Source organism: Doryrhamphus excisus, linkage group LG7 (assembly GCF_037039965.1).
Source record: "Doryrhamphus excisus strain RoL-2023G ecotype Guam linkage group LG7, RoL_Dexc_Guam_v1.1, whole genome shotgun sequence".
Taxonomy (NCBI): domain Eukaryota; kingdom Metazoa; phylum Chordata; class Actinopteri; order Syngnathiformes; family Syngnathidae; genus Doryrhamphus; species Doryrhamphus excisus.
The window spans coordinates 2,771,145-2,889,072 of record NC_136363.1 but is presented as its reverse complement, the minus strand read 5'-3'; the positions used below and the strand labels follow the sequence as shown (position 1 = coordinate 2,889,072).

General features: G+C 38.7%; 7 protein-coding genes across 15 annotated transcripts; 2 read left to right on the top strand and 5 right to left on the bottom strand.

The window, feature by feature from the left end:
* Positions 1 to 4,622: 4,622 nt before the first annotated feature.
* Positions 4,623 to 13,196, bottom strand: ccn2b (cellular communication network factor 2b). Of its 2 annotated transcripts, XM_058047562.2 has the most exons (5): positions 12,551 to 13,196; positions 10,767 to 10,983; positions 8,828 to 9,079; positions 7,107 to 7,363; positions 4,623 to 7,032 (listed from the first exon to the last, which is right to left on the bottom strand). In XM_058047562.2, exons 1-5 carry the CDS (start codon positions 12,794 to 12,796, stop codon positions 6,727 to 6,729), a joined length of 1,278 nt encoding a protein of 425 aa, XP_057903545.2. In that variant the 5' UTR covers positions 12,797 to 13,196; the 3' UTR covers positions 4,623 to 6,726. The 2 variants fall into 2 exon arrangements, with proteins under 2 accessions (XP_057903545.2, XP_078648027.1); XM_078791901.1 differs by lacking the exon at positions 8,828 to 9,079.
* Positions 13,197 to 30,567: 17,371 nt separating this feature from the next.
* On the bottom strand, positions 30,568 to 38,539 carry stx12 (syntaxin 12). Of its 5 annotated transcripts, XM_058046797.2 has the most exons (10): positions 38,417 to 38,538; positions 37,747 to 37,890; positions 37,227 to 37,296; positions 35,793 to 35,892; positions 34,517 to 34,654; positions 34,249 to 34,292; positions 32,763 to 32,868; positions 32,598 to 32,670; positions 32,415 to 32,497; positions 30,568 to 30,739 (listed from the first exon to the last, which is right to left on the bottom strand). In XM_058046797.2, the coding sequence occupies exons 2-10, from the start codon at positions 37,844 to 37,846 to the stop codon at positions 30,647 to 30,649; spliced, it is 807 nt and encodes a 268-aa protein (XP_057902780.1). In that variant the 5' UTR covers positions 37,847 to 37,890; positions 38,417 to 38,538; the 3' UTR covers positions 30,568 to 30,646. The 5 variants fall into 5 exon arrangements, with proteins under 5 accessions (XP_057902780.1, XP_057902777.2, XP_057902776.2 ...); XM_058046794.2 differs by lacking the exon at positions 30,568 to 30,739 and having other exon boundaries at positions 31,366 to 32,497; positions 38,413 to 38,539; XM_058046793.2 differs by lacking the exon at positions 30,568 to 30,739 and having other exon boundaries at positions 31,366 to 32,497; positions 38,417 to 38,539.
* Positions 38,540 to 39,465: 926 nt separating this feature from the next.
* LOC131101542 (transmembrane protein 106B-like) lies at positions 39,466 to 49,928 on the bottom strand. The gene is made up of 8 exons (XM_058046798.2): positions 49,787 to 49,928; positions 48,588 to 48,791; positions 47,406 to 47,469; positions 45,858 to 46,017; positions 44,581 to 44,721; positions 44,415 to 44,464; positions 44,225 to 44,278; positions 39,466 to 41,732 (listed from the first exon to the last, which is right to left on the bottom strand). The coding sequence occupies exons 2-8, from the start codon at positions 48,781 to 48,783 to the stop codon at positions 41,597 to 41,599; spliced, it is 801 nt and encodes a 266-aa protein (XP_057902781.2). The 5' UTR covers positions 48,784 to 48,791; positions 49,787 to 49,928; the 3' UTR covers positions 39,466 to 41,596.
* Positions 49,929 to 51,896: 1,968 nt separating this feature from the next.
* On the bottom strand, positions 51,897 to 91,400 carry top2b (DNA topoisomerase II beta). 3 transcript variants are annotated; one of them, XM_058047057.2, is made up of 36 exons: positions 90,837 to 91,400; positions 89,091 to 89,258; positions 87,426 to 87,516; positions 87,125 to 87,188; positions 85,872 to 86,017; positions 85,682 to 85,779; positions 83,534 to 83,746; positions 81,404 to 81,577; positions 80,323 to 80,424; positions 80,083 to 80,220; positions 79,869 to 80,007; positions 79,557 to 79,714; positions 78,086 to 78,211; positions 77,718 to 77,828; positions 70,870 to 70,975; positions 70,664 to 70,773; positions 69,023 to 69,115; positions 68,505 to 68,619; positions 67,986 to 68,107; positions 66,395 to 66,543; positions 66,076 to 66,307; positions 64,968 to 65,102; positions 63,306 to 63,506; positions 63,037 to 63,232; positions 62,866 to 62,957; positions 62,523 to 62,678; positions 61,167 to 61,250; positions 60,829 to 61,023; positions 60,612 to 60,738; positions 60,270 to 60,428; positions 58,940 to 59,144; positions 58,777 to 58,865; positions 57,557 to 57,655; positions 55,981 to 56,094; positions 55,819 to 55,907; positions 51,897 to 52,321 (listed from the first exon to the last, which is right to left on the bottom strand). In XM_058047057.2, exons 1-36 carry the CDS (start codon positions 90,849 to 90,851, stop codon positions 52,175 to 52,177), a joined length of 4,758 nt encoding a protein of 1,585 aa, XP_057903040.2. In that variant the 5' UTR covers positions 90,852 to 91,400; the 3' UTR covers positions 51,897 to 52,174. The 3 variants fall into 3 exon arrangements, with proteins under 3 accessions (XP_057903040.2, XP_057903042.2, XP_057903041.2); XM_058047059.2 differs by having other exon boundaries at positions 55,981 to 56,091; XM_058047058.2 differs by having other exon boundaries at positions 89,091 to 89,255.
* A 150-nt stretch (positions 91,401 to 91,550) lies between these two features.
* On the bottom strand, positions 91,551 to 104,783 carry ngly1 (N-glycanase 1). The gene is made up of 12 exons (XM_058047060.2): positions 104,597 to 104,783; positions 102,753 to 102,867; positions 102,316 to 102,504; positions 101,271 to 101,433; positions 98,180 to 98,399; positions 97,975 to 98,096; positions 96,902 to 97,047; positions 95,813 to 95,923; positions 95,537 to 95,722; positions 94,240 to 94,425; positions 92,913 to 93,090; positions 91,551 to 92,000 (listed from the first exon to the last, which is right to left on the bottom strand). Exons 1-12 carry the CDS (start codon positions 104,698 to 104,700, stop codon positions 91,825 to 91,827), a joined length of 1,896 nt encoding a protein of 631 aa, XP_057903043.2. The 5' UTR covers positions 104,701 to 104,783; the 3' UTR covers positions 91,551 to 91,824.
* Positions 104,784 to 105,009: 226 nt separating this feature from the next.
* On the top strand, positions 105,010 to 109,911 carry oxsm (3-oxoacyl-ACP synthase, mitochondrial). The gene is made up of 2 exons (XM_058047055.2): positions 105,010 to 106,066; positions 107,551 to 109,911. Exons 1-2 carry the CDS (start codon positions 105,102 to 105,104, stop codon positions 107,951 to 107,953), a joined length of 1,368 nt encoding a protein of 455 aa, XP_057903038.2. The 5' UTR covers positions 105,010 to 105,101; the 3' UTR covers positions 107,954 to 109,911.
* A 649-nt stretch (positions 109,912 to 110,560) lies between these two features.
* Positions 110,561 to 117,023, top strand: lrrc3b (leucine rich repeat containing 3B). 2 transcript variants are annotated; one of them, XM_058047092.2, is made up of 3 exons: positions 110,561 to 111,043; positions 113,434 to 113,601; positions 113,700 to 117,023. In XM_058047092.2, exon 3 carries the CDS (start codon positions 113,784 to 113,786, stop codon positions 114,567 to 114,569), a length of 786 nt encoding a protein of 261 aa, XP_057903075.2. In that variant the 5' UTR covers positions 110,561 to 111,043; positions 113,434 to 113,601; positions 113,700 to 113,783; the 3' UTR covers positions 114,570 to 117,023. The 2 variants fall into 2 exon arrangements, with proteins under 2 accessions (XP_057903075.2, XP_057903074.2); XM_058047091.2 differs by having other exon boundaries at positions 113,678 to 117,023.
* The last annotated feature ends 905 nt before the right edge of the window (positions 117,024 to 117,928 follow it).

The following is a 117,928-nucleotide window of genomic DNA, read 5'->3' as shown; positions in this document are numbered from 1 at the left end:
TTGTAAAATTATGGAAAAAATATTGGAAATATTGGAAGAAAAAATATTATATATTTTTAAATTGTAAAATTATGGAAAATAAAATAAACAAATCAAAACAAAAAATTAGGTTGGGGAAAAGTCAAAATATGGCGAAAAGAATTTTTTTCTTTAAGTAGAAATATTTGTTCATGAAAAATACTTGGGCTGAAAAATATTGGAAATATTGGAAGAAAAATATTATACATTTTTAAGTTGTAAAATTATGGAAAATAAACAAATCAAAACAAAACATTTGGTTTGGGAAAAAAAATATTGGAAGAAAAAATATTGTATATTTTTAAGTTGTAAAATTATGGAAAAAAATATTGGAAATATTGGAAGAAAAAATATGATATATTTTTCATTTGTAAAATTATGGAAAAAATATTGGAAATATTGGAAGAAAAAATGATAGATTTTTAAGTTGTAAAATTATGGAAAATAAACAAATCAAAACAAAAAATTAGGTTGGGGAAAAGTCAAAATATGGCGAGAAGACAATTTTTCTTTAAGTAGAAATATTTGTTAATGAAAAAAATCTTGGGCTGAAAAAATATTGGAAATGTTGGAAGAAAAAATATTATATTTTTTTAAGTTGTTAAATTATGGAAAAGAAACAAATAAAAACAAAAAACTTAGTTGGGGAAAAATCAAAATATGGCGAGAATTTTTTTTTTCTTTAAGAAGAAATATTTGTTGATGAAAAAAAATTTGGGCTGCACGACAGTGGTTAGCGCGCAGACCTCGCAGTCACAGCTAGGAGACCAGGGTTCAATTCCACCCTCTCGGCCATCTCTGTGTGGAGTTTGCATGTTCTCCCCGTGCATGCGTGGGTTTTCTCCGGGTACTCCGGTTTCCTCCCACATTCCAAAAACATGCTAGGTTAATTAGCGACTCCAAATCGTCCATAGGTATGAATGTGAGTGTGAATGAACTATGTCTATGCTGCATATTGTGACACAGCATTCACAGCGATTTATATTTTACGACGTCTGCAGTTCCTTGGCTCAGGTTGTGTGCAGAGATTTGTCAGGGACACGCTGTGGGAGTGAGGACTGGTGAGTTCTGCAGGGTGAAGTGTGTGGGCCACAGACGGCACCCACTCTGCCGGCTCCGAACAGAAAATAATTTTAGAAATGTATCAGCAGATCTCATACGCTACATACCGACCTAGTCGTGCTGGATTTACAATCCGTGGGATTGAACTCGGGTCTCCTAGCTGTGTGGCCTGCACACTAACCACTTTTGTATGCCGCATGTCCTCCAATGAACTGCTTTGCTCAGACACAATGCAGAATGGGAAACTTCAAAACTCATATTGGTACTTCTTTGTATATTTTTAGGTACACCTTTGGAGTGTTAAGTTACTGTGTGATGAGTTTAGTGTTTTTTTTGCAAGCATAAACATGGATAAATAAACTAATAGACATAGACATGTTTTTGGAATGTGGTAGGAAACCGGAGTACCCGGAAAAAAAACCCACGCATGCACGGGGAGAACATGCAAATTCCACACAGAGATGGTCGAGGGTGGAATTGAACACGGGTCTCTTAGCTGTGTGGCCTGCGCACTAACCACTTTCTATGCCACATGTCCTCCAATGAACTGCTTTGCTCAGACACAATGCAGAATGGGAAACTTCAAAACTCATATTGGTACTTCTTTGTATATTTTTAGGTACACCTTTGGAGTGTTAAGTTACTGTGTGATGAGTTTAGTGTTTTTTTTGCAAGCATAAACATGGCTAAATAAACTAATAGACATAGACATGTTTTTGGAATGTGGGAGGAAACCGGAGTACCCGGAAAAAAAAAACCCACGCATGCACGGGGAGAACATGCAAATTCCACACAGAGATGGTCGAGGGTGGAATTGAACTCGGGTCTCCTAGCTGTGAGGTCTGCATTTTTCTGTGAGGACATTTTTTTTCATTAACAAATATTTCCTTTGAAAGAAAAATTTTCTTCTTGCCATATTTTGACTTTTCCCCAATCTAATTTGTTGTACATGGAAATGAGCGCCGTCGCACGCCTATGATGTCATCAGCCTGTGTAGTTCTTTGCTAAGTAACACAGTTATCCCACAAAATCTCAAAAATGTTAAAAAAAAACATTAAAAACATTAAATTTCCATCAAGGATTTTTACATTATTTTTCCTCACAATATTACAATTTTTTTTTTTTTGGAAGAATCCAATTTTATTATTGTAAAATTACAGCTCTTTTTCCCATTTGTGCTGTTTGTTTTTTTTTTTTAACTATTTCAACATTCTTCTTGTAAATTTTCATCTCTGATTTAGGACCATAATATTTTGTTTTTTTTTCCTCATAACATTACCACATCCCACAAATCTCAAAAATGTTAAAACATTATATTTACATTAAATTTCCATCAAGGATTTTTAAATTTTTGGTGGTTATGGTTACTTTATTATCATAATATTATTACTTTTCCCAAACTAATTCTCCAAAAATATTTTTCCTTTAATATTTCAACTTTATGGTATTTTTAATCTAAAATATTATGACTTTACTCTTGAAAAATCACTGGTCTTTTTTGCCATTTTGTGTTTTTTTTTTTGTATAATGTATTTTTCAAATTAAATTAATTAATTTGAAATTTAATTAGAAAAAATTAAAAAATTTAAATTTTTTTGTCAAACTATAATTGCAAAACTATAATGTTTTAGCATATTTTTTTGTATGATTTCTTATGGGAAAATTGGGTTCCAGTACGTTAAGCAAAATTCCAGTCTATAAATAACTTCACACAGAATCTCAATACAATGAGAACGAATCGTGAAAATGAGGTGTCAAAACAAACTCCTGCAGCGAATCCAAATAACCAACTTTAATGTTTACTGTACCTTTGATACCGCTCCTTTCTGTCGGTGATATTCTTTTTCCATCCGCACTGTGGCTTTAGATATCTGCCCGCATTCGAATCATCTTTTCCGCACTTCTCCAGGACTCCCGCACCGGGAAAGACTCGTAGGAGTGGCTGCCTCAACACTGCTACGTCAAGCTAGCACTCACACCGGAAACACATACAACTTCAATATACAAACTACAATATTCTTTGTATTTCAAGTCAATATCTTATCAATGTATTATTTCCCATACAGATAATTTATGTAGGTGTATTTATCATAACATTATCAAGATATTAAACCGTAGCCGTATTAGCATTATACAGCATTGCAGCAAAGCTAGCATACAGCAGCAACATCCGCCCTAGCCTCTATGCAGTATGCACCAGCTCCCTCCTCCCCCCCCTCCCCGGATACACTTAACCGGCTCTTCGGTGATGACAGATCGGGTATGACTTAGCTTTAAAATGATTATACTTTCAATAAAATTATCATACAAATCCAGTTTGAATTTGAGAACAGTCACTTACTGTAAAACATAACAGCGGAGGTTGTATAGTGTAGCTTATATTATAGTTTTACCTTTAAAAAAAAAAAACGCTGTCATGCGCAGAACAGCGCCCTCATCTGGCTGGAAAAAGAGATACGTGAGATAATGCACAGCAATTCAGGCGCAGTGCAGGGTCTACTCTATACTATTATCCTATGAGGTGCATCATGTAAAAAATAAATCACACATTTTTAGCCATATATTTAAGAATATATTTGAATATTTAGACTTAGACAGAAAAAAATGTTTGGTTACAGTAGCTCAATTGCAGTAGAAAAATAAAAAAAACACTTTTAAGCAAAATCCATTGCAATAGTGTAAAATGTGATAAAAAAATAAAAAATAATATGGATTTGCATATTTACCAAAAGGGTGTAGAAATTGATGTATTGATGTCCTGGAGCCTTCACTGTGGGAACGGAACTGGAGGAGTCTGTTGGAGTTTTAGATGGAAATTAAATGGTGAGTCTAAATGGTAAAGTAGTGCTAATGGTTTTAATAAATATAAATATAAATATAAATATAAATATAAATATAAATATAAATATAAATATAAATATAAATATAAATATAAATATAAATATAAATATAAATATAAATATAAATATAAATTTAATATTAATTTTTATAAATATTAAACAAAAAATACAAAATAAAAATAAAATAAATATTAATATTGATACGAATATGTTATTATAAATATTATATAATATATAAATATTATTCATTATTATTAATATTACATATAAAATATTAATATTTATGAATATTAAATAAAAATAAAAACAAAACAAAAAATTAAAATAAAAATGAAAATTAAAAAAATAATAATAAAAATAAAAATAAAAATAAAAATAAAAATAAAAATAAAAATAAAAATAAAAATAAAAATAAAAACAAAAATAAAAATAAAAATAAAAATAAAAATAAAAATAAAAATAAAAATAAAAATAAAAATAAAAATAAAAATAAAAATAAAAATAGTTAAGTAATATAAATTATTTGCAATTACAATATTAATATTACAATTAATATTAATATTAATATAATGCACGTACACAATCTTCCACTCTGGCTTCTTCACCAAAACTTCACAGCATCTGTTTTTGGAGCAGGAAAATTGATGTAGCACAAGACGTTCTATTTTTAGGCACAGGAACAACTAAGACCAACATTGTGCGTATGTATAAAAATATACTTTCTTTATTGGAGAAGAGGCAAGAGTGCAATAGACAGGAAGTCGGTATCTTTGTCAGGTAGTTACAGTGAAGAACAAACAATACGATACAGAGTAAAACATAAATTACAGTACAAAATCTGTACAGTCTTCAAATATTCACATATAGTATGTTTACCCAACTGATTACCCCATTTTCTCTTTGTTTGTTTTTAAATACGCCGTAAACAATCAACTTGCATAACATTTATGGCATAACAATGTCAACAAAAAATAAGCAATGTCAGCATCTCCACACGCTTGTGGCTATTTTGTCAATTTCTGGAGTATTTGTTTGCCTTTTCTTGTCTGGATGGAGCCAAAATGTGGCCATGTTGTCAAATTATTAGTCAAGGTACATCAAAATGCCAAAAGTGGAAAAGACAGCATACATGCACTAGATGTGCTGTATCACTCACCATTAATATTATTATTATTTTTTTAAACAAATAAGTGCAATCATCTCTTTGACTAAACAAAAAAACGTAAACAAGAGCGTAGAGTCAGAAATTGAGCTAAATATTTATAGTTAATATAGTTAATAAACATAATTATCGGACTCTATGGTAAGATGGTGTCAAGGCAATTTGGAAGGTAGCGCCACAGCTACATTTTTTTTTCATTGGCTTTTATAATTTCTGTGGAAAGGCCTAGTCCAAGTCCTGACCTGAATCCTATTCAGATGCTGTGGCCAAAATTCCGCCACATTGCTGGAAGAGACTCATTGCAAGTTATTACAAACGCTTGATTGCAGTTGTTCCATGTAGCTTGTAGCCATGTAGCATAATTATCGGACTCTATGGTAAGATGTTGTCAAGGCAATTTGGAAGGTAGCGCCACAGCTACATTTTTTTTCATTGGCATTTATCCGCCAAAATTCCGCCATGTTGCCGTAAGAGACTCATTGCAAGTTATCACAAACGCTTGATTGCAGTTGTTCCATGTAGCTCGTAGCCATGTAGCATAATTATCGGACTCTATGGTAAGATGGTGTCAAGGCAATTTGGAAGGTAGCGCCACAGCTACATTTTTTTCATTGGCATTTATCCGCCAAAATTCCGCCATGTTGCCGTAAGAGACTCATTGCAAGTTATCACAAACGCTTGATTGCAGTTGTTCCATATAGCTCGTAGCCATGTAGCATAATTATCGGACTCTATGGTAAGATGGTGTCAAGGCAATTTGGAAGGTAGCGCCACAGCTACATTTTTTTTCATTGGCTTTTATCCGCCAAAATTCCGCCACGTTGCCGGAAGAGACTCATTGCAAGTTATCACAAACGCTTGATTGCAGTTGTTCCATGTAGCTCGTAGCCATGTAGCATAATTATCGGACTCTATGGTAAGATGGTGTCAAGGCAATTTGGAAGGTAGCGCCACAGCTACATTTTTTTCATTGGCATTTATCCGCCAAAATTCCGCCATGTTGCCGTAAGAGACTCATTGCAAGTTATCACAAACGCTTGATTGCAGTTGTTCCATTTAGCTCGTAGCCATGTAGCATAATTATCGGACTTTATGGTAAGATGTTGTCAAGGCAATTTGGAAGGTAGCGCCACAGCTAAATTTTTTTCATTGACTTTTATCCGCCAAAATTCCGCCATGTTGCCTTAAGAGACTCATTGCAAGTTATCACAAACGCTTGATTGCAGTTGTTCTATGTAGCTCGTAGCCATGTAGCATAATTATCGGACTCTATGGTAAGATGTTGTCAAGGCAATTTGGAAGGTAGCGCCACAGCTACATTTTTTTTTTCATTGGCTTTTATAATTTCTGTGGAAAGCCCTAGTCCAAGTCCCGACCTGAATCCTATTGAGATGCTGTGGCCAAAATTCATCCACGTTGCTGTAAGAGACTCATTGCAAGTTATTACAAACACTTGATTGCAGTTGATCCATGTATCTTAGGATTATTTTTCCTCTCTTAATAATAAAATTTTAATGATCTGCGTGATAAATATGCAACTTAAACCACTTTAAAATTCACCTTTTGGTAGGTAGTGGTCAAGTCGTGGGGTGAAAAAAAAAGTAAGAACGTCAGTGCAAAAAAAAGCCTTTCAAAGGACGAATATCAAATATGGCGGTCGTAGTCGCCGATCATTTTCCGCGTGTTGGACGCCAGAAAGATGTCGTTGTCTCGTGGACAGTCGTAATGACAGGAGCACGTTTTTATAAACATCATCTGTTTCCTAAAGACGTCTCCTTCCGGACAACGGAACTCTACCTCGGCGGTGATGGTGACGTGAGGCGTGCAGCATCGGTTGTCGGTGCAAACGCCGCAGAACTTCGGTTTGTACGTCCTGGTGGTGGAGCAGCCTGATAATTCGAAACGCATTCCTTGTTGGGTTTTCGGTGTCCGAACACATTTTTTTCCTCTCTGTGGAAAAAAAAAAAAAAATTCCCGATATTTCAACTTTTATTGTAATATTATGAGTATAAAATATTCCGAACCTTAATTTCTTTCTCCTGCTGGATGTTGCAAGGTCTGATCATGCAGATCCTGGTCTGTCTTCCCAGTTGGCACCCATGGTTGTCGTTGGTGATGCGGGATGAGACCCCCATTCCGCACGTGGCCGAGCATTCACTCCAATCGGTTGTCTGGACGATGCAGTTGTCTCTGGGACTCTCCGCTTCCGATGCATGGAAGGACATTTCGGTGAATCCCGGGATGGGTTGTGAGGACGGCACAGGTTGAATCTGAGAAGGCTCTGCAATGACAGAGGGAGGGGGGGGGGGGGGGGGGTTGACTTACTTATATATGTTGTAGTCCTGGATTACATAATAATTATCGGTACCGAAAGATTATGTCAAAGTGAAAGTAATTTTTTTTTTGTTGGGAGCTGATATTTTCCTGAAACTTGCCTATGTTCTACTGCTGGTTACTAAAGAACAGAAAAAGGAAGAAACAAACTTTGATTTTCTGGTAAATAAAAATAAAAATAAAAATAAAAATAAAAAAAAATAAAATAAAATAAAATAAAATAAAATAAAATAAAATAAAATAAAATAAAATAAAATAAAATAAAATAAAATCAAATCAAATCAAATCAAATCAAATCAAATCAAATCAAATCAAATCAAATCAAATCAAATCAAATCAAATCAAATAAAATAAAATAAAATAAAATAAAATAAAATAAAATAAAATAAAATAAAATAAAATAAAATAAAATAAAATAAAATAAAATAAAATAAAATAAAAAATGAAAATGAAAATGAAAATGAAATTGAAATTGAAATTGAAATTGAAATTGAAATTGAAATTGAAATTGAAATTGAAATTGAAATTGAAAATGAAAATGAAAATGAAAATGAAAATGAAAATGAAAATGAAAATAAAATAAAAATAAAAAACCCTCATGAGGAAAAGCGGTAGAAAATGAATAAAATGTGAATAAAATTAAATGGTGAGTCTAAATGGTAAAGTAGTGCTAATGGTTTTAATTAGCACTAATATAAATATAAATATAAATATAAATATAAATATAAATATAAATATAAATATAAATATAAATATAAATATAAATATAAATATAAATATAAATATAAATATAAATATAAATATAAATATAAATATAAATATAATTATAAATATAAATAATTAATAATATTAGAATAAATGTAAATATGATATTATGTATATTTTTATTTTTATTTTTATTTAATATTTATAAATATTAATATAAAGAGTAATATTAATATAAATATTGATGTTTATATTAATATTAGTTACAGTTACTGTTGATATTAACATGAACATGAACATGAACATCAACATCAACATTAACATTATATTAATTTTAAATTTTATTACTAAAAATTTATTTTATAATTATGTTATAATTCTAAAATTGTAATATTATGCAAAAACACAAAAACAATAACTTCTGCCCTCCTAAACAGAGAAGCAAAGCTTGGGGAAGGGCGGGGGAAGCAGAGTTTGAGCCACAGCCACGCCCATAAGGAAGCCTCTGTGACATCACAAAAGAACAGTGTTACCACGCCCCCTGAAACCGAGTGTTTTGAGCCATCCCAAACTCTTTTGAACCTGAAACTTTGTCATAGTTCAACATGAGAATACAGTCTCCTTTAAGAAGTTTAAATACTTCAAAAATATAAAGTATATATAAAGTATATAAGTATATGTATATAAGCGACGAGTCGATACTGACCGCCCATCACTGACTGGTAGTGGTGGTCTAGCGGCGTCTGGTCACACACCCACTCTTCACAGCACTTTCCTGGAATTCGGATGGAGCGAGGGTACGGACAATCAGGGGAGGGCAACCGGACGTTACTGGGACATGTCGGCACGCAACCGATCTCGCCGTTCATACACACGCATTGGTGTTTACAGCTGGGCTGGAAGGACTCCCCGCTGTGGTAGATGATGCCCCCCAAGTCACATGGCTGACCCTCCTGAGCTGTGGGGAAACAGATACGTGGGCATCGTCACCTACTGATATTCATCATTCATAATGTTTTACCAGTTATTATTATTATTATTATTTCTTTCTGGTTACTGGGTCTGATATTGGCTTTTTTTTAGCCGATAACTGATATCCCAGAGGCTAACGTGAGGAGCTAGCTTGACTTCATTACAAGAGGTGGGCTTGCTCTGTATGTAAACAAACTGTGGTGTCACCCTGGTTAATATTATTCATTATTATTATTATTATTATTATTCATCCTTATGAGTGTGGCGGGGGGTGCTGGAGCCTATCCCAGGTGTCTTTGGGCAAAGTGGGGTACACCCTGAACTGGTGGCCAGCCAATCACAGGGCACATATGTAACCCATGTGTTGGTTTATTCAATTTTATTTCACTAATAATTAGATTCTTGTATGTATTTGTTGCATTATGCTTTTTTTTTTTCATTGGCAATTATGTGTGAACTTTGACACCGTGTGATGTCACTTCCTGCTCTTCAGTCGCCTTTTGGACTGCTGAGGACGAGGTATGCTAGTTAAATTAAAATTAAAATTAAAATTAAAATTAAAATTAAAATTAAAATTAAAATTAAAATTAAAATTAAAATTAAAATTAAAATTAAAATTAAAATTAAAATTAAAATTAAAATTAAAATTAAAATTAAAATTTAAATTAAAATTAAAATTAAAATTAAAAAACGTAAATTATATTAAAATTAAAAAAAATAAAATTAAAAAATTAAAAAAAACAAAAACAAACTTAAATTATATTAGGAAAGCAGGAAGTGAACAAATTAAAATTAAAATTAAAATTAAAATTAAAATTAAAATTAAAATTAAAATTAAAATTAAAATTAAAATTAAAATTAAAATTAAAATTAAAAAACATAAATTATATTAAAATTAAAAAACGTAAATTATATTAAAATTAAAAAAACTAAAATTAAAAAAAAAAAAAATAAATTATATTAAAAAAGCAGGAAGTGAACAAATTAAAATTAAAATTAAGTAATTTTTTGGATAAAAATGTAAAAAATTAAAAAAAAAAAACAAAAAACAAAAAAAAACAAACTTAAACTATATAAGGAAAGCAGGAAGTGACCAAATGTAACAGTTACTGATTGTAAAAGTACCAGATGGAGGAGTAGGATTTAATAAGCTTTGCTTCTTCCTACTTCTTTTGGACATGTGGAACTGTGAACTGATTATGGGATGCATTAAATTGTAATCTGATGCATGTTCAAATGGAATAAAACCATTACCATTACCATAAATGACTTTTCATATTGTTAGAAAGACCATAATTTACATGGTTTGTGTCACTGATAATCTTCAGATTTGGGCGTTGTTTTGTCTTACTGTGTTCGGCGGTCAGTAAACGCACCACAGTGAGGGCCATTTTGTGTGTTGAGCTATTTAATAATGAGCTAATATTAGCATTCAAGCTAACTGTATGACCAACTTTAGTTAATTTCCTTGTAGATTTCTGTATGTAATGTGCCTTAGGCTCATTATTATGTTTATGTAATATGAGTCACGTTACTTTACTTATCATTTAATGTGTATTTGTATTGTATGTATGTTGTTCCAGTACCACATCATAAAGCCTTATTAAATCCACCAATCAGAGGACATGTAAACGTGTGAGTGCAGCATGGTGGACCAACGGAGGTTGTGGTACCCATGCAGATGCCGGTGTCGGTGTCACTCAGCAAGGCGTAGTCACAGTAGAGCTCCTTGTGGTGGTCGCAGGGCTCCAGCAGGGTACAGGGCTCGCCCAGCTGCCTGGCACACACTTTACAGCAACCGCATCCATCCAGCACCAAGCTGGTCCCTAGCGGGCAGGGAGGGGGGTCTCCGGGGCAGGCACAGGGTCTGGAGCAATCCTGGGCCACTGTCTGCACACATGTAACACATATATAATAATGTTAATGGGGGGCAAAGGTATGAATAATAAACCAGTTTAGACTTGCTTCTAATGCACTTTTATGGTCAATAAACAAGGGAAACCTCACACACGCTCAACAGGGGCCCCAAAAAGTTTACATTTCGTGATTTTTGACAAAAAACATAAGGTAATGTCGTTTTGAATGAGATAACACAACAAAATTGTAACATTATAATAAAACATCTTACAAGCTATCAGGAAAAAATATTTCCACAATAGTTAATAATTGGAATAACTGGATAATAAAAATAAAAATAAAAATAAAAATAAAAATAAAAATAAAAATAAAAATAAAAATAAAAATAAAAATAAAAATAAAAATAAAAATAAAAATAAAAATAAAAATAAAAATAAAAATAAAAATAAAAATAAAAATTTGAATAATGTTGGCAATATTAGTAATAAAAAGGTTTGAATGAATCAACACAACAAAATTGTAACATTATAATAAAACATCGTACAAGCTATAAGAAAAAATAATTGTCACAATAGTTAATAATTTGAATAACTGGATAATAAAAATAAAAATAAAAATAAAAATAAAAATAAAAATAAAAATAAAAATAAAAATAAAAATAAAAATAAAAATAAAAATAAAAATAAAAATAAAAATAAAAATAAAAATAAAAATAAAAATAAAAATAAAAATAAAAATAATGTTGGCAATATTAGTAATAAAAAGGTTTGAATGAATTAACACAACAAAATTGTAACATTATAATAAAACATCTTACAAGCTATAAAAAAAAATAATTTTCACAATCGTTAATAATTGGAATAACTGGATAATAATAATAATAATAACTTTGAATAATTTTGTCAATATTAGTAATAAAAGAGTTTGAATGAGTTAACACAACAAAATTGTAACATTATAATAAAACATCTTACAAGCTATCAGAAAAAAATAATTTTCACAATAGTTAATAATTGGAATAACTGGATAATAATAACAATAATAACTTGAATAATTTTGGCAATATTAGTAATAAAAGGGTTTGAATGAATTAACACAACAAAATTGTAACATTATAATAAAACATCTTACAACCTATAAGAAAAAATAATTTTCACAATAGTTAATAATTGGAATAACTGGATAATAATAATAATAATAATAATAACTTGAATAATTTTGGCAATATTAGTAATAAAAATAATATTTTTTAGAAAATTAAGTTGGGAAAAATTGTGATATCACAATAAGTCAAAATATGATGGTAAGAAATTTCATAGTCAGTAGAAAAAAGGTAATAATACACTTATTTTTTTGGATTTGTTAGCAAAATGTCCAATGTTTTATATCAACACTTGCAAAAAATAGCCGCTAGAGGGCGACACCGGACTACAGCATGCATCCCATGTTTTCCTGCTTATAGCTACACAGGTGGTAAACAATCGGGAAAATATTGTTATTACTAACTATCAGCTGTCATTCATATTCATAAATTCATATAAGTTATTACCTAGTAGTTTCCAACTCCCAAATTATGATAACTTATGACGAGGAGACTTACCAGTGAGATTATGAGCAGAAGAAGGGAGAATGTGGCGAAGGTTTCCACGGACATAGTTAGTTCTTCACAAGATGGTGTCCACTCCAGTTGTATGGATTTGGGTCTACTGGCTCCTGTGGGCAGGAGGCTGCGTCTGGTTGAGCTGCTCGGAGAGGACTGGGTGTAAAGGATGGAGGGGGTGGGGAGAGGGGGGTTGAGTTTAAATACCAGGGCAGTGGGTGTAGCCCCGGGAAAACTACAGCCCATTGCCACTGTGTGCTGGGAGAGATGAAAACATTGGGATTCAAACGTTTCACATGCTGACGAGCTGACCCGTCATTGGCTCGTGGGTGCGGTGGGTAAAAAGCCAGTTGCTGTCATGGCGATTCGAATGACGGCACACCTTGGTTTTCATCGTTAGGATAATATTTTGCAGGTTTTTGATCCACAGCATCTCAATAGGATTGAGGTCAGGACTTGGACTAGGCCACTTCAAGGTCTTCATATTCTGGGTTTTGGATCTTTGTCCTGCTGTAGAACCCAAGTTGGTTTCAGCTTGAGGTCACCAACAGATGGACGGATTTTTCTACTTATCACAGGAAGTCTTCCGGGTCCTGAATCAGCAAAACAGCCGGAGACCATCACACTACCACCGCCATATTTTACTGTTGCTATGATGTTGTGGGATATTTTTGGTAGACAGCAGAATTCATGGTTCCATTTATCACAGCAAGTTGTCCAGGTCCTGAAGCAGCAAAAATCCCCAGGCCATCACACTACTACCGCCATATTTTACTGTTGCATGTGGGATATTTTTGGTAGACAGCAGGATTCATGGTTCCATTTATCACAGGAAGTCTTCCGGGTCCTGAATCAACAAAAACCTCCCAAGACCATCACACTACCACCGCCATATTTTACTGTTGCTATGATATTGTGGGATATTTTTGGTAGACAGCAGAATTCATGGTTCCATTTATCACAAAAAGTTTTCCGAGTCCTGAAGCACCAAAACAGCCCCAGACCATCACACTACCACCGCCATATTTTACTGTTGCTTGTGGGATATTTTTGGTAGACAGCAGAATTCATGGTTCCATTTATCACAAAAAGTTTTCCAAGTCCTGAAGCACCAAAACAGCCCCAGACCATCACACTACCACCGCCATATTTTACTGTTGCTTGTGGGATATTTTTGGTAGACAGCAGAATTCATGGTTCCATTTATCACAGCAAGTCTTCTGGGGTCCTGAAGCAGAAAAACAGCCCGAAACCATCACACTACCACCACCATATTGTTGCTATGATGTTCTTTTACACCAGATGTAATGTATGCCTCCCGAGGACTTCCAGACAAAAATAATAAATAAAATAAATAAAATAAATAAAATAAATAAAATAAATAAAATAAATAAAATAAAAATAAAAATAAAAATAAAAATAAAAATAAAAATAAAAATAAAAATAAAAATAAAAATAAAAATAAAAATAAAATAATAATTAAAATTAAAATTAAAAATAATTTAAGTTTGATGATGTTAAACATTGAAATCTGACAAACATGCAAATCCAGAAGAAGCCAAATACTTTTTAACACCTATTGTAGATATTCGACTTCAGAAACCTTTAACCAAGTCATCACTCGAGAAGAAACTGTTTAGCTCAAATTTTCCGAGTAAGCGCTGCAGATGGTTTGGATTAGGGTCACATGATGTTCTCAGCACAAACAACCAATTTAAAAAAAGACAAAAGGTCACTTCAGGGTCGCAGTGGGGGTACATTTTTTGTTTGTGCCCAAGTTCAGTGGCAGCGTTCACATCTGCACGAACGAACGAATCACACAGCAGGGAAAAAACCCAACAGATTCAAAAAAAAAAAACAAAAAACGTTGCTTGGAAAATATCGGGTTTGCTGACCTGTCCTCCACCTGGGGATTAAGATGGGCAAACCCAGAAGGAATTAGCACATGTGTGTGTGCACGCCAATGCTTCAAACGGATGAGACAGATGCCTGATGGGAAAAGTCCTCTTTGATCCATTAACGCCTCATTGACTTTTTTACCAAGAAGATACTTTTTGTTCCGGTTGTTGACTGATTCCGGTATCCGACCGGATTTTGTTGTACCCTTTAACCTAAAGCTGCCACCTGTGATCATTAGGAGTCTGAACTGAAGCGATACGGTTTGATTCCACAAAAAAAAATAAAATAATAAAGGATGCAGGATTTATATAAGTTTTAAAACACAGCGTCTTTTGTTATGTGCGCTTGGAGAGCTGCTGCTGCTCCGCGCTAACCATGTTATTATATGTTATTTGTCTCTTTTCTCCTGCCGCAAACATTACATAACCTTTCTTGTACGGACTACAGACTAACAACTGCCATGCCAGACAGCTGACATGATGCCTGATGGATGACGTACATGCAGCAGCAATCAACTCTGTTCTTTCTCACAAAAGGTTCCAGGTTCTCCTGCACAAATACACTGATTGTGTGGTTGTGGTTGCAGAAATACTAGCGTCTCGTCTCAACTCAACAGGTGAGACTGGCAGTGATGGACTGACAGATCGATGCGGAGATTCGCTGAATTTATGGTAAAGGTAATGGTTTAATTTCATTTGAACATGCATCAGATTACAATTGAATGCATCCCATAATCAGTTCACAGTTCCACATGTCCAAAAGGAGTAGGAAGAAGCAAAGCTTATTAAATCCTACCCCTCCATCTGGTACTTTTACAATCAGTAACTGTTACATTTGTTCACTTCCTGCTTTCCTAATAGTTTAAGTTGTTTTTTTTTTGGTTTAATTTTAAATTACATTTTTTTAATTTTAAAAATGTTAAAAAAAAAATTAAAAATGTTAAGATTTTCAAAATTATTTAATTATTTAATTTTTTATTATTTAATTTTAAAAAATTATTTTATTTTTTTTATTTGTACTCCGGTTTCCTCCCACATTCCAAAAACATGCTAGGTTAATTGGTAATGGTTTAATTTCATTTGAACATGCATCAGATTACAATTGAATGCATCCCATAATCAGTTCACAGTTCCACATGTCCAAAAGGAGTAGGAAGAAGCAAAGCTTATTAAATCCTACCCCTCCATCTGGTACTTTTACAATCGGTAACTGTTGCATTTGTTCACTTCCTGCTTTCCTAATATAATTTAGGTTTTTGTTTTTTTATTTTTGTCTTAAATTGCAATCATTTACAGCAACACACACAAGCACAAGCCTTATTTTCATCTTAAATTGCGGCGTCACTTCCTGTCCGCCCGCTACTCAGCTCCCCCTAAGACACATTTACAGCAACACACACAAGCACAAGCCTTATTTTTGTCTTAAATTGCGGCGTCACTTCCTGTCCGCCCGCCACTCAGCTCCCCCATGAAACACATTGTCTTAAATTGCGGCATCACTTCCTGTCCGCCCGCTACTCAGCTCCCCCTAAGACACATTTACAGCAACACACACAAGCACAAGCCTTATTTTTGTCTTAAATTGCGGCGTCACTTCCTGTCCGCCCGCCACTCAGCTCCCCCAGGAAACACATTGTCTTAAATTGCGGCATCACTTCCTGTCCGCCCGCCACTCAACTCCCCCAGGAAACACATTTACAGCAACACACACAAGTAAAATACTTATTTTTGTCTTAAATTGCGGCGTCACTTCCTGTCCACCCGCCACTCAGCTCCCCAAGGAAACACATTGTCTTAAATTGCGGCATCACTTCCTGTCCGCCCACCACTCAACTCCCCCAGGAAACACATTTACAGCAACACACACAAGCAAAATAGTTATTTTGGTCTTAAATTGCGGCGTCACTTCCTGTCCGCCCGCCACTCAGCTCCCCAAGGAAACACATTTACACACAAGCACAAGCCTTATTTTTGTCTTAAATTGCGGCGTCACTTCCTCTCCGCCCGTCACTCAGCTCCCCCAGGAAACACATTGTCTTAAATTGCGGCGTCACTTCCTGTCCGCCCGCCACTCAGGTCCGCCAGGAAACACAACTACAGCAACACACACAAGCACAATAGTTATTTTTGTCTTAAATTGCGACGTCACTTCCTGTCCGCCCGCCACTCAGGTCCCCCAGGAAACACATTTACAGCAACAGACACAAGCAAAATACTTATTTTTGTCTTAAATTACAGCGTCACTTCCTGTCCGCCCGCCACTCAGCTCCCCCTAAGACACATTTACAGCAACACACACAAGCAAAATACTTATTTTTATCTTAAATTGCAGCGCCACTTCCCGCCCGCCCGCCCAACACGTAAGGAACACAGGAAATACACCATTGAATATTATTTGGGTGGTTCTGATGTTTTTTGGGGGGTGAAAAAAACCCAGCCACCTGACTCCAAAGACTGCAGGATATGCAGAGTTAATTGCTTCCTGTGTTCCAGTACAACAACGAGAGCGAGTGAAGGTGTTTGACTGGAAGCGGAGCTCAGCTTGGTGCTTTTGGCTGCCGTCGGTCCAACCAAAGCACTTTTTAATACGCTCCTACTCACACAAACATCCGATGCACGAGTGCAGGTGTAAGTGAGTCAGTCATGTTGTATTAAAGTACTGTCAATACGCCTGTTTAGAGCAGTTATTGCAGTACTTTATTCATCAGGGGCTCGGCGCTTTGAACTTCCTTTGCTAATTTATGTCAATATTATTCTTAATATTACCATCCAAAAAAGGCTGTAAAAGTGGATTGGCAGTAAGAAAAAAGGGGAAAAAACATGCAAGAGTTGGCACACGGGGATTTGGGTTTTTTGCTGAGGTGATATAAGCATGGAGTTCTTTCTCCCAGACGTGAGTTCACCTTTAATCTTTGCTTTTATTCTGTTGTTTGTTATCATATCTGCTTTCATTGGCCCCATTAAGCCTCCAGCGCTTAGTCCTCCGTGGTTATGTTTGCTTTAGATATCACCAAACATCAAAGTTCTGGTGCCGGGACAAAGCCTTGGCAGTTTTTTTTCCTGGTAAAATACTTACGAGAAATATCACATTTAAAAAAATATTTTAAAATATTTTTTAATATATTTATATTATTATATTATGTAAAAAAAATATATTTAAAAAAATTTAATTGTACATGGGATAGCGCGCAGGCCTCACAGCTAGTCGAGCCGAGTTTAATTCCATCTATTCCATATATTTATGAGACTAAAGCTGTCAATTTACCACAATAAAGTCGTAAAGCGAGGACAAAAAAAGTCCAAAATTTACAAGAATAAAGTCGTATATCTATGAAAAAAAAAGTCTTAAATTTACGAGAATAAAACAGTAAATTTACTACAATAAAGTCGTAAAGTGAGGACAAAAAAAGTCAGAAATTCACAAAAATAAAGTTGTACATCTACAAGAAAAAAGTCTTAAATTTACGAGAATAAAGGTATAAATTCACCACAATAAAGTCATACATTAAAGACTAAAATAGTCCGAAATTTATGAGAATAAAGCTGTAAATTTACCACAGTAACATCTCAAAGTGAGGACAAAAAAAAGTCCGAAATTTACAAGAATAAAGTCATACATCTACCAAAAAAAGTCTTACATTTACGAGAATAAAAGCCATGATATTACGAGAATAAAGCTGTAAATTTACCACAATAAAGTCGTAAAGTGAGGACAAAAAAAGTCAGAAATTTACAAGAATATAATCATACATCTATGAAAAAAAGTCTTAAATTTAAAAGAATTAAAGACTAAAATAGTCAGAAATTTACTAGAATAAAGCTGTAAATTTACCACAATAAATTCATGAATTAAAGACTAAAATAGTCAGAAATTCACGAAAATAAAGTCATACATCTACGAGAAAAAAAGTCTTAAATTTATGAGAAAAGCCATGATATTATGAGAATAAAGCTGTAAATTTACCACAATAAAGTCATAAAGTGAGGACAAAAAAAAGGTCTGAAATTTACATTAATAGTCGTACATCTACGAAAAAAATGTATAAATTCACCACAATAAAAAAAAACCAAAACAAAAAAAAAGTCTTAAATTTACGATTAAAAATAAATAATTCTTAAATAATTATTTAAGAATAAAGGTGTAAATTCACCACGATAAAGTCATAAATTAAAGACTAAAATTGTCAGAAATTTACAAGAATAAAGTCGAAAAAAGGCTTAAATTTACGAGAATAAAAGCCATGATATAACGAGAATAAAGCTGTAAATTTACCACAATAAAGTCGTAAATTCCCAAAGATGAAGGACGGAAAGTTGCCTCTCGCATCAGGTAAGCTTTTATTTAGAAGGTGGCAGCAAAACAGATTAGCATGTCTAGCCCTTCTCACTTCCTTATAACATTAAATTATGACTTTATTCTGAAAATCTCCGATTCTATCCCTAACGTGTTGTTTGTAGTCTATTAGCATTCCACCCGTCCATCTCAGAGCCGTGTGCCGCACATTGCATACTTGTGCAAACATTTGTCCTGCAGGAGACCCACTAGGGTTTACAAAAACACCTTGTCTTTAAGGAGGTGAGGTAAAGGGCTAAAAATAGCACCGGTGGATGGAAGCACAGCGGTCGCCTCCTCCTCCGTTCTCTCAGGATGTTGTTTAAGTCTGGTACATTCCTGCTTAGCCAGCCAGCAAATCTGTCTCTTCCCGTTCCCTGGTTTTTTTTTTTTTTTTTTTTTTCTGCATGCACACGCCAATGATGTCAGAACACTTTGTACCGGCTGCGGTTAGATTCCTGTTTGCATGCAGTCTACCTGTCCTTCTCCGCTTGACACTCGTGCATTTTGGATGGAATGTCTGACATCCTGTTCAGAAGTACGGTCATTAATGAATCGCAAACACAGGGAGAACATGTTAAGTGCTAAATAAGAACCTTGTGAAAAGTGAAGGGCTACGTTCAAGAAGCATGACTGTCTTGAACCGTTTTAGCTTTGAGGGTTTTATGATAGCTTTTTAGTCTTTGAACCATTCTAAAATATTTTACTACAAGAAAAACTAGGCAGAACACACTTTTTTTTGGACTTTTTTCTGTAAATTTTATTTTTGTTAATTTACGACTTTTTTCTTGTAATATCATGGCTTTTATTTTTGTTAATTTAAGACTTTTTTCGCATAATATCATGGCTTTTATTCTCGTTAATTTAAGACTTTTTTCGCGTAATATCATGGCTTTTATTCTCGTTAATTGATGACTTTTTTCTTGTTATATCATGGCTTTTATTCTCGTTAATTTAAGACTTTTTTCTTGTAATATCATGGCTTTTATTCTTGTTAATTTAAGACTTTTTTCTCGTAATATCATGGCTTTTATTCTCGTTAATTTAAGACTTTTTTCGCATAATATCATGGCTTTTAATCTCGTTAATTTATGACTTTTTTCTTGTAATATCATGGCTTTTATTCTCGTTAAATTAAGACTTTTTTCTTGTAATATCATAGCTTTTATTCTCGTTAATTTAAGACTTTTTTCTTGTAATATCATGGCTTTTATTCTCGTTAATTTATGACTTTTTTCTTGTAATATCATGGCTTTTATTGTCGTTAATTTAAGACTTTTTTCTTGTAATATCATGGCTTTTATTCTCGTTAATTTAAGACTTTTTTCTCGTAATATCATAGCTTTTATTCTCGTTAATTTAAGACTTTTTTCTTGTAATATCATAGCTTTTATTCTCGTTAATTTAAGACTTTTTTCTTGTAATATCATGGCTTTTATTCTCGTTAATTTAAGACTTTTTTCTTGTAGTATCATGGCTTTTATTCTTGTTAATTTAAGACTTTTTTCGCGTAATATCATGGCTTTTATTCTCGTTAATTTAAGACTTTTTTTTCCCTTGTAGATGTACGACTTTATTCTTGTAATTTTCTGCCTTTTTTGGTTCTTACTTTATGATTTTATTGTGGTAAATTTACAGCTTTAGTCTCATAAATATATTACTTATTAGTTTAAGACTTTTTTTTCCTCATAGATGTATGATTTTATTCTCATAAATTTCTTACTTTTTTGGTTCTTAGTTAACGACTTTATCGTGGTAAATTTACAGCTTTAGTCTTGTAAATATATTACTTTTTTTCTTGTCAATTTTTTGTAATATTATGGGTTTTATTCTCATCAACTTCAGGCTTTTTTCCTTGTAAATTCATTATTTTTTTCCTGTAAATTTACTATTTTATTTTGTATTTTATTTTTCGTAATATTATGACTTTTATTCTTGTAAATTTAAGACTTTTTTTTCTCGTAATTGTACGACTTTATTCTTGTAAAACATACAATTGATCCGTACTGCAAGCTGCCAAACAGGACAGGTTATAGGAAGAAGACGCTGGTTATCCTATGTATCCCATGATGCCGTGCACATTTATGTGCGAAACGAGTGGTTGTTGTAGGCCGACCCATAACCCAAAAGCTACACCTCTTAACAATACTTCATAATTAGGATTTTTCCATAGGTTTTTTTTTTTGTTACATCCCAACCACAAATGTGACGGTAGAAAAACAGTTTTGACAAATCTACAAGGGTCCAAGGAATGTCTACAAGCGTGCTTCTCGCTCATAGCAGGAAGTGCCAGTCAAACCGCAGGAATGCAAAGCACTAAAGCAGACACGGTTTTTCCACAAGAAAGAGAAACCAAGCGGAGGACAGGCATCTGAAAAGACAAAACAGGGGTCCTGACGCCCGCCAGAGATGATGGCGGGAGCGACAGAGAAGGCGTTTGTGTTTTTTTTTTTTTTTTTTGCAGCGACGGCTGACTTTCGCTCGTCCAACAAGTACGACCGGGGGTGTTGTGGGCCTAACCTGAGTGACTAACCTGAGGGAAACGTTGGACTTGTTCACCGAATGTCAACGTCAAGCTGGCAGGATGGTTTGCTAGGCGAGAAGGAGTGAGTCAAAACATGCAATATCTTCGACTCCTCACGGATTTTCTCCATTTGGGGTCCAAATCAACATGGCCCTGTGTGAAAAACTGAGATTAATTGAGATCCATCAATCTGGAAAAGCTCTTAAATCCATTTCTAAAGCATTCGGACTCCTGCAAACCACAGCGAGAGCCGTTATCCACAAATGGCGAAAACATGGAACAGTGGTGACCCTTCCCAGGAGTGCCCGACCAACCAAAATGACCCCGAGATCATGGCGACGACTCATCCAAGAGGTCACAAAAGACCCCACAAAGATGATCTCCAAGACCTTTGGGAAAATACTCTGTGGTCTGACAAGACAAAAGTTTAACTTTTTGGAAGGTGTGTCCCAACATCACAACAGTAAAATATGGTGGTGGTAGTGTGATGGTCTGGGGCTGTTTTGCTGCTTCAGGACCTGGAAGACTTGCTGTGATAAATGGAACCATGAATTCTGCTGTCTACCAAAAATATCCCACATCATAGCAACAGTAAAATATGGCGGTGGTAGTGTGATGGTCTGGGGCAGTTTTGCTGCTTCAGGACCTGGAAGACTTGCTGTGATAAAGGGAACCACGAATTCTGCTGTCTACCAAAAATATCCCACAACATCATAGCAACAGTAAAAAAAATGTGGTGGTGGTAGTGTGATGGTCTGGGGATATTTTGCTGCTTCAGGACCTGGAAGACTTCCTGTGATAAATGGAACCATGAATTCTGCTGTCTACCAAAAATATCCCACATCATAGCACCAGAAAAATACGGCGGTGGTAGTGTGATGGTCTGGGGCTGTTTTCCTGATTCAGGACCTGGAAGACTTGCTGTGATAAATGGAACCATGAATTCTGCTGTCTAACAAAAACATCCCACAAACAACAGTAAAATATGGTGGTGGTAGTGTGATGGTCTGGGGCTGTTTTGCTGCTTCAGGACCAGGAAGACTTGCTGTGATAAATGGAACCATGAATTCTGCTGTCTACCAAAAATATCCCACATCATAGCAACAGTAAAATATGGCGGTGGTAGTGTGATGGTCTGGGGCAGTTTTGCTGCTTCAGGACCTGGAAGACTTGCTGTGATAAATGGAACCACGAATTCTGCTGTCTACCAAAAATATCCCACAACATCATAGCAACAGTAAAAAAAATGTGGTGGTGGTAGTGTGATGGTCTGGGGATATTTTGCTGCTTCAGGACCTGGAAGACTTCCTGTGATAAATGGAACCATGAATTCTGCTGTCTACCAAATATATCCCACATCATAGCACCAGAAAAATACGGCGGTGGTAGTGTGATGGTCTGGGGCTGTTTTCCTGATTCAGGACCTGGAAGACTTGCTGTGATAAATGGAACCATGAATTCTGCTGTCTAACAAAAACATCCCACAAACAACAGTAAAATATGGTGGTGGTAGTGTGATGGTCTGGGGTTGTTTTGCTGCTTCAGGACCTGGAAGACTTGCTGTGATAAATGGAACCATGAATTCTGCTGTCTACCAAAAACATCCCACAAACAACAGTAAAATATGGTGGTGGTAGTGTGATGGTCGGGGGCAGTTTTGCTGCTTCAGGACCTGGAAGACTTGCTGTGATAAATGGAACCATGAATTCTGCTGTCTACCAAAAACATCCCACAAACAACAGTAAAATATGGTGGTGGTAGTGTGATGGTCGGGGGCAGTTTTGCTGCTTCAGGACCTGGAAGACTTGCTGTGATAAATGGAACCATGAATTCTGCTGTCTACCAAAAATATCCCACAACATCATAGCAACAGTAAAATATGGCGGTGGTAGTGTAATGGTCTGGTTTTTTTTTTGCTGTTTCAAGACCTCCTGACTCCAAGACTTCCTGTGATAAATGGAACCGTGATTTCTAATCTAGTCTCTAAGGCAAGATTGTCCCATGCAGGACGGACTGAACAGTACATGTTTTTTTGTACTAGGTACATAGAGTACCAAGGTACATACAGTACCCAAGTACATAGAGATGTACGTAAATTTTCCTTATTTTCTCTTCATCCTGTTCCACGTCACCGGGTTTCGCACTGGTTTTTGAAGTTTCACACAGAAGTGCAAAAAACGACATCCCATAGCAGTAGTTGGCAGCCATACATTGGGATCCTTAGAGTCTGAAGACCATGAAAAGGTCCGGTATCAGGGATTCGGGTAGAATTAGCAACACCAGCAATGACCTATATCGATTTAGTATACTTGACCAAAGTTATCCTGGTCTAGACTGGATAAAGCTGAGTCCTGTACGTCCCTGTGAGGAGACTTGGCAGAACTGGATCTACGCCCAGGGACTACAGCTGGACCAGGTCTTGGAGGAAATACCGGTGGGCAGTCTGTATTATAAAACACACCGGGTTTGGGAGCACAATTGAGTTTGAGAGGCGTTCAAGGCCTCCCAAAAAAGCATTGCCGTAACACATAAGAGTTCTTTATTGAGGTTTTTGTTTTTTTTTGGGGGGGGGGGGCATTTTGGCCTTTTTTGACATCACCGCCCCCTTTTTTTTTTTTTTTGCCCACCCTGCTTCCCTGTTCCGTCTTCATTCACGCACACACCCAGACGGGAGAAACCCCTTGAAGTCCTTTCCAGCTTCAACATTCAGCCAATCTGGAAATAATTACAGTGGAATAGGTGTATGAGTTGGCCCAGACCCATTTTCAAAGAGTCAGTGAGACCCCGCCCTGAGTGTGTGTAACGTGCGTACTCTTAGCTCGCTCCCCGCAATCCCCCCGTGACACCACTCCTGCTATTCGGGATTATACAATCACTCTTGTTTCCAGCTCGCTGTATATATAGAACACAACCCCTCGGTTCTATAATTGACTGTAGAATATCCTTAGCCCGCGTACTATTTACATTTGTTTATCCTGATTGGAGGAGAGGGGGGGGGGGGGGGGGTTCTGGTCGACTTTTCCAGAAACAGACCCACTGTGGATCAGGTACAGCTGTGAGTGAAACTGACCTGTGTACTTGAACTGCGTAAGAACTATTTAAAAACGCTTCCGATGTATATTTTTGGTTGGTTCCAGACCCGACTAGTTTCATAGTTGCAGCATAGAAAATCTTCTAAATACAGTTATTAACATTATTAGAGATCTCTAGACATGAAATAACACCCCTATAGTCACCTTTACACTACTTTTACCCTATATAGTAGACATACTAAGGTTAAATAAGTCATTTAAATCCAAAATAAAGTTTGTGTTTGTGTGTGTTGCTGTAAATTTGTTTGTTGGGGGGGGCTGAGTGGCGGGCGGACAGGAAGTGACGTTGCAATTTAAGACAAAAATAAGGCTTGTGTGTGTTGCTGTAAATGTGTTTCCTGGGGGGGGGCTGAGTGGTGGGCGGACAGGAAATAATGCTGCAATGCTGTAAATGTGTTTCCTGGGGGGGCTGAGTGGTGGGCGGACAGGAAGTAATGCCGCAATTTAAGACAAAAATAAGTATTGTACTTTTGTGTGTTGCTGTAAATGTGTCTTGGGGGGGGGCTGAGTGGTGTGCGGACAGGAAGTGATGCCGCAATTTATGACAAACATAAGGCTTGTGCTTGTGTGTTGCAGTAAATGTGTTTCCTGGGGGGGCTGAGTGGTGGGCGGACAGGAAGTGACGCCAAAATTTAAGACAAAAATAAGTATTGTGCTTGTGTGTGTTGCTATAAATGTGTTTTCTAGAGGGAGCTGAGTGGTGAGCGGACAGGAAGTGACGCCACAATTTAAGACAAAAATAAGTATTGTGCTTGTGTGTGTTGCTATAAATGTGTTTTCTAGAGGGAGCTGAGTGGTGAGCGGACAGGAAGTGACCGCAATTTAAGACAAAAATAAGTATTGTGCTTGTGTGTGTTGCTGTAAATGTGTTTTAGGGGGAGCTGAGTGGCGGGCGGACAGGAAGTGACACCGCAATTTAAGACAAAAATAGGTATTGTGCTTGTGTGTGTTGCTGTAAATGTGTTTTAGGGGGGCTGAGTGGTGGGCGGACAGGAAGTGACACCGCAATTTAAGACAAAAATAGGTATTGTGCTTGTGTGTGTTGCTGTAAATGTGTTTCCTAGAGGGAGCTGAGTGGCAGCCGGACAGGAAGTGACGCCACAATTTAAGACAAAAATAAGTATTGTGCTTGTGTGTTGCTATAAATGTGTTTTCTAGAGGGAGCTGAGTGGTGAGCGGACAGGAAGTGACCGCAATTTAAGACAAAAATAAGTATTGTGCTTGTATGTGTTGCTGTAAATGTGTTTCCTAGAGGGGGCTGAGTGGCGGGCGGACAGGAAGTGACGCCGCAAAAATTAGCTGGTGTTTTTATTAAGGACTTTTTATTCGGGATTATTGTTCCTAACAAGTCTGGTGCTTGTGTGTCTCAGCAAACATTACAGTAACATTACTGACACCTAGTGACCAGTGTAGAATGCTACATCTTTGAATGCGTCTTCTGAATGCCTTATATTAGATTTTTAATTAGTCGCACTTTTGATTATGGTTTGGCTGGTCCTGCCCCTTGTACTCCAGAGCGACTCTAGGCTTTGTTGCCAGTATCTGCTACTCCTATTACCAATTACTCTACCAATTAACAATGTAAACATTAACCTATAAGGACAACTAAGAAATGCCACCAAAAAAGATTTTTTTTTTACTAATAATAGGCTAAAAATAGGCAAAATTGTCCAATGATGTACTGTACTGCATCAATAAATGTAAGGATATATTTAACAGGAACACACACACCACACTATGCTGATAAAATTAGTGTAAAAGGTAAAAAAATGCAAATCTAAATCATTAAAATTGGATTTTGGGAAAATAAAACTTTAATTTCATAGAGCCCAATGATTTAGGAAAACACTGGAAAAAGTGTTGGTGGTTCAAGTCATACACAGTTTCAAACCAAAACAGGCTCTCCACACACTAAATATAAAACAGTGTGCGTCACTATTCCATGATATTTGGTATTTGGGTGGGAATGATGCAAATCCCAACGTCAAGCTAGTGTAAGACTTGAAACCACTGCCAACAATTCTTCCTGCGCTGAAAGTGGATGGTGGAGCACCCAAGTGTGCCCGAGGGGCTCCAAAGTGTTCACGGTGTACATAAACAAAACGTGCATCCATCATCAAAGCGTGACTGACATCTGCTATCCATTGCTCATGTTAATTATCCTGGGGTGAACCGTATGGGGAATGTGATGTAAGCTAATGGAATGTAAACATAAGACAAACTACGTGTTGTGTTGGTTCCTGTCAATCATGTGAGTTACCGCTAACAATGGATGGAAGTACCGCTACATTTTTATCGCCAATTAACCTAGCATGTTTTTGGGATGTCGGAGGAAACCGGAGTACCTGGAGAAAACCCACGCATACACGGGGAGAACATGCAAACTCCACACAGAGATGCCCGAGGGTGGAATTGAACTCGGGTCTCCTAGCTGTGTGGCCTGCGCACTAACCACTTTCTATGCCGCATGTCCTCCAATGAACTGCTTAGCTCAGACACAATGCAGAATGGGAAACTTCAAAACTCATATTGGTACTTCTTTGTATATTTTTAGGTACACCTTTGGAGTGTTAAGTTACTGTGTGATGAGTTTAGTGTTTTTTGCAAGCATAAACATGGCTAAATAAACTAATAGACATGTTTTTGGAACGTGGGAGGAATCCGGAGTACCTGGAGAAAACCCACGCATGCACAGGGAGAACATGCAAACTCCACACAGAGATGCCCGAGGGTGGAATTGAACTCGGGTCTCCTAGCTGTGAGGCCTGCGCACTAACCACTTTCTATGCCGCATGTCCTCCAATGAACTGCTTTGATCAGACACAATGCAGAATGAGAAACTTCAAAACTCATATTGGTACTTCTTTGTATATTTCTTTGGAGTGTTAAGTTACTGTGTGATGAGTTTAGTGTTTTTTTTGCAAGCATAAACATGGCGAAATAAACTAATAGACATAGAAATGTTGTTTGCTTTTGGAATGTGGGAGGAAACCGGAGTACCCGGAGTAAACCCATGCATGAACGGAGACGCCCGAGGGTGGAATCGAACTCAGTTCTCCTAGCTGTGAGGTCTGCACGCGAACCACTCGAACCCCGTGCAGCCCACTTTTATATAATAGACATGTTTTTGGAATGTGGGAGGAAACCGGAGTACCCGGAGCAAAAACCCACGCACGCACGGAGATGCCCGAGAGTGGAATCGAACTCAGTTCTCCTAGCTGTGAGGTCTGCACGCGAACCACTTGACCACCGTGCAGCCCACTATGAAAATATTCCATTGATAAATAAGGAATCCTAATCCTAATCTAATCTAATAATCCCTCGTTTATCACTGTCAACTGAGACAGTGATAAACGAGGGATTATTGCTGCGAGTGGGGTTTATTACCTGGGCGTAGCTAATTGCTGGAACGAACGTCCAATGCCGGCTTTCATCTTTAGCGCAACATATGTAACATGCTACTAAAAGCTTACCTGATGGCTGCTTTGGGTTTTCCCATTAATGTTACTTTTATGTCTCAGCTGGAATTGATTCCGGCTGGGCCATTAGGAGAACGTATGGTGGAGGTCTGGAGCTCTTGAGTCAAACATCCAACATTGGCAAGTCAAGCAGAAAGCTTGAAAACCAGTGCGTCTCTCCGACACGCTCCAACCCCCCCCCCCCCCCCCCGGGGGGGGGGTCGTAAAAGCTGCGCTACACCACGTCGTCGTTCCTTCTCACGCACCTTCATGCCACTTATGATGACTGACTGTGGGAGCAGTAAACACAGCAGATCAACACACTAATATAATAAAGGTGATGTCACTTTACAGTGGCAATGACACAGACTTCAATTATCTACCAAAATAAGAGCGCAAGCATAATGTTACATTGCACGTAGGTTCAAAAGCAGGACTGCTTTTATGAACGTGAACACCCTACGGCAGGGGGTCTCAAACACGCGGCCCGCGTGTGGTTCCAATGTGGTTTTCGTCCTGGTCAAGGAACCAAGGAACACAGGACTACACTCTTGCAAGGGTACATGTTTGCGCAACCAGTCTATGTGTGTTTTGATGCTAACCCGGTTCGCATTGCTAGCAAGTCGAGCCTTTTGTCACTGGTTCTGTTCGGACCTCTGATGAGACCTTAGGATCTTGTCTGTTATTCACAGACGATGGAGTCCTGATGGCCTCATCGGCTTCTCCATGGCCTGGTCCGGAGCAGGAACCAGGTTCGCAGGAACCCGGTTCGCATTAACCCAGTTTGCATTGCTAGCAAGTCGAGCCTTTTGTCACTGGTTCTGTTCAGAACTCTGATGAACAGAATTTGATGAGGCCTTAAGATCTCGTCTGTAGTCCTGATGGCTTCATCGGCTTCTCCATGGTCTGGTCCGGAGCAGGAACCCGGTTCCTATTGTAGCAAGTCGAGCCTTTTTTGACTGGTTCTGTTCAGAACTTTGATGAACAGAATTTGATGAGGCCTTAGGATCTTGTCTGTTATCCACAGATGATGGAGTCCTGATGGCCTCATCGGCTTCTCCATGGTCTGGTCCGGAGCAGGAACCCGGTTTGCATCGCTAATGAGTCGAGATTTTTGTCACTGGTTCTGTTCAGAACTTTGATGAGACCTTAGGATCTCGTCTGTAGTCCTGATGGCCTCATCAGTTTCTCCACGGTTCGCAGTTAAAGGAAACGGGTGGCTAGCACATTTTGGGTTTGGAGTCTTGCCCCAGGTGGAGGATTTCAAGTATCTTGGTCTGGTCCGGAGAAGGAACCCGGTTCACATTGCTAGTAAGTCGAGCCTTTTGTCACTGGTTCTGTTCAGAACTTTGATGAGACCTTAGGATCTCGTCTGTTATTTACAGACGATGGAGTCCTGATGGCCTCATCAGCTTCTCCATGGTCTGGTCCGGAGCAGGAACCCGGTTCGCAGGAACTCGGTTCGCATTGCTAGCAAGTCGAGCCTTTTGTCACTGGTTCTGTTCAGAACTTTGATGAACAGAATTTGATGAGACCTTAGGATCTCGTCTTGTTATTCACAGACGATGGAGTCCTGATGGCCTCATCAGCTTCTCCATGGTCTGGTCCGGAGCAGGAACCCGGTTCGCATTGCTAGCAAGTCGAGCCTTTTTTGACTGGTTCTGTTCAGAACTTTGATGAATAGAATTTGATGAGACCTTAGGATCTCATCTGTAGTCCTGATGGCCTCATCAGTTTCTCCACGGTTCTCAGTTAAAGGAAACGAGTGGCTTGCACCTTTTTGGGTTTGGAGTCTTGCCCCAGGTGGAGGATTTCAAAGCATCTTGGGTTCTTGTTAAAGACTGGAACGTGAGACCAACGTCATCAGCAGTAAGCGGTCGCTGTATCGAACCGTTTTGTGGTGAAGTTCAAAGTTCAAAACCTAATGACCAGATCAGAATACCACATATTTGATATTTTGACACAGGCCAGCACTACTGATTCTGAAGGCCCCGGGGGGGGGGCACACACACAGAAGCTTTAACAAATGAAAAGTAACATCAAACATGGTGAATTTCTGCACCTGAGCATTTCCTCTACGGTCACAAAGACACTATCGCCCCCTTGTGGCTAAATGTAGCTGGGCGTCAAGCTGCCAATGATGACACTTTAAAAGTATTCAAGACATTTATTACACGCACTGAAATGAGTCATATAGAAATCAATTCATGTTGTGGTTTTTTTTTTTTGCAGCTATATTGTATATAATGTGGTGTAATATTTACAAATATGGATTTGGGGCCTATATCTGTTAAGACATTCGGTATCGAACAGTTATACTACAATCGCCGCTGTTACTCATCCTGCTTTTATGCGTCATCAGTTCCTGTTGTTATGAGGCTGACTTTTCCCCACTCGACCACTTCAACTGTGCAATGTCAACACTTTACAGCAGAAGAAATGATAACAAAATAATACACAACACCTAAAAAAAAAAATCATTTCTGTCATGAATCATAGTTAGGTCGCTATGCGGAGTAATGAATGTGAAATACAGTGAGTGTTAGTGCTTTCAATAAAATATGAAATAAATCAGAGACGTAAATCGCTCCCCCAACGCCACCATAGTTCCCAGTTCCTGTTGCTTTTACGTTGCTATTTACAAAGAACAGCGCAGCTGAGATTTGGGTATTAGCAACTCTGCGATCCGGATGTGAGCAGCGTCTACTTCTTGTGATACCAAGCAGGTATATAATAATAATCATAATAATAATAATAATAATAATAGAGATGGCTTTCCTGTGGAGTCAGGTCACTTGGACACTTGCCAGATGATGACGCCAAGTATGACCAGCGCAATGGAGCAAACCAAAGCCAGGATGCACATCTTCTTTCTGGATTTTTGCTGGAATAAGACAAGAGTGGTTACCCGGACAACCAATCAGCTCACACTTCCATTCACTCAAGGGAGCGTTTGGACTTTCTACTGCAGTGTTTTTTTTTTAACCTTTTTTGAGAGACTGTATGTTGTTGTTTTTTTTTTTTTTTTTTTTACATTGGAAAAATTTTGCGACACACCACTAACGACGTCACGTGCATCATTAACTCTATTGGAGGAACGAAGTAATGATGCAGAAAATGAGAAATAAATGTAAATAATAAATAAATAATAAAATAAATATAAATAATCTTTGTACTTTTGCTTCTCATAATATTTTGACTTTATTCTCTCTTTTTTTTTGACTTTATTCTCACAATATTGTCCGATATTGACTTTTTTAAAATACTTTATTCTCTCAATATTGTCTGATATTAGCTTTTTTTATATACTTTATTCTCATAATATTGTCCGATATGGGCTTTTTTTTTTTAGACTTTATTCTCACAATATTGTCCGATATTGGCTTTTTTTTAGACTTTATTCTCACAATATTGTCCGATATTGGCTTTTTTTTAGACTTTATTCTCACAATATTGTCCGATATTGGCTTTTTTTTAGACTTTATTCTCACAATATTGTCCGATATTGGCTTTTTTTTTTTTTTAGACTTTATTCTCACAATATTGTCCGATATTGGCTTTTTTTTTTTTTTTTTAGACTTTATTCTCACAATATTGTCCGATATTGGCTTTTTTTTTACTTTATTCTCACAATATTGTCCGATATTGGCTTTTTTTTTTTTTTTTTTAGACTTTATTCTCACAATATTGTCCGATACTGGCTTTTTTTTTACTTTATTCTCACAATATTGTCTGATATTGGCTTTTTTTTTTAGACTTTATTCTCACAATATTGTCTGATATTGGCTTTTTTTTTTTTACTTTATTCTCACAATATTGTCCGATATTGGCTTTTCATTTGTTAGACTTTATTCTCACAATATTGTCCGATATTGGCTTTTTTTTTACTTTATTCTCACTATATTGTCCGATATTGGCTTTTTTTTTAGACTTTATTCTCAGAATTGCCTTTTTTTTACACTTTATTCTCACAATATTGTCCATTATTGACTTTTGTAAAAACTTTATTCTCACAATATTGTCAGATATTGGCATTTTGTTTGTTTTTTTTATACTTTATCCTCACAATATTGTCCGATATTGGCTTTTTTTTTTTTTTTTAGACTTTATTCTCCCAATATTGTCCGATATTGGCTTTTTTTTTTTTTTTACACTCTATTCTCACAATATTGTCTGATATTGGCTTTTTTTTAGACTTTATTCTCCCAATATTATCCTATATTGGCTTTTTATTTTTTAGACTTTATTCTCACAATATTGTCCGATATTGGCTTTTTTTTTTTACAGTAATCAATGTAACATTACTGACACCTAGTGAGCAGTGTAGAATACTACAGGTTGGCATGTCTTTGAATGCGCCTTCTGAATAATGCCTTATACTATGTTTGGTTTCTCCTCCTTTATATTATGTGTGTTCTGATCATCTGCGTACTGGTTTTATCCAGGCCATCCTCGTTATATGCACACGCTATCAAGCATTGTACTACATGAACTATATGTACTATACTGAGTGGTGTGTTTATATATTGATAAGAGTGCTTTACAAAAGAGGAACTCACTTGGTAGTAGGCAGCTCTCTGAAGCTGCTCCGCTCCTCGTTCCACATGAACTTCGGCATTCTCCACGTTTGCCTCGATGCTATCTGTGCACCAGCACAAGCACGGCGCCGGTTTACAAATACCATTTCTACATTTATGTATTGTATTCATGAACCTCCTATAAATAAAACATCTTTTCCTCACCAATCATCTCTCCCTGGTCGTGGATCATGACGGCAAGGTCCTTGAAGATCTGATTGACATCCATGATGTCAGACTGTAAGAAAGAAAGACCCGAGATTCACATGTGATGCTGATGATTGACGGCAAACGTTGACGGGTCGACGAGGAGAACGTAAGGGCCGACACCTCCAGCTGTCTGATGTTGGTTTCTCTCTCCTTGATGAGCTCCAAGTCCTCCTCTGTGATGCCCACCTCCTCCGTCTGAACGGCCATCTGACCCCAGTCGTCCTGACTGTTGGTCACATGACATACCACAACTCGTTATTCACAATTGTTTTTGTTGTAGTTGTATTTGGTTGGTTAGCGCCTTCATTTCAAACACGCAAACTTTTATGACCCCGCCTTTAAAGGCATCGCAATCGAGAATAGTGAGAAACCTGAATCAAAACAAATCACGATCTGAACCGAAACCCTAGTAATAGGAGTCTAACTGTGACTATAGGGGTGCTATTTCATGTCTAGAGGTCTCTAATACAGTTAAAAACAGTCTTTTATAAGGTTGTATACATTTCGTTTTCTACCGCTTATCCTCACGAGGGTCGCGGGGGGTGCTGGAGCCTATCCCAGCTGTCTTCAGGCGAGCCAGCCAATCACAGGGCACATATAGACAAACAACCATTCACACTCACATTCATACCTATGGACAATTTGGAGTGGCTAATTAACCTAGCATGTTTTTGGAATGTGGGAGTACCCGGAGAAAACCCACGCATGCACGAGGGAGAACATGCAAACTCCACACAGAGATGGCCGAGGGTGGAATTGAACTCGGGTTTCCTGGCTGTGTGGCCTGTGCACTAACCACTTTCTATGCCGCATGTCCTCCAATGAACTGCTTTGCTCAGACACAATGCAGAATGGGAAACTTCAATACTCATATTGGTACTTCTTTGTATATTTTTAGGTACACCTTTGCAGTGTTAAGTTACTGTGTGATGAGTTTAGTGTTTTTTTTTGCAAGCATAAACATGGCTAAATAAACTAATAGATATAGACATGTTTTTGGAATGTGGGAGGAAACCGGAGTACCCGGAGAAAACCCACGCATGCACGGGGAGAACATGCAAACTCCACACAGAGATGGCCGAGGGTGGAATTGAACTCGGGTCTCCTAGCTGTGTGGCCTGCACACTCACCACTTTCTATGCCGCATGTCCTCCAATGAACTGCTTTGCTCAGACACAATGCAGAATGGGAAACTTCAAAACTCATATTGGTACTTCTTTGTATATTTTTAGGTAGAACTTTGGAGTGTTAAGTTACTGTGTGATGAGTTTAGTGTGTTTTTTTGCAAGCATAAACATGGTGGTGTCTGGAGTCAATTAATCTTGAGGGACGCTCAGCAGCACTGTCCCAAACTGACCTGAATAAGAAGCATCCATATTGCCTGTGAATATTGTGTCCTATCTAGACTGATGTGCCTTTGAGCATGAACTCCTGCTCGGATGAGAGACCTGAACGGTCCAGTTGGGATCGATTGGAGGCCCTGGGAACCATATTTGTATGGTAACACTGTATCACTGACTAAACGTATAAACGTATTGACACATTGAACGCTCCGCAAATCTCATAATAGTCGATTTAAAAACACGATTGACTGCCATTCACTCACTTGTCAAAAGAAACCAGCCTTTCATCTCGCACGCCATCGTCAGCCTGGAAAAGGAGTAAAAAAAAAAAAAAAACTCAGCTGTGTGACAACTTTTGAAATGTAGAAAGAATCCATGCACTGTTACTGTTACTGTTACTATTAATGTTACTGTTACTGTTACTATTAATGTTACTATTAATGTTACTGTTACTGTTATGCAACAAAGCCTCAGCTAATCCACACCCATCCATTCCTGCGGCTTGGTGAATTATTGATGACTCCTACGTACCGATAGACGAGATCCAGCTCTTGCTCTGGCTACCGACTCCTTCTCCTTCTCCGCCGCACGCCGTTGGACGGCTTGGAAGTTGTTGAGCGCGGCGGAGAAATCGTTCATCAACCGTTCCCTCTGGATCTTCTGCTGCCTCTAGATGAGGAAGAAGGCCACACGACATGCTAGGTTAATTGGCGACTCCAAATTGTCCGTAGGTATGAATGTGAGTGTGAATGGTTGTTTGTCTATATGTGCCCTGTGATTGGCTGGCGAACCAGTCCAGGGCGTACACCGCCTCTTGTCTGAAGACAGCTGGGATAGGCTCCAGCACCACCGCGACCCTCATGAATTAGTATAGAAATTCTATTTACAACCTTGTAAATACAAACCTTAACATTATCAGAGTCCACTAGACATGGAATAACACCCCTATAGTCACTTTTACACTCACATTACCCAATATAGCAGCCATAACAAGCGAGAATAAGACATAGAAGGCATAATATACACACACACAGTTTTTTTTTTATATTTCAAACTGGAATCAAAAAAATAAAAATAACTAAATTATATTAGGAAAGCAGGAAGTGAACAAATGTAACAGTTACTGACTGTAAAAGTACCAGATGGAGGGGTAGGATTTAATAAGCTTTGCTTCTTCCTACTCCTTTTGGACATGTGGAACTGTGAACTAATTAAAATTAAAATTAAAATTAAAATTAAAATTAAAATTAAAATTAAAATTAAAATTAAAATTAAAATTAAAATTAAAATTAAAATTAAAATTAAAATTAAAATTAAAATTAAAATTAAAATTAAAATTAAAATTATTTTTTTTAAGATAAAAAGGAAAACAACAAAAAAATAGCTAAATTATATTAGGAAAGCAGGAAGTGAACAAATGTAACAGTTACTGATTGTAAAAGTACCAGATGGAGGGGTAGGACTTAATAAGCTTTGCTTCTTCCTACTCCTTTCAGACATGTGGAACTGTGCACTGATTATGGGATGCATTCAATTGAAATAAAACCATTACCATTACCATACTTTTCTTACTTCCTGCAGTGGCTATTGTCTCATCCATGTAACATTACTGACACCTAGTGACCAGTACAGAATATTAAATCATCACAACATCTTCTGAATGACTTATATATGTAATGTTGAATGTATTTTATAGATATGATCTGCAGTCATGCTTTAACACAATGAAGTCTTACATCTATAAGGATGGGTCTTTTGACCCAGGGGGGTTCTGGATTCAAGAAGTCTCTGGTGACGTCTTACTTACTTGCTCCGAGGGGAATGTTGGCAAAGGAATTGAGCCCAACTCCTTCAGGTGCTTGTTGGTTTCTTTTGCAAGTTGGTTGGTGTAGTGTTGTATTTGCTGCCTGTGGAAACAGCGATAGTTTAGTCACAATTAACAATACAAGTGTACTTCACTGGCTTTCTCTGGTGACACAATGCAGGGAAGCGTTCTACAGTGGAACCGTTGGAAACTACCAGCGTCACACGAGACCTCAGGACAAAATGAATGACTCTCTATTATTGGAGGAACAACATGGAACTGTCTCGATGTTAGCTCTCTGATGTTATGTCTTAGTTTCTCTTCATATGTCTACTATATTTGGTCATGGTAATGGTTTAATTTCATTTGAACATGCATCAGATTACAATTGAATGCATCCCATAATCAGTTCACAGTTCCACATGTCCAAAAGGAGTAGGAAGAAGCAAAGCTTATTAAATCCTACCCCTCCATCTGGTACTTTTACAATCAGTAACTGTTACATTTGTTCACTTCCTGCTTTCCTAATACAGTTTAGGTTTTTTTTTTTTTTTTTTGAATTTTTATTTTAAATTTTTACATTTACAGCAACATACACAAGCAAAATACTTATTTTTTGTCTTAAATTGCGTCATCACTTCCTGTCTGCCCGCCACTCAGCTCCCCCAGGAAACACATTTACAGCAACACACACAAGCACAAGCCTTATTTTTGTCTTAAATTGCGGCGTCACTTCCTGTACGTTTGCCACTCAGCCCCCCCCAGGAAAGTTTTTTTTAAACTTTATTTTATTAATTTTTTTTAAAAAAAAATTTTAATTTTTAAAATTTTATTTAATATTTTTTTATTTTGCTTAAAAAATATATTTTTTGTCACGTACCGACGTATGAGGTGATATGACCATCCAATGACATAAGTGATATATATATATATATATATATATATATATATATATATATATATATATATAGCACATCATGACTGGTTCAAGACTCTTCATCCTTGTATTTAGCAAACATCAACTGCTTGTATTGTTTCTTGAATTGGCTCATCGTTGTGCATTGTTTGAGGTCCTTACTCAATCCATCCCATAGTTTGATTCCACATACTGAAATGCTATTGCTTTTTAACGTAGTCCTAGCATAGAAGTGTTTCAAATGTACTTCTTCCCTGAGATCATATTTCTCCTCTCTTGTAGAGAAGTATTGGTTGACATTTTTAGCTAATTTTTAGCCTTATGCATTATTTTTGCTGTTTGAAGATTAACATTTGGTAATACGGGTATAAAAGGTGACTATAGGGGTGTTATTTTATAACTAGAGAGCTCTAATAATGTTTAGAAAAAATGCATTTAGAAGGTCATAAACAGGTTTTTGTTCGGAGGTTCCACTGTAAATGTCAAAATGTCAGGGTACCGGACGTGAGTTGTGTACATACAGTCGATCCTGAAGCTCGCTGGTGTCCTGTATGGTCCCCAACTGGTTCACCATGCTCTTAATCTGAGCAGCTGTCAGAGGAAAGCAATGAATGAATTGATGAGTTGTGTCATCACGTGGCGGCAAAAGGCATTCGATTAGCAGCTCAATGTGAGGAATTTGCACTATTGTTCTAAGTCATACGCATGCAAATGAAAAAATACATAACATCAGCTCCAAAGCACAAAGGCAGTCATGAATAAATATTTAGAACTAAGGTCCAGACATCAGGAGACAAATAATTAGAGCGAACAAGCCAGTGTGCCTTATCCCTTTTGCAGCATGCAATGGTCACATGACATGGCCTGGCTTCTGTTCATACCAGGAGACAAAGGCCGTTTGTCTTTGTTTTAACACTGAACATTTGCTCAGCGGCCAAATCATTAGGTACACCATTTACTGACAAAAATATTGTAATTTTTTTTTTTAATGACATGTATTGACAGAGAAGTATACAGTATAAGAAAGCACATAACACTTACTGTTTTGTGTGATCTTCTGAATGTTGGAACTACATGTCTGGATCAGGCTGCTGAAGTCCCGAGGGACCGGACGGTAACTCTCTCCTTGGCCGTACGACATGCTTGTCTGTCGGATAGGGTTGTGGCGTAAGATGTGACGTCAGCCTGGACATGTCAACAATGTTGTCAACAATGATTACCGTAAAACTCGATATAAGGAAACCGAGTCTATGCTGAGACAAAAACATAAACTAACAGTGCGATATTTGGCGTGTTTACTATTAGGATTTTATATCTCAACCGGTCTTGGATTTAGGTCAGATAGCTTGGTGTGAGCGGGGCTAGCTTGCCTAGCTAGCCAGGTTGCTAACGTCTATGGTATTTCTTATACAGTGGCTTGTGCTAATACATTATAAATACCAATACTTTATATATATATACCAATACTTAACCGAAAACACATCCTCACAATTATGAATTAACTAAAAGTTACATAAACGTTACTCATTTCAGATGCTAGCTTTCAGTCTTGTGATGGTAATTTAGCACCACCTCAGTTTACGTTTAAACATGATTGACGTTCGTTTTAGTTTATCTTTACACGTACCGCAGTTTTATTCCACAATAATGATAATTCCAAACAATTATATATATAACGAAATTACAATGAATATAAAATGATAGTACTTGCTTATTTTGCTGTCTGAGAACACATAGGCGGTTGTGACAACCAAAAAAATGCTAGCGGAACTCCACCACTGACAGCCAGCGACTCATACTACGCATGCGTCATTGGGCCGCCATCTTGGAAAAAATGCTTACGGTATGCGGTCAGGGACAAAACAAGTAATAACTTTGCGTATGCGCTTACATGTTCTTATACGTTATACGGTGTGCTAGTGGTTAGTAAATGTATGTTGTGCGTTACCGCCATTTATATAATAATAACCACTTTACTCATTTTATTTGTGGAGTTGAAATTAAGCGACTTCCGCTGGAGCATGATTGTCTAAGTGGGCTTGCCGTAGCATTTTACTTACTTCCTGCCCTTCCCGGACAGTCAGCTGACTGCAGTGGAGGGGCGTGTTTGAGCTCAATTCCACATTACGATATCCTTCGATTTTGCACACTACATTATCAAGGTCATAGTATGACTTTTTTGTTTACTTCATAGTTGTTTATTAGTTATACAAACTGACATCATAAATACCGAGTCATTTTCTGTGAAAGGTCAGGAATAACGTTGCTTTAATGAATCACTTGTGTGGCAGTCGAAGCGCTCATGGAATGGACAGCGGGGACGGCCAATCACATGCTAGCAAAATAAATCTCGAGCCAATCGATGAGCTTGTAGGCGGGTTGATAAAAAAGAATAGCGTTTGAGGTCGTTTTCCGCTTGGTCCTAGTGCTTGATGTGTTTCTTATTAGCTCAGAGGGCTTCATGCACGGGCGTATGTTGATTATTTTCTTAGAATTATTAGTTATTAAAACTGACATTATAAATATCGAGTAATTTTCTGCTAAAGGTCAGGAATAACGTTGCTTGAATCACTTTTATGGCAGTCGACACGCTCAAGGAATGACAGCAGGAACGGCCAATCACATGCTAGCAAAATAAATTCCGAGCCAATCGATGAGCTTGTAGGCGTTTTGTTTAGTTGTTGTTGTGTTTAGTCAGGTTTAATTTTTAGTCACATTTTTTTAGGTAAATATCCATGTTAAAAATAACGACCAAGTCTTCTCAAATTGTAGTTTATTGAGTAAATAATGCACAGGATAGGGTTAAAAAAAAACACAATTGACAACAATAAATAAGAAAATATCAAGTGTGCCAGAATTTCAGATTTAATTTTGTCTAAAAATAATGAGTGAAAATGTATTTAAAATAGTTTAAAGACTATGATTCCTTCATTTTAGAATTGTGGTTAAAAAAAAATTGTGCATGCAATATTTTTTCTCCTTTGTTTGGGAAAACAAAATCCCACTGCAAAAAATAACACATTAATGAATCACTAAGAGTGCACTGAAAGAAACATCGTTTATCCCGGTTTTCATGCTATAACATTATACAATACTGTGCTGAAGGAATTAGCTTTTAGAGAGAACAAAAATATAAAGAGTGCAAATTATTGTTAATTATAAAGTGCATTATTGGTAGGTATCTATTATCGTCATTGGATATATACACCACCAGAACCTTCATAATTACTACAGCAAGCAAAACATATGCACTGAATTAAGTCTTCTAGTCACAGTAACTCAAATTGTACACACTATTAGAACTCCAATTTTAACCAATTTGAAGTAAATCTGTTTTTTTTAACATTATTGGAGCCCTCTAGACATGACATAACACCCCTATAGTCTCATTTACATTCACATAATATTAGAACTCCAATTTTAACCAATTTGAAGTAAATCTGTCTTTTTTTTAAACATTATCGGAGCCCTCTAGACATGACATAACACCCCTATAGTCTCATTTACATTCACATAATATTAGAACTCCAATTTTAACCAATTTGAAGTAAATCTGTGTTTTTTTATTAACATTATTGGAGCCCTCTAGACATGACATAACACCCCTATAGTCTCATTTACATTCACATAATATTAGAACTCCAATTTTAACCAATTTGAAGTAAATCTGTCTTTTTTTTTAAACATTATCGGAGCCCTCTAGACATGACATAACACCCCTATAGTCTCATTTACATTCACATAATATTAGAACTCCAATTTTAACCAATTTGAAGTAAATCTGTCTTTTTTTTAATTAACATTATTGGAGCCCTCTAGACATGACATAACACCCCTATAGTCTCATTTACATTCACATAATATTAGAACTCCAATTTTAACCAATTTGAAGTAAATCTGTCTTTTTTTATTAACATTATTGGAGCCCTCTAGACATGACATAACACCCCTATAGTCTCATTTACATTCACATAATATTAGAACTCCAATTTTAACCAATTTGAAGTAAATCTGTGTTTTTTTATTAACATTATTGGAGCCCTCTAGACATGACATAACACCCCTATAGTCTCATTTACATTCACATAATATTAGAACTCCAATTTTAACCAATTTGAAGTAAATCTTTTTTTTTATTAACATTATTGGAGCCCTCTAGACATGACATAACACCCCTATAGTCTCATTTACATTCACATAATATTAGAACTCCAATTTTAATCAATTTGAAGTAAATCTTTTTTTTAATTAACATTATTGGAGCCCTCTAGACATGACATAACACCCCTATAGTCTCATTTACATTCACATAATATTATAACTCCAATTTTAACCAATTTGAAGTAAATCTGTGTTTTTTTATTAACATTATTGGAGCCCTCTAGACATGACATAACACCCCTATAGTCTCATTTACATTCACATAATATTAGAACTCCAATTTTAACCAATTTGAAGTAAATCTGTGTTTTTTTATTAACATTATTGGAGCCCTCTAGACATGACATAACACCCCTATAGTCTCATTCACATTCACATAATACAGGAGACATAATGAAAGAAAATAAAGACATAAATAAAACATAATAAAGCCCAAGACGTTAGCAATGGGAGTGTACCTTGTTGACGTTCTTCCTGTTCTGTGCCGTACTTCCTGCGGTGGCTCCCGTCTAATCACGGTAACATTACTGACACCTAGTGACCAGTGTAGAATACTACATATCTCTTTGAATGCGCCTTCTGAATGACTTATATTTTAATTTATTTAGCTAGTTTATGCTTCAACACTTTAGGTACAAAATATGTACAAGTTGCTTAAATAAGCAGATTTTTGACCCAAATAAGGTTACCGTTATACTTGATGATGATGATGATGATGAATGAGGCGGCGTTACTCCGGATGAGGAATGCTGAATGGCTTGGTCATCCCACCGTTGGAAGTGGTGTTCCCGCCACAGTCGACATACTGGTACATCTCCTGCGAGACTTGCTCGGCATGGCTGAAGTACGTGGTGGTGACCGTCACTCTAAATAAAGGACAAGCATGAATTGAGGCCCCGCCCCCTTCCGACAAACAAACACATGATTAAGTCACATGATATGCCGTGCCAGGAAGCCGGTTCACTTTTTAGGAAGAGGAGTAGCTGATGTCGGAATATTATCACTTTATTCTCTTAACGTTATAAAAACGTTGTAACGTTACAACTTTCTTCTCATAAATATGACTTTTTTATGATGAAAATATCAGATTGTTCTAGATTTTTTTCAACGTGGCTCTAATACCCGGACGTGTGAAATAAAATACTGTACTTGTAAAAGGATATTACAAGAATAAGGTTGGAATATTACAATAAAAAAAATATATAATGTTACGAGAATAAAGTTGTAAAATTACTAGAAAAAAAGTCGTAATATTGCAAGAATAAAGTTGCAGAAAAAAAAGTTGTAATATTCTGTATTCTATATAATATTCTATACATTTACGAGAATTAGGTTGTAATATTCAGAGAAAAAAGCCATAATCTTACAAAAATAAAGTTGTAAATTCACAAAAAAAATCATAACATTATGAGAATAAAGTCATAACAGTATGACAAAGTGGTAACATTATGAGAACAAAGTCATAGACAAGTTGTAAGCTTATGAGGAAAAAAAGTCATAATATTAGAGAATAAAGTCATAACAATACATGAATGTCAGAGATGAGGATGCTGAGGTTCTCATTGGGAGTGACCAGGATGGATAGGATCAGGAACAGGAACAGGACATTACATGTTAGAGGCCTTGGAGATAGAGTCAGAGACGCTAGACTGAGATGGTTGGGACATGTCAGAGATGAGGATGCTGAGGTTCTCATTGGGAGTGACCAGGATGGATAGGATCATAGGAACATTACATGTTAGAGGCCTTGGAGATAAAGTCAGAGAGGCCAGATTGAGATGGTTGGGACATGTCAGAGACAAGGATGCTGAGGTTCTCATTGGGAGTGACCAGGATGGATAGGATCAGGAACAGGACATTACATGTTAGAGCCCTTGGAGATAGAGTCAGAGACGCTAGACTGAGATGGTTGGGACATGTCAGAGATGAGGATGCTGAGGTTCTCATTGGGAGTGACCAGGATGGATAGGATCATAGGAACATTACATGTTAGAGGCCTTGGAGATAAAGTCAGAGAGGCCAGACTGAGATGGTTGGGACATGTCAGAGATGAGGATGCTGAGGTTCTCATTGGGAGTGACCAGGATGGATAGGATCAGGAACAGGAACAGGACATTACATGTTAGAGCCCTTGGAGATAGAGTCAGAGACGCTAGACTGAGATGGTTGGGACATGTCAGACATGAGGATGCTGAGGTTCTCATTGGGAGTGACCAGGATGGATAGGATCATAGGAACATTACATGTTAGAGGCCTTGGAGATAAAGTCAGAGAGGCCAGACTGAGATGGTTGGGACATGTCAGAGATGAGGATGCTAAGGTTCTCATTGGGAGTGACCAGGATGGATAGGATCAGGAACAGGAACCGGACATTACATGTTAGAGCCCTTGGAGATAGAGTCAGAGACGCTAGACTGAGATGGTTGGGACATGTCAGAGATGAAGATGCTGAGGTTCTCATTGGGAGTGACCAGGATGGATAGGATCATAGGAACATTACATGTTAGAGGCCTTGGAGATAAAGTCAGAGGCCAGATTGAGATGGTTGGGACATGTCAGAGATGAGGATGCTGAGGTTCTCATTGAGAGTGACCAGGATGGATAGGATCAGGAACAGGGCATTACATGTTAGAGCCCTTGGAGATAGAGTCAGAGACGCTAGACTGAGATGGTTGGGACATGTCAGAGATGAGGATGCTGAGGTTCTCATTGGGAGTGACCAGGATGGATAGGATCATAGGAACATTACATGTTAGAGGCCTTGGAGATAAAGTCAGAGAGGCCAGATTGAGATGGTTGGGACATGTCAGAGACGAGGATGCTGAGGTTCTCATTGGGAGTGACCAGGATGGATAGGATCAGGAACAGGACATTACATGTTAGAGCCCTTGGAGATAGAGTCAGAGACGCTAGACTGAGATGGTTGGGACATGTCAGAGATGAGGATGCTGAGGTTCTCATTGGGAGTGACCAGGATGGATAGGATCATAGGAACATTACATGTTAGAGGCCTTGGAGATAAAGTCAGAGAGGCCAGACTGAGATGGTTGGGACATGTCAGAGATGAGGATGCTGAGGTTCTCATTGAGAGTGACCAGGATGGATAGGATCAGGAATAGGAACAGGACATTACATGTTAGAGCCCTTGGAGATAAAGTCAGAGACGCTAGACTGAGATGGTTGGGACATGTCAGAGATGAGGATGCGGAGGTTCTCATTGGGAGTGACCAGGATGGATAGGATCAGAAACAAGTACATCAGAGGGGCATTATACATTAGAGGCCTTGGAGATTAAGTCAGACTGAGATGGTTGGGGACAAGGATCATCGGTAGAAGATTCATAGTACAGACAACTTACTGCATCATCAAGACGATGTTGTGTACTTTGATCCTTAGTAGAGTGCAGTAGTCACTGTGAAACCAAAGGGACATCAGTCAGTTTGGGATGATTTGTTGAAATATGCATATTTGCCCAATAACTGTGTATGGTATAGGTGTTTTTCATAAATATAACAATATCCAGAAATATGCTGGTGACGTGTACTTACTACATATAGCTCATCTCATCCGCTATGACAGTAGGGACCATGTAGTCAATCTGGGAATGGAAAGAAAGAGGAGTCACCCCTGCACATTCATTCATTCTTTATGGCCCATATTTGTATATGTAATATGTATATATGTAATATGTATTTATGTAATATGTAGCGCTACCTGTTTCATGTCCAGAGGTCCGATGGCGGTGATGTTACTGATACGGGATTTTCCAATTACGGTATTGACGAACTCCACCTGAGCCGTGATGTTGGCCACCGCCACTGAGTAGTAGTTGTTGTTGGTGATGTTGAGCGTGTTCTGAGGGAGGGGGGCGGGGGCGGGGGCGGGGGGTGGATACATGGATCAGTCCAAAACCACATAAACCACCTTGTGGGGTCAGGTTCTACTGTGTGTAGCCAATGGAGGTATCAAACATGTGACAAACACCGCTTTTCCTCACGAGGGTCGCGGGGGGGTGCTGGAGCCTATCCCAGCTGTCTTCGGGGCGAGAGGCGGGGTACACCCTGGACTGGTGGCCAGCCAATCACAGGGCACATATAGACAAACAACCATTCACACTCACATTCATACCTATGGACCATTTGAAGTGGCCAATTAAGTCAGAGCACTTCACTGGCAGCGCCTAAATTCCTCACACAGCAGCTTAATACTCCAAAGGTGTATATACAAATATATACGAACATGTGCCGAAATGACTCCAAAATAAAAAATATTCATATTCATTCATTCATTTTCTACAGTGCTGTCTTCAGCGGGGTACACCCTGGACTGGTGGCCAGCCAATCACAGGGCACATATAGACAAACAACCATTCACACTCACATTCATACCGATGGACAATTTGGAGTCGCCAATTAACCTAGCATGTTTTTGGAATGTGGGAGGAAACCGGAGTACCCGGAGAAAACCCACGCATGCACGGGGAGAACATGCAAACTCCACACAGAGATAGCCGAGGGTGGAATTGAACCCTGGTCTCCTAGCTGTGAGGTCCAAACGTGCAGTTATATGTGTCCAAAGCAATTAATAGCAGCAGCCAGCCAGCGTCAACAGCTAGATATGTCACAAATTGATTGGCTTTTCATGATTTTCTATGAGAACATTTGCTTTGGTTAAGAGTCTGTTTTGGTTAGAGTCAGACCTTCTGGAACAGATTGATGCCGTTAACCAAGACACCACTGTATTATTATGATTTTTATTATTATATTCGGAATGGGGGCTGCACGGCGGTCGTGTGGTTAGCGCGCAGAACTCACAGCTAGGTGACCCGAGTTCGATTCCATCCTCGGGTATCTCTGTGCGGAGTTTGCATGTTTCCTCCCACATTCCAAAAACATGCTAGGTTAATTGGCCACTCCAAATTCTCTTTCTCTTTATTCTCATCCTTTTTTTCAACTTCCTTGGTTTGGATGATGCTAGTCGAAGAGACCCACCGTGATGTTCAGGTAGACGCTGTGCTTGTCTTGGTCGTAGCTGACGTAAACAGACTTCACCCCGACGTAGGTCACGTCGATGGATCGAGGGAAGAGGAAGAAGACGGCCAAGCTGGACAACAGCAGGCAGACCGCAACCGACGCAGTTACGTACAACTTCCTGTGGAGGACACGGAAGCAGTTTGTACAGATTCTTGATCTAAATAAAGCATTTTCAAGCACAAAAAAAGGCAAAATTGATTTCTTCAATCTACCGTATTTGGTAATAAGAGTGTAAAGTTGACTATAGGGGTGTTATTTCACATCTAGAGGGCTCTAAAACCATATTAAGTTGGTCATAAACATGCTTTTATTTGACTGAGGCTTACTATTTGTAAACAAAACATACACATTTAATCAGTTTGTACATATTCTTGGACTAAATAAAGCATTTTCAAGCATAAAAAAGGCAAAATTGACTTCTTCTATCGGCCCTATTGGGAAATATGAGTGTAAAGTTGACTATAGGGGTGTTATTTCATATCCAGAGGGCTCTAAAACCATATTAAGATAATCATAAACATGTTTTTTATTTGACTGAGGCTTACTATTTGTAAACAAAACATACACATCTAATCAGTTTGTACATATTCTTAGCCTAAATAAAGCATTTTCAAGCATAAAAAAGGCAAAATTGACTTATTCAATCGGCCATATTGGGAAATATGAGTATAAAGTTGACTATAGGGGTGTTATTTCATATCTAGAGGGCTCTAAAGCCATATTAAGGTGGTCATAAACATGTTTTTTATTTGACTATTCATGTTCTTTTTTTATTATTCGTAAACAAAATATGACCATTTAATCAGTTTGTACATATTCTTGGCCTAAATAAAGCATTTTCAAGCATAAAACGGGCAAAATGGACTTCTTCAATGTAATATATTAGGTAATAAGTTGACTATAGGGGTGTTATTTCATATCCAGAGGGCTCTAAAACCATATTAAGTTGGTCATAAACATGTTTTTTATTTGACTGAGGCTTACTATTTGTAAACAAAACATACACATTTAATCAGTTTGTACATATTCTTGGTCTAAATAAAGCATTTTCAAGCATAAAACGGGCAAAATGGACTTCTTCAATGTAATATATTGGGTAATAAGTTGACTATAGGGGTGTTATTTCATATCTAGAGGGCTCTAAAACCATACTAAGTTGGTCATAAACATGTTTTTTATGCCCTGACTACTAAAATATTCAATTTATAAATAAGTAATCCTACTTTGCCGAAATTCACTTATCACAGCCGGGTGTAGAACCAATTAGCAACCAATTAGCAACCAATTAGCTACCAATTAGCTACCAATTAGCTACCAATTATCCCCGCTAAAAGCATAATAAAACAATACATACTGTATGTATTGGCAAAGCAAAGTACAGGAAAATGCATTGGTATTACCGTGCTAGTGTGTTAGATATCACAGTACAGGAAGTAGATATGACATCATGCATGATATTTCCACATATTGTATACACAAATATAAATGTACTATAAATGTACATACGTCCTCCTGGGGCGAAGCCTTTGGTCGCTGTACGGAATCAATGCCACAAGTTGATTTTCCTGTCCTGAAGCAAAGACAAAGTAAGTGAATGCAAGGGAAGAATACCACTAGTTATGGAATATCACACAAACACACAAAGGTCCTGCTGACAGAACGAGCTGTGAGTATCGCTGTTTTATGTGGACCTGCCTTCCAAACGTGCTACATATGAGGTGCAAAAACACTTGAATAGATAAGTCCCTATGTTTTCATATTTAATGCAGTTAAAGTCAGCCCTCATCATCCATGTTGTGCTTTTTCGACCAAATTAAGCATTTTCTAGCATTAAAAAATGGCTAAATATAAAGCATGGGTGTGACGCACAAGCACCAGACTTCATCGCCGGGACAGGTTTTTGGTTTAAATGACCTCACAACAAGCACAATAATCCCAAATTGTTGCTCAACTCAACTCTGAAACCCTCATAATCACTTCCTGTCCGCCCCCCCCCTCAGCTCCTCTAGCATCGGAACACATTTAACAGCAACACACACAAGCATGAGTCTTATTTATGTCTTATTATGTCGACTATGTTGGGTAATGGGAGTGAAATGTTGACTATAGGGGTGTTATTTCATATCTAGAGGGCTCTAATCATGTTTAAAGTGTATTTAGAAGGTCCTACTTTGACATTCACTTATCGTGGTTGGGTGCGGAACCAATTAGCGGGGATAAAGAAGTGATTACTGTACTACGGAGCACCATAAACAGTAAATAGGAGTGAAATGTTGACTATAGGGGTGTTATTTCATATCTAGAGGGCTCTAATCATGTTAAAAATATATTTAGAAGGTCCTACTTTGATATTCAGTTATCGTGGTTGGGTTCGGAACCAATTAGCACTATGGAGCACCATAAACAGTAAATAGGAGTGAAATGTTGACTATAGGGGTGTTATTTCATATCTAGAGGGCTCTAATCATGTTAAAAGTGTATTTAGAAGGTCATACTTTGACATTCACTTATCGTGGTTGGGTGCGGAACCAATTAGCGGGGATAAAGAAGTGATTACTGCACTATGGAGCGCCACAAACAGTAAATAGGAGTGAAATGTTGACTATAGGGGTGTTATTTCATATCTAGAGGGCTCTAATCATGTTAAAACTGTAGAAGTGATTACTGCACTACGGAGCGTTTCAGTACCTCTGGGGATTCTTCCGGTGCCCTGACATGTAGGACACGTCACACTGTCCCTTCCCGTGAACTCCACATACGGAAACTGGGAAACGTCCCCGTCTTTCCCATCTTCAGCGGGGGTGTCCTCCATGTGTGTAGTAAGACCATCCTGACCCACAGTGTAGCCGGTCTGTTTGAGAAAATGGGAGAATGACTTCCCCATTGTCACGCCTGGAAATGTAAAGCAGAACAGTCAGAGAAAGTACATATTCTTGGCCTAAATAAAGCATTTTCAAGCATAAAAAGGGCAAAATGGACTTCTTCAATCGGCCATATTGGGTAATAAGAGTGTAAAGTTGAATATAGGGGTGTTATTTCATACCTAGAGGGCTCTAAAACCATATTAAGATGGTCATAAACATGTTTTTTATGCCGTGACGATGAAAATATGCAATTTATAAATAAGGAATCCTACTTCACTTGTCACAGTCGGGTGTAGAAACAATTAACAACCAATTATCCCTGATAAAAGCATAATAAAATTATACACAGTGTATGTATTGTCAAAGCAAAGTACAGGAAAATGTATTGGTATTACCGTGCTAGTGTGTTAGATAGCACAGTCCAGGAAGTAGATATCACGTCATGCACGCATTAAAACTATTACGTCATTAAAAATAAATGATTGGTTATTATATGAATTAAAACTTTATTGACAATTCACACGTACGCATTACGCACATACGGAAGAAAAAGTAGTTCCCTTCATTTAACACACACGACCTCAAATGTCTGAAATAGTATCAAAAGTATCAATATTTTTATTTGAGAATCAACTTTCGCGCATGAAGACCTAATTATCGGAAGTGTCGATATTTCACTATTGACGCGCACTTCGCTACGAAAGAAGCTAATGCTAACGTCACTTGTTAGCCCGAGGCCGGCTAGCTGTAAGAACACAGCTACAGTTTAGGCCAAAGCACGTTTAAATGTGAACGTGTAAAATCAATACGCTATCCTAAACATATATATAAGCTTTAGAACTTATATATACATACATAGTATATAAGCTGGGAGAACAATGAAGCTGAAGCAACAAGCGACTTGCTCCGAAGCACACCAAATGAACGCTAGCCACGATACCAATTGTGTTCATTAACGCAAAGGTACATAAATATAGCCAATGCTAGCCGATAACGAAACAAGTGAGAAATGGCTACACTTACCTTATGTAACAGCTTCAGAATTAGCGGAATGCGACGAGTGGATCATGCAGTGGTTTGTTTACCAAACAAGACTGAAACAGACATGCGCGTTGCGCGAGTGGGACTCGCAGTGACGTATGGCAGTGGTGTCCAAAGTGTGCCCTGTGGGCCATATGTCATGAAGCACATTCCAAAAAATATAATTATATTATTCATTCATTCATTTTCTACCGCTTTTCCTCACAAGGGTCACGGGGGGGGGGGGGGGGGGGGGGGTGCTGGAGCCTATCCCAGCTGTTTTCAGGCGACAGGCGGGGTACACCCTGGACTGGTGGCCAGCCAATCACAGGGAACATTTAGACAAACAACCATTCACACTCACATTCATACATATGGACAATTTGGAGTGGCCGAGGGTGGAATTGAACTCGGGTCTCCTAGCTGTGAGGCCTGCGCACTAACCACTTTCTATGCCGCATGTCCTCCAATGAACTGCTTTGCTCAGACACAATGCAGAATGGGAAACTTCAAAACTCATATTGGTATTTCTTTGTATATTTTTAGGTACGCCTTTGGAGTGTTAAGTTACTGTGTGATGAGTTTAGTGTTTTTTTTTGCAAGCATAAACATGGCGAAATAAACTAATAGATATCGACATGTTTTTGGAATGTGGGAGGAAACCGGAGTACCCGGAGAAAACCCACGCATGTACGGGGAGAACATGCAACATCCACACAGAGATGGCCGAGGGTGGAATCGAACTCGGGTCTCTTAGCTGTGAGGCCTGCGCACTAACCACTTTCTATGCCGCATGTCCTCCAATGAACTGCTTTGCTCAGACACAATGCAGAATAGGAAACTTCAAAACTCATATTGGTACTTCTTTGTATATTTTTAGGTACGTCTTTGGAGTGTTAAGTTACTGTGTGATGAGTTTAGTGTTTTTTTTGCAAGCATAAACATGGCGAAATAAAATAATACATATAGACATGTTTTTGGAATGTGGGAGGAAACTCCACACAGAGATGGCCGTGGGTGGAATTGAACTCGGGTCTCCTAGCTGTGAGGCCTGCGCACTAACCACTTTCTATGCCGCATGGCCTCCAATTAACTGCTTTGCTCAGACACAATGCAGAATAGGAAACTTCAAAACTCATATTGGTACTTCTTTGTATATTTTTAGGTACGTCTTTGGAGTGTTAAGTTACTGTGTGATGAGTTTAGTGTTTTTTTTGCAAGCATAAACATGGCGAAATAAAATAATACATATAGACATGTTTTTGGAATGTGGGAGGAAACTCCACACAGAGATGGCCGTGGGTGGAATTGAACTCGGGTCTCCTAGCTGTGAGGCCTGCGCACTAACCACTTTCTATGCCGCATGGCCTCCAATTAACTGCTTTGCTCAGACACAATGCAGAATAGGAAACTTCAAAACTCATATTGGTACTTCTTTGTATATTTTTAGGTACGCCTTTGGAGTGTTAAGTTACTGTGTGATGAGTTTAGTGTTTTTTTTTGCAAGCATAAACATGGCGAAATAAACTAATAGATATCGACATGTTTTTGGAATGTGGGAGGAAACACCACACAGAGATGGCCGAGGGTGGAATTGAACTCGGGTCTCCTAGCTGTGAGGTCTGTGCGCTAACCACTTGTCCACCGAATTGTATTATATTTTTTTTTTTTTGCAATTTTACAACAATGATGTCTTAATGTAGTGAGGACAAAAAAGCCATCAATTTAGTAACATAAAGTTGAAATCTTCAATAAAAATATGATTTTGTCCTCCCGGTGGAACTGGAGGATGTGGCCTGGGATCGGGAGGTTTGGGCTTCCCTGCTGAGACTGCTGCCCCCTGCGAAAAAAAAGCATAAAAAATAAATGCATGATGGGTCATAATATTATGGGGACAAAGGTATGAATACAATAAGAGAATATACAAAAAGAAAGCTGTCATTTTACAATGAAACATGTTGTGCAGGGGCGTCAAACGGCAGGGGGCATCCCTCCTGACTGAAGCCCCTCATCTGTGTGGTTATGACTGGGTTAACATGATGTAAACATAACATATTTTTTTTTTATAAACAGCATTTTAAGGCCTAAAAATAATCCCAAACAAGCAATGGTGACACATTTCATAGTTTACTCTTAACTTGCTCAAAGAGTTACAGTTTCTTTTAACAATTTAAAGAGCTAAAAACTAAAAGTCGCCTCAGAGTAGTACACAACATTTCCGGCGGCATAAAAAAAAAAAAAAAAAATGTAAACATTGTTAAAACGACTACACATCAAAAAAATATTGAACATTACTATTAATAAAAAGAAATGAAAAAAGTTGATGTAGAAAAAGTCTGTGGGAACGTGAACTCATTTCATACAAGCAGGGTGAACACGATTAAAATGGATCTAGTCGAACATGTCGTCGTGATCGTTGTCCTCTTCGTTGTCCGTCTCCGCAAAGTACTTGACTTCCTTCTTTGCACGGCCAGCCCGGAATGTCGTGTTGACGCCGCTCTTTTCGTCCTCCTCGTCGGACGGAGGCTTCTGAGGCTTCTGTTTGAATACACAAACATTCAAGTCTCATTACTGATGCGTTCAGGGTCCCGGACAAGTATTTCATCCCTTTAACCCGCACCACAACAACAAAATTGTAGACCCGCACAAGATGGCAATGGACTATAAACCACCAACAAGACTGTAGACCTGCACAAGAATGGAATTGACTACAAGATTGTAGACCTGCACAAGACTGGAATAAACTGGAATGTACCACCTGATCTACACAAGACTGGAATGGAACACAAGATTGTAGACCTGCACAAGACCGGAATTAGACCTGCATGTGACTGTAATGGACAGAAATCCCATCAAATGGACTGTAGACTTGCACAAGACTGGAATGGGACACAAGATTGTAGACCTGCACAAGACTAGAATAAACTGGAATGTACCACAAGACCACAAACAACCTTGTAGACCTGATCTACACAAGACTGGAATGGAACACAACATTAAAAACAAGATTGTAGACCTGCGCAAGACACGAATTGACCATCAATAAACTCTAGACCTGCACAAGAATGGAATGGACTACAAGATCATCAACAAGAAAATAGACCGACACAATACTGAAATGGACTACAAGATTGTAGACCTGCACAAGATCGGAATTAGACCTGCCTACATGACTGTAATGGACAGAAATCCCATCAAAAAGACTGTAGACCTGCACAAGACTGGAAAGGACTACAAGATCATCAACAAGAAAATAGACCTACAGAATACCAAAATGGACTACAAGATTGTAGACCCGCATAAGACTGGAATAAACTGGAATGTACCACAAAGCTATTAACAACATTGTAGACCTGCACAAGACTGGAATAAACTGGAATGTACCACAAGACCATGAACAACCTTATAGACCTGATCTACACAAGACTGGAATGAAACACAAGGTTAACAGATTGTAGACCTGCACAAGACCGGAATTGACCATCAACAAACTCTAGACCTGCACATGACTGTAATGGACAGAAATCCCATAAAAAAGACTGTAGACCTGCACATGACTGAAATGGACTACATGATTGTAGACCTGCACAAGACCAGAATTAGACCTGCACATGACTGTAATGGACAGAAATCCCATCAAAAAGACTGTAGACCTGCACAAGACTGGAATGGGCTACATAATCGTAGACCTGCACAAGACCGGAATTAGACCTGCACAAGAACGGAATTAGACCTGTACATGACTGTAATGGACAGAAATCCCATCAAAAAGACTGTAGACCTGCACAAGACTGGAATGGGCTACATGATCGTAGAACTGCACAAGACCAGAATTAGACCTGCACAAGACCAGAATTAGACCTGCACAAGACCGGAATTAGACCTGTACATGACTGTAATGGACAGAAATCCCATCAAAAAGACTGTAGACCTGCACAAGACTGGAATGGGCTACATGATCGTAGACCTGCACAAGACCGGAATTAGACCTGCACAAGACCAGAATTAGACCTGCATAAGACCGGAATTAGACCTGTACATGACTGTAATGGACCGAAATCCCATCAAAAAGACTGTAGACCTGCACAAGACTGGAATGGGCTACATGATCGTAGAACTGCACAAGACCAGAATTAGACCTGCACAAGACCGGAATTAGACCTGCACATGACTGTAATGGACAGAAATCCCATCAAAAAGACTGTAGACCTGCACAAGACTGGAATGGGCTACATAATCGTAGACCTGCACAAGACCGGAATTAGACCTGCACAAGAACGGAATTAGACCTGTACATGACTGTAATGGACAGAAATCCCATCAAAAAGACTGTAGACCTGCACAAGACTGGAATGGGCTACATGATCGTACAACTGCACAAGACCAGAATTAGACCTGCACAAGACCAGAATTAGACCTGCACAAGACCGGAATTAGACCTGTACATGACTGTAATGGACCGAAATCCCATCAAAAAGACTGTAGACCTGCACAAGACTGGAATGGGCCACATGATCGTAGACCTGCACAAGACCGGAATTAGACCTGCACAAGACCAGAATTAGACCTGCACAAGACCGGAATTAGACCTGTACATGACTGTAATGGACCGAAATCCCATCAAAAAGACTATAGACCTGCACAAGACTGGAATGGGCTACATGATCGTAGAACTGCACAAGACCGGAATTAGACCTGCACAAGAACGGAATTAGACCTGTACATGACTGTAATGGACAGAAATCCCATCAAAAAGACTGTAGACCTGCACAAGACTGGAATGGGCTACATGATCGTACAACTGCACAAGACCAGAATTAGACCTGCACAAGACCAGAATTAGACCTGCACAAGACCGGAATTAGACCTGTACATGACTGTAATGGACCGAAATCCCATCAAAAAGACTGTAGACCTGCACAAGACTGGAATGGGCCACATGATCGTAGACCTGCACAAGACCGGAATTAGACCTGCACAAGACCAGAATTAGACCTGCACAAGACCGGAATTAGACCTGTACATGACTGTAATGGACCGAAATCCCATCAAAAAGACTATAGACCTGCACAAGACTGGAATGGGCTACATGATCGTAGAACTGCACAAGACCAGAATTAGACCTGCACAAGACCGGAATTAGACCTGCACAAGACCGGAATTAGACCTGTACATGACTGTAATGGACCGAAATCCCATCAAAAAGACTGCAGACCTGCACAAGACTGGAATGGGCTACATGATCGTAGAACTGCACAAGACCAGAATTAGACCTGCACAAGACCGGAATTAGACCTGCACATGACTGTAATGGACAGAAATCCCATCAAAAAGACTGTAGACCTGCACAAGACTGGAATGGGCTACATGATCGTACAACTGCACAAGACCAGAATTAGACCTGCACAAGACCAGAATTAGACCTGCACAAGACCGGAATTAGACCTGCACATGACTGTAATGGACAGAAATCCCATCAAAAAGACTGTAGACCTGCACAAGACTGGAATGGGCTACATGATCGTAGAACTGCACAAGACCAGAATTAGACCTGCACAAGACCAGAATTAGACCTGCACAAGACCGGAATTAGACCTGTACATGACTGTAATGGACCGAAATCCCATCAAAAAGACTGTAGACCTGCACAAGACTGGAATGGACTACATGATCGTAGACCTGCACAAGACCGAAATCAGACCTGCACAAGACTGGAATGAACTAGAATGTACCACAAAGCTATTAACAACATTGTAGACCTGATCTACACAAGACTGGAACGGACCGCCACGTCCCACAAAGCCATCAACAAGATTGCCGACCTGCACAAAAATAAAATGGACTACAAGACCACCAAGATCATAGAGCTGCACAAGACTGACTAGAACTACAAGACCATCAGAAAGACCGCAGACCTACACAAGACTGGAGTGGACAACATGCCCATAAACAAGACTATGGATCTATGAGCTATGGATTCCAAGATGGCCAACAACCATGCCAATATGTGGTTACGTTCAATAACAGATACTCACCCTTCCTCCTACTTTAGGAGTTTTCTTCATGGGATTATACTCGTCATCCTCGGAGCCGGAAGCCATTCTCTTTCTTCCCCGGCCTTTGCCTGTGTTATGAATTATTAATTCCAGTCAGGCAAATGTGAAGGATAAATAAGTTGAGAAATGGTGTGTGTGTACCTTTAAGAGCTGTCTTGGATCCTGTGTCAGAATCGGAGTCCCAGATGGATTTCTTTGCTTTTGGTGTCGGCGTCTTCCTCGCCTTCGGAGCTGCACTGGATGGCTTCTTAGCTGCTAAATATGACAGATTTCATTCATTCATTTTCTACCGCTTTTTCCTCACAAGGGTCGCGGGGGTGCTGGAGCCTATCCCAGCTTGGTGGGGTACACCCTGGACTGGTCGCCAACCAATCGCAGGGCACATATACACAAACAACCATTCACACTCACATTCATACCTATGGACAATTTGGAGTCGCTAATTATGATGGCAGAGGGTGGAATTGAACTAAGGTCTCCTAGCTGTGAGGCCTGCACGCTAACCACTTGTGCGCCGTGTTGCCGCCAAGTCACTAATGCGGTAATTGACTTTTGCTTCAGAGTTTCTTGGACACTACAATGCAGATCATTATAAGCAGCTGGTGGAAAACCTCCGGAAGCCCTACAAAAGCCCTTGGCTTCAATATGTCACTGAACGTCGCTTTACAATCAGGAACTGTTACATTTGTTCACTTCCTGCTTTCCTAATATAATTTCAGTGTTTTTTGTGTTTTTGTTAACTTTATTTTATTAATTTTTATTCTTTAAATTTTTTTTAATTAATTTTTATTTTTTTGAATGTTATTTAATATTTATATTTTTATAAAAAATATATATTTTATTCATTCATTCATTCATTCATTTTCTACCGCTTATCCTCACGAGGGTCTCGTGGGCTGCTGGAGCCTATCCCAGCTGTCTTTTGGGACGAGATGCGGGGTACACCCTGGACTGGTGGCCAACCAGTCACAGGGCACATATAGACAAACAACCATTCACACTCACATTTATACCTATGGACAATTTGGAGTCGCTAATTATGATGGCAGAGGGTGGAATTGAACTAAGGTCTCCTAGCTGTGAGGCCTGCACGCTAACCACTTGAGCGCTGTGCTGCCGCCAAGTCACTAATGCGGTAATTGACTTTTGCTTCAGAGTTTCTTGGACACTATAATGCAGATCATTATAAGCAGCTGGTGGAAAACCTCCGGAAGCCCTACAAAAGCCCTTGGCTTCAATATGTCACTGAACGTCGCTTTACAATCAGGAACTGTTACATTTGTTCACTTCCTGCTTTCCTAATATAATTTAAGTGTTTTTTTGTGTTTTTGTTAACTTTATTTTTATTAATTTTTATTCTTTAAATTTTTATTAATTAATTTTTATTTTTTTGAATTTTATTTAATATTTATATTTTTATAAAAAATATATATTTTATTCATTCATTCATTCATTTTCTACCGCTTATCCTCACGAGGGTCTCGTGGGCTGCTGGAGCCTATCCCAGCTGTCTTTTGGGACGAGAGGCGGGGTACACCCTGGACTGGTGGCCAACCAATCACAGGGCACATATAGACAAACAACCATTCACACTCACATTCATACCTATGGACAGCAGGGAGACAGCTGGGATAGGCTCCAGCACCCCCGCGACCCTCATGAGGAAAAGCGGGTAGCAGTGATAGAGCGCTCCCTAGTGGACATGGACACGAGTTACCTTTCTTTGCGGGTGATGATGAACTGTCAAAGGCAGGATTGCTTGAAAACGTGGAGGTCAGTCGGTGGTTGTCGTCGTCGCTGTCAGATTTGGACGCGTCTAAAAAGATAACACAAGGTGCTGTTATGACCTCCATACTTTTATTAGACATACTGTGTGTCACACTCTATGATAAAAAGGCTAAAAAATCTGTACAATAACAATGCAATAGCTATGCAATAACTGTGCAATAACTGTGCAATAACATTTGTAAGTTTAGCTGATCAATGCTATTTCATTCACTCATTCATTTTCTACCGGTTATCCTCACAAGGGTCGCAGGGGGTGCTGGAGCCTATCCCAGCTGTCTTCGGGCGAAAGGCCGGGTACACTCTGGACTGGTGGCCAGCCAATCACAGGGCACATATAGACAAACAACCATTCACACTCACATTCATACCTATCGACAATTTGGAGTCGCCAATAAATTTTGGAATGTGGGAGGAAACCGGAGTACCCGGAGAAAACCCACGCATGCACGGGGAGATCATGCAAACTCTACACAGAGATGGGTGGGATTGAACCCTGGTCTCTTAGCTGTGAGATCTGCGCACTAACCACTCATCCGCCGTGCAGCCAATATATTGGTATATGTTTGTATTAGTTATAACTTGGGAGTGTTAAGATGCTGTGTGATGAGTTTAGTGATCACACCCCCCCATGGCATAATGTTTGTGCAGGGTCACGGGGGGGTGCTGGAGCCTATCACAGCTGTCTTCATGCTAGGTTAATTGGCCACTCCAAATTGTCCATAGGTATGAATGTGAGTGTGAATGGTTGTTTGTCTATATGTGCCCTGTGATTGGCTGGCCACCAGTCCAGGGTGTACCCCGCCTCTCGCCTGAAGACAGCTGGGATAGGCTCCAGCACCCCCTGTGACCCTTGTGAGGAAAAAGCGGTAGAAAATGAATGAATGAATGAATGAATAAAACAGACCGTTTTGGCACAAAGCAGAAATCAAAGGAAATACAGCTGGAATAGGTGCAGATTCTGGAAAATCTAAAAAGCTTTCTGAGCGAGTTATTGTGTGTAGCCGCTCTATAGGAGTCCACAAGTCAATACAAAAGGTTAAAAAAATGAGCCCCCTTTCATACATTGCTGAAACAGAGGGATTACTGTAATAAAAAAGCATAAAGAATTTAGAAAATCAGCATAAAAAGTTACATGAAGTCTGAACTCACCACTGTCATTGCTGTCTTCCGAGAGGATGGATTTGGAGGAGAAGATGCTGCTTGTCTCCTTTTTTGTCAAAGACTCCGAAGACTCTGATCTGGAAAGGAAAGAATCGTCCACAAATGAGTGCTGCAAATATTGAAGTTCATGACGTGAAGCAGATGTCTTTACTTGGTCTTTTGTTTGGGGGCAGCGTAAAGGTCTTCATCGTCATCATTCTGGTCGCTGTAGCTTCCTTTCATTTCACACGCATCTGTTGACGCCCTTACTGGAGAAGAGGCGGCGTCGTCGTTATCGTCATCATCTCCATTTTCTTCTTTATCGGCCTCATCTTCCTCCTCCTCCGAGAAGTCAAAGGTGTATTTTGGCTTGGATGCTAAAGGACAGCAGAGCAGGGATCAAACTCTGTGAACGCCTTACATATGACGGTAATGGTCTGAGTCTCCATGTGACGCTCCCTGCGGGGACTTATGTTCTACAGCTGAAGTGGACTACGTTAATAAAAATGGTAATGGTTTTATTTCATTTGAACATTACTACTTTTACAATCAGTAACTGTTACATTTGTTCACTTCCTGCTTTCGTAATATAATACAAGTTTTTTTTGTGTTTTTAATTTTAATTTTAATTTTATGGTTTTGATGGTCAAATTTAAAATTTAAAAACTACAATTAAATTTTTTGTTTTTAAATTTTATTTTTATCCTAATATAATTTAAGTTGTAATTTTAATTCTAATTTTAATTTTAAATATGACCATTATGTCATTGTATGGTCATATCACCTCGTACTTCAGTACTTGACAAAAATTAAAATTAAAATTACAACTTAAATTATATTAGGATAAAAATTAAAAAATTAAAAATTAAAAACAAAAATGTTTAATTTTAATTTTTAAATTTGACCATTAAGACCATTATGTCATTGTATGGTCATATCACCTCGTACTTCAGTACTTGACAAAAATTAAAATTACAACTTAAATTATATTAGGATAAAAATTAAAAACAAAAAATTTTAATTTCAATTTTAATTTTAAATTTGACCATTATGACCATTATGTCATTGTATGGTCATATCACCTTGTACTTCAGTACTTGACAAAAATTAAAATTACAACTTAAATTATATTAGGATAAAAATTAAAAACAAAACATTTTAATTTCAATTTTAATTTTTAAATTTGACCATTATGACCATTATGTCATTGTATGGTCATATCACCTCGTACTTCAGTATGTGACAAAAATTAAAATTAAAATTAAAATTAAAATTAAAATTAAAATTAAAATTAAAATTAAAATTAAAATTAAAATTAAAATTAAAATTAAAATTTTTGTCACGTATCAAAGTAGGAGGTGATATGAGCATCCAATGCCATAATGGGTACCATAGTAAGTGTCAATATAGTGATATATATAGCACATCATGACTGGTTCAAGACTCTTCATCCTTGTATGAAAATAAAACAGTTACACAGTGCAATTTGTGGTCAACCATACCTGATGCCCTCTGAGACTTGGTCTCGCGAGGGATGACAAGTTGACTGCTCTCCAGATCGCTGTCTGATTTGGACTCGTCATCAGACCACGGGTTTCGTTTTTTCACCTTCTTTACAGGAGTGCCTTTGGGCCCTGGGGGTTTTCTTACTCTGGGGGGTCCTGCATTAAAACAAACACAATTAAATATACAATAACGAGATGTGTCAGTGGTATTTACTGATACTGGATCAGCAAATATCAGCATTGGCCGATGTTCAAGGTTGCAATATCTGATTCCATTTAGAAATAAGGACTCCTATTCCGAAGTAAAGAACGCAAATATCGTCCGGCCGATGTACTGACCTGGTTCTTTCTTCTCCTTCTTTACACGTGGCGTCTTTGGTTTGACTGCAGGGCTTTCACCCGTCGCTGCATCTCCGCCCAAACCATCATCATCACCCTCCAACTTCAGAGCTGGGTCTGAGTCCACCTGAGAGGAAAGGAAACATGTTTGATGGGATTTTGTTATCCCAATCTCTTGGACAGCCGATTAAGTCGATAGGAAAGACCGATTCCTTACCTTTTTCTTTTTAGCCACTTTCTTGGCAGCGTCGGACTTCAGCGGCTGAGATGGGGGATCAACCCTGCGGCCAAACGGTGACGGCATTGTCTCCTCCAGATTCAACTTCTTCGCTTTGGGTTTTCCCACTTTGCCTTTCACAAGTTTGATAACTTTCCCTAAATTCTGCTCTTCCCGCTCAATGGACTCATAATTCTAATGAAAAACAAACAACGCAAAGGCCTGATATGAATATAAGACACCCACTGATATACTGCGTATTGTGTATACTAGTGTATACTACACTGAAAAAAAAAAATAATAATAATAATGAGGAGGTTTCTGTAAAAAAAACTTACATCTAACTCTTCAATGAACACTGCCAAATCCTCCTTCCACAGATCTTCTGGAGATTTCTTTTGGAGATTTTGCAGCTCCCCTGTCTGCACAACAATACAGGATTAACAATACATAGTAACAACATGGAGTCCTAACTTGTGTGACTTATACTCCAGTGCCACTTATGTATGTTTTTTTTACCTAATTATGCATTTTTTGCCTTGTGCGACTTATACTCCAGTGTGACTTATGTATGTTTTTTTCTATCTAATTATGCATTTTTGGCCTTGAGCTACTTATACTCCAGTGCGACTTATGTATGTTTGTTTTTTTTACCTAATTATGCATTTTTGGCCTTGTGCTACTTATACTCCAGTGTGACTTATGTATGTTTTTTTTTTACCTAATTATGCATTTTTTGCCTTGTGCTACTTATACTCCAGTGTGACTTATGTATGATTTTTTTTACCTAATTATGCATTTTTTGCCTTGTGCTACTTATACTCCAGTGTGACTTATGTATGTTTTTTTTTACCTAATTATGCATTTTTTGCCTTGTGCTACTTATACTCTAGTGTGACTTATGTATGTTTTTTTTACCTAATTATGCATTTTTGGCCTTGTGCAACTTATACTCCAGTGTGACTTATGTATGTTGTTTTTTTTTACCTAATTATGCATTTTTTGCCTTGTGCGACATATACGCCAGTGTGACTTATGTATGTTTTTTTTTACCTAATTATGCATTTTTGGCCTTGTGCTACTTATACTCCAGTGTGACTTATGTATGATTTTTTTTTACCTAATTATGCATTTTTTGCCTTGTGCTACTTATACTCCAGTGCGACTTATGTATGTTTTTTTTTTTTTTACCTAATTATGCATTTTTGGCCTTGTGCTACTTATACTCCAGTGTGACTTATGTATGTTTTTTTTAACCTAATTATGCATTTTTTGCCTTGTGCTACTTATACTCCTGTGTGACTTATGTATGTTGTTTTTTTTTACCTAATTATGCATTTTTGGCCTTGTGCTACTTATACTCTAGTGTGACTTATGTATGTTTTTTTTACCTAATTATGCATTTTTTGCCTTGTGCGACATATACGCCAGTGTGACTTAGGTATGTTTTTTTGTACCTAATTATGCATTTTTGGCCTTGTGCGACTTATACTCCAGTGTGACTTATGTATGTTTTTTTTACCTAATTATGCATTTTTTGCCTTGTGCGACTTATGCTCCAGTGTGACTTATGTATGTTTTTTTCTACCTAATTATGCAATTTTGGCCTTGTGCGACTTATGTATGTTTTTTTTCTACCTAATTGTGCATTTTTTGGAGCGAAAAATACGGTAAATAAATAGAATTCATCAAACCTTTTGGTCCCTTTGTTTGAGGAGCTCCTCAACCTTCTCTTTTGTCAAGCACCACAGAGACATGTTGAGGATGTAGTTAAAATTTGGGCCTGACGAGGAACCGGAGCCCACTGAGCTGTCACTTTCATTTCCATCGTTTTCGTCGTCTTCTAGTACCTGTCGGGACAAAAAGAAAACATCGTACCACAAAACTCCAACTCTTGGTTACATTCCCTGCTGTCGGCAAGAGTCTTTTACAATCTATTACGATGTCAAGTAGTTTTACCACAATGTACTAGTAGTTTATGTATTGAGAGAAATACAGTATAACCAAGTGGAAATGAGACTGTTTCAATGTGAATACCTTTTCTTGAGCTCTGCTCCAGGCAGCTACAGGATCAGACTCATAGCCCTTCTGGACCAACATGCGTATCAGTTCACGCTTGGACTTGTTCTCTGTTTGGACGAAAAGTCATGAAAACTCACCATACCCTGAGAAATACAGCTGAGGTGTCGAGATGGGGGCGCTACCCACCAATGGTGATTTTCCCTTCGATTTTCTCTAGCACAAAACGAGCCTGGTTGGACAGTTTGGCGGCTTCGGCGCCGAGGCTACCGACTAACCAGTCTTTCCGAAGTTTGTAGTAGTGCAGGCGAAGTTCGAAGAATTCTCTCAGAATGTCTTGGACGGAATCGTATCTTTTCAGACAACCCATGTGGTCAAAGAGAACCTGAGAAAAAGAAGTATGAAGCCTGTGTAACTGATTCCAGGACAGCGGATCACAGTGTTTATTATTATTCTACCATTGAGTTGCATGTGAGGCTGGACTGAAGCTTGAAGACTTTGTGGAGGCCCGCCGCTTCCGCCTGGGCCAGTTTCTCCTCAGACATGCGCACCACAAACTTGACAGTCGAATCCGTGTGGTATTCCTTGTAGTCGTTGATGAGTGCCGGTGTTTTATCTGTGCCCTGCAGCATGGGCTCCAGCACGGACTCCTTGTAAGCCTGCACGTGACAATGGACAACCAGGGTTATTATGTATGAGTATCCATCAATGTATTTCTGATGGAAATAAGCTATTTGGTAATGGTAATGGTTTTATTCCATTTGAACATGCATCAGATTACAATTGAATGCATCCCATAATTAGTTCACAGTTCCACATGTCCAAAAGAAGTAGGAAGAAGCAAAGCTTATTAAATCCTACCCCTCCATCTGGTACTTTTACAATCAGTAACTGTTACATTTGTTCACTTCCTGCTTTCCTAATATAATGTAAGTTTTTTTTTTATCCTGATATAATTTAAGTTTGGTTTTTAATTTTAATTTTAATTTTAATTTTAATTTTAATTTTAATTTTAATTTTAATTTTAATTTTAATAATCAGTTCCCAGTTCCACATGTCCAAAAGGAGTAGGAAGAAGCAAAGCTTATTAAATCCTACCCCTCCATCTGGTACTTTTACAATCAGTAACTGTTACATTTGTTCACTTCCTGCTTTCCTAATATAATGTAAGTTTTTTTTATCCTGATATAATTTAAGTTTGGTTTTTAATTTTAATTTTAATTTTAATTTTAATTTTAATTTTAATTTTAATTTTAATTTTAATTTTAATTTTAATTTTAATAATCAGTTCCCAGTTCCACATGTCCAAAAGGAGTAGGAAGAAGCAAAGCTTATTAAATCCTACCCCTCCATCTGGTACTTTTACAATCAGTAACTGTTACATTTGTTCACTTCCTGCTTTCCTAATATAATGTAAGTTTTTTTTATCCTGATATAATTTAAGTTTGGTTTTTAATTTTAATTTTAATTTTAATTTTAATTTTAATTTTAATTTTAATTTTAATTTTAATTTTAATTTTAATTTTAATTTTAATAATCAGTTCCCAGTTCCACATGTCCAAAAGGAGTAGGAAGAAGCAAAGCTTATTAAATCCTACCCCTCCATCTGGTACTTTTACAATCAGTAACTGGTACATTTCTTCACTTCCTGCTTTCCTCCTTTCTCATTCCACTGTAAGAGACAGCGACACTGAAGGGCAGACTCACATGCCCAGACAATCCAAGCTATTTGAATTAACTTAATTAATTAACAATTAATTAAGTTAATTTACAAAATTAAAATAGCATGTTTTTGGAATGTGGGAAGAAACAAGAACATGCAAACTCCACACAGAGATGGCCGAGGGTGGAATTGAATCCGTAGTCTCCTAGCTGTGAGGTCTGCGTGCTAACCACTCAACCGCCGTGCAGCCCGGCTTGATTATTCAATGCTAAAATATTAGTTAATATAGTAAATCAGATATGCAAGTGATCTAATTCCACTGTAAGAGACAGCGACAGTGAAGGGCAGACTCACATGCCCAGACAACCAACTCATTAGTTTTTGAAAGTAGTACCTTGAAGTACCTTGAAGAAGTACCCTTGAAATGTATGATGAGAGCCAGTGGAATGCACCATACCTGTGTCCATGTTCGTATGGGGAGTTCCGTGATCTCGATGGAGTTTTTGTCCAGGACCGACACCTCGCCGCTAACCAGGTACTGGTTCGGACCAAGTTCATGGATCGTCCCTTTAAAGTTCTTGTATCTGGGCAGCTGTCAGGAGACAATTCGTTCATGATTAGTATCAACACTTCAGCAAGTTACACTGTGCTTTATATATACATTATTAATATATTATTATTATTCACATGCAGGGTGTTAAAAAGTGTTAAATTGTCTAGAATGTCTTGAATGTTCGAAAGGGACGTGTAGAATTTTATAATAATAATTATAGTAATAATAATAATTATTATAATTTTTTTGTAATAATAATTATTATTAAAAAGTAAAATAATATATATATGTTATTTATTTATATATAAATAATAAATAACAAAAATACAACAACAACAATTATTATTATTATTATTGTTGTTATCTTTATTTATTATTATTAATATATTATTATTATTCACATGCAGGATGTTAAAAAGTGTTCAATTGTCTGGAATGTCTTGAATGTTCGAAAGGGACGTGTAGAATTTTATAATAATAATAATTATTATTAATATTATTATAAAATAAAATACATACATCAATTTTATTTATTTATATATAAATAATAAAAATAACTACAATAATAATTATTATTATGAATATTATTATGGTTGTTATTTTTATTTATTATTATTAATATATTATTATTATTCACATGCAGAGTGTTAAAAGTGTTCAATTGTCTGGAATGTTCGAAAGGGATGTGTAGAATTTTATAATAATAATAATTATTATTATTATTATAAAATAAAATAATATATATATAAATTTTATTTGTTTACTTATTTATATATAAATCATAAAAATAACAACAACATAATAATAATAATAATAATAACAATAATAATAATAATAATAATAATAATAATAATAATAATAATAATTATTATTATTATTATTATTATTTGCTCTGCCTCATATAAAATTCTACACGTCCCTTTCGAACATTCAAGACATTCCAGACAATTGAAGACTTTTTAACACCCTGCATGTGAATTTGGGACCAACCATGAAAATGAGCACACGTTACCATTGGATGGGGGTCTTGATGGTTGAGCATCCGGCTGATGTTGTTGACGATCTCTCTGGGATCGTAGTTCGGGATCTTGCACGCCCAGCCTGTTCCTATGCCTTCTGCACCATTGACAAGCACCATTGGAATAATGGGAATGTACCATTCAGGCTCCACCTTCTGGTTGTCATCATACAGGAACTTAAGCAGGTTGGAGTCCACGGTGGGAAATAACAGTTTGGCAAGTGGACTGGAAGAACCCAGACCAAAATATGAGTTATTAGTATTATTCATAGTACTCGTTTCAAAAGAGGGACACTGCTGTACTATGTGTTACCTGAGCATAGTGAAGATATAACGAGGGCTGGCAGCATCTTTGCCTCCGTTGATGCGGGTACCAAACTGGCCGAGTGGCTGCAGGATGTTCACGTTGTTGCTGCCCACAAAGTTCTGAGCCAAATTGACGATGGTCATCATGAGCGCTTGCTAAAAAGACGAACAGGAAAAGGAATAACTGGTCACTGATAATCAATATGTGGACTAGATAGAAAAACATCTTATTTGTTCTGATGAGCATATTCTGGTTACATAATAAGAGAAAAGGCCCAATCACCACCAAACAAAAAGTTCAAATCTACAATACAATAATCCCTCCTTAATTAATATTATGCTGTTTCATGGTTGAATACAGCAAAACAACCCCAGACCATCACACTACCACCACCATATTTTACTGTTGCTATGATGTTCTTTTTGGGTAATGATAATGGTTTAATTTCATTTGAACATGCATCAGATTACAATATTTATCACAGCAAGGTTTCCAGGTCCTGGATCAGCAAAACAGCCCCAGACCATCACACTACCACCACCATATTTTACTGTTGCTATGATGTTCTTTTTGGGTAATGATAATGGTTTAATTTCATTTGAACATGCATCAGATTACAATATTTATCACAGCAAGGTTTCCAGGTCCTGGATCAGCAAAACAGCCCCAGACCATCACACTACCACCACCATATTTTACTGTTGCTATGATGTTCTTTTTGGGTAATGATAATGGTTTAATTTCATTTAAACATGCATCAGATTACATTATTTATCACAGCAAGGTTTCCAGGTCCTGGATCAACAAAACAGCCCCAGACCATCACACTACCACCACCATATTTTACTGTTGCTATGTTCTTTTTGGGTAATGATAATGATAATGGTAATGGTTTAATTTCATTTGAACATGCATCAGATTACAATATTTATCACAGCAAGGTTTTCAGGTCCTGAATCAGCAAAACAGCTTCAGACCGTCACACTACCACCGCCATATTGTACTGTTGCTGTGATGTTGTGGGATATTTTTGGTAGACAGCAGAATTCATGGTTCCATTTATCACAGGAAGTCTTCCAGGTCCTGAATCAGCAAAACAGCCCCAGACCATCACACCACCACCACCATATTTTACTGTTGCTATGATGTTGTTTTTTGGTAATGGCAATGGTTTTAGTTCATTTGAACATGCATCAGATTACAGTATTTATCACAGCAAGGTTTCCAGGTACTGAATCAGCAAAACAGCCCCAGACCATCACACTACCACCACCATATTTTACTGTTGCTATGATGTTCTTTTTTTGGTAATGGTAATGGTTTAATTTCATTTGAATATGCATCAGATTACAATTGAATGCATCCCATAATCAGTTCACAGTTCCACATGTCCAAAAGGAGTAGGAAGAAGCAAAGCTTAATAAATCCTACCCCTCCATCTGGTACTTTTACAATCAGTAACTGTTACATTTGTTCACTTCCTGCTTTCCATAATATAGGTAAAGTTTTTTTTTGTTTTTTTTTTTAATAATTATGATAGAGTCTCAGTACGCATCCCTACGTGAAAGTGAAGTGGCTCATGGTTTGTGTGTCTTACCTCTCCGTGATGGTAAGCAGACATCTCTGCTACTGAACCAGCCAGCTGTGCAACTTTCACCTCCTTCTTGTCATTCCTCTTTAAGCAGGTGAAAAGCACTTTTCTCTGGCCGGGCTTTAAGCCTAAACGCAGCCCATATCGGAAGAGGACATAGTCACAACATCAGCAACAATAATGCACACGAAAGCTGCTTGCCAACCGCCAATAAACAACAGAAGAAGAAAAACACCACGAAGAAGAACGCAGTCCGTTTGAGCGGGTACAAGATACCTCAATCGGATTGGGGAAAGGAATATTCCACCCCTGGGAATCCCATATATATATATATATATTCATTCGGATTAGCACTTTTCTTTCGGAATGAGGTGTATACAAAAGTTACATTCTTTCCATTTGAGCAAATGGATGGAATTGAATGGAATTGGAATATTTGGGTCCATGTAAACGTGGCAATTGTTGGACAGCTAACCAAAATTAGCTAAATAATCACAGAATAGATATACAGTACATCATACGAACCATCGACCAACGACGGAATGGATCTCTCATTGTCAGAGTTGGAGAAAAGAATCAGTTCCTTGTTGATGAAGTCATTGTAGGACAGATGTTTGGTCTGCGTTCCGTAGAGGTATTGCTGAAATCGAGACAATCGGTACAATTTATCATGACTATAAGCATTTCCAATCATTTTTTTTTTGCATTAGAAGTACAATAGCAAAACTATAAAAACATGTCATATGTTAATGTTTGTGGTTTCTAGAACAAATTAATTGGATTTATTGAATTTAGTTCTTACTGGGAAAAATTGTTTCGGTTTGATTAGGACCTTGTGGAACAGATTAATAATGCTAACCGAGGTTCTACTTTACTACATCCCAGTCTAGGAACAGAACTCATTCACACTTGTTTTTAACGAGTGGACATGTGACACCATAAACACTTTTAACGTGTTTGACTGAACAATCCTGTAAGGAATACATGTATATAAGTACGGAGCTAGTCGACACCCGGCAGATTTGAATGATCAGGTGACCTACCTCAGGCAGACCGTGCATTCTTCGTTGTCGTCTATCTTCCATAAAATTGGTCAGCCACTCCTTCCTGTCGTCTGTTTTTTTCTTACTGAAAGCCTGAAGATAAGAAAAACCACATTAATGCTTGATTGGCAAGAAATGTGCATTTAAAATTTGCCTACAAAAAATAAGAAAAAAATCAGTTACCTTACCATTATGTTAAAATTACTATATATTATATATATATGCTTAGAAATATTATATATATAAAAATATGATATTATATTATCCCAATTTAGCTTTCTTTTTTTAAATACAGTAATCCCTAATTTATAGTTTTAATTGGTTCCAGGCAGGGATAAATACAGAGGCCGGGTACACCCCGGACTGGTGGCCAGCCAATCACAGGGCACATATAGACAAACAACCATTCACACTCACATTCATACCTATGGACAATTTGGAGTGGCCAATTAACTTGGCATGTTTTTGGAATGTGGGAGGAAACCGGAGTACCCGGAGAAAACCCACGCATGCACGGGGAGAACATGCAAACTCCACACAGAGATGGCCGAGGGTGGGGAAAGATTAACTAAGAAGCCAAAAAGTTACCACTTCCACATAGAATAGGAGGAGAACTCATTCATTCATTTTCTTCCGGCTATTCTCACGAGGGTCACGGGGGCGCTGGAGCCTATCCCAGCTGTCTTCGGGCGAGAGGCGGGGTACACCCTGGTCTGGTGGCCAGCCAATCACAGGGCACATATAGACAAACAACCATTCACACTCACATTCATACCTATGGACAATTTGGAGTCGCTAATTAACCTAGCATGTTTTTGGAATGTGGGAGGAAACCCGAGTACCCGGAAAAAAAACCCCACACATGCACGGGGAGAACATGCAAACTCCACACAGAAATGGCAGAGGGTGGGGAAAGACAAAATAAGAAGCCAAAAAGTTACCACTTCCACACAAAATAGGAGAACTCATTCATTCATTTTCTACCGCTTTTTCTTCACAAGGGTCGCTGGGGTGCTGGAGCCTATCCCAGCTGTCTGGGCGGGGCACACCCTGGACTGGTGGCCAGCCAATCACAGGGCACATATAGACAAACAACCATTCACACTCACATTCATACCTATGGACAATTTGGAGTGGCCAATTAACCTAGCATGTTTTTGGAATGTGGGAGGAAACCCACGTATGCACGGTTAGAACATGCAAACTCCGCACAGAGACACCCGAGGGTGGAATCGAACTTGGGTCTCCTAGTTGTGTGTTCTAACCACTCGACCGCCATGCAGCCCTTCCTTATTTATAAATGGAATATTTTCATAGAGCACAGAAAAACCCTTAACAAACATCTACATACAGTTAACATTATTAGAGCTCTCTAGACATGCAATAACACCCCTATAACCTGTATTATCATTGTGTTTTAGCTAAAATAAGATATTCACACGTAATAGCTTTGACTTTGGAAAACAGTAATGGGGCATTTTAGCCTCTTTTTTGATACGTTGTGGACCCAACCACTGATTGTCGGTATATGCTTCATATTCATATTCTTTGAAACAACTAAAGAAGCTCTACAGTCCAAAAAAATAACCGACTGATTAATTGGTTATTAAAATAATCATGAGTTGCAGTCGTAGTACTCACCAAAGTGATGGCGGCATCATCCTCAGCACCGTTGTATCGAAACGTGATGCGGTGCTTCTCCATTTCGGCAAAGTATTCCTTTGCCTCTTTGCTTGTACTTGTACCCAAACCTAGGACAATACATTTTTAATGTTTATCGGGACGTATTCATCAAATGTCAGTATCGTGATTTTGAACATGAACTACACTGTAAAGTTTTCGCAAACCTTTGTAGTACTTGATGTGCCAGGTTTTATGGTTTTCTGTCTGTTTCTTCCACTCGTCAAACTCCGGAATGCTGTAAAAGGCCAGCTCTTGTTTGTTCTTGGTGGCCTATGGGAAATACAATCGCTGCATATTGCTTTATCCGCAACGGGAGCAAGTAATCATGTGAATATCACGTTTCACGGAATGGTAATGGTAATGGTTTAAATTGTATTTTTACTACTATTTTTATTTTTTAGTTGTTTTTATTTATACTCCGGTTTCCTCCCACATTCCAAAAACATGCTATGTTAATTGGTAATGGTAATGGTTTAATTTCATTTGAACATGTCATGATCCATTCTCCCCATGCTATTTTCCTCCTGGTGAGTCTCTCCCTCTGTTTTGCCTGGCCAGCCAACCCCACACCCAGCTCCCTCCAACACACACTCTGCACACCTGCAGCCAATGATTACCTGCCCTGCCTGCTCTACATAAGCCTCCCCCACTCAGTGCCTCTTGTCGGATCGTCTGCAAGCCTGCACGAAGCTCTGCTCTCTGTTTCAGCCCACAGCTCGACTCTGACTCCAGAACCTGACCTGCCCTGACCACGATCTCCGCCTGACCCCTGCCTGTGCCTCTGCTGAATAAAGACTCGTTCCTGACCTCTGCTGGAGCTTCAATAAACATCTTGAACTGTGACGCTCGTGTGGTCCTCGTTCTGTCTGATCCCTGACAGTACGATCCGACCAACATGGACCCAGCGCACAGTTCTCCCAGCAGAGGACCCGAAACACCCTCCGCTATGCAACGCCTGGAATCCACTGAGGGAGAGGTGAGCCGCATGGCTGCTGACATGTCCTCTTTGCTTCAGCTCAGCCAGCAACAACAGCAGCAGATTCAGCAACAACAACAGCAATTGGCTGAGATCGCTAATCTGCTCTCCAACCAGCCACCGCCCGCTGCACCTACCCCACATCAGTCTGATCCGAACATGTCTGATTCTGTTGCTCCATTCTTCACCACCACTACTCCAGAACCCAAGGTCGGCAGCCCTGAACGCTTTGATGGTGATCCTGCACAGGTTCGGGCATTCCTTACCAGCTGTCGACTACAGTTTGCTCTGCAACCTAGAACCTTCGCTACGGAGGGAGCGAGGGTGGGTTTTGCAATCACACATCTGACTGGCCGTGCACGACTCTGGGGAACGGCTGAATTTGAACGCCAGACAGCTGTGTGCTCTTCCTTCAACCTGTTCGCTGAGGAGATGCTGAAGGTCTTCGACTTGGGATCGTCTACAGATGAGGCATCACAGGCTCTGATGACGATCCGTCAAGGTCGAAGGTCAGTGGCAGACTACTCAATCAACTTCCGAACCCTGGCGAGACGCAGTTCTTGGAATATGGAGGCCTTGGTGGATGTCTTCCTCCATAGCCTGGCAGACTACTTGAAGGACGAGCTGGTTTCCCATGATCGACCTTCCACCCTGGATGAAGCAATCGCCCTAGCTGTCCGCATTGACCGCAGGATCCAGACCCGCCGTCAAGAGAGAGGGCGCCAGACTCTTCGTGATCGCCGATCTCTGACCACGCACTCAACCTCTGCGTCGGCTGATCACGTTAAACCCATGGAGATCGGTCGTGCTTCGCTCTCCCCCGAAGAGCGCCAGCATCGCTTCGACTTCAACCTGTGCCTGTACTGCGGAGGAGAAGGGCATCGTGTCGTCACTTGTCCAGTAAAAAGACGGGGCTCACCGGAAGTAGGAGGGGTCCGGCTGAGCCCAACAAACCTGCAATCCTCCAACTTCAGTAAACCTCTTTTCAAAGTTTCTCTTCACTCTCCCAATGTAACCAACACCCTGTCCGCTCTGATAGACTCTGGTGCTGAAGCCAACCTGATGGACACTGATTTAGCTTGCCAGTTGGGAGTTGAGAGTCGCCCCTTACCCAAACCCATTCCCGTCCGCGCTCTGAATGGCCATCTTCTGGGCACCATCACCAGTATCACCTCACCCATTTCTATGATGATCTCAGGCAACCACCGTGAGACAATCAGCTTCCACCTACTTCGCTCACCCAATCAACCTCTCATCCTAGGCTCCCCTTGGCTCCGCCTGCACAATCCTCACCTTGATTGGGTCTCTGGGACCATCAAGGAATGGGGTGGGAGATGCCATCAGACCTGTTTACACTCTGCCTCTCTGCACCGCAGCCCAGTCCCACCTGCTTCCGCTATTGATGTTTCCAACGTTCCTGAGTGCTATCGCGATCTACGCGAGGTATTTAACAAATCCAAAGCCATGTCCCTGCCACCACACCGTCCCTATGACTGTTCCATTGACCTCCTCCCAGGCACCACTCCACCCAAGGGCCGTCTGTATTCTTTGTCTGCTCCTGAACGAAAGGCTATGGACGATTACATTAGTAACTCCTTGTCTGCTGGTATCATTCGCCCCTCTTCCTCTCCAGCCGGTGCCGGATTCTTCTTCGTGGGGAAGAAAGATGGCTCACTTCGACCCTGCATCGATTACCGTGGACTGAATGACATCACAGTCAAGAACCGGTACCCCTTGCCTCTTTTGACCTCTGCTTTTGAGCTACTCCAGGGAGCCACCATCTTCACAAAATTGGATCTCAGGAACGCCTACCACCTTGTCCGAGTCCGAGAGGGGGATGAATGGAAGACGGCCTTCAACACCCCATCCGGCCACTATGAGTACCTGGTCATGCCATTTGGCCTCACCAACGCTCCAGCTGTGTTCCAGGCCCTGGTGAATGATGTGTTGCGAGACATGCTGAATAAGTTTGTTTTCGTTTACCTGGATGATATTTTGATTTTTTCCAAGAATATGTCCGAACACATCTGCCATGTCCAGCGGGTCCTCCGCCGCCTCCTGGAGAACTCCCTCTATGTCAAGGCGGAGAAATGCGAGTTTCACGTCAAGTCAGCAACCTTCCTGGGGTTCATCGTGGCAGATGGCAGTATCCAGATGGACCCAGCGAAGGTCTCGGCGGTGACAGACTGGCCTGTTCCGGAGAACAGAAAGAAGTTGCAGCAGTTTCTGGGGTTCGCCAACTTCTATCGGAGATTCATCCGGAACTACAGCACAGTCGCTGCTCCTTTGACTGCACTGACCAGTACCAAGCAGCCCTTCGCTTGGACCCCAGAGGCTAACAAGGCCTTTGCCACCCTGAAGGACCGGTTCACCTCAGCTCCCATCCTCCAGATGCCGGATGCTGACCGACAATTCGTCGTGGAGGTGGATGCGTCTGATGTAGGAGTCGGGGCTGTCCTCTCTCAACGGGCAGGGGAGGACAATAAATTACATCCTTGTGCGTTCTTTTCCCGTCGACTGTCCCCTGCAGAACGCAATTATGACATTGGCAACCGTGAACTGCTAGCGGTCAAGCTAGCCTTGGAGGAGTGGCGCCACTGGCTGGAGGGAACCACAGTCCCGTTCCTGGTATGGACCGATCATAAGAATCTTGAGTACATCCGCTCTGCTAAACGTCTGAACCCAAGGCAGTCCCGCTGGGCTTTATTCTTCACCCGTTTTAACTTCACTCTGTCATATCGTCCTGGTTCACGTAACACCAAACCAGATGCTCTTTCCCGCCAGTTCCAGATTGACGACACACATTCCACAGAGCCTGCCCCAATCCTGCCTGATCCCTGCATGGTAGCAGTCCTGACCTGGGGGGTGGAGGAACAGGTTCGACAGGCCCTCAGAGATCAGCCCGGCCCCAGTGCGTGCCCTGACGGCCTGCTCTTTGTTCCGGAGAATCTTCGATCCCAGGTCATACAATGGGGTCATGACTCCCGTTTTGCCTGCCACCCTGGCTCCGCTCGCACCAACCATCTCCTCGCTCAGCGCTTCTGGTGGCCTTCGATGAAGAGGGATGTCAAGGAATTTGTGCGAGCGTGTCCAACCTGCAACCAAAACAAGTCCACCAACCAGCCTCCTGCCGGACTACTCCAGCCTCTGCCTGTGCCCACTCGTCCCTGGTCCCATGTCTCTTTGGATTTTGTCACAGGCCTGCCTGCATCTAACGGTATGACAGTCATTCTTACAGTTGTTGACAGATTCAGTAAAATGGCACATTTCATTCCGCTACCTAAATTACCATCTGCCAAAGAGACTGCACAGTTGGTCATCGACCATGTGTTTCGCATTCATGGATTGCCAAGAGACGTTGTCTCAGACCGAGGGCCACAATTCACCTCCACTTTCTGGAAGGAGTTCTGCCATCTCCTAGGAGCTACTGTGAGCCTAACCTCTGGTTTCCACCCCCAATCTAACGGCCAATCTGAGAGAGCTAATCAGGAGCTAGGAAAAGCACTGAGGTGCATGGCCTCTCACAAACCTCAAGCCTGGACACAACAGTTGACATGGATCGAATATGCCCATAACTCCCTCATCTCTTCTGCTACTGGCATGTCACCCTTCATGTGTGTCTATGGCTACCAGCCACCTGTGTTTTCCAGTCAGGAAGAAGAGGCCACCTGTCCATCTGCCCAGGCCAATGCACGCAGATGCCGCCGAACCTGGTCCCGAGCCCGTGCTACACTCCTCAAGTCGGTCAGCAGCTATACCACCAGTGCCAACCGCAGGAGAGCCCCAGCACCAACATACCGGGTTGGCCAGAAGGTGTGGCTGATGGCCAAGGATCTGCCTCTTCGGGTGGAGTCGAAGAAGCTGGCTCCTCGCTACCTTGGTCCCTTCCCCATCCAAAGGGTCATCAGTCCATCTGCAGTCCGACTTAAACTTCCCCGATCCATGAAGGTACACCCAACTTTCAATGTTTCTAGAGTGAAACCTTTCCAGGAGAGTCCACTGGTCCGCCCGACACCTGCTCCCCCTCCTCCTCGTCTCATCAATGGAGATCCTGTCTACACCGTCCGGCGCTTGCTCCGCTCCAGACGATGGGGTCGAGGCATTCACTACCTCGTCGATTGGGAGGGCTACGGTCCAGAGGAGAGGAGCTGGGTGCCATCAAACAGGATCCTGGACCGAACTCTCATTAGAGAATTCCATCAGCAGCATCCTGACCAGCCTGCCGTTCGACGGGGCCGCCCACCTCGCCAGGCCACCCAGCCAAGACCACCTGAACCCAAATAGTCTGCAGCCGACTCTGACCTGTCAGAGGAATTCTAGCACACCACCAGCTTTGGGGACGTCAGGAGCCGTCCCTTGAGGGGGGGGTTCTGTCATGATCCATTCTCCCCATGCTATTTTCCTCCTGGTGAGTCTCTCCCTCTGTTTTGCCTGGCCAGCCAACCCCACACCCAGCTCCCTCCAACACACACTCTGCACACCTGCAGCCAATGATTACCTGCCCTGCCTGCTCTACATAAGCCTCCCCCACTCAGTGCCTCTTGTCGGATCGTCTGCAAGCCTGCACGAAGCTCTGCTCTCTGTTTCAGCCCACAGCTCGACTCTGACTCCAGAACCTGACCTGCCCTGACCACGATCTCCGCCTGACCCCTGCCTGTGCCTCTGCTGAATAAAGACTCGTTCCTGACCTCTGCTGGAGCTTCAATAAACATCTTGAACTGTGACGCTCGTGTGGTCCTCGTTCTGTCTGATCCCTGACAGAACATGCATCAGATTACAATTGAATGCATCCCATAATCAGTTCACAGTTCCACATGTCCAAAAGGAGTAGGAAGAAGCAAAGCTTATTAAATCCTACCCCTCCATCTGGTACTTTTACAATCAGTAACTGTTACATTTGTTCACTTCCTGCTTTCCTAATATAGTTTAAGTTGTTTTTTTTTTTTTTAATTTTATTTTAAATTGTATTTTTACTCCTATTTTTATTTTTTAGTTGTTTTTATTTATACTCCGGTTTCCTCCCACATTCCAAAAACATGCTATGTTAATTGGTAATGGTAATGGTTTTATTTCATTTGAACATGCATCAGATTACAATTGAATGCATCCCATAATCAGTTCACAGTTCCACATGTCCAAAAGGAGTAGGAAGAAGCAGAGCTTATTAAATCCTACCCCTCCATCTGGTACTTTTACAATCAGTAACTGTTACATTTGTTCACTTCCTGCTTTCCTAATATAGTTTAAGTTGTTGGGTTTTTTTTTGTTTTTTTTGTTTTTTAATTTTTAAATTTTATTTTAAATTGTATTTTTACTACTATTTTTATTTTTTAGTTGTTTTTATTTATACTCCGGTTTCCTCCCACATTCCAAACACATGCTATGTTAATTGGTAATGGTTTAATTTCATTTGAACATGCATCAGATTACAATTGAATGCATCCCATAATCAGTTCACAGTTCCACATGTCCAAAAGGAGTAGGAAGAAGCAGAGCTTATTAAATCCTACCCCTCCATCTGGTACTTTTACAATCAGTAATTGTTACATTTGTTCACTTCCTGCTTTTTTAATATAATTTAAGTGTTTTTTTTAACTTCATTTTATTAATTTTTATTCTTTTTTTTTTTAAATTAATTTTAATGTTTTTTAATTTTATTTAATATTTTTTAATTTAGTAAAAAAAAATATATATATATATATTTTAATTTTTTATCACGTACCAAAGTACAAGGTGAGTACAAGGTGGTAAGAGTCAATATAGTGATATATATATATAGCACATCAAGACTCTTCATCCTTGTATTTAGCAAACATCAACTGCTTGTATTGTTTCTTGAATTGGCTCATCGTTGTGCATTGTTTGAGGTCCTTACTCAATACATCCCATAGTTTGATTCCACACACTGAAATGCTATGGCTTTTTAACGTAGTCCTAGCATAGAAGTGTTTCAAATGTACTTCTTCCCTGAGATCATATTTCTGTTTTTGTTCATATAATGACTTTTTTCTCCAATGCCATTTTCTTTAGCCTTACTTTGACAATGGGTGTGATAAATTCCTCCAGGAACGTGTGCTTCAGCAGGGACGGCCAGTTGTGGTGAAAGAAGTTGATGAGTAGACCTTTAATATGAGAGCCGTCTTGATCCTAGGGTGCGAGGACAAAAAGGACAAATCAATATAACAGAAAATAAAAATAAAAGAACTAGCAACACGGTGGAACCTCGTTTTCGTATACGCTGCTTTTCTATGATAATCACTACCATGGAAATCTCAACATTTACTACTCTCTATTGGGTGTCTGGAATGGATTCATTGGATTCCCAACAGATTAACAGGAAAACGAGGTGATGAAACGCAACGAATCACAGTGCAGAGACTGCATCCATGAGGTACGTAGGTCACCTGATCGGTCATGATCATGATCTTGCCGTAGCGAAGGGTCCTCAAGGATTCTGGATCGTCATAACTCTTTTTGTACTGGAGGCCAACAATTTTGATGATGTTATTGATTTCCGCATTTTCCATGATCTGTGGGAACAACATGAGAATTTATTCAATCGCAGACATTTTTTTAAAATACATTTGGACATTCTAGATCAGGGGTGGGCAAACTACGGCCCGGGGGCCACATCCGGCCCGCCAAATGTTTGAATACGGCCCGCCCAATCTTTCCAAAGTATTTCATTTAAACTCAACATACAACCTGGCATCATGGCCTGAGCCAACCTTTTGATGGTTTTATCAATTTCGTTTTTTGACATGGTCTGTTGTTTACAAAGTGCTCCTGAAAAAAGGGACACAAGCACATAATAATAATTATAATAATTATTATTATTATTAGATTATTATAATGATTATTAGAACTATTATGATTATTATAATTATTATATTAATGCTAATTATTATATTAATTATATATAATATTATTGTTATATTTGCATATTTTACATAATAATAATATAATAATTATTATTTTAATTTTATTGTAATTATTATAATATTTTATTATTTTTTAAATATTTAAATATAAATATAAAATAATAAATAATAATAGCAGATTGCATGACAATTTTACAGATACAATAATACCAGGTGGACTGTTACGTGTAAAATATATAGTGTGCCCCCCCCCGTAAATTTTGTCATATCAATGCGGCCCGCGAGTCAAAAAGTTTGCCCACCCCTGTTCTAGATGAATTTGACTGATAACAAACATAACACCATGACCCATTCATAATTTTCACATTTGGGCCAGAACTGGGCGGCACGGTGGTCGAGCGGTTAGCACGCAGACCTCACAGCTAAGAGATCAGGGTTCAATCCCACCCTCACCCTCGTTTGCATGTTCTCCCCGTGCATGCGTGGGTTTTCTCCGTTTTTTTCCTCCTACATTCCAAAAACATGCTAGGTTAATTAGCGACTCCAAATTGTCCATAGGTATGAATGTGAGTGTGAATGGTTGTTTGTCTATATGTGCCCTGTGATTGGCTGGCTACCAGTCCAGGGTGTACCCCGCCTCTTGCCCAAAGACAGCTGGGATTGGCTCCAGCACCCCCGTGACCCTCGTGAGGGAAAAGCGGTAGAAAATGAATGAATAAAAAGTTTTCTGTGCGGGTTATTGTGTGTAGCTGCTCTATAGGAGTCCACAAGTCAATACAAAAGGGTAAAAAATTTGCATAATAGGCCCCCTTTCATACATTGCTGAAACGTGAGGATAAGGGGTAGAAAATGAATGAATAATAACAATAATAATAATAATAATAAGTGCTCTGAGAACATTTTGTAGACTTTCAAGTGGGCCCTGAGCTGGTACAGTTTGGGAACCCCTGCCTTAGTATACTATATATAAAACATTAAGAGTACTTTTGCATACCTGTTTATGCGTTGCTTCCCGCACATTGAGGATCTTTCCTCTCAGTGGGAATACTCCATAGCGGTCACGCCCAATCACTCCAAGTCCAGACACCGCTAGAGACTTTGCCGAATCCCCCTCCGTGAGGATGAGAGTGCACTCAGAGGAGTGTTTGCCACCTTTGACATTGACAGGAAAAATATGTTATGATAAAATAAATGTCCGGTCGGGTCGAGACCAAATTCATTAAAATTGTGACTCAAGTCTGCAGTCCACGCCTCTAGTGGACATGGCCTAAGAGCCACACACATGGTTAAAATAATGCAAACACACCAGCATCGTTAGCGTCATCTAGCTTGGGGATGCCTTTGATTTTGCTGTGCTTCACTGACGAACACTTCTTATTCAGCTGTGTCTGAGCTTTGAACTTCACCCAGTTCAGGATGCTCTCAACAATTCCACAATTGGTTGCCTGTGGATGAGAGAAGAATTACACATTTTTCATGACACTGCGGTAAGCATATGAAAAAAAAAAAAGAGTCCTTACAGCCTTGACGAATTTGTCAGAAAGAAGACATTTGGAACCAAAGCTTTTTGTCTGGAGAGTCATGTTCTCTTTCGTCTGGGAGTCGAAGCTTGGATTCTCAATCAGTGCGTTGACGAAAACCCAAATATGGTTCTTAACCTGCGGCGTTCGTGACAGTAAGACACAAACGGTGAGCGATATTGACATACTGTAAAGTCGTATACGCAAATTTGAAATGGGCAGAACTCTACTCTTCCCTACCTGGAAAGGTTTGACCGACACGCCTGCCTTGTTTTTCTTCTTCACCACTTCAATAAGTTTGGACACGATTTGATCCACCACGTAGTCCGTGTGCCTGCCACCCTGAAACATAACCTTTGGGTTAGCGACCGTAGTAAAGGTCCATAAAAAATGGATGGATGGATGAAACATTTTCTACTTAAATTAAATTTCTTTGGTAATTTTTTACATTTGTGTAGTTCTTTTTCTTGTAATGCAATGCTATGACTTTATTGCTAGAATATTTTCACTTTATGCTTATAATATTATAATATATAATAAAATAAAATAAATAAAGAAAATAAATATTTATTTAAAAAATAAAATAATATTATTATATTATAATATATTATTATATTATAATATAATATTATTGTATTTTTATTTATTTTATTTGTTTATTATTTTATTTTTATAATATTATATTATATTATAATATTATTTTATTTTTAAAATAAATAATTTATAATATTATATTATATTATAATATTATTTTATTTTTAAAATAAATAATTTATAATATTAATAATATATAATATTATTATAATATTATAATATTATAAGCATAAAGTGAAAAATAAAATAATAATATTATAATATAATATTATTTTATTTTTTAAATATTTTATTTTATTTCTTAGTATTCATTATTATGTATTTATTTTATTATAATATTATAAGCATAAAGTGAAAAATAAAATAAATTATTAATTATAATACTTATTATAATTATACATTATTAATTAATTAATGATACATTATGATAATATTATATTATAATATTATATTATTTTATTTTTTTAAACATATATTTTTATTTTATTTCTTAGTAATAAATAATAATCTGGAATAATATGGAAGCATATATTCTAATATTATATTATAATTATAATATATTCTAATATTATATTATAATATTATTTTCACAATCCCATTTCCCCAAATTATTTCCGTTGTTTCTCATAACATTACAACATTCAAAAATAAGATCTTTTTTCGTCACCATTTCAACGGATTGTGATTAATCATGATTAATTACAGAGTAGACATGTGACTAACTAACCTTGGTAGTGGCGATGCTGTTGACAAAGCTGATTTGTTGGAATCCTTTCTCGCTCATTGTGAGACAAACCTCCCATCGTTCGTTGACATTTTCGTGCACCACCTTCAGGGCGACACCCGTCTCGTCCAGTTTGTCTTTCACGTACAGGTCCACGTAGCTGCGGAAGCCGTTCACCTTGAGTGAAAAGAGTTAAGTGTCAGACATGTCATACAATCACGTCTTCATTGGCGGTAAAAATAACCTTAAATGTTCATGTATCCCTTTCATTCATTCAAACTATAATTGTAAAACTATTAAAAGGTGTTGTATCGCCGTTTATTTTGTAACGCCCACTTTTATTCGTGCCTTTATTTTGAAGTGCACTTTGCAGGAAAGAGCCTGGCGGCCATTTTCAAATCAGTCTCTTGGTCACGTTTCTGTTCAAAGCTGCACATTTCCAGCTGTTAAAAGCTTTGTGTTGTTTGCGCCTTTAAAGGCATCGTTTGGAAGCATTTTTATTTTTATTTTATTCTCCCGCTCCATCGCGGTTCACGTTTTCCGTACTCCCTCTTTCGTAGATTTCAAGTGAAATTTTAGTGCTTTTTAAAAAAAAAAAATAATTACAGTATGTTAACACTGTTACAGGCCACACCTGGCCCTTTAAGAGGAATTGCATTGTGGGAAGTTCAATGTTATAATCTCCTGTGTCCTGATTGGCTGGACACTATCCCCTGTTGTGGCAGAAGAAATCATCCACCGCACAACAAGACCGACAAAGGAAGGCAGAAGCACCACAACCGAAGAAATGAATCCTGAACTCATGGAGGAGGACGACAAGGACACAAAAACGCCACAGCTGAACGGCGAAGAACGACACCCAGAGGAACGAAAATTAGCAGGTTGGTTACATTGCAATTCAAATGAACTTTGAACTCTTGAGAGTGTTTGAACAAGAAAGAAATGTCTGAGAAAGGGTATGTATATATATATATATATATATATATATATATATATATATATATATATATATATATACAATAACTGTACAAACATTTTTTTTACATATAACAGATATATTTCTAAATGATCTGCCCATATCAATAAAGTATAATAACATGAATAATACTAATAACAATAATAATAGAAATAGGGGCTACACGACGGTCGAGTGGTTAGCGCACAGACCTCACAGCTAGGAGACCAGGGTTCAATTGCACCCTCGCCCATCTGGTGCCTCTCTCCACCAAAGGGACCCAGAGCCCAGAGGGAGGCTGATATCATTGCAGTGCCCTGGCAGCCACAACCAATGAAATGCTTTGCTGGGATGAAATGCATGATAGAAAAAAGTTGAGAAAAAACTAGTGTTGAGTGGGCTGCATGGCGGTTTAGTGGTTAGCGCGCAGAACCGAGTTCAATCCCACCCTCGGCACATCTCTGTGTGTAGTTTGCATGTTCTCCCCGTGCATGCGTGGGTTTTTTCCAGGTACTCCGGTTTCCTCCCACATTCCAAAAACATGCTAGGTTAATTGGCCACTCCAAATTGTCCATAGGTATGAATGTGAGTGTGAATGGTTGTTTGTCTATATGTGCCCTGTGATTGGCTGGCCACCAGTCCAGGGTGTACCCCGCCTCTCGCCCCAAAGACAGCTGGGATAGGCTCCAGCACCCCAGCGACCCTCGTGAGGAAAAAGCGGTAAAAAATGAATGAATGAATGAATTATTATTATTAACGACCAATTGACCGAAATGAACGGATCTTTTTACTGAATGAAGCGGAATGATCCTGTTCACTGAAATGAACGATTTTGCCCATCACTAATTCTGAGTGAAGGCTCATCGACATGCAGTTCTTCATTCATTCATTCATTTTCTACCGCTTATCCTCACAAAGGGTCGTGGGGGTGCTGGAGCCTATCCTAGATGTCTTTGGGTTCTTGTGTCGACTTATTTTTTGTGTCGATGTCATCGATGACCGCTCCTCCCCTGAATAGAACACTATAATAGAACGCCCTGTCCATGACTTGACACACTTTAAAGCATCACTACTCTTCTGCATAAAAGCCTCCAATACTAGAAACCAATGCTGATATGGGTTTATACATCCATTTCATCTATACTGTGATGAATAAAACAAACAATACTAATACTTACAGGTAATTTTTTCCCGTTCAAAGTGACCTTGACGCCTTTGCAGGATCCAGCCACGTCGTACGCTCTGCGGGTAAGAAGCGCCACGGTGTCCTTATCCAGTTTCTCCATCTTAAACTTGGACAAGTCTGGCTGGAAGGTGACGCAGGTGAAATCGTCTCCGTCAAAGAACTTGATCTTGGGTTCTGAGGTCTTGCTCATGTTGTTCTGCCACGTCTTTGGTACAACACATGGAAACAAAATATCATCATTTCTAAGAGCTTCGGGTGCTGATGCTACGCCGCATCCGGTCGACTAAGGATCGACCGATACATATTTGCGTTCTTTACTTGAATCGGTATCGCCCGATACGCGTGTGTGGGTTCGCCGATGTATTTTTCTGCCGCATGATTTACAGACAGGCATCCGCCGGGCAGCTTTGTGTTGCAAAGCGGGTCAAAAATGACCCGGTCAGGTTGTTTTCTTGAAATATCTTTGTAATGAAAAATTGTTATCATTTCATATTCCAGGTATTCCTCAAAAAACATGTCTTTGCTATCATATCACATTTTTAACTTACCTTTTATAGATATTAAGAATTTTTTTGTTTTTGTGTTACTACCCCAACCTTCCATAAGTGGGTCAAAAATTACCCGGTCAGGTTGTTTTCTTGAAATATCTTCATAATGAAAATTTTTTTATCATTTCATATTCCAGGTATTCCTCAAAAAACATGTTTTTGCTGTCATATCACATTTTTAACTTACCTTTTATAAATTTTAAGAAATTTTAGTTTTTGTGTTACTACCCCAACCTTCCATAAGTGGGGTCAAAAATGACCCGGTCAGGTTGTTTTCTTGAAATATCTTCATAATGAAAATTTTTTATCATTTCATATTCCAGGTATTCCTCAAAAATCATATTTTTGATATCATGCCGTTCATATTTTTAACTTATCTTTTATATATTTTAAGAAATTTTAGTTTTTGTGTTTACTACCCCAACCTTCCATAGGTGGGTCAAAAATGACCCGGTCAGGTTGTTTTTTTGAAATATCTTCGTAATGAAATTTTTTTTATAATTTCATATTCCAGGTATTCCTCAAAAAACATGTTTTTGCTGTAATATCACATTTTTAACTTACCTTTTATACATTTTAAGAAATTTTAGTTTTTGTGTTACTACCCCAACCTTCCATAAGTGGGGTCAAAAATGACCCGGTCAGGTTGTTTTCTTGAAATATCTTCATAATGAAAATTTTTTATCATTTCATATTCCAGGTATTCCTCAAAAATCATATTTTTGATATCATGCTGTTCATATTTTTAACTTATCTTTTATATATTTTAAGAAATTTTAGTTTTTGTGTTTACTACCCCAACCTTCCATAAGTGGGTCAAAAATGACCCGGTCAGGTTGTTTTCTTGAAATATCTTTGTAATGAAAATTTTTTTATAATTTCATATTCCAGGTATTCCTCAAAAAACATGTTTTTGCTGTCATATCACATTTTAACTTACCTTTTATAGATTTTAAGATTTTTTTTTTTTGTGTGTTACTACCCCAACCTTCCATAAGTGGGTCAAAAATGACCCGGTCAGGTTGTTTTCTTGAAATATCTTCATAATGAAAAATTATCATTTCATATGCCAGGTATTCCTCAAAAATCATATTTTTGATATCATGCTGTTTACATTTTTAACTTACTTTTATGCAACACACAATGGATCCTCACATTTTCTATTGTTGTACGGGGTCATTTTCTTTTTCAAAGACGTAAAAAAGTGAAAAATGAAGATGTTTCTAACATGAAATCATTCTTGTGTGGTCCTAAATATAATACTAAATATCATACAAGTGATTATTCCTAACCAAAATGGCAAAATTGGCATAAAAACGCATTGATTCTAGTATGGGTCATTTTTGACCCACTTATGGAAGAGTGTGGGGTCCAGTCGCTCGTGCATCTTAAGGGTTAAACTTGACACCTATAATATTTGTTATCATTTTTTTCATGTAAATTGAGGGATCAAAAGCAGTATCGGCCACTAATATCGGCCTAAGCAAAATCGGTATGGGCCTGAAAAAAACGGTCGATCCCCGACTGTCGACCATAAAAAGCATGTTCACAATCATCTAGGGATCAAATACTTGTTTCCCCCAACTTCTCACCTGTTTGAAACTGTGCCTGTACTCCTTGCAGGCCGTTTCCACGGTGAACTTGGTGCTGAAGATGTTGCAAAGCTTGGCGCCGTATCCGTTCCTCCCACCTGGTAAAAAAAAAAAAAAAAAAAAAAGCAGCACACGTTCATCAGCTTTGCAAACAGACAAGCATCACCCATCTCCCATTTCCTCTTCTCACCTGTCACCTTCTTCTCATCGTCGTCGTAGTTGCTGGAGGTGAGCAAGTGGCCGAAAATGAGAGCCGGAACGTACATTTTCTCATCCTTGTGCTCCACTACTGGGATTCCTTTACCGTTGTTCCACACAGTGATGGTGTTGGACTCGCTGGTGGGAGGTGGATTACAGCACTGAATTAGCCGATAAAATAAGTATACACCAAATAGTATACACCAAATACAGCAAAGTCTCGTTATATCAATATTCTCGGGAGTCGGGAAAAATATCGATATAACCGGACTATCGATATATCCGATCCTGCGCCGAACTGCATTAAAAGTGGGCAATAATGCACTCGACATTGTTCTATACACACGAGAGAAACCACGAACGCCAGCATGTACATATGAAAAACTGATTATTGCAGGCGATAAAAAGATATCTGAATACAACACAATTAAATACATGTATTTGTACGCTTGTGTCTTCGTTGGAATAGGTGTGTATGCTATGTCAGTTGGTTCTTCATCCTCATCATCCTCTTCATGAAAACACTAAGTCTATTCACTGAATCTTCCCTCTAAATTATACAAATATTTACTCCTTTACTTCAAAAGATTGTTTAATACTTACCTCATATTAATTACCTGTAGTCCTCTAATTACCGTCCGTCAGTGGAAAAGCCGAAACGGTGTTAGTCGAAAATCAAACAATACGCCGTTTACAGATTTCGCTAATGGTGGTATTGAAATCCTTGAGCAAATATTGATTCAGCTTTAAGCTGCTTTTGTATCGATATAAGCAGACCAAATTGGCTGGCGGGAGATGAAAAGGGCATCGTAGTAACCGGATTATCGTAATAACCGGGTATCGTACTAACACCGAAACGGTGTTAGTCGAAATCAAACAATACGCCGTTTACAGATTTCGCTAATGGTGGTATTGAAATCCTTGAGCAAATATTGATTCAGCTTTAAGCTGCTTTTGTATCGATATAAGCAGACCAAATTGGCTGGCGGGAGATGAAAAGGGCATCGTAGTAACCGGATTATCGTAATAACCGGGTATCGTACAAACCGGAACTAATTATATCATAAAAGACTAGAAATTTGCCGGGAAATGAAAATAGTATCGTAATAAGCAGTACTATCGATATAACCGATATCGATATAACAAGACTTTACTGTAGTGTATAGTAGTATACACTATGAATGAAGTAATGAAGTGTGAAGGTGCAGAAATCAGTGCTGTACTGAGTATGCGGTGTGTACTTACGGGTCGATGGTGATCTTAATGGCGTTCATGTTTTTGTCTCTCTGTTTGTTATCAGCTGCATTAACTGCAAAGAAAGTGTCAGAATTGAAACAGGCTCCGCACTGATACACACGCATGCATGAGAAATATGGGAATAGGGTTGTATGGTGCTCTTATGAGTCGCTTACATGAATGCTATTATACAATCATTTCAGCATGACAGCATTGGCTAATGGCTACCGTATGCAAGACACGACAAAGACAACAAATCCCAGTTGAGTAATCATGATTTTTATTTAAAAAAAAAAAAGAGTTGACTCACCAAGAATTTCATCAAATATTTTATAAAGTCCAGGAACATAGGTGATTTCCCTTTGGTTCATTCCAACCTCTTCATCAAAAACCCACATAAGCTGGAGAGAAAGAGACAGTTATTATGTACTTATAGAACATACAAGGGCATTTCCGATTACCAATATTGCTGATATCAGCACGGAATGTTAGAAAAAAGACTTAAGCAAGGGATTATTACTGCAACATAGAACAATAATCAGTAACAGTAGGCATGAATAACTGACACATTTACTTCTTTAAGCATTTAGGGTATCTAAATGGGTATTTATCCACAACATAGTGGTAGCTAGCTAATACATAGGTAATGGTTTTATTTCATTTGAACATGCATCAGATTACAATTGAATGCATCCCATAATCAGTTCACAGTTCCACATGTCCAAAAGGAGTAGGAAGAAGCAAAGCTTATTAAATCCTACCCCCTCCATCTGGTACTTTTACAATCAGTAACTGTTACATTTGTTCACTTCCTGCTTTCCTAATATAGTTTAAGTTAGGTTTTTTTTTTGTTTAGCTTTTTTTGTTTAATTAAAAAAAAAATTTAAATTGTATTTTTACGACTATTTTTATTTTTATTAATTTTTATTGGTACCCCAGTTTCCTCCCACATTCCAAAAACATGCTATGTTAATTGGTAATGGTTTAATTTCATTTGAACATGCATCAGATTACAATTGAATGCATCCCATAATCAGTTCACAGTTCCACATGTCCGAAAGGAGTAGGAAGAAGCAAAGCTTATTAAATCCTACCCCTCCATCTGGTACTTTTACAATCACTAACTGTTACATTTGTTCACTTCCTGCTTTCCTGATATAGTTTAAGTTGGGTTTTTTTGTTTTGTTTTTGTTTAATTTTTTTGTAATTTTTAAGTTTTATTTTTACTGCTATTTTTTTATTTTTATAAATTTTTATTTGTACCCCAGTTTCCTCCCACATTCTAAAAACATGCTATGTTAATTGGTAATGGTTTAATTTCATTTGAACATGCATCAGATTACAATTGAATGCATCCCATAATCAGTTCACAGTTCCACATGTCCGAAAAGAGTAGGAAGAAGCAAAGCTTATTAAATCCTACCCCTCCATCTGGTACTTTTACAGTCAGTAACTGTTACATTTGTTCACTTCCTGCTTTCCTATTATAGTTTAAGTTGAGTATATTTTTTTGTTTTTTGGTTTAATTTTTCAATCTTTACATTTTTTCTTTTTCTTTTCTGTAATTTTTATACTTTTATATTTTATTTTTACTATTATTTTTATTTTCATTTGTACTCCGGTTTCCTCCCAAATTCCAAAAACATGCTAGGTTAATTGGTAATGGTTTTATTTCATTTGAACATGCATCGGACTTAATAGTTTAAGTTGTTTTTAGTTTTAGGTTGGTTTTTTTTTTGGTCACATACCAAAGTACTCAAGTTCACCTGTCAATTGAAAATAATTGATTAATATGGATTATTTTCCACACCCTTACTCAATAAGCATTGACTGTCGGGTCGAATCTGCCGCTGAATGAGATGCTATCATGTAGCTATGCTGACTTCTTTTGTATATTACTATCCAACAGGCTAGGTACATAGCCCCTTAGCATCACTGATTGCTCACGTGGCGTCAAATAATCACGTTGTCGTACCTGCGTGAGGGGCTCCACGGAGCCAATGTACGTGTCAGGACGCAGGAGAATGTGTTCTAGCTGGGTCTTCTTCTGGTACACTCGCTCCACGGACAACTTGGAGCTCACCTTGTCTTTCTTGAGACCCTCCAATTTACCGGCATCACCCCTCCCGTTTGCTGCCTCCTGCTGGGCAACAAGTATATGACTTACGAGTGGTTGGTACACATTTAGTACGTTTACTAGTAGTTAGTACATATTTACAAAGCAGAGTGGGAGTCTGGTGCTTGTGTGTCTCACAGAACATTGCAGTAACTACCGACCAGTGTAATGCGTCTTTTGAATGCCTTATATTTATATTTTACTTCATCTCACCATTTTCATGCTTGGTTTAAGTAAAAAAAATATTTTAAATTTGTTTAAATACGCCTGTTTTGTGATTAATAATAGACCATATTAACCCTAAAAAACAGTATAATTTATTTTTTTTTGGGGGGGGGGGGAATGGAAGTGGCAAGGGACTACAGTAGTAATTTTTTTACACATTTACAAACAAATTTTAGTAGATATGTAACATGTATAACCACAATATTACTTTGGAGTAGTAATTATTATTATGTGTAATAATTATATCTCACCATTTTCATGCTTGATTTAAGTAAAAAAAACTATTTTAAATTTGTTTTATTTTCAATATGCTTGTTTTGTGATTAATAATAGACCATATTCAACCCTAAAAAACAGTATAATTAATTAATTTTTGGGGAAAAAAAAAACTGGAAGTGGCAAGGGACTACTGTAGTAATTTTTTCACACATTTACAAACAAATTTTAGTAGATATGTAACATATATAACCACAATATTACTTAGTCGGTTTAGTGGTAGTTATTACACATTTACCTTGCACCTTCGGAGTAGTAATTATTATTATGTGTAATAATTATATCTCACTATTTTCATGCTTGATTTAAGTAAAAAAAAAACTATTTTAAATTTGTTTAAATATGCCTGTTTTGTGATTAATAATGGACCATATTCAACCCAAAAATATATATAATTTATTAATCTTTTTGAAAAACAAACTGGAAGTGGCAAGGGACTACAGTAGTAATTTTTTTACACATTTACAAACAAATTTTAGTAGCTATATAACATATATAACCACAATATTACTTAGTCGGTTTAGTAGTAGTTATTACACATTTATCTTGCACCTTGGGAGTAGTAATTATTATTATGTGTAATAATTATATTCCACCATTTTCATGCTTGATTTAAGTTAAAAAAACTATTTTACATTTGCCTGTTTTGTGATTAATAATAAACCATATTCAACCCTAAAAAACAGTATAATTTATTATTTTTTTTTGAAAAAGCAAACTGGAAGTGGCAAGGGACTACTGTAGTAATTTTTTACACATTTACAAACAAATTTTAGTACATATGTAACATGTATAACCACAATATTACAGGTTATTACACATTTACCTAGTAATTATTATTATCTGTAACAATTATTACACATTTGAAACCGAGTATGTAGGCGTTATTACACATTTGGAACCCTACATACAATAACAATAATTTGATTTATGGCATATCCACTGCATATGAAGGTGTAATACATTGAAACGCGAAAATTAAAATCATACAAGAGCAGATTAATAGACTGGATGGGAATAAAACTCGATGTACACAGCATAATATGTAATATAAACAATGAATAGCCGCTAAGAGTATAGCTTATATTGTCAACATTGACTTACCATCCAAGCAGCCATCTTCCTTTTGTCAGCTCAATTCTTCCTATTCTTCAATTAGTGCTGTATTAAAACAGCCGTCTCAGTGGGAGCAAACGTAATAAAGTCCCATTTTGTTGTTCCTACTGGTGGTGTTGTGAAAAGAAAAACAAAGTTGGCTGGTGTAAAAGTAGTAAAATTGTGTCCCCGGCTATTGTTAAAACAATAAGGCCTAACTTGTAACAAAGATGCTAACCGGGATACCCTTTGCTACATTATACACAAGACGAAAATAATAAATATGACTACGCTTACAAAATGAACACAAATAACAGAATAAAACAATGATTACACGGAAATACTCTTAAAAATATAAATCAAGAAAGTGAATCCAGAAGAGAAAAGGGATTTTTTTTTTGCTAAATACGGCATCGGTCCTCCACCTCCGCCATCTGCAAAGCAAAGAACCAATCAGCTGTCAGGGAGCTGAACCAATCAGATTCATTCTTTTTCAGACAGCTCCAAATTTCACCCAATAAGATTACATTTTATAATAACGTTGTTTTAATGTAAAATGGCGATGCGGGTTAGCGTCGAGTTGTGTGGAATATTAATATTTTCATGTGTGCGGTGATGTTTGACTGAACTGCGGCTCAAATTTTGACTTAGTTGTCTCGTCTGCGTTGCGCCAAAAGTTGGTGCTGCAAATTCCGGTTGTTCTTGAACGCACCTTAGATGTGTGGGAAGCGAGGAAGACACTTTTTATTAACACAATCAAATATGAATATTTACAACATTCAAGACAATTGGAGCGAAATAGGAATTCATTCATTAAATATTATTGCACGATTCACATTAATAAGATGTAGTGTAAAAAAAGTGTACTGTATTTAACGGCCTTTTAAGTGAATATTTACTCCTGTACCATGATTGAGTACCTTATACTAGTCATCCAGATATTTTGGAACCGAAACACAATAACCAGAAATAAACAAATAATTTCCAGTATTCATCTTCACATGTTCTGGAGGTAGATGAGAACCTCAAACGAGGGTTCTCCAGTCTCCTTCAAACTCTGCCTGAAGACCTGAGAGTGCTGCCATGACGCGTCTCCATCGCCACCGCTTAGCTGCGCTGTGACCATCAACTCGGAAGACGAGTTTAGACTCTGGAACGACTGCACGCTCCCATCTGAGGGTTTGAAACGCATCATCAGCAAGTCTTCTGGCAGTAGGCGTGTAACGGAACGTGTATTCACATGTAGTATTCATGTAGTATTCTATTCTGTAGGAAGGAACTTTCCCCAATGCAACATGTCTTCTGCATCTTATTTTCTCTTATTATACTAATATATTGGGTAAAAGAAGTGTAAAGTTGACTATAGGGGTGTTATATCATGTCTAGAGGGCTCTAGTAATGTTAAAAATGCATATTTAAACACGTTTTCAATGCTTTAACTACATAAATATTCAATTTATAAATAAGGAATCAATTGCACTCTAAAAAGTAATTCAGAGTATCTGTTGACACCACTTGATTGGTTTAGATCAGGGGTCTCAAACACGCAGCCCGCGGGGCCAAATGTGGCCCGCAGGACACTAGTTTGAGGCCCCCGCCTTGATATGAAAGTTTAATGTAAGTTTGATATGGATGCTGTATGGTATCATGTAAACCCAGAAAAAATTATTACGTTTGATTAATGTTCATGTTAAAGGTTAAATAACTGTTAATAGTTATCCTCGCTATCCGTGTGGAAGTGGTAAGTTTTTGGCGATTTAAGTTTAAAGAAAATAACTTGAAGGCTTACCGTTTAGGTCGCTAGCTCTCTAGTTTGCGAGTTAGCATGTGTCTCAAGACCCTGCAGTTGCGCAATATGTTGTAAATAAAAAAAAAAGTATAAATGTGACTATAGTCGTGTTTTGTCATGTCTACAGGGAGATAATTTGTCTACCCACCAACTATATGTGGTTTCTAATGGAAACTGTTGCGTTGATTTTTTGTTGTTGTTGAGGCTAAACATTTATTTTTTTTTTAGTGTGCTCTTAAATGGTTATTTACCGAAGCACCACGGTGGAATATTCGATAAGAATATGTATTACGTACCTCCAAAAAACTCTGCAGTAATGGAGCCAGATTGAAGACGCCAGCAGACTTTACCAGAATGGAATGTCTGGCTACTTGCTCTGATTGACACGGACTTTATTGTCAGTTTTGTTTGCGCAAAGTCAAATTTCCAGCTGATTTGTCCTGTAGAGGAGCCTTCGGTTCTTGCAATATATACCTGAAGGAAGACATCAAATCAACACAGAGAAAAATATCACTTATCACAATGTATCATTCTGGTACAACCCGTCTGTCACCTCTTAAGTCTCCTTCTAATGCTAAAAGACCCAACAACAGGCTGCACGGCGGTCGAGTGGTTAGCGCGCAGACCTCACAGCTAGGAGACCCAAGTTCAATTCCACCCTCGGCCATCTTTGTGTGGAGTTTGCATGTTCTCCCCGTGCATGCGTGTTTTTTTTCCGGGTACTCCGGTTTCCTCCCACATTCCAAAAACATGCTAGGTTAATTTAGCGACTCCAAATTGTCCATAAGTATGAATGTGAATGTCTTACTGAGAACACTTTGCTAACAGCACTCGATTCATCACACTGCAACTTAAAACTCAAAAGGTGTATAAACAAATATACAAACATGCCCCGAACATGCCAAATGGTTAGCATGTTAGCATTAGGTTAGTCAAAATATTATGAAAATTAGGGATGTTCGTTAATCGGTACAGAAAATTATTGGCCCAATATCAGCATAAAAATGCAATATCGGTTGATATGAGTATCAGATTTTTTTCCAGATCATGGAAACCGATATTTAAAAATATACTGTATGGGTTCGAAAGGCGAGCGACATGGCCAAGGGTGGAATTGAACTTAGGTCTCCTAGCTGTGAGGTCTGCGCGCTAACCACTTGACCGCCGTGCAACCAGAGTTGGACAATATCAGCATTTTTTTTTCCCGCAAAAAAAAAAGCCAATATTGGACATTCATTCATTAGTTTTCTACCGCTTATCCTCATGAGGGTTGCGGGGGTGCTGGAGCCTATCCCAGCTGCCTTTGGGTGGGACTGGTGGCCAGCCAATCACAGTGCACATATAGACAAACAACCATTCACACTCACATTCATACCTATGGACAATTTGGAGTCGCTAATTAACCTAGCATGTTTTTGGAATGTGGGAGGAAACCGGAGTACCCGGAGAAAACCCACGCATGCACGGGGAGAACATGCAAACTCCACACAGAGATGGCCGAGGGCGGAATCAAACTCGGGTCTCCTAGCTGTGTGGCCAGCGCCAACCACAAAATGTAATAATTTAATAATCCTGGTCCCTAACAGTGTAAAAACATGGTTTATAACGGTTGTTTCAACCTACCATCTGCCAGTCATTCTCCACCTTCCTGAACACGGACTCCTTGTTCCACACACATCCATCCCAGCCGTGGATGACCTCAGAGTCATTGGACACTCGACAGTATTGATCTTTGGTGGCATTGTAGAACACGTGAAGTAGCTTGTCGTCCCTCTCTTTCTCGGTCGGCGTGAACACAAAACCTGCATCCTGACACAAATATACATTCTTTTCATTCAAACGAGCTACACATTTAATCTTTGAGTTATTCAATAATAATAATAATAATAATAATAATAATAATAATAATAATAATAATAAGCAGATGGAAAGCGCAGACCTCAGCCAAGCACAATAGTGTCTGCTTAAATATATTCATTCATTTTCTACCGCTTATCCTCACGAGGGTTACGGAGGTGCTGGAGCCTATCCCAGCTGTCTTCGGGCGAGAGGCGGGGTACACCCTGGACTGGTGGCCAGCCAATCACAGGGCACATATAGACAAACAACCATTCACACTCACATTCATACCTATGGACAATTTGGAGTGGCTAATTAACCTAGCATGTTTTTGGAATGTGGGAGGAAACCGGAGTACCCGGAGAAAACCCACGCATGCAAACAGAGATGGCCGAGGGTGGGATTGAACCCTGGTCTCCTCGCTGTGAGGTCTAACCACTCGACCGCAGTGCAGCTGATATATTGGTATATGTTTGTATATTTATTAGTTATGACTTGGGGAAGTTAAGTTGCTGTGTGATGAGTTTAGTGATCACCCATGCATGCACAGGAACCCTGGTCTCCTCGCTGTGAGGTCTAACTACTCGACCGCCGTGCAGCCGATATATTGGTATATGTTTGTATATTTACTAGTTATAACGTGGCAGTGTTAAGTTGCTGTGTGATGAGTTTAGTGATCACCCATGCATGCACAGGGAGAACAAGTAAACTCCACACAGAGATGGCCGAGGGTGGAATCGAACTCCTAGCTGTGAGGCCTGCATGCTAACCACTCGTCCACCGTGCAACCTGCTCAAGTATATATTCAAGAAAATTGCAAAAAATGCTAGTATTCTCATGTTAGCATGCTAGCAATGTGAGACAGAACATTTTGGGATATATTTTCTCCGGGTACTCCGGGTTCCTCCCATATTCCCAAAAACATCCATTTCAGGTTAATCGGAGACTCCAAATTGTCCATAGGTATGAATGTGAGTGTGAATGGTTGTTTGTCTATATGGCTGGGATAGGCTCCAGCTTATCCAAGTGAGGATAAAGGGGTATAGAAAATGAATGAATGGGTTTCCCGATCTACTGGTACCTGTTTGGTAGTCCGTGTATCGGCATTTCCCGCCTCTCCCCTCGCTATCCTCCATCCCAGAGACCCAGAGATCCGTCCTCCCAACTCGCCTGGTTTTGGTGTTTTGGGGGAAATGAACTCGACAAGTTCGACAATCAAGCGTTCTGACAGTTCCCTCTTCCTGTCTGCACTGAGAGATTGTTGTCTCTGCGGATTCAAAAGACATTAAAAGGTTTTTACATCACTGGCGACACGGCTTTGAAGCTTCCGTGCAGGGCTAAAAATGCCAACGCCTACCGTGGCATTCAGTCCAATAATGGTGTGTAGCAGCCAGGCCTCTGGAACACTGGTTCTTCTCGACAAAACCTCAGAATGCTTGCAGGAATACCTCCACGTCACATCAATCACCTGTGACATATCATCAACATTATTGCTCAGATTTCATTTTGTTTTGAGAAAGCAAAATTTGTTCTCAAATCAGAAATCACTCCACACTCTTTATTGCTCTCTGGTTTTAACATACTTACTACTTATTGTGTGGAAATATAGGCTAATAACTATAAAAGCAATCTTCGCTCGCTAAATGTACTGCAAAAAAGGCCAGTAAGGATAATTCAGAGAACATACTAACTCCTTATTTGTAAAATCACAAATATTTAAACTCGCTGATATAGTTCATCTTCAAACAGCTAAAATAATGCATAAAGCTAAAAATAACCACGTAGCGAAAAATGTCATCCAATACTAGAAAAAACATGTTTGCTAAATACAAGGATGAAGAGTCTTGAACCAGTCATGATGTGCTATATATATCACTATATTGACACTTATTATGGTACCCATTATGGCATTGGATGCTCATATCACCTCGTACTTCGCTATGTGGCAAAAATTAAAATTAAAATAAAAAAATATTTTTTTATTATTATTAATTTATTATAATTAATTATTATTTGTTTTAATTATTAAATAATATTATGATTAAAATTAAAATAAAAACACATTTATTTTTAATTATTATTAATTTATTATAATTAATTATTATTATTATTTTTAATTATAAAATTATACTAGGATTAAAATTAAAATAAATTATTATATTAATTATTGTTAGTTTTAATTATTAAATTATATTAGGATTACAATTAAAATAAAAAAAAACTAACAAAAAACTTAAATTATATTAGGAAAGCAGGAAGTGAACAAATGTAACAGTTACTGATTGTAAAAGTACCAGACGGAGGGGTAGGATTTAATAAGCTTTGCTTCTTCCTACTCCTTTTGGACATGTGGAACTGTGAACTGATTATGGGATGCATTCAATTGCAATCTGATGCATGTTCAAATGAAATTAAACCATTACCAAATTCAGGTGTAACTCCTCACCTGGTCCTTGGAGAAAGCCAGGATATAGGAGAGCTTCTTCCCCCAGCCAACTTCATACAGTAGAGGTTTATCGCAGATGTTCTCACACGAGTCGCAGTGCAGCCAGCGGCGTTGGGATACGGAGTAAATCTCGGTCCATACGTGGTCTGAGAAATACACAGAAACACGCTCTTGAGGATTCTGCTTCCAGGTCTGCTGCATGGCGCCTAAAGTCTGGAGGCAGTGGCCGATTCGCTATACAGAACATCATTTGCGATGTGGTCGTCATTGCTCGACCGATGGAGTCGTCGTTGCATTAGCACGGCAAACATCGATATTCATGTCCGGCCCAAAGCATCCTTGTTGGTGACACCCAGAACCAGGAAAACACAGCATGAAGGCATTGAACCTGCGTTCTTCAGGTACAAGGCCTATGCTTCACTTGCATAGAGAAGACTCGGTACACTAGTGAGTTGATATTAATACTTAACTTAAAACGGTTATTTCCAAATACCCGCAAAGCATGCTGGGTAGTCCAGCTGCAACAACAAAATGAACTATGAAAAATAAAACTTGGATATCAAGAGTATTTATATCTTATGTGGCTTACTATGTCTACTATATTGGGTAATATGGGTATAAATGTGACTATAGGGGTGTTATTATATGTCTGGAGGGCTCTAATAATGTTTTTTCCTGATTACGGAGTCACTATGTTTAGAAAATGGGTGCAAAAGTTAGAATTTCCTCAAAACATGACCTTTTTTTTTTTACATCAATGTTTTTTACATTAAGAATATTGTATTGGAGCGCGTAAACCTCACAGCTAGGAGACCAGGGTTCAATTCCAACCTCAGCCATCTCTGTGTGGAGTTTGCATGTTCTCCCTGTGCATGCGTGGCTTTTCTCCGGGTACTCCGGTTTCCTCCCACATTCCAAAAACATGCTAGGTTAATTAGCGACTCCAAATTGTCCATAGGTATGAATGTGAGTGTGAATGGTTGTTTGTCTATATGCGCGCTAACCACTCAACCACTTTACAAACTATTAAAATGGCAAATCTGCATCCTTTCATTTTGCATTATGTGATGTACCTGTGCTGTCCCAGACGTAGCGGGCCTCCAGGCCAAGCGCTCTGCAGCAAAGGGTGAAGCAGTTGGCCCACTCCCCGCAACGCCCCCGTCTGGTTTCCAGCAGCTTCTCTGGGTTGTTATATCTAGTGTATTGTACAACAAATACTGTATTGTCGGTCATATACAGTATGTAGTCAAAAGAAGCAGCCACAGTGTCATCACCAACCGTGGGAATCTGGTGGACAGCTGGCAGCTCTGACATTGGTGATCTTCCACTCGATTGGCTCCCCAGTGCAGATCATCAGCGGTGGGACTGAGCGAACCAGAATTCAGGGTCTTGCCTCCACAGTGGCCGCAGGGCAAAGAGTCCACCCAGGAGAAGAAGTCATTCTTGAACCAACTCAACAGCTCCAGCACGAGGAAGTCCTCTTTTCCCAGTTTACATTCTTTAAAAAGGAAAGAAAAAAATGCAAGCTTAGCTTTCATTGCGAGTGGTTCGCACACAGACCTCACAGCTAGGAGACCAGGGTTCAATTCCACCCTCTGCCATCTCTGTATGGCATTGCATGTTCTCCCCGTGCATGCATGGGTGATCACTAAACTCATCACACAGCAACTTAACACTCCCAAGTTATAACTAATAAATATACAAACATATACCAATTTATCGGCTGCACGGCGTTCGAGTGGTTAGTGCACAGACCTCACAGCTAAGAGACCAGGGTTCAATTCCACCCTCTGCCATCTCTGTATGGAGTTTGCATGTTCTCCCCGTGCATGCATGGGTGATCACTAAACTCATCACACAGCAACTTAACACTCCCAAGTTATAACTAATAAATATACAAGCATATACCAATTTATCGGCTGCACGGCGTTCGAGTGGTTAGCGCACAGACCACACAGCTAAGAGACCAGGGTTCAATTCCACCCTCTGCCATCTCTGTGTGGAGTTTGCATGTTCTCCCCGTGCATGCAGGGGTGATCACTAAACTCATCACACAGCAACTTAACACTCCCAAGTTGTAACTAATAAATATACAAACATATAGATGTGAGTCCAGAGGGAGGCTGATATCATTGCAGCGCCCTGGCAGCCACAACCAATGAATCTTCTCTGTGTGGAGTTTGCATGGGATTGAACCGAGCTGTGAGGTCTGCGCGCTAACCACCAGATCACTGTGCAGCCCCCCCCGCCCAGCCGCAGATTTTGAACCACTATGTGGCAACGGATACCTATTTTAATATGTTATATGTATATTGAGGGCTGCACGGCAGTTGAGTGGTTAGCGTGCAGACCTCAAGGAGACCAGGGTTCAATTCCACCCTCTGCCATCTCTGTATGGAGTTTGCATGTTCTCCCCGTGCATGCATGGGTGATCACTAAACTCATCACACGGCAACTTAACACTCCTAAGTTGTAACTAATAAATATACAAACATATACCAATTTATCGTCTGCACGGCGTTCGAGTGGTTAGCGCGCAGACCTCACAGCTAGGAGACCAGGGTTCAATTCCACCCTCGGCCATCTGCATCATGCAAAGGTGCCTCTCTCCACCAAAGGGAGCCAGAGCCCAGAGGGAGGCTGATATCATTGCAGCGCCCTGGCAGCCACAACCAATGAATCTTCTCTGTGTGGAGTTTGCATGGGATTGAACCGAGCTGTGAGGTCTGCGCGCTAACCACCAGATCACTGTGCAGCCCCCCTGCCCCCCCCCAAGCCGCATATTTTGAACCACCATGTGGCAACGGATACCTATTTTAATATGTTATATGTATATTGAGGGCTGCACGGCAGTTGAGTGGTTAGCGTGCAGACCTCACAGCTAAGAGACCAGGGTTCAATTCCACCCTCGGCCATCTCTGTGTGGAGTTTGCATGTTCTCCCCGTGCATGCATGGGTGATAACTAAACTCATCACACAGCAACTTAACACTCCCAAGTTATAACTAATAAATATACAAACATATACCAATTTATCGGCTGCACGGCATTCGAATGGTTAGCGCGCAGACCTCACAACTAGGAGACCAGGGTTCAATTCCACCCTCCCCTGGCAGCCACAACCAATGAATCTTCTCTGTGTGGAGTTTGCATGGGATTGAACCGAGCTGTGAGGTCTGCGCGCTAACCACCAGATCACTGTGCAGCCCCCCCCGCCCAGCCGCAGATTTTGAACCACTATGTGGCAACGGATACCTATTTTAATATGTTATATGTATATTGAGGGCTGCACGGCAGTTGAGTGGTTAGCGTGCAGACCTCAAGGAGACCAGGGTTCAATTCCACCCTCTGCCATCTCTGTATGGAGTTTGCATGTTCTCCCCGTGCATGCATGGGTGATCACTAAACTCATCACACGGCAACTTAACACTCCCAAGTTGTAACTAATAAATATACAAACATATACCAATTTATTGGCTGCACGGCGTTCGAGTGGTTAGCTCGCAGACCTCACAGCTAGGAGACCAGGGTTCAATTCCACCCTCGGCAATCTGCATCATGCAAAGGTGCCTCTCTCCACCAAAGGGAGCCAGAGCCCAGAGGGAGGCTGATATCATTGCAGCGCCCTGGCAGCCACACCCAATGAATCTTCTCTGTGTGGAGTTTGCATGGGATTGAACCGAGCTGTGAGGTCTGCGCGCTAACCACCAGATCACTGTGCAGCCCCCCCCGCCCAGCTGCAGATTTTGAACCACTATGTGGCAACGGATACCTATTTTAATATGTTATATGTATATTGAGGGCTGCACGGCAGTTGAGTGGTTAGCGTGCAGACCTCAAGGAGACCAGGGTTCAATTCCACCCTCTGCCATCTCTGTATGGAGTTTGCATGTTCTCCCCGTGCATGCATGGGTGATCACTAAACTCATCACACAGCAACTTAACACTCCCAAGTTGTAACTAATAAATATACAAACATATACCAATTTATCGGCTGCACGGCGTTCGAGTGGTTAGCGCGCAGACCTCACAACTAGGAGACCAGGGTTCAATTCTATCCTCGACCATTTCTGTGTGGAGTTTGCATGTTCTCCCCGTGCATGTGTGGGTTTTTTCCGGGTACTCCGGTTTCCTCCCACATTCCAAAAACATGCTAGGTTAATTAGCGACTCCAAATTGTCCATAGGTATGAATGTGAGTGTGAATGGTTGTTTGTCTATATGTGCCCTGTGATTGGCTGGCGACCAGTCCAGGGTGTACCCCGCCTCTCGCCCCAAGACAGCTGGGATAGGCTCCAGCACCCCCCGCGACCCTCATGAGGAAAAAGCGGTAGAAAATGAATGAATGAATAGTGTGAATGTGTCTTGTACCTGAGTCAACCTCTTTAGCCATCTTAAGCTTCTGCTCAGCAGCAGAGGACAGCCGGCCGCAAGGGATGGAGCTTCTGGCTTTTTCCTGCAGTCCGGGATTCTCGTACAGCAGCACGTGTCGGAAGTTGGACTGAAGCTTCACCAAGAAGTCTTTGCTGCTCGTCTGCGCGACAAAATAAATTAAGAGGTCTCATACAATGTAATGCTTTTTAGTTATTATGGTATATCAACAACATCCAACATCCATCAACTTAGCAGCATAAAATGAAGTCTGGAGTTTTCATAGGCACATTAGCACGCAATAACATTAGGAAATATTAAATTTATACATTCCCGCACACTTCTGTACTGTAAAAAGCTTTAAAAAGGTTTTCTGTGACCGGAGTTTGATCACTGAACTAGCAGATATTTACACAACTGCAGAAAGTACCAAGTCTACCAATTACGGTTAGTCTTATGAGTTATTGTTTTTATTGGAGTTATTTGTTTTTTGTTAGGTGTGCACAATAATTATCTGTGTATTAATTGTGTGCGACATTTTGCATACTGTTTGCACCATATTTTCTGCAAACATTACGCCATGGGGGTGTGTGATCACTAAACTCATCACACAGCAACTTAACACTCCCAAGTTCATTCATTTTGTACCGCTTTTTCTCACAAGGGTCGCGGGGTGGGGGGGTGGGGGGGCTACACGCTGGACTGGTCGCCAGCCAATCACAGGGCACATGTAGACAAGTTATAACTACAAAATATACAAACATGTACCAATATATCGGCTGCACGGCGGACAAGTGGTTAGCGCGCAGACCTCCCCGTGCATTCGTGGGTTTCCTCCCACATTCCAAAAAACATGCTAGGTTAATTAGCGACTCCAAATTGTCCATAGGTATGAATGTGAGTGTGAATGGTTGTTTGTCTATATGTGCACTGTGATTGGTTGGCCACCAGTCCGAAGACAGCTGAGATAGGCTCCAGTACCTCCCGCGTCCCTCGTGAGGATAAGCGGTAGAAAATGAATGAATGAATACCAATATATCATTACCAAAGATGATGGTTGTACTGGAGGTAATGAACTTGACTGAATAGATGAAGTCCGGTTTTCTGCAGAAGCCGTAAGGTGGACAGACTGTCCTCTGTGTAGTCTCTGATCTCTTTCAGCGGCAATGGACTCCCTGATGGCCTTTAAATGCTCCACTGATGCAGATTTGGGAAACACAAGGTGAGTGTCAGCCTATAAAAGGAAAAAAAAAAACAAACACCAGGCACGAATGTGACACTGATCTCCAAGTCATCCCTGATTGAAAAGCAGTGGTAGCTAGGAGGCATAACAACTGTTTATTTTTGAGACATGAATATGGTCATCTGTGGCTACATACTGAATGATAAATATGATATTTATTTGAAGAATAAATGTATCAGGCATTTAAAGTCAATGTTATGCCAGGAATCGGTAACGGTTGGACCGCTGCAACACATTACCTCCTCAAAGCCCATCTCGAAGAGACATTCCACCGCACCGTTGACTGGCAGCAGTTTGGTAGAGAAAGTAGGACTGTCAATGCGGATTGATCTGTATTTTTCCAAGTCGGGATTCCTGGTGAGAAAGATCATTACATTGAATGGACATCATACTTTAATATTAGAATATACTTGGAAAACAACATAGTTCATAATGAATGCCATAGTGTTTACCCACCAATGCAATATTATCAACTAATGTCAATTCTACCATTATGAATAGGGACTTTATTATATTAACTCTTTGACTGCAATACATAAACCAGGGGTGTCCAAACTTCTGATGAAAAATAAAAAAAAAAGGTTTTTTGTTTGTTTCTCATATTATGACTTTTATACAATTTCTATGCTACTAAAATGATTTTTCCGCATAATATTGTGGGTTTATTTTCTTAATATCTGAACTTTATATTTGTAAAATTACAACCGTTTTTCCCCATTTTTACTGGTCCCAAATCTAATGACAGCTTTATTGCATTTTTTTTAAAATTTCTCGTAATATTCCGACGCTTTAATCTCTATACTACTTAAATTCTCATTAGAATATTACTTTATTATCATAAGTTTACAGCAGTTTTTAATTGAATACATTTTTTTACTCGTAATTATGACTTTATACTTGTAAAATTACAACTGTTTTCCCCCATTTTTACTGGTCCCAAATCTAATGACAGCTTTATTGCGTTTTTTTTTTATTTCTCTTAATTTTCCGACTCTTTAATCTCGATATTACTTAAATTCTCATTACAATATGACTTTATTCTCATAAAATTATACCCGTTTTTTATTTAATTCTATTTTCTTCACATAATTGTGACTTTATACTTGTAAAATTAAAACTGTTTTCCCCCATTTTTACTGGTCCCAAATCTAATGACAGCTATATTGCGTTTTTTTTTTTTAATTTCTTGTAATATTCCGACTCTTTAATCTCTATACTACTTAAATTCTCATTAGAATATGACTTTATTCTCATAAAATTATAGCCGGTTTTAATTTAATTCTATTTTCTTCTCATACATTTTTTTTCCTCGTAATTATGACTTTATACTTGTAAAATTACAACCGTTTTTCCCCATTTTTACTGGTCCCAAATCTAATGACAGCTTTATTGCGTTTTTTTCCCGTAATATTGTGACTCTTTAACCTCTGTACTACTTAAATTCTCATTAGAATATGACTTTATTCTCATAAAATTATAGCCGGTTTTAATTTCATTCTATTTTCTTCTCATACATTTTTTTTCCTCGTAATTATGACTTTATTCCCGTAATTTATTAAGATATGCCTTTATTCGTCCCTCAGTGGGGAAATTTGTAAATTCTTTATTCTTGTAAGGTAACATTTTCTGGAACTTAATTTTGCAAAAATTACGACTTTATTTGTTGTTTTGTTTCTCTTATTACTATGTATTTTTCTTTATTTAAACTTTTGTTTAAAATTTTATCTCATAATATTATGACGTTATTCTCGTAAAATTAAGAATGTTTCTCCTTAGGTTGTCTCGGGAACTTCGCCATCTACAAATTAGTTAAACTATGGAATTTTCATAGGCCATTTTAAGCCTGGACATAACCTGATCCCGACCAAACTATAAGCTTAGCTTAAGTTATCATGACCATACAGCCAGTTTAGGACCATATTTACATTCAATACAGCTCGCTACACTCGCTTCAGAAATACCCACAATGCTAACTACAACTCTTGATCACTTTTAAACATACACCGGCATGGCGGCGTATCATTTATCACAAAGACGTAAACAGTAAAACGCCTCGTTCAACATTGTGCTAAAAAAACCTTACCTTAAAATATTGTCGGCGTATGTAAGTAATAACTTGCACACGTCGAGGAATATTTCCTTTGAATTGTCGCATAATGCAGCAACTGCTGGCGTACAGGCCGGCATTTCCCCTGATTTAGTCCTTTTCTTCGCCAAAAGTCGTCTGCACCATTGTAAGCTAGTTGTTTACAATCTCTTTTGGGTCCTGAATTTAGCTGTTCAGTCTGCGCCTGATTATTTTCCTGTACCTGTATTAAATAAATATGTATATATTATACAAAGTAATTATTTTGTGATATATATCTGTTATTAATTAATAGTTATATATCTGTTGTATGTGACGTTAGATTAATTACGTGTTCAACTACGTGTTAAATGAGTCCGGCATTTACAAAGTGTGCCTGAATCTGACGACAGTTCAAATTCCAACGCTTTATTTGTACGAACACAATGGATGTCTGCTGTGTACAGTAAATGGCAAACTTTTTATTCGTCTGTTTTGAATAAAACAAGTAGAGAACACCAACATGGTGTCTTTTTGGTGTAGTTTCCAACTAAGACAGAGTGGAAAGCTTCTCTTTGGGAATAAGATATTGTTTTTTCCAAGATGGCGCAGCACTGAAACGCGTAGAAGAAGGGTTGTAATCACGGGAATTGGTCTGGTGTGTCCTCTGGGCACAGGGACTGTTCTACCCTGGAGGCGTCTAATTCTTGGAAACTGCGGGGTTGTTGGTCTTAATTCAGAGGAGTACAAATCTATCCCCTGTAAAGTAGCAGCCTTGGTACCCAAAGGACATGAAGAAGGTGACTTTAATGAGGGAATGTTTGCCTCCCCTGGAGAGATGAAGAGCATGTCACCAGCTACTGTCATGGCGCTTGGAGCTGCTCACTTTGCCCTGCAGGACTCCGGGTGGTACCCAAACAGCACAGATGAGCAACTCAGCAGCGGTGTAGCTGTCGGCATGGGTATGGTGTCGCTGGATGAAATCGCTTCCACTTCTGTAGCCTTCCACGAAAAAGGTTACAAGAAAGTTAGCCCTTTTTTTGTGCCTCGTATTCTTGTAAATATGGCCGCCGGGCATATAAGTATCAGACACAAATTGAAGGGTCCTAATCATGCTGTGTCCACAGCCTGCACCACTGGTGCACACGCCATCGGCGATGCTGCAAGGTTTATCGCTCATGGTGATGCAGTTGCTATGGTTACAGGAGGGACCGAGGCCTGCGTTGGACCTTTGGCAATAGCCGGGTTTGCAAGGGCACGTGCCCTTGCCACAAAATGGAACACAGAGCCCAAACTAGCATCGAGACCATTTCATCCGGAGAGAGACGGTTTTGTGATGGGTGAGGGATCAGCTGTGGTCCTGCTGGAGGAACTGAACCATGCAGTGAAGAGGGGAGCCAGAATCTATGCCGAGGTGTTGGGATATGGACTATCGGGGGACGCAAGCCACATTACGACCCCCACCGCAGATGGAGATGGGGCATTTAGGTAAGAATTGATCAAAGGGTCCTTACAAGGAAGTCTGAATTGCATTGATGTCAGTAGAACTCTAAAAAAAAACCATCCAAGCCATCCAAAATGTCTTCCAAAAACCTCATTGAACACGACTAAACAACATTCTAACTACATTTATAGTCAAAAAAGCACAATAGGTCACCTTGAGGAAGCGAACACATTCATAACAACACACACAAGTAGTCTTATTTATATCTTAAGTGGCTTATTATGTCTACTATATTGGGTAATATGAGTATGAATGAAATGGTAATGGTTTAATTTCATTTGAACATGCATCAGATTACAATTGAATGCATCCCATAATCAGTTCCCAGTTCCACATGTCCAAAAGGAGTAGGAAGAAGCAAAGCTTATTAAATCCTACCCCTCCATCTGGTACTTTTACAATCAGTAACTGTTACATTTGTTCACTTCCTGCTTTCCTAATATAATTTAAGTTTGTTTTTTCTGTTTTTTATTTTTATTTTTATCCTAATATAATTTAGTTTTTTTAAATTTAAAATTCAAAATCTTAATTTATAATTTTAATTAAAAAAAAACCAATTATATTAGGTTTATTTAATTTTAATTTTAATTTTAATTTTAATTTTAATTTTAATTTTAATTTTAATTTTAATTTTAATTTTAATTTTAATTTTAATTTTAATTTAAAAAAGCTATATTATATTATATTATTTAAATTTAAATTTTAAAATTAAAATAAAATTAAAATTGAAATAAAAAAACAAAATTATATTAGGATAAAAATAAGAACAAAAACAGACTTAAATTATATTGGGAAAGCAGGAAGTGAACAAATTAAGTAGTTACTGATCTTAATTAATTTTAATTTTTGTAATTTATTTAATTTATTTATAATTTAATTTATAATTTAATTTATTTATAATTTTTGTAATATATTTGTAATTTTTGTTATTTTTTAGCGTTATGCATTATTTTAGTTGTATGAAGATGAAAATGTGATGTGGAAATGTATTTTCCTTCACCCTTTCAATGTCGACACTGTCTTTTTGTATTTTTATGTGACTATAGGGGTGTTATTATATGTCTAGAGGGCTCTAATAATGCTTTTTCCTGATTACGGAGTCGCTATACTTTAGAAAATTGGTTTAAAAGTTAGAATTGGCTCAAAACATGACATTTTTTTACATCAATGTTATTTACATTAAGAATATTGTATTGGAAGAAAAATTATATTGCAAGTGGCTTATTATGTCTACTATATTGGTATAATATGAGTATAAATGTGACTATAGGGGTGTTATTATATGTCTAGAAGGCTCTAATAATGTTTTTTCCTGATTACGGAGTTGCTATACTTAGAAAACCTGACTTTTTTTTACATCAATGTTATTTACATTAAGAATATTGTATTGGAAGAAAAATTATATTGCCATATCAATATTTTTTACCCAGATTTAATATTTATTTTACTTTCCTATTCTATACAACAGGTGTATGTCAGCAGCCATCAACGATGCTGGCATTTCACCCGAAGACATAACTTACGTGAACGCCCACGCCACCTCAACGCCTTTGGGCGATGCGGCTGAAAATGCTGCCATCAAGAGGCTCTTTGGCCGACATGCGGGACGCCTGGCCGTGTCCTCCACCAAGGGGGCCACCGGACATCTGCTGGGCGCCGCAGGAGCTCTGGAGGCGGCGTTCACCGCTCTAGCTTGCTATCACCGCGTCCTGCCCCCCACCCTCAACCTGGACCGCACGGAACCGGAGTTCAACCTGAATTACGTTCCCTGCGTAGCACAGCCGTGGCAGACTTCGGGTAGACGTGTTGCTCTGACTAATTCTTTTGGGTTCGGAGGAACCAACGCCACACTGTGTCTTGGCAGTGTGTAGAAATGTGGTGTGTGTGTGTGTGTGTGTGTGTGATGGATACATGCTGATGTAAGCTTTTGTTTGTTTGAAGAATATCCAGGGGTGTCCAAAGTACTTGCCTGTTTTTTTAGTGGCATATTAAAGAAAAAAATACTTTTTTTTAAGTCGTGATATGAGAAACAACAAAATAAGGTTGATTGGGGGGGGGTCTGTCTGATAATTATTGATATTGATAATTATCGGCCCAATATCAGCATAAAAATGTGATTTTGGTCGATATCGGTATCAATTTTTTCCCCCCCAATCATCCTAATTATGGAATAAAGTCTTAATATTACCTCTTTTTTTTAAGTCGTGATATGAGAAACAACAAAATAAGGTTGATGGGGGGGGGTCTGTCTGATAATTATTGGTATTGATAATTATCGGCCCAATATCAGCATAAAAATGTGATATTGGTCAATATCGGTATGAATTTTTTTCCCCAATTATCCTTAATTATGGAATAAAGTCTTAATATTACCTCTTTTTTTAAGTCGTGATATGAGAAACAACAAAATAAGGTTTATTGGGGGGGTCTGATAATTATTGGTATCGATAATTATCGGCCCAATATCAGCATAAAAATGTGATATTCGTCAATATCGGTATGAATTTTTTTCCCCAATTATCCTTAATTATGGAATAAAGTCTTAATATTACCTCTTTTTTTTAAGTCGTGATATGAGAAACAACAAAATAAGGTTGATTGTGGGGGGGTCTGTCTGATAATTATTGGTATTTATAATTATCGGCCCAATATCAGCATAAAAATGTGATATTGGTCAATATCGGTATGATTTTTTTTCCCCAATTATCCTTAATTATGGAATAAAGTCTTAATATTACCTCTTTTTTTAAGTCGTGATATGAGAAACAACAACATAAGGTTGATTGTGGGGGGGTCTGTCTGATAATTATTGGTATTTATAATTATCAGCCCAATATCAGCATAAAAATGTGATCTTGGCTGATATCGGTATCAATTTTTTTCCCCCAATTATCCTTAATTATGGAATAAAGTCTTAATATTACCTCTTTTTTTTAAGTCGTGATATGAGAAACAACAAAATAAGGTTGATTGGGGGGGGTCTGTCTGATAATTATTGGTATCGATAATTATCGACCCAATATCAGCATAAAAATGTGATTTTGGTTGATATCGGTATTATTTTTTTTCCCCCCAATCATTCTAATTATGGAATAAAGTCATAATATTACCTATATTACCTCTTTTTTTTAAGTCGTGATATGAGAAACAACAAAATAAGGTTGATTGTGTGGGGGGGTCTGTCTGATAATTATTGGTATCGATAATTATCGGCCCAATATCAGCATAAAAATGTGATATTGGTTGATATCGGTATCAATTTTTTTCCCCCAATTATCCTTAATTATGGAATAAAGTCTTAATATTACCTCTTTTTTTTAGTCGTGATATGAGAAACAACAAAATAAGGTTGATTGTGGGGGGGAGGTCTGTCTGATAATTATTGGTATTGATAATTATCGACCCAATATCAGCATAAAAATGTGATATTGGTCGATATCGGTATCAATTTTTTCCCCAATCATCCCTAATTATGGAATAAAGAAAAAAATTGTCAGTTTCTTTGTGTGTGCATTGTTACATATTACATATACCATTACTCACATAGGAGTGTAAATAAATTGGTAGAGAATTGCTGCGCTCCGCCATTGAGTGCAGGGGTGCCCAGATTTTTTCTAATGAGGGCCACTTTTAATTTATATATATTTAAAAAGAAAACTCCATACCAGTTTAGTGATGCAGATGAAAAGGGATATTATTAGCAACAACTCTTAATTATTACTATCTTTGTTTTTAATTTCTAAATATGTTTTCATAAATAATCATTAGAAATGTTCTTCTTGTCATTGTACGACTTTATTCAATGTTTTCCCCAACCTCATTTTCCAAAAATTACAGTTTAATTTTGTTTTGTTTCTCTTATCATGACTTTTTAAAGAACATTTTGTTTTAATATTTCAACTCAATTTTTCCCCATTTATTTTTGTAGAATTGCAATATTTTGGCTAATATTTTGACTTTATTCTTGTATTTTTTTCCCATTTTTTATGTTTAAAAAAATTATATTATTTCTATATATTATTATTTATTATTATTTCTTGTCAATTTTCTTCACATAATATTTTGACTTTATTCCCATAACTTTTTCCCCCACCTAATTTTCCCAAATTTACAGCATTATTTGTTGTTGTTTATCTTTAATATTTAAACTTTATGCTGCTGAAATTATGTATAATATTACAGCAATATTTTTTGTCATATACTAATAAGTTTTTTTATAATATTTTCACTTCATTCATATAAAATGAATTAATTTTTTTTTTTATTTTCCCTTTGGCCACCCCCCCTGCTATAGGTAAAATGGGATTTACACAACAACCCTTCACACAAATAATTCATAAAAAAATAATATTATATTTTATAATATTATATAATATTATATTTATTATTATTATTATTATTATTATTATTATTATTATATTTTTTTCTTATTTATTTACAGGGACCGTCCATATTAATAAATATATTTTTAAAAATATTTGTCATTTGTTATTCCCTAATCCTAATCCCATGTGCTAAAAATACATATAATCTATACTACACTTCATAGGAGTGAAGGTTGTGTTTATTTTCAGTGTAGACATTTGTAGACGGTCCCTGCACATGAATATAGATATTAATATAGATTAATGTAAGGTATATTGTACAGAAGTTTTAAAAAATAAACAAAAAAATATATATATATTGGATTAAGCTCGTTGATAGACAGCGGTATCGTTTTCTATCTAAGAATGATCCCGGAAGTTGGAATATGTGAATATATTTCTAACTTTACCGCAGCGAAAGACCTGTGACTAAACCGGAAACGGAGATTTTTTTTTTTGTCCGGGTGTGTTGCCGTGCGCTGACTTGACAAAAGCCTTGTATAGTCCCATTGAGTGTTGTTGTAAACGTGTTGTATGAATATCTCCATGAAGAACATGGAGGGCAGTGCACGTGCCTTCTTCATGTCATGTTTGCAGGTGAGATGCCGCCTGTTGCTGCGCACATACGTGATGCATGTTTGTGTTTTTTTTTTTTTTGCGCCACTTTTAACATACAAGCTGCGCTTGCTCTTATTCGTGTGTGGTTTCATTGAGGGAATGATATAAATCGGATGCTGCTGCGTTAAATGACTACGTTAGATTGCTGGATGTCGCAAAGGCTTTTATTGGGTTGAGGGAGGGGCGACTAGTGTGCTTTTTTTTAACAGCGCACGTCTGACCAAACGCCGTTCAGAAATCAGAGATATTAATGTTTGCATCGGTTTTCAATGAAGTCACGTTTACATGACAGTGCACCGCTGGTGCCGATTCATTGTGAAGGGAAAGGGAAAGGATTCGGCGTATGAAGAATGTACCGACATCAAGTAATTGTGGCATTGCTTGTGTCTCTTCGCCTCCAATTGCAGATTTCATTCAAGGCTTGTTGAAGGAAATGATGGCATTAATTATGCACTTATATTTAATGGAGTCTGGCAGTAGTTCTTGGTAACATTTCAGCTGCTGTAATTGAAGTGATATGCTGCGTATCATTTCAACCAATCGTGGGTACTATATGTACTTTTGCAACAAAACAGTTGAAAACATTAAATTAAGTTTGTAATTAATTTGTTTTGAGTGAAATAACTCCCACAGAGCAGTTAGCGATTAATCTATGAAACACACAAATAAGTCCTTCCAATTTCAATTTATGTGGATAAAAGACACCCGTCACACAAAAACTCTCCCATTCAAACCTCTCCACCACGGGCAAGACCAAAGATCCGACCTCAGGGTCAAGACTCTAGACCTGCACAAGACTAGAATGAGCTACAAGACAATATATAAGATTATAGACCCGCACAAGACTAGAATAGACCACAAAACTATCAAGAAAACTGTAGACCTGCACAGGATTAGGAAGGACTACAACACAATTGTAGACCTGCAGACCTGTAGACCTGAAGCTCGACTTTGAACCTCCTTAACACACCAGTCACAGAAAAACCTCTCTATCACCATGGGCAAGACCAAAGATCCGACCTCAGGGACAAGATTCTAGACCTACACAAGACCTGTAAACCTGTACAGGATTAGGAAGGACTACAACACAATTGTAGACCTTTGAACCTCCTTAACACACCCGTCACACAAACACTCTCTTCCATTCAAACCTCTCCGCCACCATGGGCAAGACCAAAGACCCGACCTCAGGGTCAAGATTCTAGACCTGCACAAGACTAGAATGAGCTACAAGACAATATATAAGATTATAGACCTGCACAAGACTAGAATAGACCACAAAACTATCAAGAAAACTGTAGACCTGCACAGGATTAGGAAGGACTACAACACAATTGTAGACCTGCAGACCTGTAGACCTGAAGCTCGACTTTGAGCCTCCTTAACACACCCGTCACAGAAAAACCTCTATATCACCATGGGCAAGACCAAAGACCCGACCTCAGGGTCAAGATTCTAGACCTGCACAAGACTAGAATGAGCTACAAGACAATATATAAGATTATAGACCCGCACAAGACTAGAATAGACCACAAAACTATCAAGAAAACTGTAGACCTGCACAGGATTAGGAAGGACTACAACACAATTGTAGACCTGCAGACCTGTAAACCTGAAGCTCGACTTTGAACCTCCTTAACACACCCGTCACAGAAAAACCTCTCTATCACCATGGGCAAGACCAAAGATCCGACCTCAGGGACAAGATTCTAGACCTACACAAGACCTGTAAACCTGTACAGGATTAGGAAGGACTACAACACAATTGTGGACCTTTGAACCTCCTTAACACACCCGTCACACAAACACTCTCTTCCATTCAAACCTTTCCATCACCATGGGCAAGACCAAAGACCCGACCTCAGGGACAAGATTCTAGACCTGTACAAGACTAGAATGGACTACAAAATCATCAAATTAAAATTAAAATTAAAATTAAAATTAAAATTAAAATTAAAATTAAAATTAAAATTAAAATTAGGATAAAAACATAAATAAAAAATGTAAAAAAACAACTTAAATTATATTAGGAAAGCAGGAAGTGAACAAAAAATTTAAAAAATAGTTTTTAATTAAAATGTAATTTATGAATTTTAAATTAAAATTTTTTAAAAACTAAATTATTTTAGGATAAAAATAAAAATAAAAAAATAAAAATAAAAAAACAAACTTAAATTACATTAGGAAAGCAGGAAGTGAACAAATGAAACAGTTACTGATTGTAAAAGTACCAGATGGAGGGGTAGGATTTAATAAGTTTTGCTTCTTCCTACTCCTTTTGGACATGTGGAACTGTGAACTGATTATGGGATGCATTCAATTGTAATCTGATGTATGTTCAAATGAAATTAAACCATTACCATTACCAGGTAAGCTGTGGGACTTAGTCCTACGTCTATCCGGGCGGGGGCCTCCTCCCAGCTGGGCACGCCTGGACCACCTCACCAATGGGGCATTAGAACAAGATTCCCAGGCCATCTCAACTGGACTCTTCTGTGAGTCCCTCCCGGACCAATCTCTTGGGTCTATTTCTAAGGGTGAGTCCAGCCACCCTGAGACCAGAAGAAACTACTACTACTTAAACAGGAAGTGACCAGTGACCCCTTTCATTAGTATTTGTGGTATCCTGTTTCAGGTTTTGCGATACGCCAGTATGACTTGTCTTTAAGGAAACCGGTGGCGCTGGTCCCAGACGGGATGCCGCAGACCGCCAGTCAGTATGACTGCATTGGAGTTGTGGCTGTCACGCTCAATCCCCGCATGCCTGCTTCTTCAGAGCCTGGTCCTCATAATGGTCCTGATCTTGCCTTCGTCCGGCATGTGCCCACGTGGCTGCAACTGCCAGCGCGACCTTCACCTTCACGGGCTCAATGTCAGCTGCAGTCAGTCCCGACTCAAAGAAATCCCTCCGAGTCTCCCAGTCGATACGGTTTTATTAAGACTGGACCACAACCAGATTGGCAGTGTACCCGATCAGGCTTTCCACGGACTCTGGCTTTTACGAGAACTCAACCTTTCTTACAATACCGTCGAGACGTTAGGGGATGGTGCATTCACTGGCATCGAGGCAACGCTCCAAGTCCTGGATCTGTCGCACAACCGCATCACCAGCGTACATAAGGATGCCTTTTCCCGCCTCAAAGCCCGCGTGATTATGGATGACAATCCCTGGCACTGCGACTGTTCTTTACAGCAGGCGCTGGGTGGGATGGCCCACAACCATGAGACCACCACTCGGGTTCTGTGCAGGAGCTCCGAGCTTCGAGACCAGGAGGGACGACCCTTCCTGGCGGTGGCTACCGATCTCTGTAACATCACCAAAAGGACCACAGACTACGCTATGCTAGTGACCATGTTCTGTTGGTTCGCCATGGTCATTGCGTATGTGGTTTATTATGTTCGTCAGAACCAGGAAGATGCCAGACGGCATCTGGAGTACCTCAAATCTCTGCCCAGCAAGCCCAAGAAACCGGACGAAGCTGACGATATCAGTACTGTTGTCTGAGGCCGACGTCAATATTTCCGAAAAACTCAACTTCCATCTCCATACTGACCAAAATCTTAGCATTTTGACCATATTTTGTCTCACAAGGTTTTGCTCATGAGGGTCTACTCGGGTCCACAATGACCCATTCAGTTTTTTAATCCATCCCCACCAACGTTTCCAAGCGATTTAATTCAAACCGTTGTCCTTACGATAATCCAAATAGACAACAAGGCTTGGATACAAAGTAGAGTGGGGGTTCGGAGGGTTCCGTGTTGGAGAAAAATTCTTACTCCATCCAACCGGTGTTCTTTGTTTTTGTGTTGTATCATGTTGCTGTAGCATTTTTGTTTCATTGAAAACGTACAAGGGCTGCGCGGCGGTCGAGTGGTTAGCGCGCAGACCTCACGGCTAGGAGACCGGGGTTCCCGTGCATGCATTGGTGATCGCTAAACTCATCGCACAGCGACTTGACACTCCCAAGTTATAACTAATAAATATACAAAACATATACCGATATATCGGCTGCACGGCGGCCGAGTGGTTAGCGCGCAGACCTCACAGCTAGGAGACCGGGGTTCCCGTGCATGCATTGGTGATTGCTAAACTCATCGCACAGCGACTTAACACTCCCAAGTTATAACTAATAAATATACAAAACATATACCGATATATCGGCTGCACGGCGGTCGAGTGGTTAGCGCGCAGACCTCACAACTAGGAGACCGGGGTTCCCGTGCATGCATTGGTGATCGCTAAACTCATCGCACAGCGACTTAACGCCCCCAAGTTATAACTAATAAATATACAAAACATTTCCCGATATATCGGCTGCACGGCGGACGAGTGGTTAGCGCGCAGACCTCACGGCTAGGAGACCGGGGTTCCCGTGCATGCATTGGTGATCGCTAAACTCATCGCACAGCGACTTAACACTCCCAAGTTATAACTAATAAATATACAAAACATTTCCCGATATATCGGCTGCACGGCGGTCGAGTGGTTAGCGCGCAGACCTCACAGCTAGGAGACCGGGGGTCCCGTGCATGCATTGGTGATCGCTAAACTCATCACACAGCGACTTAACGCGCCCAAGTTATAACTAATAAATATACAAAACATATACCGATATATCGGCTGCACGGCGGTCGAGTGGTTAGCGCGCAGACCTCACAGCTAGGAGACCGGGGTTCCCGTGCATGCATTGGTGATCGCTAAACTCATCACACAGCGACTTAACACTCCCAAGTTATAACTAATAAATATACAAAACATATACCGATATATCGGCTGCACGGCGGACGAGTGGTTAGCGCGCAGACCTCACAGATAGGAGACGAGGGTTCAATTCCACCCTCGGGCCATCTCTGTGTGGAATTTGCATGTTCTCCCCGTGCATGTGTGGGTTTTTTTTTCCGGGTACTCCGGTTTCCTCCCACATTCCAAAAACATGCTAGGTTAATTGGCCACTCAGAATTGTCCATAGGTATGAATGTGAGTGTGAATGGTTGTTTGTCTATATGTGCCCTGTGATTGGCTGGCTACCAGTCCCCGCCTCTCGACCTTCTAGACCCCCCATGACCCTCGTGAGGATAAGCGGTAGAAAATGAATGAATGAAGTAACTATAGGGGTGTTATTTCATGTCTAGAGGGCTCTAATGATGTTGAAAACCATATTTAGGAGGTCGTAAACAGATTAAAGGTATAAATAGGGAATCCTACTCGGATAAACGAGGGTCGTAGTTCCTTCATGTCTTTCTCCTCATCGCTTCCCCCACATGGTGGCAATGTTTACTTACCCTCTGCCTTTTCCTCAGCAACCAAACGGCCTCTATTGGTTTGATTGGTTGATAGGAAAGCACAAAGATAAGATGAAGGCACATATTATTGATCACAATACTTGACCGATTGACCCCATTAAAAGAGTAATAAATTCCCATGAATTTTATGCAGCAGTCAATGTTCTGTGCAGTGGTACAGAAACATGAAATCTGATAAGTCTGAAATGTTTTATGGTTAGTTGTTGCACAATTACATGTGTATGCAATGTGATCACATTGTCTGTGTGTTTTATAAAGTTATAAAGGGGTTAGTCCAAAAAACTGGATAGTCACTATAACACTAAATGATTTTACAACAGATTTTCTTTTTTCATACATGTTTTTGATCGCCCTTGCTGTTATACTATTTTTAATTTTTTGATGTTATCTAAAGTGTTGAATATGTTTGGGTCTTAATTGTAGAAAAATGTCTTTGGTATGCATGTTTAAATCAATGCCTGCGTTGACTCTTCTTCTGATTGTTAGTGATGATGAACATGTCATGCAGCAGGGAGTTTCAACTCTAATTCAAATTGTTTCGGTTAGCGAAATTTTACTTCATAATATATGACAGTTGTGGTCCAAATTTTGGTTATGATTTGTTATTAAATCTGTGATATATGTGATCAGCAACTGACTGTCCAGTCGAATAAATTGTGAAATCTGTACATTTCTTTTTTCTCCTTTTAAAACCTAATTAGAAATTAGAAATTTATTTATTTATTTATTAAAATTGTTATTACCAAATTAAAATTATATATTTTTTATTTTATGTTATTATTATTATTAAAATTATTATTATTTAAAAAAATATTTTGTTACTTTACTGTCGCGATTGAAGGCAGATATTCTGTCAGGGTAAACACAAGATCACGTGACACAACCAGGAAGTGTGAGGAATGCTAGACCGTCTGAATTCACAAGGCTAATTCGCGGCAGGAGCAGCAGTCTCCGAATGTCTGACCTTCGTAGACCGGGTAGGCTACTAGCCTGGTAAGATGCAGACCCCGAATTCAAACACAGCCATCTTTCCTACAGATTTTTTTTAGTTATCTTTCCTACAGATGCTACACAGTCGTCTACACTTCCTGGTTCTCTCCCTCTATGGAGTTATTTCCTTAAAGCGTGCTCTCAGCCAGCATATAAAACATTACTGCCATCTACAGTCCGTATCCTGAACAGCAGTTCAGGTTGACGTGCAGTATTCTGTTAATTTGGTATTTTTAATTCACCTAACTTCAGTGACGACAAAACACCTTCAAGTTCTAGGATATGCAACATATATATATATATGTATATATATATATGATAATGTATTAAAAAAAAAGAATCGAATGTCTACTAATACGTTCGTATATCCCATCTTCTATGTAGCACTGACCCTTACTTTGAAGTCAAATGACAAATAAAATACCTGAACAGGTATTGCATATTTGTTCAAAATGGGGTTGTGAAAGAGTACTTTTTAAACAAGAATGTGAAGGGATTAAACACAGATTATTGAGTACACTCAGTAATCATTCACTCCGCTGTTTACATACCGCCGTCAAACAAAACGGA

Coding starts and splice junctions, on each gene's coding strand:
- ccn2b (XM_058047562.2), bottom strand. CDS start 12,796: ATGGGCTGTAGTTTTCCCGGGGCTACACCCACTGCCCTGGTATTTAAA. Junction 10,984..12,550: donor TTCTGCTCATAATCTCACTG/GTAAGTCTCCTC, acceptor ACATGTGTGCAG/ACAGTGGCCCAGGATTGCTC. Junction 9,080..10,766: donor CGACACCGGCATCTGCATGG/GTACCACAACCT, acceptor GTTTCCCCACAG/CTCAGGAGGGTCAGCCATGT.
- top2b (XM_058047057.2), bottom strand. Junction 80,008..80,082: donor CTGACAAATTCGTCAAGGCT/GTAAGGACTCTT, acceptor TCTCATCCACAG/GCAACCAATTGTGGAATTGT. Junction 77,829..78,085: donor TCATGATCATGACCGATCAG/GTGACCTACGTA, acceptor CTCGCACCCTAG/GATCAAGACGGCTCTCATAT.
- LOC131101542 (XM_058046798.2), bottom strand. CDS start 48,783: ATGGGGAAGTCATTCTCCCATTTTCTCAAACAGACCGGCTACACTGTG. Junction 46,018..47,405: donor AGGCTTCGCCCCAGGAGGAC/GTATGTACATTT, acceptor TGTCCTCCACAG/GAAGTTGTACGTAACTGCGT. Junction 44,279..44,414: donor GATGAGATGAGCTATATGTA/GTAAGTACACGT, acceptor TTGGTTTCACAG/TGACTACTGCACTCTACTAA.
- oxsm (XM_058047055.2), top strand. CDS start 105,102: ATGGTGTCTTTTTGGTGTAGTTTCCAACTAAGACAGAGTGGAAAGCTT. Junction 106,067..107,550: donor GATGGAGATGGGGCATTTAG/GTAAGAATTGAT, acceptor TCTATACAACAG/GTGTATGTCAGCAGCCATCA.
- stx12 (XM_058046794.2), bottom strand. CDS start 37,846: ATGTCGTACGGCCAAGGAGAGAGTTACCGTCCGGTCCCTCGGGACTTC. Junction 35,893..37,226: donor AGCGAGCTTCAGGATCGACT/GTATGTACACAA, acceptor CTGTTTCCACAG/GCAGCAAATACAACACTACA. Junction 32,671..32,762: donor CCAACATCAGACAGCTGGAG/GTGTCGGCCCTT, acceptor TCTTTCTTACAG/TCTGACATCATGGATGTCAA.
- ngly1 (XM_058047060.2), bottom strand. CDS start 104,700: ATGCCGGCCTGTACGCCAGCAGTTGCTGCATTATGCGACAATTCAAAG. Junction 97,048..97,974: donor CTACGTCTGGGACAGCACAG/GTACATCACATA, acceptor TGTATTTCTCAG/ACCACGTATGGACCGAGATT. Junction 95,723..95,812: donor TTATTGGACTGAATGCCACG/GTAGGCGTTGGC, acceptor TTGAATCCGCAG/AGACAACAATCTCTCAGTGC.
- lrrc3b (XM_058047092.2), top strand. CDS start 113,784: ATGACTGCATTGGAGTTGTGGCTGTCACGCTCAATCCCCGCATGCCTG.